The sequence below is a fragment of the Sinohyriopsis cumingii genome, chromosome 17, assembly GCF_028554795.1.
Source record: "Sinohyriopsis cumingii isolate HCF-2022 chromosome 17, ASM2855479v2, whole genome shotgun sequence".
NCBI lineage: Eukaryota > Metazoa > Mollusca > Bivalvia > Unionida > Unionidae > Sinohyriopsis > Sinohyriopsis cumingii.
This window is the reverse complement of record NC_142977.1, coordinates 30,510,655-30,654,833: the sequence shown is the minus strand read 5'-3', so window position 1 is coordinate 30,654,833 and position 144,179 is coordinate 30,510,655. Positions and strand designations below refer to the sequence as shown.

The 144,179-nt window shown below is 36.7% G+C and overlaps 1 protein-coding gene across 3 annotated transcripts; it reads right to left on the bottom strand.

The window, feature by feature from the left end:
* Positions 1 to 68,909: 68,909 nt before the first annotated feature.
* Positions 68,910 to 131,410, bottom strand: LOC149778350 (heat shock 70 kDa protein 12A-like). 3 transcript variants are annotated; one of them, XM_089939173.1, is made up of 7 exons: positions 131,256 to 131,375; positions 125,862 to 125,972; positions 106,733 to 106,879; positions 90,601 to 90,753; positions 75,463 to 75,684; positions 73,868 to 74,027; positions 68,910 to 71,095 (listed from the first exon to the last, which is right to left on the bottom strand). In XM_089939173.1, exons 4-7 carry the CDS (start codon positions 90,712 to 90,714, stop codon positions 69,654 to 69,656), a joined length of 1,938 nt encoding a protein of 645 aa, XP_089795299.1. In that variant the 5' UTR covers positions 90,715 to 90,753; positions 106,733 to 106,879; positions 125,862 to 125,972; positions 131,256 to 131,375; the 3' UTR covers positions 68,910 to 69,653. The 3 variants fall into 3 exon arrangements, with proteins under 3 accessions (XP_089795299.1, XP_089795297.1, XP_089795298.1); XM_089939171.1 differs by lacking the exon at positions 125,862 to 125,972 and having other exon boundaries at positions 131,256 to 131,410; XM_089939172.1 differs by lacking the exons at positions 125,862 to 125,972; positions 131,256 to 131,375 and adding an exon at positions 124,445 to 124,966.
* Positions 131,411 to 144,179: the final 12,769 nt, after the last annotated feature.

Here is a 144,179-nt window from a genome sequence, read left to right as displayed (position 1 = left end):
GAGGTGTAGGCAAGGAACGAATTATGTACAATAACATGTGCTCGGACATTGAGTTTGAAAATTGCATCAGCTATGTCAATATTCCTTTATTACTTAAAGTAGTTGAATGCAATTGGTACAGGTCATTCGGAAAGTGTCAACTAACAATTTCGGATTTCAGCTATACTACCAATTGAATATATCAATTGTCTTGCGATTTTCAGCTTGTTTGACTATATTTGCTTTGTCCATTCGAGTCATTATCAAAAACAGTGTGTTTGAAATTATAGACGTTATCTGAATTTATTACTACATAAACACATCTCGTCTTTCTCACTCTTCACACTATCAGTGCTTTTGTCAGTTTCATTTTTTGCGATACTTACGTTTTTCTAGTATATCTTGATATTTTTGGTTTGTGTTTTCTCCGTCACTAAAGTCTAAATATGGCAGTCTTGTGACAGTCATGGTTGCCAGCACTCTGTCATGTCATTATCTCATTATCCTTTTGACCCTTTTCCACCTATGAAGATTAAGGTGTGTTTCCAAAGGAAAACAATAGTTCCGTGAAAGTATATGCATGATGTTTCCAAAGGAAAACAATAGTTCCGTGAAAGTATCTGCATGATATTTCTACATAATATCTTAAATTATAAAGATTTTCGCTTCATAGTATTGATTTGGCCAAAACCTATTATTTATTACCCATCATTACTTTGATGGCCTTGTGCTGACAAACACGTACAAGGATGTCAAACATTTTCGTTTATATTATAATGTAAATAGCATCACATACGGTTCATGCATTAGAAAGAACAGCAGAATTAATATATGAATGAAATATGGAGGGCATTTGAGAGTATTTAAATTGTCAATCGAACAAACAATGATAGAAATCTCTGTTTACCTTTTAAAAACATATATCATTTTACACTATGTAACCAATATGTCTGTTTAGTAGGATTTAATAAATAAACCCTACTCATCATTCGTCCAATGTTGTCCTATTAATCTAAGTAGCTAAGCAGAGGTGGTTATATCCTGGCATACTGTGAGTCTTGTAAGTGCACCTTATGAGTACTTATAATTGACTGGCGATACAAATCAGTCGTTGTACCGTGAATTACAACCGTGTTGTAAAAGAGTCTTTAATACGTTTAAACCGAGAATGTGTAGTGAATTTAGAATGGATTTCAGCTTCACTTTTCCATGATCATATTCAAGGTTCAAATGATTATACTGGAGTAGATATTTTTGTCGCTAAATCCTACCCCAGTTACATTAATAGTCTCAATACATTCCGTCAATATGAGATACGTAAATATCTGTTATTCCGCAACATGCTTTGGACACTGTGCTGTTTACTAATCTTGATAAAGGCATCAACAAATAAAATGAAATCTTAGAATCAAGCATGCTTCTGATTACTGTTCAGAGAGAAAATTGATTATTAACTTAAAGTAAAAGATTTCGTCCACCTGAAAATTAAGAATAAAAGGGCTCCACTTATTGTCCTTATTTTAGTCCCTTGCTTTTTTTCTTTCTCTCTTAAAAGTCCCAATAGTGGCTTAAATAGCACAAGCAGGATGAGGCAAAATCCCATTAAGTGGAAACACGTAGAGAAATTTAGTGAAAATGATAAGAGACATTTCCTATTCGAATTATTAACATTGCATTGTGTTTACTCTCAGTCACTGAAAACACGAAACATCACAGGCACGGTTGTGTAGAGTGTCAAAGTAATATGTTTTAGTCAAACTAAACAATTCCAAATGTTTACAATAACTTAACGACTGTTTACAGAACATTAGTGGATGGGCAATACGGTTTGGAATGCTGACAAAGTCAAAGGATGATCATTGAGTAATTCATTTGTTATTTTAAAGATCAAAAACACACACCCATTTTACTTATCTCTCCGAAAACAAATCATAGGACATGAGAACCAAGGTAGTGCAGTGGGTCACATTTATATTCGTTTAGGTTAACTGCAAACAAATCAAAATGTTTTTAAACAATGCGTGGTTGTTTACACAACATCTCTGAGTGCTCAGAACGGTCAGGAACGCAAACTAAGTCAATGGAAGGTCACAAATTAGGCGATTTCATTATATAAGATGTTGATCACAGATTTCACATTCTCTCTCTCTCTCTCTCTCTCTCTCTCTCTCTCTCTCTCCGGATGCGGGAGGTCGCGGATTCGAATCTAGGCGGAGTTATAGCAAAGACTTATAATAAGCGTACTAACAGCTGCCTCACTTGGCGCTCAGCATTAAGAGGTTAGTGTTAGTGTCAGCTTTGTGTCCGGATAATATGACTAGGTGGGACATCATGCTACATTATCATGTAATCCAACTGTTAAATCGCTACACAAAAGCAAACCCACAGTTGCTTATAATGGGACTAAACATCTTAAAGATTTCCTAATTAATTCTAAACTAGAACAAGTCATATAAAAAGGCATCATTACAAAAGGAAACATTTTTTTATAATGCGTTGTGATACTAATTGTGCAACATCAAATGTTATTTATTTGATCACATGAACAAAGTGTGGCATCCAGTATATTGGACAAACAGGTCAAAATATATCTAAACGATTCAAGTGACATAGATCAGACATAAACAATTGTATCGATCAGTGTTTTTCATCTCATGTTGCCGCACATTTTAACAACAGTTCACAAACTTTGCAAGATTTTCATCTCAACCTTTTGATATAGCTAAATAAAGACTATAGTCATTATTAGTAGGAAATCACTGGACATCATTTTCAAACGAGTATTGACGAAATAGTGCCAGGATTCGTGACAGGGAACTCTGCCTGCAAGTATGTGCAATTCTAAATACTCCTTTGGTTCAACATTTTCCTAGTAGTCTGTAAGTGTCAGGAACAATTCTCTTGGGTTTATAATTGTTGATAAAGCAGAATACAAATTCTTTTTTGTAATAAAAGGCAGAGGTCAATACACATCGTTGTTTCACGGAAAAATGTATCAATAGCAGTGAGCTAAACGTCTAAAAAAAACTCAGCGTAACATAATTTGTTGACTATCTAGATCTTCCTTGTATATGCTCAATGCAAACATGTCTGAATGTATGTATGTATGTATATATGTATGTACGCTGCATGCATGCATGCATGTATGTACGCACTCACGTATGTATGTATGTATGTATGTATGTATGTATGTATGTATGTATGTAAAATAGAATCATCTTAAAACATATTTTTAGGGGAAATAGAGTAGAGGCTATGAAAGTTTTTTTAATTGTAATATGATTTATTTCTTAACATATAAGTTGTACTTATAATCACTTTCACTGTTGATTGCGAAACATGGTGCATTTCATACGCATTGTACATAGGATACAATTTCTTATTTTAGGGCACAATATGGATATGTATGTATTTCAGATATTTACAGGTGTAAAAAATAACGTTTGCACTCTATTAAACAAAAAGTTTCAATATGATATATAAAATGTAACAAACATTTCGATGGTATTTGGAATTCAGTTGATAATAAAACTGAAGAAAAGACTTTTCCTTAACTAATATATATGGTCAATCAATTAATGTCCGGAATTTGACAAATAATATCAATGATATTGTATATGAATCTGAGAATACATCTACAATTATATGTTGGGATTTTAAATTGGTTCAATATCCAGAATTATTTAAATATAGTTATAGAAATATAAATAACCCAATGATAGGAACGCATAATTAAAAATCAGAGAAACTTTTGGTCTCATTATTCCATTTCAGCGTTATATCCAGGTTTAATGAGATACACTTGGAGAATAAAAGTCTCTTATATCAAGCTTGTGTCCGAATCTAGTATGCCAAATGTAGAAAAAGTGATAAATGATGACGTTAAACGTCTGACAATGACAATATTGCTCTCGAATTGAAATAATTTTGTAAGAAGTAAAGATTTGTAGAAATTTAATATCTGTTTTTTAGTTGATATAACATCTACTAATGAAATCAAAAATTGCATGAAAAGCATAAACAAATTGCAATACCCTTCAACTGAACATGGGGAAGGATTGCCAATGTAGGATTCAGATATAAGATTTACTATATCGTATTCATTATTTATAGACACACTGTTGACAGTAATTCGTGGGGGAAAAAATATTTAAGTTGTTTCATAAAAAGGAATGTAAATTAGAACAACACAACGAACTTGTACAACAAGTACAGTCGTTAGAGAATCATTACATGGTACTTGTAATTTAGAAATATTGTAGTCTAAGAAAAAAGAGCTTGACAGTACGCGAAATGACAAGCATCGGGAAATATTATTAGATCCAGATTAAAATGGGTAGAAGAGGACGCGAAACCAACAAAGTAATTTCGCAATCTAGAAAGTACAAACCATGTGAAAAAAATAAGTACAACATTAATTAAAGATAAAAAAGAAACTATTACTGAGCAATTTAATGTTCTAGGGAAAGTAAAAAAATTATTATCATAATCTATCTAAAGAGGAAAACGAGGTAGAAAATGTAGACTTAGCGATCCGTCTCAAAAACTATACATTTCCTCGGCTTTCAAGAACAGTCTTTTAAGTGTAGAAGGAAAAGCTACCCGAACAGAACATTATTGTTTGAACAGTATGAAAAATAGCAAATGCCCAGAATCATATGCTTTCACAACTGAATTTTTAAAGTCTCTTGGAATGACGTTGGAGAATTTGAATTTAGAACAATTAATGAAGAATATGTAACTGGGTTATTCTCAAGTGTTTTGAGACAAGGCACTATAACTTCCATACGCAGGATTATAAACCTAACCCGTACTTTAAGAACTGTTGCCCATTTTATCTCTTAAAGTTGGCATCAGGGTGTATTGCCTGAAGAATTTGGGCCATATTGAATACAATATCTGACGACTGAACTGGTTCTGTAAAAGGAAGGAATATTTATTGGCGAAATTACAAGGATCGCATATGATATTATGCAAATTACGGACGAGATACAAATTCCCTGTTTACTATTTTTAATCAAATTCTGCACATCTTACGATTTCATTTAATGAAAATCTATTCATAATGTTCTAACTTTATTTAATTTTAGACCAGATATAAGGCAATGGGCTAGAACCTTACATTGTAAACATATCATCGGCACTTTTACCAAATGGCTATCTTTCAGAGTGTTCCGAAATTTTAAAGGATTGTAGACATGGTGATCCATTGTCCCCATAGCTCTTATTATTTGCCGAAATTTTGTTTATATTGTTAAATAAATAACAAAAATAGAAACGGTATCAAACTAAAAGAAACAGCATATATACTGTCGCAGTTTGCAGATGACGTTACTTTAATTCATCATGGCTTTTTTAAATCTCTGAAATCTTCTATTGAAACTTAACTTTGCCAAAACATTGGCTCGGATAGGAAGCAGGGGGTACAGTGCCGAACAATTTCATTACATGTTAAACCTACAGTGTGTGGCAGAATTCGATTCAAATCATTGGTCGTTAAATTCTCGGTGGAGTTGGATAAATGAAAAAGTTGAATTGTGAACATCAAAGAGAAATTATAAAAAATTGTTGAAAATATTGGGAAAACCGATCTAATACCAATTTGTAAAACAACAGATCTGAAAACTTGAATTATATCCAATCGTTTAATTACTTGTTTATCACGTTACCAAGCCATGTGGCAAATTGTATCCAGGAATTAAATTTGTTTTGTCTAACTTTATGTGGATATTAAAAGTGGATAAGCTAAATCTGAGGTTATGCATTAAATTCTTTCCAAAGGTGACTTGAGAATGACAGACATTGATAAATTTATCGTAGCTTTTGAAACTAAAATGATTTCGTATAATGCTTCTATCTAATTGAAAAGGTTTCAAATTGTTTGAGTAGGATATATGCGAGGTTAAATACCTGTTCTTATTAGGAGATGAAAATGTAACTATATTTTCCAAAATGACACCATAAAGTGCATTTGGGCATGAAGCTTTATTGCACTGGAAATCACTAATAGCTAAAATAAATATCATCGGACAGGACGATATATTGAAAGCCAATTTATGGAGGAACCACCTTGTAAGGGAGAACAAGGTAACCAGTTTTCTGAAACAAAAATGGTGGAAACATTAGGTAATTTATTACGTTTATAATATGCGTACTAAGCAGAAACTCATTGACTTTCATAGTTTTAAAGATAAATACGTTGTCAACACGAGTTTTCTTATTACTGTATAATTTAATGTCAAGTTCTTGTGTAAAAAGTTGCAGTTGGATATACTTAGACTGGTTGGATCATTTAGCCCTTTCCATTTGGAAATTGTCTTTTATAATAATAAATGGGAAAAAGACCTTTAAAAACCAATTTTGAAAATGGATGTTAAACCAAACAATGACAGGTAATGGACTGAAACGTTCAACCTGAATATGAATGTGTGTTCTAACAAAAGCTTTTAAAATAACAAGATATTCAAAACTACAATGCTTTCACTTTGTGTTACTCGCAGAATTTTACCAATGAATTATTTTTTGCATAAAATACAATTGACTGATGCTGATACATTTCCATTTCATAAAAAGTTACAGGCAACAATGCGCCACGTGTTGTTGTAATGTGACGTGATAAACAGGCTCTGAAATGATGTATCACACTGGATTCGAATAAAGTTAACTAATATATGGTGGCACGTTCAAATAATAGTATACTATTGGGAAATACAAATGCAGATGAATTATATGAGCGACCTTTGTATTTTTGTTTTCTTCTAGCCAAATAATACATTTATATATTTAAAATGGTAATGGTTGTGCCTGGATTAGAATGATTGAAATGTTTTATTAAACAATCCTATAATTTGGCAAAATATATTGCAATCAAATCTGAAAGGAAGAAAACATCTTTGTTGATGTAGGTACAGTAAGAGCGATTATTATTCTACTGGTGGGGCCCCGAGTGGCAGAGTGGTCTAAGTCGCTCTCCGTTACGGATCACTGCCATCTCACCTCTGTCTGCGTGGGTTCGAGTCTTGGATTCGGCCAGTAGCTTCTCGTGGGTCTGTGGTTCTTTTTGGGGTTTTCCCGGGTTCTTCCTCCACCATTAATACTGGCCGCCATGTATAGCCTATCGTGTGCTGAAAAATGGCGTTAAACTACACAACACAACATTATTCTACTGGTAACTTAGAACAATTTGTGTATGAAGTCAAATGCACGTTTTATAGCAAGATGTACTTCATAGTGTACATTGTGTTAGTACTACATGATGTCTCATCATGTCATATCAACTGATATGACTGATAAATTTACTCAACTTACTTTAATACGAAACGTTATTTATATAATTTAATAATTATATATACTTTTTTAGTTTTAAAAAAAAAAACCATGATAATGCAACTGTCACCTGCCGACAGTTACGCCAAACTGAACCCTGTTATTTACTGTACAGTTACAGTCGTTATCGATCGACTCATTTATATATAAAACGATTTACGCCTGCGTAAGGACATTTATCGGAGGTGTTATTGGGTCTACAATTTCCCGCCAGATTCGTCGTGCAATTTGCTGTCAAGGTCCAATATATTTAAAGTCTTTAATCACGTGTTCTGCTCAGCCAGTCGGAATGCCTTCGCGCCGGCTGCGGGTGGAGGGATTCACTCTGCTAAGGACTTTGGCGTCAGTTGAGCCAATTCCCTTTTAGGGTGCGGACGTGTTTTCTTTTTCTGTGAAACTTTTTCCCACCTCCACTCAATCATACCTCCCTGTATATAACTGCTATATGCTATTTTGTTGCTAATGATATGTTTGTTGATTTTTTACCCCAATTGTTCGGATTTTAGGCGGTTGCATCCGCAGTAATCTCTTACATGGTTATACGGCTTATACAATCACGTTGTTTTATAATACCGCTCGTCTCAGTGTTTCATCTGTTAACACCTTTACTTGGTATATGTTGTTCGAAGTTTTATTGCTGTATTGTTCAATGTCTTAGCACGTTTACTCTGTATACTTTGTCCAAATAGTTGTGTTATGCTGTAAATACATAGCAAATATTTGTTTCACTAATATCATTCAATACAAAGTCACGAAAGTGGCCAGCATCAAACACGATGTTTGTCTTTGTTTTAATTATGTACCCATATACTTTGACTTTGTAATTTTTGCACAGCTAACCTAGGGAAATCTGTTTTTTCACTCTCTATCTTCTCGACTCTGTCGATGGAGGAAAGAGTAGGCTGGTGTATGCACATTTGATTTTACAATCTCATCAAACAAGTTAATAATACAGACCCCTGTGTTTTCATTTACTTTCTTTCTGACAATAACTTGCACCCCTCTTCTACACGTGTAAGAACATATCACATAAATAGTCATATCCTGGACACCATGTATAGCGTGTCATGCGCCGTGAAACACAAGACAATAGCAACAACCACATAACACTAGAATGGAGCAAGCGAGTAGAGTCAATTGCTACTCTGATATATATGTATCTGTGCATGTGCAAAATATAATTAAAGAGCATTATATTGTTTAATAATTCACAAGAAAAAGAAAACAAGAAAAACTAACTCTATAAATCAAATGTTTACAGTACGTTCAGACTATTTACAAAATCAATGAATGCGCAGAATGATCTGGAATGTGGACAAGGTCAGAGGAAGGTCCCAGGTTAATACATTTTTATTTTCTAACCTCTTGAACACTTCTATATCCGCAAACAAATATGGGACATCAGAATTTATCAATGTGAAATTTTGTGTGAGGTCAGCAAGAGTACAAATTCAAATAATGGCAAATAACTGCTTAACTGCGTGACCGTTTACTCAACATCTGTATGTTGGAGGAATTACCTGGAATGCTTTATCATTATCATTCAGTGAAGGATACGAAAATGCCACCCTAGGGATCAAGGTCTATTATAAGTCAGATACTCCGCAAAGCATCGTATCGGATCAACAGTTCTGACCTTCGGGCGGAATATTCCCGGCCTACACCGAGACAACTATGACTAATGTATATAGTAACCAACGATGTCATAATGCCAATAAACACCGAAGTTAAACACGTGGATTTGATATGAAGTGTTTGTGAAAATATTACCATTCCTTTAAACTATCGGTTGTTTTATGTTATTTAGTTGTTGTATGAGTTTTATTAGTCAGTTTTTGAAACTCGAAGTTTCATAGTATTAAACGTTCACGCTTTCGCTGCACTACTCAGATTAATTCGAGTCATGGAAGATTCAGCTTCGGTCTCAGTTTGGGTATGGAACGTTTCCTAGAGATTTGTTTATGCCTTTGCTTATTGCGTGTTACGAAGCATACAAGCAGACCACACTAAAACAACTATCACCTCACAATTAACAATCATTTGAGAACAGAAAATAATTAAATTCGCACACAACATATTAACAAATTTGAATGAAAGCTACACATTCGGAATGGAAATAAACGACAAAAATGAACCCTGTTAGGTATATAAGAAAATATTGATAGTCTCTTCACAATAGTACGTCTGAAGAGATGAAAATAGCTAAAGGATAAAAGAATAATAAAAACCGATAGAAGTATTGAGCAAAATTTTAGGTATATACATGGAATATCAAACTAGGTTATGGTGCACTGGCAAGCATTTTATTATTATATCCTCATTTGATTTGTTTCTCCGTTAACATTACATTGTTAGAATCATGCAATATTACCCGATACTGAACTCGCGTTCAAATACACATATTCCATTCACGTACATAAAGGAACTACGTTATATTGTACACAAGCAATGGACTCAGACTCCAGCACTTTTGATTGTAAACAAATCATGTACACTCGCGTAGTAGGCGCTTTACGTTGTGGCTGTTAAAATTTGTTTCTGAATGAGCTAAAGAAGATATTTCGTGGACTGTCACATACCAACTGCTTTGGCACATTCCACGTTAACTTTGTTGATACAATGTTTCGGATTTAGGCTAGCTATACAACAGGCGCAGGAAAGGGTCCTTACAAATAACACACAAATTACAAGTAATATACTGTCTTCTTTAGCTGGTGATAAGAATGGCAAAAATATACTTACAGTTTTACATGCTCAGTTTCCTCAGAATGTAGTTTCTTAGTTCTACAAATCCGAATTACATGAACCATGTCATAGGTTCTCAATCTTGATTACACAGTTCTAAATTGTACTGTAATTTCGAATATTACATCCTCCTTACTGCATTCAAAATGAAATGTACATGAAATTCCATTAGAGTTTTTTTTTGTGTTTTTTTTTTTTTTTGTTTATTTTGATAATTGCAATTGAAAGACTTCATATTTTCCCCACTTTATGATTTCAAACATTCAATGACAGAAACAAAAACACATTTGCAGATGTCAACACGCTTCCCCCTCGCTTCTTCAATCCCATGTATTTCATGTGGAATTGTCACATATAAATACAGCCCATAATCACGAAATTTCGTAGAATCGAAAAATATTTAAAATACTGTTCATTCCTGATCAAATGGAAAAGTTGTTGCAATGTGCATTCATTCACAATATAACTCCAAATTTCAGTTTTAACTAGACAGCCATTTTCTTTCGAAAGTTATGACGAGCGCGCGACTAAGTTCAAATTCATCTGGGCGAAGTTGTGTGCGCAATAATAATGTTGTTGTTGTGCAATGATTAATCTGGGCTTGTGTATTTAGTTTGGAGTAAGGCATACATTCAGTTACTTTGTTTCTTGCAGTGTATTTTGTTAATATAATTAAGCATATGGTAGAATACAAAATGAGCATATAATAAAAAGGTTACTGCATTTGTATGGGAAAAATTGAACTCGTTTTGTCGGATTGATATACTGCACTCCCAAGGTCGTACAGTATTTCCATTCGAAAAACTCGTTCATAATTTCCCATACAAATGCAGTAATCTATAAATATACCATTCAATTTGGAATTACAAGTTACGATACACACAAGATGGAAATGTCGAATTTGATCATTGCATGTAAGAAATAGAACATTACGGGAGCTCATTTTCAGACAGGTAATGATAGAATCCGTTAAGGTTTCTTGACGGGGAATCTGCCTGAAAGCATCAACGAATCGATAAACTCATTTGGTTTTACATTTCGCTATTGGTGTGAAAGAATCAGGAATATATCTTTTCAGTGTTTATCCGATAACACGGGGAACAGTTTCTGTTTTTTAAGATATGCTGAAATCAATAAACAAAGCTGCTTCAGGTGAAACATTGCATTAATATAAATGGTAAAAAGCGCGAACTAAAATCTCAGCGTAACATAATTTGCTAACTATGTAGATATCCCTTACATGTGCTTAATGCAAACAATGTCAGGTCGCTCTAATGCATGTTCTGAGGGTTTGTTCAAACCAGGTTTCTAAACCGTGCATTGCGCATGGTAATGCAACAGGTTCATACCAAATCTACGCTGTGACTGGATCAAAACCGTTCTCAGTATCACCAGTATCAATACAATTGATCCCTGCTTAATCGTAAAGACCTATAAGAATCGCATCGTCTCCTAGATAGGAAAAGGTCACTGATTCTCGAGATATTCACAGTAAAATTGCATGTTATTAAACGATCAAACAGTTCGTTTATTGAAGTATATGTAGAACAATGGATACGATATTCCACCCTGTGTTCAACATGGGAAATCTGTTGGAAATTGTCTATGAAACGATAAGTCTGAGTTACATATTTGTACATAGAACGACAGTCACATTCCACTTTTTGTTGTTGATACCAAATCTGAAATAAATGATAAAACATTGCCTACTGCCAAACAATATCAAAAGCTTTCCCACTGTGAAAAAAGCTGCGTGATATTTACTTTGATTTACATTTGTATAGCTATTTAGTTCTTTGACCAATTATCTTGACTAGGCAATTTCAAAATACAAATATCATAAGTTAAATCTGACTTTTGCAAGAGGTGTAGGCAAGGCATCAAAGATGTAAAATATTATGTACTCAGACGTTAAATTTGAAAATTGCATTAGCTATGTCAATATTCCTTTATTACTTAAAGTAGTTGAATGCAATTGGTACACGCCACTCGGAAAGTGTCAACTAACAAATTTTTGATTTCCACTATACTACCAATTGAATATATATCAATTGTCTTGCAATTTTCAGCTTGTTTGACTATATTTGCTTTGTCCATTCGAGTCATTATCAGGAACCATGTGTTTGCAATTACAGAAATTCTCTGAATACTTAAGTACATAAACATCTCTCTCTCTCTCTCTCTCCAATGATAAATTGATAATTTGTAGTGAGAATGAGTATTGTTCGTTCTTGAGGGAAGATCAAAGTGAAATTAAGACAACAGAAACATTAAGCATCTCAACAATATTTGTTAAGTTAAGGGTCTGAAATAAATTTTTCCAGAACTTACTTTGAACACTGTGTGTGTTTCACTGATCACGCATTGAGCATGGAAATAAACACGAAAATGTATAATGTTAGGTAAATAGGAATGTTATATTCACTCCATTATTTCTCACCCTAAAGACGTGCTATTAGCAAGAAGACGAAAGAACTCAAGCCGATAGAAGTACGCTCAGAGTAAAATTCTAGGTAAATATAAAGAGTATCAGAACATATTAGATGTCAATATGGTTGACTGCCAAACCATTAAATATACGTTTCCATGTGTAATCTACAGTGGACTGCCAAACCATTAAATATAGGTTTCCATGTGTAATCTACAGTGGACTGCCAAACCTTTAAATATAGGTTTCCATGTGTAATCTACAGTGGACTGCCAAACCATTAAATATAGGTTTCCATGTGTAATCTACAGTGGACTGCCAAACCATTAAATATAGGTTTCCATGTGTAATCTACAGTTGCGCTACAAGAAGATGGAAATAAAGAACTTCATCTTCATATCTAGGAGACAGGATATGTATGGATGTATGCATGCATGCATGAATGTACGCACGTACGTACGTACGCATGCATGCATGCATGCATGTATGTATGTATGTATGTATGTATGTATGTAGTTAGGTAGTTAGGCAGGTATGTGCGTGTGTTTGAATGTGTGCACATGTGTATCTGTACGTGTATGTATGCGGTTATATATATATATATATATATATATATAGAGAGAGAGAGAGAGATACATATACATATACATACATACATACATACATACATTTATAGGTGTGTATGTTTGTATAGATATCTAAATTGTCTTTAAGACCGGATGATTGAATGCAGTTAATTTTGTGGGGTGAACTATAGTAAGTGGCTCTTTTAATCTCCAAATGTTGGTTGCAAATATGTCTACTTTCGGAGGTCCGTTATACATTTGAATTCTAAACTTTATTAATGTATATTACATGACCAGCATTTACTTTTTCCTATGATTTTGCAGCTCCCTTTGACTATCTATATCGCAGATAAATTTAAGTTTTGTCCCACTAGTTTTGTCCCACTAGTTTTGTCCCACTAGTTTACGAACATATTTTGTCTCATTAGTTTACTTTTAACTTTCATTTTCCTCTCTTGTATATTTTTCATTCATAACTTATTTTGATGTACCTCTCTTTTTGGAGCATAACAATTCGATATATATATGTCCACTTTTAATGATGATATCAAATGTTTTATGTATGAATACTTAAATGTAGTTGCAAACAGCAGATGATCCGATAACAATATATACATTTACAACTTAAACTATTATTGCCAACATTCTATTCTGGTCATAATGTCCCAAAATATATTTATTCATTGTTGTTTATTTTTATTTATAAACGTATTTATAGCCCACTGTGTACCTTTCACTTTAGCTGCTTTTTTGTTGTTGTCTCTATCCTTTTAGTTTTGTTTTCATCATTAGTATCAGTTGCATGGTTAATTTACAAACGTAGTTACATGTCAGTGTATTTGTGTTTGAATTCGTGTATCCAGTTTTAGTTTAGGAGGCGTTCAGAAAAATGTATGTTGTGTTAATAATCACTTTCAAAAATTGATCAAAAACAAAGTACATTTCGTATGTGAGGAATTTTTATCTTTACACTGAAAATGGATAGAATAAATTTTAAAAACTTATATGTCAACTGTTTGGAGATTTCGGGAAATGTAAGGATGTTTTTGATTATCTTAGAAGAAAACAATGTCACATATTTTGCATACATGATGCGTATTTTACAGGGGATCAAAGTTCATATATAGTTATGACTATATCTCAAACTTTTACAGGTGTAAAAATTGTATTTTTATATTCTATTTTACAGGCACTTTGAATATGATCTAAAAGCATATAACAAAGATCCTGATAGTAACTTCATTGCAGTAGATGGTAATATTTGAGAAACGGCCTTTCTTTAATTAATATATATGGGCCACACAAAGACTGTCTGGAAGTTTACAGTAATATCGATGTTGTTGAACCTGCGACTAAATCTTCAGTTATATGCTGGGACTTTAACTTGGTTCCAGATCCAGAATTAGATCCATATATTTATAAATATGTAAATAACCTTTATGATAGGAATGCAATATCAAGTATTAAAGAAACGTTCGGACTCCTTACTCCATTTGAGCATTATATCCAGGATTAAATAGATATACAGGGAGAAGAAAAGTCTCTTAAAACAACCTTGATTTAGTTTCCTTCTTGTGTCTCAATTTCTGGTGCCAAAATGTATGAAAAGTGACAACTGAACCCAATTATAGGTCTGACCACTCGATAATAATACTGCATGTAAATTAAAATAATTTCATAAGAGGTAAATGTTTTCGGAAAATGAATAGCAGTTTATGGGTTGATATAAAATATATTGATGAAATCAAAATTATCATGAATAGAATAAAATTACAATATGCTCCATCTGTGTATGGGGAAATATTGCCAATGTAGCAAATTCAGATCTCAGATTTACTATATTAGATTCATTATTTCTAGATACCTTCTTGAACCAACTCAGTGATAAAAACTAATTTGCTTTATATAAAAAGAAATGTAAATTAAACACAAAAACGATCTTGTACAATAATTACAGTCCTCAGAGAATGATTCGCTGGGTAGTTGAAATTTAGAAATATTGGAGTCGAAGAATAAAAGATATTTAAAATATTAGAAAAGACGAGCTTCGGGGAAGTATTATTAGATCCAGAGTAAAGTAAGTAGAAGAGACGAGAAAACAACACAATAATTAAGCCATCTAAAAAATAGAAACTATGTGAAGAAAACAGATACAAAATTAATTAAAGATGAAAAGGAACTTATTACTGGTCAGTTTGATATTCTAGGGAATGTTAACTAGTATTATCATAATATATCAGAAAAGGAAACATAGGTAACAGATGAAGATTTGGCGATCCTTCTCAAAACCTATACAATTCCTGGGCTTATCCAATGGCAGTTTTTAAGGTAAGAAGGCACTGATACCCAAACAGAAATCCTTGATTGTTTGAAGAGTACGAAAATTAGCACAAGCCCAAAAGAAACCCCTTCATAAGGGTCTTGCATTGTCAACTCCCCCGGAAAATACAAAAAACAAATTATATATATATATATATATATATATATATATATATATATATATATATATATATATATATATATATCAGAAGGAAGACTATGAAACGCCCCAATTTAGTGTAAGGAAACACTTTAAGAAATGTGAAATGTACTGAAAATCACAAGAGAAAAATCACCAGTGGAATTTATAACATATCAATGGGGATTCCCTCTCTCTCTCTCTCTCTCTCTCTCTCTCAGCATATAAGATGTCACATGCATAAATCTGCATTGTGTCAATGTAGTATCTGGTTCAGGTCCAAGCTAAGCAAATCTGAATGTTTACAACAACTTGACCGCGTACAAACAATCAGTGGATACGCAGTATGATCTGGAATGCAAACAATGTCAAATGGAGGTCACAATCTAAATCAATTTTTTATTTTCTTAAACCGTGAAGACAGATCTCACTTCACTCTCTGAACACAAAATATAGCTTATTACGACCGTTTCAGGTGAACATTTTCGTCAGGTCAAATTAAATGTTTACAAATAACAGCGTGGCCAGTTCCAAATATGTGTGAATGCCCGGAATTACCTGGAATGCTGATAGTCAACGGCAGGTGACAAACTCACACAAAGTTATTTTCTAAACTCTCTCTCTCTCTCTCTCTCTCTCTCTCTCTCTCGTAATCGCTATAAACAGGTAAAGGTCAGAGAACGATTGTTCGCTCCTAAACGAGTACCAACGTGAAATTCCTATCTTAGTAAACAGTCTTTTTTCTCCTTCCTGCTTGTTTATGATTGTAATTTCCTATTTGGAACAAAGGTTCAAAGAACCTCTATCGTTCCTCACACGTGACCTTTATACTCACTCGTTTACCATTTATATGGAATTTAAAGGTCGACATGTGAATTGTTATAGACACTCCGCGATATTTTTTTCCAGTGGCACGATATTTATATTCGTATGAATATCATTGAGGAATCAATTACATGCTATTGCCATAGCTTATTTCTCTGCCCCTATTTTGCATGCGTTTCCTTGCTATGTCCTTTCTATCGTTGGATATGCGGTTTGTTTGTCAAATATGCTTTTTCGCGTCGTTGAAGTTTTAGTTTCTTCCTGTGATCTATTCTCCGGAATGAAATTTGCATGGCATATTGAGAGTATTCAGATTAGCAATCGAATAAATAATAGAAAATAAATTAGTTTACTTGTGTATAGAAATTTATGTTTTACAGTATGAAGCCGATTTCTCCAGTATAATAGGATTTAATTAATAAACCTTACTCATTAGGCGTCGATTGTTGAACTCAAATTCTACTTAGCATAACAGAATTGTTCCAGTACTGGAGCAAAACAAACTTATAATTGCAGTTCATGAACAATTGTAATCGACTGTGAATACAAATCAGTCATTGTATCGTTACTCATCTTTCTCAAATGTGAATTACAAGTATGTGGAACACATCTGTAGGGAAGTTAAATCGAGAATATGTCTGCAAATTTATAAAAGATTGTGGCTTCTATTTTCCAAACTTGGTTCTAAAGATGACATTGGAGTTCAAAGATTTTATTGTGTGGCTAAACCAGGCCACCGTTACGTTAACATCTCAACAATTTAATCAAGTTGAGAGCCTATGATGTTTGTGTTCGGAACATCCTTTGAATATTGTATGTTTATCGCTGATGACAATGTTAACAAATCTGAATCAACGCTACACATGCAGCATGGAAGTAATCACGAAAATGAATATTGTTAGGTAAATATTAGTACATTATTCATTTCATTGTTTCTCATCCTGAAGACGTGATAATATCTAGAAGATGAATGAAGATGTGTTATAGGTAGAAGATGAAAGAGCAAAGATGAAAGAGCACAAGTCGACAGACTTGGTAAACAGCAAAACACATTAGATGTCAGTATGGTGCACTGCCACAACTTTCCAGATATCTTTCCTTTTGGAATCAACTGTTACGAAACACAGAATATGCAAAATGGATCTGGTCATTACTCTTAAGAAATAGGAAATTGCTGGACGTCATTTTCAAACGAGTATTGACGAAATCCTTTGTTCTGACAGGAAATATACATGTAAGTAAGAACAATTTTTTTAATTCCTTTGGTTTTAAAATTTCCTAGTAGTCTTAAAGTGTCATGAATACATCTCTTTAATGTTGATTGTTGATAAGGCGGAGTACAAATTCTTGTTTTCGAAAAAAGACTGAAGTCAATCCACAAAGTTGTTTCATGACAATTTATTAATGAGAAGAATACTTAATAAATTAAGCGTGACATAATTTGTTGACGATATATATATATATATATATATATATATATATATATATATATATATATATATATATATATATATATATATATATATGTTTGTGTGTAGGTACATGTGTCCGTGCTTGCATTTATATGTTTAAATGTGTGTATAGATGTATCTATCCTCTCTAAGACTGGTAGATTGAATGGATGTAAACTTCTGTACTGAAATGAAGTTCCTAGCACTTTTAAACTACAAATATATTGTGCAAATGTGTCATTTGTATGTATGCTTTACACTTAAAATCTACGTTTTATTTATGTATGTGTGACATAATAGCATTTTCTTCTATAATTTTGCTGCTCGCGTTGACGATCTATATTGTACATAAACGTCATATTCTGTCTCACTAGTTTAACTTTGGTTTTCATTTTTCTCTGTTGTCTAGATTTTGGTTCATAATTTATTTTGCAGTACCTTTCGTTTTGGAGCTGAACAAATTCACGTATGTCCGTACACTATAAATCATGATATAAAATGCTCTGTGTATGAATACTACATTATACGCAAATAGCAGATGAACAGAAGACAATATATATTTACAATTTAGCACTTTCCTGCCAAGATTCTATTTTCTGACACTAATGCCGGAAAAAATAGATTTATTTATTTATCAATTTAGTTTTATTTTTATAAATTGACTTGACTCCCACCAATGTTTGTTATCTGTCTTCCAGGGAGGCATTCAATGTACCTTTGACTTTATGTACTGTGTGTTTGTTTATGTCCTTTCATGTTTGTTTTTGTCAGGATGGTAGTAACAGATTCGTAGTAAACTTACAAATGCAGTTACGTACCAGTGTACTTATGTTTGAATCATATAGCCAGTTACGTACCAGTGTACTTATGTTTGAATCATATAGCCAGTTACGTACCAGTGTACTTATGTTTGAATCATATAGCCAGTTTTAGGTTAGAGAGAGTTCGGGATGCGTGTGTCCCTGTCATACATCAAATCACAGGTGTCTTCTTAATTCAGATTTGTTTTGTTCTTAATCAACAAGTTGTGTTTATAACCACTTTCTCTGTTGATTACACAACATGCTGCATTTCATACGTGAGAAATGTATAATTGTACAATGAAAACGGATAGATCCAATAGTAAAATACTCTCTGCTAACTGTTGGGTATTTGGAGATTTTGTAAAATATAAGGATGTGTTTGATTATTTTCGAAGAAAATATTGTCGTTTATTTTATGATATTATGTAGGAATTTGAGAATGAATCTGCTATTGTATATGAGGACTTTAACTTGGTTCAAGATCCAAAATTAGATTTATATAATTATAGAAATATAAACAACCCAAATGGTAGGAATCGATTAAAGAATTCTTACAGATAATGTGGGTCTTGTTGATCTATTTTTAGCATTCAATCCGAGAATATAGAGATATACGTAGCGAGGAAAAAGTCGTTTAAAGCAAGCCAGATAAGGTATTCTACTTGTATCTGAATCTCTTATGCCAGAATGTAGGAAAGGTTACAATTGAATCAAAGTTCTAGGTCTGACCACTTCATGATAATATTGCATTTGAATTTAAATTTCATAAGAGGTAATGGTTTGTGGAATTTTAATAGCAGTTTATTGATTGATATAACATCACAATATGATTCAACTGAGTACAGGGGAAAATGTTGCCAATGTAGGAATTCAGATCAAAGAGTTTCTATATCAGATTCATTATTTCTAGATACATTGTTGACAGCAATTCGTTAAAACCCCATTTAATATGCTTCATATAAAACGAAACGTAACATTAAAACACGAAAATGAACTTATATAACAAATAGGGTCATTATAGAATGGTTTCATTGATATTTATAATTTAGACATATCAGAGTATAAGACAAAAGAGCTTGAAAGTATGAGAAAATACAAGTTTCGGGGAAGTATATTAGCTCCCGAGTAAAGTGGATAGAACAAAGTGGCATACTTTTGCCATCTAGAAGATAGAAAATATGTGAATAAAACAAATACAAAATTAATTAAAGATGAAACTGACATTATTGCTGGTCAATTGGATGTTCTAGAAAAAATATGTAGCATATGTAGACTTGGATATCCTTCTCAAAAACTGTTCCATTCCTTTTCTTATCCAAAGGCAATCCATAACGTTAGAAGGCGATAGCATCTAAAACAGAAGTACTTGATTGTTTGAAAAGCATGTAAAAAGAAGCAAAAGCCTAAGATCAGATAGTTTTACAACGTAATTTGTTAGAGTCTTTTTGATTGGCATTGGAGATCTTGTAGTTAGAGCAATTAATGAAGCCAATAAAACTGTTCTTTCAACTGTTTTGAGACAAGGCATTAGAACTTGCATACCCAAGGATGATAATCCAAAACAGTAGTTGGATAAATGGCGCCCAATTTTTCTTCTTAATGCTGCATTCAAATTGGCATCATGACGTATTGCCATAAGAATTAAGACAGTATTAAATGAAATAATATATGACGATCCAATTGGGTTGTAAAAGGACGATATACTGGCAAAATTACAACGATCGTTTATGAGATTATGCATATTACAGAAAGTACAAATTCCCAATATGCTATTATTGTACGATTTTGGAAAAGCTTTAGATTCCATTTCATGGTAATTAATTCTAACTTCTGGGCTAGAACCTTGCATTGTAATATCTCCTCGGCAGTTTTGCAGAAACATTCATCACAGATTGAAATTTCAGTGTATGGTAGAATTTTAAATATTTATCATCGTTCTTTTGGAGGCATTGAATACAATGAAAAAGTTAAATTTTTAAAATAGTATAGAGTGATTCAAAATTGTTTACCACAGTGGGAAATCCGATCCCTAACACCACTGGGTAAAATAAGTTTTCATCTCGTTACCAAGCGCTCCCCAAAATTTATTCCGGGAGTAAAATGAATTATTTTTCAACTTTATATGGACGTCTAAAGTAGACAAACTTCAAAGAGAAGTTATGCATCAAACTCTTTCTAAAGTTAGCTTGACAACGATAGATATTGATAAATTTCTATAAGCTTGACAAAGATAAATATTGATAAATTTCTATGAGTTTGACAAAGATAGATATGGATAAATTTCTATGAGCTTGACAAAGATAGATATTGATAAATTTCTATGAGCTTGACAAAGATAGATATTGATAAATTTATATGAGCTTGACAAAGATAGATATTGATAAATTTCTATGAGCTTGACAAAGATAAATATTAATAAATTTATATGAGCTTGACAAAGATAAATATTGATAAATTTATATGAGCTTGACAAAGATAGATATGGATAAATTTCTATGAGCTTGACAAAGATAGATATTGATAAATTTCTATGAGCTTGACAAAGATAAATATTGATAAATTTATATGAGCTTGACAAAGATAGATATTGATAAATTTCTATGAGCTTGACAAAGATAGATATTGATAAATTTCTATTAGCTTGACAACTTAACTTTTTGAAAATGACATGGTGTCGTACTTCAAAGCTTGTAAAATGTAGCTTTATTGTCCTAAAAGACACATACAATGCATTTTAGCCTGATGCTGTATTGGCTTGGAAACTTTTAATAGAGAACAATGCACCATGGAGAGGGGAAGATATTACGAAAGGAAATGTATGGAGGAACTCAATTATAAGGATGAACAAGGTATCAGTTTTCTATACAAAATGGTTGAAATATTTGTTTGTGATATGTATAGAGAGCAGAGTACTGTTATTAATTTTGATAGTTTCAAAGCTATATATGGTCTCAACACTAAGTTCTTATGTTTCAAGGTATAATTCCATATATCAAGTCCTTATATAAAACGTTGCAGTTAGATATGACGACACCGGTTAATCCACTTATCACTTTCCATTTGGAGATTGTCTTTCGTGATAACATAAGGTGTCAACACCTTTACAAACCCATTTTGAAGTCGATTGTTAAAACAATCAATTAAATAAAATGCACTGAAACTTTCAATTTGGACATGGATGTATTTCCTACATATATGCTTAAGTTTCTAAAATAACAAGAAATTAAAACTTATAATTTTAAATTTCATGTGGCTCACAGTATTTTACCAATTAGTTCATTATAGCATAAAATAAAATTGTCAATCACCGATAAATGTACATTTGGAAACAATTTATTGGAAACAATACTGCATGTGGTATGGAAGTATGATTGGATAAACAGGCTGTGAGATTATGTGTCCCACTGGATTCGAAATATAATGAACTTTTATATTGTGCCAAGTACAAAGAGTGTAATATTGAGAGACACAATGCAGATGGAATATATGAGCCCCCTTTGTATTTTTGTTCTCTAATGGCCAGATACTACATCTACATATCTAAAAGAAAAATGGCTGTGCCTGGATTAGAGAGATTGAAAGCTTGTGTTTTATTAACACCACTATAATTTCGCAAAATATATTGCAGTCAAATTTGAAAGAAGGAAGCATGTATGTTGACATAGATTTCAACTGGTAACGTATGAATATTGGTGTTATTATTCAAATGCACGTTTTATTGCAAGATGTTCTTTAAAGTGTATAATGTGCTTGCAATATATAATGACCCTTCATTCTTGGTTAACTGATATGACTTGGAAATTCAATCAACTCATTTTAGCATGAAACATAGTATAAATAATTTAACAATTAAATATATTTATTTTAAACTAAAGCAAGTTGATAACAAGTTTCTGTTTTCTAATATAGGCTGAGGACTATCGACAAAGCTTCTTCAGAAGAAACATTGTATTGATATAAATTGGTACTGCACCTAGTAAACTCAGCTTCGCATACTGTTTTTATTATCTAGATATTCCTTTTCATGGACTTAATCCAAGCACAGTCAGGCCTCTCTAATGTATGTTTTGAGCTTGGGCAACACCGTTTCACAAACGTGCAAAGTGATGGCAGAGATTCATATAAAATATTCGCAGTGACTACATCGAAATCGTTTGCAGGGTCTCCATTATCAATACAAATCATCCGTGGCTAATTGTAAAGACAAAGAGGAATAATATCACCTGCTAGATAGGAAAAGGTAGCGGATTATCGAGATATTTAAAGTAACATTGTGTGTTATTAAGAGATCAGGCAGTTCGATTATTAAAGAATATGTAGAACCATCGAGATAATATTCTACCTTGACCCATGCCTTCAACATGAAAACCTGTGTGAAATTCTTAATGAAAGAATCTGTGTGAAATTCTTAATGAAAGAATTGCTCTGCTTTACGTATTTGTGCATAGAACGACAGTCACATTCCATATATTGTTATTGATACCATACCTGAAATAGTTGATACAATATGGCGTCCTACCATATAGTGTTTAATTCTTTCTCAGCGAGAAAAGACGCCGCATAATATTCACTTTGATGTTCATTATCGTAGTTATTTAGTTCTTCGACTAGTTACCATGACTAGGAAATTCATAAACAAAAATGTCATAACTTATGATTTTTGTGGAAGCTGATGGCAGGAAAAGAATGATGTAAGTACTAAGTCGTTCAGTTTTAAAATTTTATTAGCTATATTGCTTCGTCAGTTACAGTAGATCTTCACACTGAGGGATCTTTGAAGATTTGTGTCAATTATCTGACCATTTTAATTTTGTTTGACTAGATTTGCATTGTCCGTTCCGAAAGCAAACCAGAACAAAGTGCTTAAACTATAAACATTTTCTGAATACATAACTACTTAAAGATCTCTATCGAAATTGTTAGTGTTTTTGTCTTTATTTTGGACTTTTACGATAATTAAGTGTACAAAGGTATTTCATTATATTTTTGATTTGTGTTTCCTCCATCTATTTAAGCCTATACTTATTTGTTTTCTGTCAGTCATGGTGTCCATCTATCTGTTTGTATCCATTTGGTTCATTCTTGACCTATGAATGTTGAAGTGAATTTCCAAAAGGAAACACTCCGATCCATAAAATATGAAACACCCAGGTATTTCTTCATAATATCTTAACATATAATGATTCTATTCTCACTTTGTTTCTTTGAACAACAATTATGATTTTCTTAAACTAAAATTATGTTAATGGGCACGAATTTTGATGAGTGTAGAAACACAATAGCAAGAAATGTCAAATGTTTCTTTCATATTGTATTACGAATAATATTAATTACAGTTGATGCATTGGAAACTGTAGCAGAATTCATATATGAATGAAATATGGAGGGCATCTAAAGAGTATTCAAATTGGCAATCGAACAAACCTACTGAAAGAACTGTGTTTACTTATATAAAGAAATGCTTCATTTTTACATTATGAAGCCAATTGATCCCGTTAAGTAAGAATACACAAATAAAGCATACTCATCAGGCGTCGATTTTTGAGCTCCTATTCTAAGTAACCTATCAGAATAATTGAAGCTCTAATGCATTATCAAACATATAGGTACAGTTTCTGCACATTAATAATTGATTGCGGATACAAAATCAGTTATTGGTTCTTAGCTTACTTTTTCCTATGAATTTAGTGAAATACATGAGTGCTGAAAAGGTCTTAAAGCCATTTAAATCGAGAATGTGTCACCCATGGAAGAGTTAACTTCGGTCACAATATGGGCGTGAAACGCATTCTAGAGGTATGTGTATGTCTTTATTTCCTACGTGATGCAAAGCGTCCAAGCAGATAAGCAAACGGAGTGATCAATTTAGGACTTAGAGGTCATTGGGAATGAAAATATCAAATATCACACACAAAACTGTTAAAAATTTGGGTGAACGCTGCACATTCGATTGGTGATAAGGCTGAGTATTAGATAAACACAAGGAGTATACAAACATATTCGACGTCTGTAAGGTGCAAATATAAACTGCTCCATCAACGGTTACGATAAATAAAGATGGAAATACATACTTTGCTCATACTTATAAGAAATAGAAAATTACGGGACATCATTCTCAGTTACCAAACCCTGTTCCGTTTCTTGACCGGTAATCTACCTGTAAGTATGAATAATTATATAATCTCCTTTGGTTTTAAATTTCCCTAATCGTCTATAAGTGGCAGGAATAAATCTCTTGAGTTTAGATTGGTGATAAGGCTGGGTTCAAGTTCTTGTTTTTTTACAAACGATTGAAGTCAATGCACAAAGTTGCTTCAGAAAAAACAACAATATATTAATACCAATGAGTCATTGGATCATAACTTATCTTTGCCATGAATCAGCTGAATTACTAGTGTGTGGACTGAGATTGAAAAAGGGCGTTTAAGGACACACGGTACTAATAATATGGAAAAATGGGAACCAGCCTGGAAATAGTTGAACCTTGTAATAGAGTATATATGGGTTTGGCTGACTAGGATTTGTTAATAATGCAAGTTATATTGTAGGAAAAAGATTATTTTGAGAGCTTATCCTAGTTGTGAGTGCAAAAAAAATAGAGGCATTGTTTTATTGATGGAATTTCAGTCCTTTAACAGTCTTGAGTTTGGAACACTCGTTACTAAAATTAACACCTGACTTTTTGGTGCGGAATTGAAAGAACATGTTTCAAACACATGCTGGTCCAGAAAATGCCGCGGCTCACATTCTTTCCTCTACACAGAAGCTGGGATCCAGGTTTCATCTATACTGATAAATATGGGTTTGATCATGAGCACTCCAAACTTTTAAGTTATTGAATTTTTAATATCATGGTGGTTGCATAGGTTTACTATGGGAACTGAATTAATACCGGAGTCCTTAAGCCGAGAATGCGTCAGTGAATTTAGGATGGGAGTGTTACTGTGGATTATATTTTTGGTTATCAGCTTCAATGATGCTGAAGAAATTGAGATATTTTTCTCTTTTTTTTCATTTGTGGCTTAATCCGATAATGGTTTTGCATAAACATCTCAACAATTTTCAGCAAGTTGATGGTCTCAGATATTTAATATTGCTATGGACTATGTTTTTCACCGAGGTTTAGAAAGGGCTGACCAAACGAAATGAAGACCTAAAATCGACAATGCTCCTGAGAATTTTCTTGATTATTGTTCTGAAAATAATTTTTTTTAAAAGGACAATTTACAAAAAGACTACTTGTAAAAGAAGAATAAATGGGACCTATTGTAACCAATTTTAAAATTAGCTATTTTAAACTCTTGCATTTTCGACTCTCCCTAAAAAATACCCCAAAAATAATTTTAAATATAAGAAGGCAGACTGTAAAACGCCTCTACTTCGGGAAAGGTTTTGAGAAATGAAGAGAAAATGATACGAAGAAATAACTGTTAGGATTATTAACATTTCATTAGGGAATCTCTCTCTCTCTCTCTCTCTCTCTCTCTCTGTGAAAATATAAGATATCACATGCATACCTGACATTGTGTCAATTTAATATCTTGTTCAGGTCCCAATTAAGCAAATCCGAATGTTTACAACAACCTGATGACGTTTACACAAAAAGAGTGGGTGCGCAGTATGATCTGGAATGCGGACAAGGTCAGAGGAAGGTCATAAATTAATACATTTTTCTTTTCTTACACCATGAACAAAGATTCCAGTTCTCTCTCTAAAAGCAACATATAGGATGTTAAATCCGTGTCAAAGTAAAAAATTTGATAAGTTCAACAGTATAAAAATCCAAATATTTGCAAATAGCTACGTGGCCGATTATACAATATCTGAGTGCGCGGAATGACCTGGAATGCGAATAAAGTCAATGGCAGGTGACAAACTCGCACAATGTTATTTTCTAAAATGTTATATATCTGATAATCACCATAAATAGGTAACTTGTTCGGTGAACGATCCTTCACTCTTAAGCGAGTATCAACGTCAAAATCATATATGTATCAAACAGTTGTTTTCCCTTTCTTGCTTGTTTATGATTGTATTTTCTAGTGTGAAACACAGGTTTAAAGTACCTCTATCATTCCTCCCACGTAACCTTTTTCCTCACTCTTGGGCAATTTCTACTCAAATTAAAGGTCGAAATGTGAATCTTTATAGACTTATCGCGCTATTTTTTCCAGTGGCTCGATTTTTATCCTTTTCTGAATAAGGTAGAGAAGTTGATCACATGCCCTTACCTAGCTTCCGTTTCCGCACTTTTTTGTGTTTCATTGGTAAATCCTTACTATCGTTAGACGTTGCGTTTTCTTGCCTGGTGTAATTTTTGGCGTAGAAGACTTTTCTGTCCCTTTCTGCGATCTATTCTCCGGAACCAAATATGAATCGCATCTTGAGAGTATACAAATTGGTAATCAAATAAAATGAAATAAATCGGTTTACTTTAGACATTTATTTTTAAACTTTGAAACCAATTTTTCCTTTATAATAGAATTTAGTTAATAAACCTTATTCATTAGGCGTCTATTGTTGAGCTCGTAGTTTAAGAATATAAACAATTTTCATTCAGTTGAGGATCTATAATATTTTCTGTTCAGAGCATCCTTTAGACACTGTGTTTTTATCGCTGATGATAATGTAAACAATTTGAATCAATGCTATAAATCCAGCATGGAAATAATCACGACAATTTATACTGTTGGGTAAATATGAATATATTCATTTCATTATTTCACATCCTGAAGATGCAATAATACCTAGAAGATAAAAGAGCACAAGTCGACAGACGTACGCTTAGAGCAAAATATTTTCGTAAACAGCAAAACATATTACATGTCAGTATGGTACGCTGCCAAAACTGTCCTAATACCTTTCCATTTGGAATCAACAGTTACGATACACTGAATATGCAAAATGGATTTGGTCATTACTCCTAAGAAATAGGAAATCAATGGACGTCATTTTCAAACGAGTATTGACGAAGTCCTCCCTGATTTCTTGACCGGGAATCTACCTGTAAGAACAGTTCCTTAATATCCTTTGGTTTTAAATTGTCCTAGTAGTGCTAAAGTATCAGGAATAAACCTCTTGAGTTGTGATTGTTGATAAGCCGGAGTACAAATTGTTGTTTTAAAAAAGGTTAAAGTTAATCCACAAGGTTGTTTCAGGACAAACAATGTATTAATGAGAAGCATAACTAATACATTAATCGTGACGGTATTTGTTGACTTACTAATATTCCTTCCACGTGTTTAATGCAAACACGATGAACTCTTTCTAATACAAGACTGTTCGGAGGGTTGAGAATACACTAGGTTTCACAACAGTACAATGCACAAGGTAATTCAACCGTTCCCTACAAACCTGTGCAGTGACTGAATTAAGACAGTTCTTAGTATATCCAATATCTAATAAAGATATCCATACTAATTTAAAAGACCTACAAAAAGCTTATCATCTGCTAGACAGGAGAAGTCGCGGTTTATAGAAATATACAAATTAAACACTAAATGCTATTAAATGATGAATCAGGTCGTTCTAAGAGAATATGTAGAGACAAGGAGAGATTATAAATAAATCGTACTCATCATCACCAATTCTAGCGCTTCATTTCTAATTAGCCAATTAGAATTGTTCAAGGGCACTTTCAGATGTATGAGTACAGTTTATGACAATTGTAACTGATTGTACATCCAAATCATTGTATCGTCACTTAACTTTGGCGTGCATCAAGTGAATTACTTATGTGTTGAAAGAGAGTCTGAATTACCCTAAACCAGGAATGCGTCAGTGAATTTAGAATGGGAGTGATATTGTGCCTTAACCTTTAATGATCAGAGCCAAGGTAGCACGGATGATGATGGAGTTGAGAGATTTTTTACTTCTTTTTGCTCAATCAAATATGAGAGTTGCTAATACTGCGTTGAGTATGGTCTCTCTGTCTCTCTCTCTCTCTCTCTGTCTCTCTCTCTCTCTCAATTTAACATTTCATAGACATGTTTTTTGTAGTGACATAGGTAATATAAATTTATTTCATGCTAAACAAATCCAGCATTTATCTTAAAGCTATAGTTTATGTATGTATGTATGTATGTATGTATGTATGTATGTATGTATGTATGTATGTATGTGTGTATGTATGTATGTATGTTGTAGGGTTTAACGCCATTTGTCAGCACACGATAGGTTATACATTGTATGCATGTGGAGGAAAAACCCGGGAAAACCCTGGAAAGAACCACCGACCCACGAGAAGCTACTGGCAAGCTTTCTCACATACCCAAATTAGCCGAATCCGAGACTCGAACCCACGCAGACAGAGGTGAGATGGCAATGATCCGTAACGGAGAGCACTATAGACCACTCGGCCATTCGGGGCCCCCATGTATGTATGTATGTATGTATGTATGACTGACTGACTGACTGACTGTATGTATGTATGTATGTATGTATGTATGTATGTATGTATGTATGTATGTATGTATGTATGTATACATGCATATGTGTGTGTGTGTGTGTGTGTAGGTAGGTAGGTAGGTATGTATGTATGTACGTGTACATGTATGTATGTGTGTAGATGCATGTATGTGTGTACATGTATCTATGTGTATGTGGTTATATATATATGGGAGTAGATATATGCGTGCATGCATGTATATGTTTAAAGATGTATACGCGTGTATAGATGTATAAATCATCTCTAAGACTGCAAGACCGAATGCATGTAATCTTATGTGGTGAAATATAGTTACTCGAACTTTTAAACTACAATACATATTGCAAATATGTCTTTTGGAGGTCTGTTATACATTTAAAATCTAAGTTTTATTAATGTATGTGTTACATACTAGCATTTTCTTTCTTCTATAACTTTGCTGTTCCGCTGACGATCTATATTGTAGATAAACGTCATATTTTGTCTCACTAGCTTATAGGCATATCTTCTCTCACTAGTTTACCTTTAGCTTTCATTTTCTTTCTTGTTAAGCTTTTGATTCATAATATATTTCACAGTACCTGTCTTTCTGGATCTGAACAGCTTCATGTATGTCCGTACGCTATGAATCATGATAGCAAATGTTCTATGTTTGAATGCTAAATTTATATGCAAATAGCAGATGAACAGATAACATATATGCGTTTTCAATCTGGCAGTTTCTTGCCAACAGTCTATTTTCTGATACCAATGCCCGATAAAAAAATACATTTATTTATCAATCTATTTTTAGTTTTATTAACTAACTTAAACCCCAGTGCGCCAATGATTGTTATAAGTCTTGCAAGGAGGTATTCAGCCTTCAATGTGCCTTTGACTGTAGCTACTGTTTTTTTATATATATAATTTCATTTTTGTTTTTTTGTCACTATGATAGTAGCAGGTGCATAGTAAACTTACAAACGTAGATAGTACGTACCAGTGTACTTATGTTTTAGTTGCGAGTTCAGGGCGCACTTGTTCCTGACTCATGATATCTCAAATGAAATTTGTTTTATTCTCAATATATATGTTGTATTAATATCCACTTTCTCTGTTGATCATACAACATGGTGCATTTCTTATGTATGGAATGTATATTTTCATCTCAAAATGGATAGATCAAACATGAAAATGTTGGGAACTTGGAGATTTTGTAAAATTTAAGGATGTAACTTTAGCATGCGCAGCGGCCACACCACGGGCAATGGCTTAGACTGGTCGGCTAAACCGAGTTGAAGGTAACCGACGGGTCTCAAACCCTCGGTGAGTTTAGGGATTGTCACTCATTGCATATGAAGACTGGACCCAGCGGACTGCGTGAAGGAACCACCAGCTGGTCAACGGGCAGGAAGGCGGACCCAGCAAAGCGTTGTATAGCGCCATGAGCACGGCAGGATACGTAGAACGCCTTCGTCTTCCACTGCATCCAGGCTCCATTCCAGCCGTCTTGTCTACCTCTTGCCACTGGACAAAGTGGAGCCTGGATGAAAAAGTAAGGCAGCGCAACTCTCCCTCACTTTAATCCAACTCCAAGTCATTCATCTCATCACCCGTGCCCAATTGCTGCGGCGACGGGCGAGCTGCGACACGCCAGGTGTGGATGCACTGGCAGCCGTAGTGGCTGACCTGCACGCAGGCGGCTCAAGCCTTAAGGTTGTCTTCCATTGACCTGAAGCAGAAATGGATGTCGGCAGCCGTCTGAGCGACTAAGCGGACCTCTTCAGGATAGCGCTTCTTACCTCCGTAGCCTGAGGAAGAGGCTAGAAAAGATGCCCTAAAAAAAAAGCCTGCTTCAACTACCCCGATCAGCTTACCGCGGATAGAGGGAATTCCATTCTTGCGGTTGAAACTCGAAGAAAATCCGAAACGTTCCACTCACTCTTGATGCATGGAATGTACGCACTCTATTGGATCGTGCAGAGATAGACAGACCGGAGAGACGAACTGCCCCTATTGCAAGAGAACGCGCTCGCTACAAGATAGAGATAGCAGTCCTAAGTGTGTTTTATCCATTTGACTTATTCTTGACATTTGAATGTTGAAGTGAATTTCCAAAAGAAAATGCTCAGATCCATAAAATGTGATTCCCAAGTACTTGTTCCCAGTATTTTAATCTACTAAGATTATTATCCCCAAAAAGTTTCCATTCAATGAAAAATATGACTTTTAGCTCAACATTACATTAATGGGCACGAATTTGGACGAGTGTGAAACACGATAGCAAGGATCACAAACGTTTCTTTCATATGATATTGTAAATAACATTAACTACAGTTGATACATTAGAATGAACAGCAGAATTGATATATGTAAGCAAAATAGAGGGCATCTACGGAATATTCGAATTGACAATCGAACAAACCTAATGAAAGAAATGTGTTTACTCATGTAAAGAAATGTGTTTACTCATGTAAAGAAATGTGTTTACTCATGTAAAGAAATGTATCATTTTTACAATATAAGACAATGTGTCGCGTTAATCAGGATTTAAGATATAAACCATACTCATCAGAATCGATTGTTGATCTTCTATTCTAAGTTGCCAATCAGAATAAGTTCTAGTGCGCTATCAAAGATGATGGTATAGTTTATGCAACAATAATAATTTATTGTGGATACAAAATTAGTCATTGGTTCGCAACTTACTTTTGGTCATGAATCAAGTGAATTACAAGTGTGTTAAAAAAAGTGATAAGAGGCGTTTACACAGAATGTGTCAGTGAATTTAGAATGGATTGTGGCTTAAATGTTATATTGGTAGCTTCAGTGTTCTAATGAAAGAGATTTTCTGAAGGACTAAATCAGACCCAGGTTACTTTAAGCATCTCAAACATTTTCGATGGTCTTTTATGTCTTTTATCGGAACACGCTTTTGACAGTGTGATTCTCCCTTATCTTTAAAATGGTATCAACAAATGAAACACAACCTCACAATCCAGTATTTAAATCCTTGAATTTTTCCATCTCTCCTAGAATCCTAATGTGGTCATCAATATTCGAAGCAAGATGGAGTAACTCTCAACCTGAGGAAACGTGTTGAGACAATGAGTGCAAATTATTGTAAATAATACGAGAAATTTACTGTTGGAATTATTAATATTGCAATCTCTCTGTCTCTCTCTCTCTCTCTTTCTCTCTCTCTCTGAAAAGATAACACATCATGATCACTCCGGTGGCCTAGTGGTTAAAGCGTCCGCCTATGATGCGGGAGGTCGCGGGATCGAACCCGGCCGAGTCATACCAAAGACTTACAAAAATGGTACTAACTGCTACCTCGCTTGGCTTTCAGCATTAAAGAGGTTAGTGTTAGAACTGGTCGGCCTGGTGTCAGGATAATGTGACTGGGTGGGACATCATGCTACATGTCTGCGGCATGATGTCTCAATGTTAGACATCACTATAAACTGTCACACTGCAGACATCGTAGCGATATGACTGAAAAATTGTTAAAGCTCCGTTAAAAATCTAAAGCACACACACACACACACACACACACACACACACACACACACACACACACATATAACACATCACAACATCAGAAGCACGGTTGTGCATTATGTCAAAGTATTTTAGACCATAAACTATAAAAATCCTAATGTTCAAAATAATTAATGACCGTTTAGCAACATCAGTGGGTCAACTGTACGGTTTTATTGTGGACAAGGTCAAGAGAAAGTCACAAATTACACTGGTCAACAGTGAAATCATTACTGACTTGAAAAGGCCCTAATCTGTAGTATTTTGGTGTGCCGAACACGAATATAACCGTGAAAAATTTGTATTGGCTCTCGTTTTGAAGATATTCATATACCTCATTTTCTATGTTTCACTGTGTAAATTTCTCCAGTAGGACTGCAGCAACATCCGGAATAATGATGTAACATTGCATAATACCATCATGCTCACATCATCCACAGTTGATTGCATCATTTTCTGATGCAATGCAATACTAATGCCATGCGGCTGCTGAAGTAAGTTGACGTCAGCAGTGTACTATACATGTGTAGGCCTATTATACTAATGCCAGGCGGCTGCTGAAGCTGACGTAAGCAGTGTACTATATAAAGCCCAATCAGATAGGTTCAGCATTTAAAATATTTTAGACGTTGTGCGAGACAGTTCAAGCTACTGTTACATAAAACTTATTATTTTATCCATTTACGTACAATAAAGAACAGTAATGCCTCGAAAGTGTGTTAATACCGCGGACAATTTTTGCTATATTTGTGGGGAAGTGACATTTGCCAACCAGAAGAAAAGTATCAATTCTCAAGTGAAGAAGGCATATCATCTTTACTTCGGATGCAAGGTTGGTGACCAAGACAAGCCTTGGGCTCCGCATATATGCTGTGCTACATGTACAACACAGCTTTCACAGTGGTTGAATTGCAAAAGGTCATCAATGCCGTTTGCAGTCCCAATGGTGTGGAGAGAGCCAAGCAACCACCTAAATGACTGTTACTTCTGCTTGGTTCCTCCTCTTTCCGGCGGAATAACGAAGCGAAAGAAGTCGAGAATAGTCTACCCAAACATTCCGTCTGCATTGAGACCAGTTCCACATGGTGAGGGACTTCCTATTCCAGAACCTCCAGCAGAATATTCTCTTGATTCATCTGACGAAGACAAAGGTGAGTCGACCTGTTCTTCTCCTGGTCCATCAGCATGCAGTGATCCAGATTTTCACTGTGGTGCATCATCAACCCCACACAGAATAACACAGGAAGAACTAAATGACCTGATTCGTGATTTGGACTTATCAAAGAACAAGGCAGAATTGCTAGGATCAAGACTCCAACAATGGAATCTTCTAGAAGAAGATGTCACAATTACTGCATATCGAAAGCGCCACCAGCAATTGGAGCCTTTCTTCAGAAAGGAAAGTAATCTGATATTCTGTTCCGATATTGAGGGCCTCATGAATGCTTTAAAAATCACTCATGACCCACAAGAATGGAGACTATTTGTGGACTCTTCGAAACTGAGTCTCAAGGCTGTGCTTTTGCACAATGGAAACATTCTTCCATCTATTCCAGTAGCGTATGCTGTCCACATGAAAGAGACATACGATAACTTAAGGCAGCTACTGAATTCCATTGAGTATAACAAGTACAGCTGGCACCTCTGTGGTGATTTGAAGGTAGTTGCCCTTTTAATGGGACTGCAGCAAGGATATACAAAATACATGTGTTTCTTATGCGAGTGGGATAGCCGAGCAAGGGAAATGCACTACATGAGGAAGGAATGGACTCACAGGCAGAATGTAGCCATTGGAGAGAAGAATATCCAACACCCAGCTCTGGTTGAGGCTCAGAAAATCTTGCTACCACCCCTTCACATCAAACTAGGTTTGATGAAGAACTTCGTGAAAGCCATTGACCGGACTTTGCCAGCATTCCGATACCTGCATGAAAAATTCCCTCGACTCAGCGAAGCAAAGATTAAAGAGGGAGTTTTTGTGGGTCCTCAGATTCGAGAGCTTTTCAAAGATGACCGGTTCAACAACTTGCTGGAAGGTGACGCGAAACAAGCATGGAATGCTTTTCGCCTAGTTTCTACAAACTTCCTCGGAAATGTTAGGGCAGAAAACTATAAGGAACTAGTAGAAGACATGTTGATGAAGTATAAGAAACTTGGCTGCAATATGTCTCTAAAGATTCACTTCCTTCATTCCCATTTGGATTTCTTTCCTAGCAACTGTGGTATTGTTAGTGATGAACACGGCGAACGTTGTCATCAAGATATCGCAACAATGGAACAAAGATACCAGGGAAAATGGTCCACTACAATGCTGGCTGACTACTGCTGGACACTCCTCAGAGATGCTCCCGAACAGCTGTACAAGAGACAGGCGAAGAAATCTAAGATGTAGTCAATGACTTGATTTTTTATAGGTAGGCTATTACAGTTGACCTTTTACTATTGGAATGCATTTCGTTATGTAAACATTAATTTCTTGCAGATTACAAAAAAACTAGAGCCAATTTTGCAATTTGACTGTCATATTCGTGTTCAGCACATAAAAATTGATAAGAATTGACTAATTTTATTTCAGTAACATGACTTTTGTAAAAATTTGTTGTCCAGTGTTATTATTTCCTTATTTTAAGATCATGAACACACGTTTCAATTCTCTCTCTAAAAACAAATTATCAGAACCACGGTTGTGTATATAGTTTATATATTCAAATTGATAGTTTTTGTTAAACTTTACACAAATCAAAATGTTTGCAAAGAACTGAGCGACTATTTATATAACATGCATGAGAGCGCAGAATCATGATTGCAGATGAGATCAATGGATGGTCATAAATTAGGACATTTTCATTTTAAGATGTTGAACATAGATTTTGCATTCATTCTCTCTCTCTCTCTCTCTCTCTCTCTCTCTAAAAATATAAACTATCTGAGGCATTCATGTGCATTGTGTCAATGTAGTATTTTTTCTGGTCCAAACTAAGCAAATCCGAATGTTTACAACAACCTGATGACCGTTTACACAAAAGCAATGGGTGCTCAGAATGATCTGGAATGCTTACAAGGTCAGCGGAAGATCATAAGTTAATATATATTTTTTCTTACGCCATAAACGCAGATTTCACTTCTCTCAAACAAGCAACAACAAATAATAGGATTTTAGAACCGTGTCAACGTTAAACTTCCTTATGAAGCTCTTGTGAATATATCATCATACCTTTCAGATATCAATTATTTTATGTTGTTTAATTGTTGTCACAGATGTTTTTGTTTGTCTGTTTTTGAAAATCGACGTTTCATAGTTTCTAACGTTTACTATTTCCCTATACTACTCAGATAAATTCTAGTCCTATAAGAGTCAACTTCGGTCTTCATCTCGGCGAGGAACGTATTCTGGAGATTTATGTCTTGGCTTCATGCGCGTTACGAAATGCATAGGCTCACCATGTAAATCTATATACAATCGAAAATTAGCAGTCATTTAAAAAAATATTTACCATTGCACACAAGATGTATAAAATCTGAATGAACGCTAAACCTTCAGCATGGAAATTAACGAGAATATTTATACTGTTAGATACAAACGAAAGTATTGAATAGTCACTTCATTATTATACTTAAGGAAGACGTGCAAATATCTATACGTTAAAAGAATAGAAATTGAAAGAAGTAGTAAGCTAAGTTTTAGACAAATGGAAGGAGTATCAAAAGACATTAGATGGTATACTGCCAAGCCTTTTAATATGCCGTTGAATGTGAAATAGCCAGTTACTATACACAATATGGAAATGCAGATTTCATTTTGATGATTACTTATAAGAAAGAGAACATTATGGGACCACATTCTCAAACGAGATAATGATGAAATCTTGCCAGGTTTCTTTACCTGGAATCTACTTGCCAGAATGAATCGACAAACTTCTTTTGGTTTAAAATATCACTAGTAGTCTGTATGTGCCAAGAACAAATATCTTGACCTTTGGTTGTTGATAACGCGAAGAACTAGTTCCTGTTTTCTAAGATGGGCTGAAGTCAGCAAAACAAAGCTGCTTCCGGAGAAACATTCCTGTCATGTGAATGGGTTACAATCCTACAGAAATCTCAGCCTAACATAATATATTGACTATCTAGATATTCCATACATGTGCTTAATGCAGTCATGGTCGGTCTCTTTAATGTATCTTCTGAGGCTTTGGTCATACCAGGTTTCACAACCGTGTTATGCGCATGGTAATGTAACAGGTTCATACAAAATATACGAAGTGACTGGATCAAAACCGTTCTCAGCATCACCGGTATCAATACAATTGATTCATGCCTAATTGTAATGACTTAAGGGAAGTTCATCTTCTCCTAGACAGGAAAAGGTCAAGGACTATCGAGATATTCAAAGTCAAAACGCATGTTATTAAACGTTTATTAAGGCATATGCAGAACAAAGAAGATAATATTCCACCTTGACTCGTTTGTCTGTTACGACACCGAAAATCTATTGGAAATTCATTATGAATATTTGTACATAGAACGACAGGCACATTCCACATTTTGATACTGATGAAATATTGAATAATGCCATACAATGCCCAAAGCTTTCTCACTACGACGAAAAGCTGCGTGATATTTACTATGATTTTCATTAGTATATCTATTTAGTTTCTGGACCAATTATCTTGGCTAGGAAGTTCGTAAATAAAAAATATATAAGTTACATCCCATTTTTGCAGGAGTGTAGACAAGGAATGAACTGTCTACTGTCTTGTGTATTAAGACGCTACGTTTTATATTTGCATTATCTACGTCAATGTTCTGTATGACTTACAGTTTTTAAATGCAATTGTACAGGCCACTCTGAAAGTGGCAACAAACATTTCTTTGTGGATTTCAGATAGACTACCATCAAAAGTATCAATTGTCTGGCTATTTTTAGCTTGTTTTACTTGTTTTGTCATTCCGAGTAAAAAATAAGATCAATGTGTTTAAAATTATAGAAGTCTTTGAAAACATAACTACATAAAAAAAATTCTCTCTCTCTCTCTCTCTCTCTCTCTCTCTCTCTCTCTCTCTCTGTTATTTTTAACCCATCATTACCTTAATGAACACGACCTGTGGCGGGTGCTGAAAAACACCAGCAAGAATGTCAAACATTTTGTACATATTATATTGTAAATTTTATTCCATACGGTTCGTGAATTAGAAAGAACAGCATAACTGATATATGAATGAAATATAGAGGGCATCTAGAGAGTATTTAATTTCGAATGAACAAAATGAAAGACGTGTGTTTCCCTTGGAATAAAATGCACCCTTATTTACACTCTGAAACCAGTTGGTCCTGTTTAGTAGGATTTAACAAATATTTCTTATTCATCAGACGTCGACTATTGAGCTACTAGTATATGTAGCTGGGAGGAATTGTCCAAGTTCTCGCGCATTGATAGTGTCCTTTGGGAACAATTATGATTGATTGGCGATACAAATCGGTTACTGTTTTGTAAATACCAGGTGAGTTCAAAATGAGTCGGAGCTGCATTTGAACCGAGAATTTGTCAGTGGATTTAGACTGGATTTTGGCCTTAATTTTCCATGATCAGCTTCAAGGTTCTAAGGATGAGACTGAATAGAGAGATTTCCCGTGTGGCAAACTCTTATGTTACATTAAGCGTCCCAATACATTTCGTCAAGTTGAGGGTCTTAAACATCCTTATATCCGGAACATGCTTTTAATACATTGTATTTTTGAGTGATCTTTAAAAAGACATCAACAAATGATATGCAATCTTAGAATCCAGCATGCTTCTGATTATTTGCCTGAAAATATTGATAATTACCTAAAAGTAAAAATGAAGAATTAAAGGGATCCAATTTGTGAAATTTTGAAGGTACGTATTTTAGATTTTTGCATTTTTTTTTTTTTTGTCTTAAGGTTCCCAGTATTGTCATACATATCAGAAGCATGATGAAGTAAAATCTCATTCAGATGAAACGCGAGAAATTTAGTGGAAATGATACGAGAAATTTACTGTTGGAATTATTAACATTGCAATGTGTATAATCTATCTCTCTCTCTCTCTCACTGAAAACACAAAACATCACAGGCACGGTTGTGCAGCGCGTCAAGGTAACAGTCAAAACTATAAAATCCAAATGTTTAACATAACGTAATGACTATTTACATAGCATCAGTCGATAGGCAAGACGGTTTAGACAAGGTCAAAGGGTGGTAATTAAGCAATTTATTTATTTTTTTTTAATCATGAACTGACACATTTCATTTCTCTCTCAGAAAACAAATTATAGGATATAACAATCACGGTTGTGCGGTGTGTCAAATTTATATTAATTACACAAATCAATATATTTGCACAACAAAAAAAACTGAGTGACTGTTTACACAACACCTTTGAGTGCGCGCAACTGTCAGGATCGCAAACGAAGTCAATGGACAATTTCATTTAATAAGATTTTGAATTGAAAACGGATTTCATATTCTCTCTCTTTCTCTCTCTCTCTCTCTCTCTCTCTCTCTCTCTCTCTCTCTCTCACACACACACACACACACACACAATGGATAACGATTGTTCGCTTCTGAGGAAAGACCAGAGTGAAATGTATATGCTAGCAGAGTCTTTTTCACTTTCTTTGTTTATGATTATATTTTTCAGTGTGGAACACGGGTTCAAAGTACCTCTATTCTACGTCGCACGTTACCTTTGTCCTCACTTATGGCTCATTTATATGAAAATCAAAGAGCGAAATGTGAATTTTTTTAGATATTCCGTGCTATGATTTTCCAGAGGAACGAGTTGTACCTTTGTATGAATAAAATATATAAAATCGATTATATGCCCTTACTATGTCTTCAGTTTCCGCTATATTTTTGTCGGCATCTCTCTCTCTCTCTCTCTCTCTCTCTCGCTAGTGTGACCGCTCCGGTGGCCTAGTGGTTAGAGCGTCCGCCTCGGATGCGGGAGGTCATAGGTTCGATCCCAGGCCGAGTTATACCAAAGACTTACAAAAATGGTACTGGCAGCTGCATCGCTAGGCGCTCAGCAATAAGAGGTTAGTGTTAGGACTGGTTGGTCTGGTGTCAGGATAATGTGACTGGGTGTGACATCATTCTACATGTCTGCGGCATGATGCCCCAGTGCTAGACATCACTATAAACTGCCACACTGCAGTCATCGTAGCGATATGACTCAAACAATTGTTAAAACTATGTTAAAAATCTCTCTCTCTTTCTCTCTCTCTCTCTCTCTCTCTCTCTCTCAACATAAGACATCAGAGGCTTATTTGTGGAGTTCGTCAAAGTAATATCAGTTGTATGTCCAACCTAAGCAAATCAAGTCTTGATCTTGAATTATGGGTAATAAATATTTTTTTGAAAATGTATGTACGTATGTATGTGTGTGTGTGAGTATGTATGTATGTATGTATGTATGTATGTATGTATGTATGTATGTAATCGTGTTAAAATATTTATTGGGAAATAGAGTTGCGGCTATGAAAGTGGAATAATGTGATCACTGAATGAAGTGATGACTCGAAGTTAATAACTCTTTTCTCTCTCACTCTTTTCTTGTATGTGTATTCCGGTAGGTAAGCACATATATGCATATGTATGTGTGTATAGCTAAATATATGTATATGCGTATATGAATGTTTTTGTACAAGGGTTTGAGTGTACAGGCATGCTCTCATAATTAGTTTTTGAGAAATACTAATATTTTCATATAAATATATTGATATAGTATCTTGAAATTAATAATTCAAAATATTTATTTTTCTATATATGTGTGTGTGTGTGTGTGTGTGTGTGTGTGTGTGTATTGACTCAACTTAATGATTTTTACTCTGAGAAAGAATTAAAAAAATATTCTGAAAAGTTGTTTACCAAAACTGTCATTGATTTTGGAACAAGGTCAGCAACTACGTACCATTTTTTTTATTAGTTGTTTACATCAATGAAATAAAAAAAGTAAAAAATATATAACAAAACTGAACTCATTTCTGAATAATTTCAAATCCAGTAAACAATATTACATTACAATAGCATGTACTATAATAAAACGTTTAAAACTAACAGACAAACAATTAAATTAAATATACATAACTATGTTTATAGGTGAATGTGTGTATTGGTCCATAAATCATCTCTAAGACTGTTTTTTAATTGTCAGTGGCACTTTTAATAAACAAATATTTGTTACAAATATGTGAACTTTTGGAGTTCCGTTATACATTTAATGTCTACTTTATATTACGTCACCAGCATTTATGTTCTTCAACAACTTTGATGATTATCTATAGAACAGAGAGACGTCATTTTTGTTTCCCATAGCTTATGAACATCATATTTTGTCTCATTAGTTTACACTTAGCTTATGAACATCATATTTTGTCTCATTAGTTTACACTTAGCTTATGAACATCATATTTTGTCTCATTAGTTTACACTTAGCTTATGAACATCATATTTTGTCTCATTAGTTTACACTTAGCTTCATTTTCTCTCTCGTATACCTCTTTGTGGATGATTTGTTTTAAATGCATCTCTTTTTGAGCTGAACAATTTGTTGTATGTCTGTATGTTTGTACGTTATAAAAGATCTGATCAAATGTTATATATATATTAATACCAAATTTAGATGCAGATAGCAAATAAATAGATAACAATATATACATTTACAAATTAACATTTTCCTGTCAACATTCTATTTTCCGATAAGGATTCCCAAAAATATATTGCTCTATTTATTAATCGATTTATATTTATAAATTTAACTCAGTTCATCAATGATTGCCATCTGTCTCGAAAGGAAGCATTTAGCCAACAGTATATCGTTCACTTTAGTTGCTTTTTTCTTTTGTTTGATTGTTTATCTTTCTTTTTGGTTTTCGTCACTAGTATTAGATGCATCGTTAGCTTACAAATGTAGTTACATATCAATGTATTTATCTTTGAATACTTAGCGAATTTTAGTTTGAAAGAATTCAGAGTGAACGTTTCTCTGGCATATATAAAATTATTATGATTTCTTAATTGTTATAACTTTATTTTTAAACTATATGTTGCATTTATAACCATTGTCTCTGTTGATCACACAACATAGTGCATTTCATATGTGAGTAATTTTTATTTCTCCACTGAAATGGAAAGACCAAATATTAAAATACTATCTACCAATTGTTAGGGAGATTTTGTCAAACAAGATTATCTCAGAAGAAAATTGAAATATATATTGCTTACAAGATACTCATTTTACATAAAACTGTAATAAATATGCCACAGATAATGTGGGATGCATTGCTTAATAGAACATTTATGTGCGTTTGCTTTGCAGTATTTTCTAGGTTGCAAACCACTGTAACAATCTATTCTTGTTTCAATGTACTATTTGGCTTCCGGTGTAATTTATTCTTCCTGTTCATCAAATATTATGTGGTTCTATCACTGTCTGGTTACTTTCTGGTATCGGGGCCCCGAGCGGCCGACTGGTCTAAAGCGCTCTCCGTTACGGACCACTGCCATCTCACCTCTGTCTGCGTGGGTTCGAGTCTCCGACTCGGCCAATGTGGGTATGCGAGAATGCTTGCCAGTAGCTTCTCGTGGGTCGGTGGTTCTTTCCTGGGTTTTCCCGGGTTCTTCCTCGACCATTAATACTTGCCGCCATATATAGTCTATCGTTTGCTGAAAAATGGCGTTAAACCCTACAACAACAACTTTCTGGTATCTGAGTCACCTTTTGTGTGCTTCTTGCTTTTCTTGAACTTCTGGTCAGTGGGTTGTTTGATATGAATCGGGTCGATTCAAGCGGTGACTTGTATAACTAAGGCGTGTTAGTTTTATCTGATCAACTAGAAAAATATTATCTTTGGTTTTCCAAATCACTGTTGAAAAAGAGCGAGTTTCAGGTCTTTTCATTAGGACTCATACGGTAATTGAACCGACAATGCACGCTCTTCAGTAATGACAGTATTGTTGTATATTTCATCATGAGAAACTCGGTATACGATTTATTGTAATAGAATGATAGCCACAAAGAATGAATGTTATACTTTGTCATGGTCAACATGGAAAGAGAACACATATTTCAAACTTATTCCCGAATACTAAACTTCTTCCTAAATCCGGCTAATTTAACAGCATGAGTGTCAACTGGTGATCAGGTTTGTATCAGAACCCAGCGGCATACATTTTTTAAGGGTTACTATTGACGATGTTTTGGGTTTAACGCCATTTCTCAGCACATATTATGCTTTATATGGCAGCCAGTATATAATTGGTGGACGAAGATCTGAAAAGCCAGGTTAGAATAACCAACAGAAAACTACTGACAGCTTTCTCGTGTACCCCACTGGACCGCGCCTGAGACTCGAACTACTCAGACAGCGGCGAAATGACAGTGATCGGTAAAAGCGTTCACTTTAGACCACTGTGACACCTGCGGCCCGTTTCTTACAAGTCACAATATAAATCATTTTAGAAATTCCACTCCATAGTTTCCTATTGGTCCATTTATATTTTTATATGAACAAAATAGAAATATCGATCACATGCCCTTGATAAAGTATTCATTTCCGCTACAGTTTGTCCGCGGTTCGTTGGAAAAACGTTGGTATCATTGTATGTGTGCGGTTTAATTATCAGGTGTGATTTGGCGTCGAACAGTTTCCACAGTTCGCTCCGCCAATCCATTTCCCTGATGGAAATCTGCATGGCATCTTGAGAGCATCAAATTGGCAATTGATTAAACAAAACTAAAGAAATGTGTGTTTACAGAAATTTATCATTTTTACACTATCAAGCCAGTTTGTCCTATGTACAGAAATGTATCATTTTTACACTATCAAGCAAATTTGTCCTATGTACAGAAATGTATCATTTTTACAATATCAAGCCAGTTTGTCCTATGTACAGAAATGTATCATTTTTACACTATCAAGCCAGTTTGTCCTATGTACAGAAATGTATCATTTTTACACTATCAAGCCAGTTTGTCCTGTTCAGTAGTAAATAAACCGTACGCATTAGCTGTGTATTGTAGAGCTACTAATCGAAGTGGACAAGCAGAAATTCTTCAAGTTTGGTGCACTGTCAAACTTGTAAGTGCAGTTTATGAACAATTATAGTTGGTTGTATGGTAACTTACCTTTCACCTGGAAGTGAATTACAAGTATGTGGGAAAATAATGTGAAGGGCGTTTAGACCTAGAATGATACAGTGACTTTAGAATTAGAGGTACGTTGTGTCCTTAATGATCAACTTCAATTTTGCAATGATGGTGAGGAGCTGAGAGATCTTATTTATGACTAAATCAGACCCCGGTTTATTTTAACATTTCAAAAATTTTTATTAGGTTGATGGTCTTAAATATGAGATTTTATTATACCTGATTTTGACACTGGTTTGTCACAGAACGTACGGAAGGAACTAATAAAAATGCAATCCTATAAAGAGGCTCTAATGTGTGGAATAATACAATTACTTCTTTTTACACTCTTGTATTATTCAATCTATCTTTAAAAATAAAAACTTTTGTCATAAATATCAGATGCAACGTGAAGTAAAATCTCAGACTGATGAAGCAAGTCGAGAAATTTGAAAATTATACGAGAAATTAGCATTAGAATCGTTAACATTGCGTTGTTTATGCGCTCTCTCTCTCTCTCTCTCTCTCTCTCGTGATTCTGATCGTCATCGTTATTTAGATTATTTATACTGAGATGCATCGTTTGATCGCGAACGAAGATCAGCTTAAGATTCATATCGTAACACGGTCTGTATCACTTGTTTTTGCATTATGGTGTTAACCAGTGTAGAACAGATTTACACAATGACTTCTTCTCGTGGGTCGGTGGTTCTTTCCGGTGTTTTACCGGGTTCTTCCTCCACCATTAATACTGGCCGCCATATATAGCCTATCGTGTGCTGAAAAATGGCGTTAAACCCTACAACATCAACAACAATCTAAGTATATATATATATATATATATATATATATATATATATATATATATATATATATATTCATGTATCTATTAATCTATATATATATATATATATTCATGTATCTATCAATATATATATATATATATATATATATATATATATATATATATATATATATATATATATATATATATATATATATGTGTGTGTGTGTGTGTGTGTGTGTGTGTGTGTGTCATTGTGGGCATTGTGGCAGCAATGCCTGTTTTTCAAGATCGATTTAGCCTCCCCTCCTAAGATGGCGATAATGTTAGCGGAAACAAAACACGAATTTACTAAGAGTTCACGATTTATATCAGAAGCAAAATCTGGAACATTACTGATAACAAATACTTCCTTTCTCCAAGTCGATCGGACCGATGGCCTAGTGGTTAGAGTGTTCTAACCCCGGCCGAGTCGTACCAAAGACTCATGAAAATGGTACTATCAGCTGACGCTCATCATTCAAAGGTTAGTGTTATTACTGGTCGGCCTGGTGTCAGGATAATGTGACTGGGTGGGAATCATGCTACATGATGTCCAGTGCTAGACATTACTATAAACTAACACACTGCAGACATCGTAACGATATGACTGAAATTTTTTAAAGAAACGCTAAAAATCTCAAAAACACACACACACACACACACACACACACACACACACACGCACGCACCTCCAAATCAACATCAATCAAGACATGTTGATTGGAAGAACAGAAGTAGCTATTATCAACAATTGTCACGTTTTAATGATGTAATTGATTACCTGTGACCTGCAAAGAGACTTGAGGCGTTCATGGTCTGAACTGAGGGCGTATTTTCAGCCCGTTTCAATAATATGGTTGGTGATTAGGAAAGGTACAAAGAAAGAATGTCAGTTGTAACTGCATTAAACTGAGTTGTTACCATGTTCCCATCTGTACAAAAATAAACAATAATAAATTTCAGCAATTACCAGAGAAGAGGGCAACACAGAGTTAACAATAGTGTTGCTTCATTCTTAGCAAAGTCCTTCAGTCTGTACAAGGTATAACGGTACCAATTGCGCAAGTCCAGGTGGGCGGAGCTTAAGGTGTATGGAACATTGTATTCAGAATTAAAGAACAACACTAGCTGTGATTGGTGCATTATGTAAGAGTTGTACTTTCTGTTTGGCTTAAAAAAAAGTTGAGCCTCTTGGCAACATGTGAGTTTGTGTTAATTTCTATCTAGATCATATTTTGTATTTTTTATGATTTTTTTTAAAATATGGTACACATGGCTGAAAATATGCTTGTTGTGACTAGATAACTCTTACCCCTGTCTAGTTCCAGTAGAGTTATCTCTCTTAAATGCAATGGAGTACCTGGTTATGTCATTGTCAAATTGACAATCTAGCATTGTTCTATATGACAGTGTGTGACATGCATGCCCAAGTAGGACAGAAAGTATATTTATTTCACAAAACATTAGCATTGAGGTATATGGAAAAACAATTGGTACCGTGATACCATAAACTGTAAATGTTGTAGAAGACAAATCTTTATTTTGGATTAATAAAGATTTTTTCTTCTGTAACATTTACAGTTTATACAGACTGAAGGGCTTTGCTAAGAGTGAAGCAACAGGATTCGAACTGTGTTGCATTCTTCGCTGGTAATTGTTGAAATTTATTTTCTGTGGGTGCTAACGAAAGTGTCAAAGGTGAATACTTACTTCATGATCCATTATCATGCAGTATCTAGGAAACTGTGTTAATGTAAATAAATAAGCAAACAAAAACATTCAAAAAGCACGAAAGGTACTAGTCCTAGTTCTCTCTAACCTCTCCCTCTCCGTTTTAGATAATATGGGGTATTATGTAGGGGAGCAAGGTCAGAGCTCATTCCGTATCATACTGTGTTGGCGTTTCAAACCCCAACTAAATGACATTGTACTGAATTACACCTGCTTGATATTGACAAACAGAATATTTATCCTCACATTGATAATCATTAAAATGTATTTAGTCACTTTAGAAAGGAGACGTAATACATCAGTCTCAATATATTACTGATCTTCTTATCAGTTAAACGGGGTGTGAGCGGTGTTAGGAAACTTGGACTAGGAAAGTAAATATATAGCAACTCTACCTTTGTGTTCCTCTTTCTTGTGATTTCAAATGTAAACACGTCCATCAATGTTCAGAACTGTATACAAAAAGGTGTAATTGATCACTTTTGTTGATAAGAGTACCATCCTAGGAAATATATAATTATTATCGATATCTCAGTGTGTGTGTGTGTGTGTGTGTGTGTGTGTGTGATTTGAACTTTTTACATAGCTTTAACAATGTTTCGGTCATATCACTATGATGTCTGCAGTGTGACAGTTTATAGTGATGCCGCAAACATGTACACATTGCCCTGACACCAGGCCAACCAGCCCTAACAATAACTTCATAATTCTGAGCGCCAAGCGAGGCAGCTGTTACTACCGTTTTTATAAGTCTTTGGTATGACTCAGCGGATGTTGGAACCCGCGACATCCCGTATCGGAGGCGTAGGCTCTAACCACTTATGCCACCTGAGCGGTGTGATATTTCAATAATAGTCAGCTGTCACAGGAAATTAGTACAATGAGTAGAAGTGTGCAGTGTGGTCTGATGTTACCTTGCTGTGAAGTGGCAAATTTTATGTCGATCTAACAAGAATACATTAGCTGAGACCAGACAACCATTAATTAGATTTATGGAGACAAGCGCGTATCATATCACCATACTACCGTGTACGGTAATGTCCTTTAGAGGGAGAATTCTGTTCCTAATTAAACATTTGTTTATACAGCAGCCAGGGGGACAATTTAGGACAAGGAAAACTTCATTTTCATGGTAAAGTTGTCACAATTGAGAGAACACAGAAACTCTGTTGCTCAAACTACCAGGGTCAAGTTGACCCTAACTTTGACGCCTCTGGAAAAAGGGCGGCAGAGATATTTGATTCTGATTGGTACGTTAAATGAGAGGGCGTGTTCCAACACAAAATTTCATAGGTTTTAATATCGCCCGCATCGAATTTTAATCAGTCTAAGCTTTTCCTACAAGAGGAGACCCAAAGGTTACGACTCCGGGGATTTGCAAGAAATTTCCGTAAAACTGTTGTCCAAAAAGGGGACGATTGTCGAAAGGAACCGACGAACTAATCTACCGATTAGAAGGAGAAAACGTTGACAGCAAAGGTAGTGTGACAATTCCATGTAATTTGTTGATGCCATATATAATGCTTTGCTGAAGTTATTTATTTGTATCTGCATGAATCTTTTTTCTACATTCGTGTAATAATTTGCTTTATGAAGTATAACTGTGTTGAGTTTATGCATAGGAAGTTGTACATTAATCTTCTTTAGATAAGTTTGACGAATTGTTTGAATTTGTCGTCTTGTTTGCATAAGAATTATGTTCTAAGAATTTAATGCATTACATTAGTTAATATGATTACAAGAATCCATGTGAATTCGCCGAATTTAGAAGATTTCACGTATGATTAAGAATAAGTGTGTATTGACGGAAATGATCTAGTAATTGATTGACGTGATGGATCCTATTTATTCGCTGTGTATGTGGTAATGTGTAAGGTCAAGGCGTAACGAATTAGCCATTTGACTAACTAGGGTCATTATAGGACATGTGGAGTCGATTGATAGCCTTAGCGTCTGTTTAGCACTGATAGTGAAATCTGATAACGAGGGAGAATAATGAAGAATTAACCGTTTCATAAATAACGGGAAATTTAGGTTGTCTCTATTTATATTTATTTAAAAGGGAGAAAATAGCTCCAGAGACGTATGGAACGAATGAGGTGATGTTATTCTGAGACCTATACGGAGAAGCATAGAGAAGAGTGCAGTGAGACATATAATCCTGTGACGCAACCCTGCGACGTATTAATTTCTGAAGAAGTATTTTGAGAGTGTCCTGAGACGGGTGGTAGAAAGTATCATCCTGAGATCCAAGGGTCTGAACAGCGACAGAGGAAGCAAAAACAGACTGAGGACGAGCAGGTTATGAAATCGTACAAGACGTTGACTTCGATTGTTCACTCGATCCTATGATGAACTAAATCTATCAGTAACAGATCGACTATCTTATTTTAATCTATTTGCGTTTTTCTTTGTATTTCGGTGAAAGTTAAATTTCTAAAAGCAGAGTACATTCCTGATGTAATGAATTTTCACAGTGTTTGTATGTAATTGATTAAATTGTTTGTTTACATGTACGGGGGCTCGTGTTGGTTTGTTCTATATACCTGCTCAGATCTCTATCTATTCCACCTATAAGTTTCACCCCTTATATTTATATTTACTCGAACCGGGCAATAACATCGAGGGCGGTCAACCCCTAGATAACAAAAACCAAATACGGAGGGACATTCACTCCCCCCGTGTAACACTTGCATCCAATAGTTTCCGGAATACCTTTTCTCGAGGACACATGATGGATTCATGTGTGTGTGTGTGTGTGTGTGTGTGTGTGTGTGTGTGATTTCGATTTTTAACGTAGCTTTAATAATTTTTAAGTCATATTGCTACGATATCTGCAGTGTGGCCGTTTATAGTGATGTCTAGCACTGGAGCATCATGTCGCAGACATGTAGCATGATGTCCCACCCAGCCACATTATCCTGACACCACTCCGACCAGTCCCAACACTTATATCTCAATGCTGAGCGCCAAGCGAGGTAGCTGTTAGTACCATTTTTCTAAATCTTTTGTTTGATTCGGCCGGGGATCGAACCTATGACCTCCAGCATCCGAGGCGGACGATCTAACCACTAGGCCACCGGAGCGGTGCTTCATTGATGCTGCTGCGTTATGTTTCAAAACTGTTTTGCACATGGATCACGCTTAAATTCAGTAGCAAGTCATTAAAAGAATTGTTTCCAAATCACTGTTTTAGTGGATCCGCTGACTCCGTCCCCAGGATTATCAAGTCGAATCTGTGCTGCCTCGGATGAATCATGCAGTACAATTCAGTGGAAAGCAAAGGAACATATATGATTATTTACCCGAGAGAAGAACAAAAATTGTTTTTAGATCGTTTATTTTGGCTAGCTAAGCATGCAGAGAAAATAGAAATGGGACAGGCGATGATTGATACAAAAATATATCCTTGTTGGGTACATAGTCCAAATGACATCGTACGTGTGAATAAAGCATTGTTATTTATAGTGAACCCTTTCCCTTAAAACGTCAGATCAATATAGTCACTTCAAACGCCAGTCCAATACTGTCGCGCACAATGTTTCATTTGCATTGTGTGTACATGTAATTATTTAATTCTCGTAGATAAAGGTGGTGAGGTGAAGCTGGGATATTCTAGGTGCTTGTTACAGTCGACGTTCCTTGTTTGCACCTGAGAAGACGATCCAAAAAATACCCGTATTTGATATCTCAAGCCTCTCTCTCTCTCTCTCTCTCTCTCTCTCTCAAAATAACTTCATACTTAAAATATTCTACGGTACAGTTTGCAGATTGCGGGCATTTTCAGAGACAGGGAGAGGAGGAGAGAGAACAAATAAGGGCGGAACCGGTTTATCGTTTAAAATACAATTTAATGGCGACCGTAACCGACACAATCAAGGTAACTTTGCGTGTCCCCTGGAGTGACAAATACTTACCTCGTGACGTATCCCAATTTCTCTCTCTCTCTCGCGCGCGCGCGCGCTCCATGTTTCTCATGGATCCATATCTCGCTTGTTTGAAGGGAGTATCAACATGCTGAAAGCTCATATATGCAGGAATTACATCCAGAGAGAAAGTTAGTTTGGTAATAATGATGACCTTAGTTCATTAAGTAACTTGACAACACCCGTTTATTTCTACGTCAGAGTTTATTACTTAAGAGGCCTGCCTTTAACTCTCAGGGGCGGGACAATTGTGATTTGATTTAGAATCTTTTACTGCAAATTGTATTTCTTAAACGAATATAATGTATAAAATAAGGTCTGGTGTTTAAGCTCAGAGACCATGTTTTTTCAAGCTATCTTCGGGTCGGATATTATTTTTTTAAATACTTAGCCGCACCCACCACGTTTATCTATAAAAATTAAATGATTGCTTCTAATGACAATTTTAACTATTTGCAAAAATAAGTTGCTCGTGGAAACTAAGTTTGCATAAGGAAAGACCATTCACACTTTTGATGACGTTAAGTATGGGTAGCACTGGAGTAGTAATATATGCCACCTAGGATACGAATGGAAATTAATTAGCCCATAGGTTTTCATTAGGCGCAACTTGAAGGACAAACTGGAAATCCTATATCATATTAGTATTATGACTACCATTAAGTCTGTGGGGACAAATGTTTTTGTTTTTTTATTTGTACAAAGGTTTAAGCTCACAATGGGTCGAAAAGTTTGTGGGGACAAACGGAAAAGGTAATGTTAAAATTGTTCAGGAAAAAAGTCATTAAGTATGGGGACATACGGGTATCTGATTAATATTTCTAGAGATCATTATAGCCCTGAAAAGTGCCGCAGTGGTTTGTTAACCAACGTCGGTTATCACAAGTGGCATTGCTTTCCTGGTCTTCTTCTCCTTAAACTTCATCTAATGGCAGATCCATGATCAGTCTGTGTACGGATAATGTCACGTTCGATATATAGGAACACAAGCGTTCCTAAGGTTTGCTATTACGCACCAAATCAAGTACAATACATACGGCTAAAAAAAAAAAAGACTGTATTCGTGTGCGCCTGCTGAGGATACCTCTTATACTCGGAGGTATAGTACGATGACTACGACCACTAGTGCGCTTGTAATAAGTATTATTCTTCCAGAAGGGGATGACTTCACTTTAGCTATGGTTAATTTCCTGTCCTCTGCGAAAGAAATTTTCGCTGCGATTTTAGTATTACCTTCACCTAATTCTCCATCATCTCCATTGGTGGATCATTTCAGAAACAAATAGAACGAAGATTTTAAGACGTTTCGGCAATGATATAAAGATGCAGAAGATGTATTTGTTCAACAACGACAAGAGATTAAACGAAGCGATAAGAAGAGAAGAGGAAAACTTTGAAATATGAATTACAGAAGGAAAGAAGTATATAGCAATTAAGTTAGTTCAGGTACAATACATTTGAAAGAGCTGATGTATCGGAATCAAATGTACCAGGCTTTTTTAGCTCAACTTAAGAGAAAAACACCAACACATGCCAAGATTTCTAACTCTTCAATTGCTGCACTCTTTCCGCCACTGATCTGCCAACAGCAGCAGTAGTTACTAGGAACAGCAACAGTATCAGCAGGACGGGTAGTATGTGGCTGTGGGAAAGGGTTATGACAGTTAAATGTGAAAATGCCAAATCCATTAGTTTTGTTCCCATTCAATAAAACGCCAACCTACCTTTTCAGGGCCAACAAAATCTCTTAGAAAAGAGATACAACTCAGTGACTGCTAAATGAAGGAGAACTTCCTTCCCATGCTTCAGCTGTGTGCGTTCTTCTGTAAGTGTGTTTAAGTATTTTTATCCTTACTGAAAGGTAACGAAGCTCAATACAAGAGACACTTACCTTTGTTTTCTTTGGTATATTCACCTTAGATGAAAACTCACAAAGAAAATTCATGCCACAAACCCAAAAGTCTCTTTCTTTATTCTTTCTTTCTTTCACTGTCTGTCTCTTTTATTAAATTTCTTCACTGGTATAGGGTCTTCCTATTTCGTGTACACTAGTTGTCTTGTCATCTTGCTTTTCTTGACTGGTATAGATAATTTGTCTCATTCTGATGAATGCTTCTCTTCCTTCTCGTTCTCTTTTTGTGTTTTATATTGGACATTGAAGATTAATTCCATTTTCCTGACAGTCAAAAAAGTATCTTTACCTTTGTCTCTTGTTTCTACTGTCTTTACTTTGCTTTGACATTGTGGACGTTCTGGAGCCCAATGTCCTTCCTTTCCCGATATACATAGCAAGTATCTTGGCTTTTATCTCGATTGGAGTAGTCCGTAACTTTATTGGAAGTTATAAACTTTCGAATGATACTTTAAATCTCTGTGGTGAATGGTAATCTGCGTTGAATCGTCTATCTTTTGCTTCACAGTCGGAACTCTTAGGGTGGAAACTCTCTATATATAGATAGCGAGTATGTAAAATTATGGTCAATCATAGATTTGAATCAAGGTGAAACAATCACACTTTGCTGAGAAGCCAGGAGAAGAAACCAAGATAAAACGGCAACTTTCGGTGTCGCCTCAAACGCAAGTGAAGTGTTAGCAAACGTTTGTGCCAGTGATCGCGAAGGTGACATTAGTGAGCCTTAAACACTCTCTACCTCAGCCACATAACCAAGAGTCAAGATCCAAGAAAACAGAAAGTCGTTCAGTAGCACTTTGAAGATTATTTTTATATTCTAGAGACGAAAAGGTTACTTCCAGAAATTTTAGAACCGCTGCCTACACGTACACGCTGAAATTTAGAGAGTTCAATATTCAAGTGCCACCAGACAAAAAAAACAGGTTTCATTCCGGATTTGTGGAACTCATTCTTAGAGGTATTGAAGTAACAATGCCAAACTAAAGATGAAAGTCGTTTGAGACTCTCCGTCAATCACGCCAGCTTGAAGTCTCCTATATGGATCGAGTTTAGTACACTGGCAGAATTATTGCCTTCTAAAGTCATTGACAAACTTCAACAGGTCCAAGAATCTAATGACCAATGTGACATCATCTAGGAAAAAACCAATCTTCACATGACTCACCATTCACCTTCCAAAGGTAGAGGAAGCAGAAAAGTATTATTATTGATGGCATTTCGCAATATGTAACACAGTATCGTCCAAACTGACACACGTCATAAGACTAGATGTTCTTATGAATGAAATTGATGTATGATTACAGCCTGTATCATTGCCTAATTTGTCAAGTGTTATGATGGCCTTAAAAAGTATTTTTGTGTATCATAGTGGTAAAATCATGCTGTCAAGATGTACATCCGAATATTTCAACCTGTTTGATGAGGTCGTATGGATGCGTCTACTACAGAATACGAGTACGTGGAATACTTCGACAAGGACTCTCATCAAAAGAATAATTCTGGTACACAATTCTTGATTCAAGAGAAGATGACGTGTAATTATTTCCTCATAAACTTGTCTAAAGGCAGAGGTCATTTAGAAATGACTGCAACGCCACCTATTGATTTTCCAGGAAATACAAACGTAGCTTGAGCAAGCACTATTATGAATTTAGCTAGGTTAATTGCCCGTCCTTGGACGGGGAAAAAAAAGTAAAAAAGGAAACAATTTGGGATCGAGAGAGTTTAAAGAAAATTTAAACGTAAAATTTCAAAACGTATTTTAAAAAATTGGATGCCGTCTCGACCTCTTGTGTGGCTGTGGGATTGCCCGTCCTAGAAAGAGAGTGATATCAGAAAGTTTGAACATAAAAATGAAAGAAATAAAATAATTGGAATGAACGAGCTTAATAGAAAGTTTGAACATGAAAATACATTTTTGTTAAATTAGGGATGTCGCCACGAGTTTTGAACTCGCAACCACTTGTTTGGCAAGGGGATACAGAGAAAGACAAACAGAAAGATAATGTGAGTGTTTATAATAACGTTTCCTACCTTAAATATTCTCAGCATGTTTTTTAATGTTTTCTAATTTCATGGTGTTTGTTTTTTGTAATCATATCATTATATGTTTTTTATCTTATAGGTGCTGTCTAATGTTGTAAAGCGCTTAGAGCTTCTAAAGATTAGGTGCTATACGAAGTCCTCATTATTATTATTATTATTATTATTATTATTATTATCATTATTATTATTACTGAATATGATTCGTATGAGCGATTATCATAGAAAAAGTTCTGCCTTAGATATGTTTTGCTACAATGATAAGAGCAATGATTATGCCAGCAAAAGATTCGAGCAAGGCGCTTATTTAATTGCCGATAACAGCAGCCGCCAGAGGGTTGATCTTGCTAGAGTTTTGCTTCAAATTGTACTGCTTATTGATCCAGAAAAGCCTAACTATAACATCAGCTTCCCCATATGATGCGCACTCAACGGACAATCACATTGTAATTTGCATCATGTTCCCTTCTTGATCTATGTTTTGATTTTGTCGTGACATTGATACTATATTCCGCGGCGTCAAGCACTTACTCTTTCTGGAGCGATCTGATCCTACAACCTACACACACAGACTAGCCGCTGCACACGACGACAAAATTCTCATTCTCACTAAATTATCCCTCTGGGTGTAAAATGTAATGCCCTCGATTATTTATCACGTACTAGAATTAGACAATCTTTTGTCTTTATTCAGTAGGAAAATTTATTTTGAGCAAATGCCAGCTTACCAAAGCATTGTGTTTGCCCGCACAGTTGTCCGTGACATGGAGAATAGCGAGCTGTCATGACACGTTTTCGTTACATTTCAGCTTGCCACACAAGACGAAGGCCAGGAAGCAAGTAGCTATGTACTTCAAAACATGGGCTTGTCTCGGATTGCAGTCAGAATTAATAACAGACTTATATCCCGAGCCGAAAGACAAATTTAATTCTAATGCAGCAAAACAAAAGTTGTTCCAGAGCTTCCAAAGGCTACATAAAAATATCAGGACGGCGACACTGGCACGCAGACATCACTGGCATAACTTACCAGCTTGCATCCTGTATTTCATTTTGATGTTTCTAAGCATATGGAACGCATAAACGATTATGTGGCAAATATTGAAGTGAGAGGACTATAAGTGCCGCTGTGCCAAAACATGATCATGCCTATGATGTTGTTACCGCAGATAGATATTTGACACTTGACACTGTCAGTGGAAAAAAGACTGTGATCCTATAGCCCAATCTAATTTCATGAATTCTGATGAGGAGATCATATATTGTGTTACATTTCAGAGAACTTTATCTTGATTCCAATGCAGCAGCAATCAGTTAATACTGCACAATAAAAAAAATCGTGCATATCGGTCAAAGTTCGAAGCAGCCATCTGTCACAAGAGCATCATTCTCTGATGCTAATAAAGAAAACAACACAAATATTTATCATAGCTAGGATCATGTGGAAAAGGTCTAACATGAAAATAGTCAGCAAATCAATTATCTCACATTAGCGGAGTTTTTCCAGCGATCTTACCTTTGCTAACGGCATGGGATCCAACAAGTTTTTGGCTACACTTGGTTCGCTTGGACTTGCAGGTGCCTCTGGTGCGAAATCACGTGCCACGTAAAAGGCTGTGAGTGACAGCGGACTTAGGTACAGAAGAAGCTAAAATACAACATCTCTCTCTCTCTCTCTCTCTCTCAAGCTCAGCGTAAGAAACACGTAAGACAGCAGCTTCCAAAGGTAGTCCATTATGGATTAAAAAATTCAGCACTGCAAGCTAATCTTGAGTAACCTTGGCAAGTAATAAGGTTATGTGATCATTGTAGGTCATGTGATCGTAATAGGCCACATGTTTTGTCTAAACTTCAGGTATAATAACGGCATCGTGGTGAGAATCGTGAAAGAATACAGAAAACAGTGGGAAAGTTATCCCGGGCTAAAACTAATCGTTCAGAGGTAAAATCAAAATGTGAGGAGTGCGGGAAGAAAAAATATCCCACTTCGAAAATCTATCTTTGGCATGGCAATCCTGAGTAACCTATCTTTGGCTTAGATACCTGACATGAGAAAACATTTTAACTCTTTGCTGATATATGCTGCATGTTTTGATGATATTTGTATCCAAGGAAACAAAATAGTTAACCACTGTTCTGTCGGCAAGCGACGCAACATTTATGGCAGCACCTTTGACATTCGTGTGCTTATTAGAAAACCTTACTAAAGTAAAGGTTGGTTGGACTAAGGGTGGCCACAAATATACTAGACAGTGGAATCCTTTCAAGAAACGATTTGGTGCAATTGATTATGCCATTTCCTGGCCAAGAACACTTTACCAGGGAGACGCAACAGCGATGTGGAAAGACATCTGTTATAGGGACGGTACAAAGAAAACCCCAACTGTGATATAATTATGTTTTATTGTTTGAATACATTTTTGCTTGCAACTGGCTTGCACAAAGCAGCCTTCTATTACATACTTAGAATCAGATGTATTTTTTAAAAGACGTACTCGAATTTGATAAAATTATGTAGTCCTAGCAGGTTTAGCTCTACTAGACGAAGTGTTTAAAGATTTCTTTAAATCTCGCAAACTCCTCATCCTACAAGTTCAATTCAGATAAAGTATTTCTGATGTAATATTTTCTTGTGTATCATTGCGGCCTGGTTTAATAATTTAAGTAATCGCTTCCAACGTAATTGATTTCGTCGTAGTCACGAACAATCGCATCTTCGTTCTTATATGAGTCACACATTTTTTCATCAAACGAGGTTATATATAATTTCACATATTATTGTATATGTTAGAGATGTCTGCTTGGAGCAACCCGAAATACTGCAAGAAGCATATCATAAAGCTAACACGTATTCTGATGATCTTACCGCGGTGTAACCCACAACAATTTTAAATACAGCTGTTGCGGACTCCGTGACTATAGCACATGAACATTTCCATGCAGGTCTTGACAACAGAAAGGCAACTAGGCCAGCAAAGGTCACGTGGTCAAGTCTACATTTGCTATGACAACAATTGTATCATGCTTCACAGTGTAAAGATACACATTTTGTAAGCGGCTTTTGGAATTATCAATTAGAGAAATAATTTGCCTTCAATACATAATGAGCTCTAGATTCGTTCTAAATGGGCAGGATTTTACAAACGATCTTTTTGAAATCAATTAAGCTAACCCCATATGAAATTTTAGCTACGACAGCTGACTCTGACAAAAGAAAGATTTTGTTAATGAGCTGCGTTCACATTCTGGCTTAAGGATTTCCTTGAAATCAGCATAGATTTTACAAACGCAGAAAACACCGAGACCTATGCTAATTTTATCTCGACGCCAGTGCCAATTAAACCCCTGATCTGAAAAATATTTAGTTCTCTCCAGACAAGGTTGGTGTATTTCAACGCTATGTGTCTGGTGGAGAATCGATATGCGTACTAAGCACGTCAAAATACAATCCATTGCGTGGGTGATCATACAATCAGCCTCATGCAAAACTCAAGGCCAGCCAAAGGTGCGTGAACGTAAACAATAATGATATAAAATGTTTCATGTGGACTGTACTGTCTGTGTTCTATCCTGAAACAAAACACAAACAGCGGAAGCAACAATATCGCCTATCAAAATGGCATAGCTTTTCCGTTGAAAATAAATGACATGCCAAAACTTGAAAGACTAACAAATATTTCATTAAATATTTTGGACATTATTGACAGCATAAGTATCTATCCTCTGCATATTTCTTCAGCAGCATCTGATCGCGAAGTTGGATTGCTTCACGTCACGTACTCGACGGCACCAAGGACAGCTTTTACTGCTGGACTAAAACTTCCTAAGTTTTGCTGCATGGCCAATATAACAAGTATAAGGCAAAACGATTAATTACAAAGAGTGTATCCACGGTTCTCCTGACCAAGCAATTCTTTTTTAACACGACAGAGACTTACCGACGTCGTTAAGAGCTATCATGCCTGATAAAAAATAATAATATATCGAAACCGAAAAACTTAAGTCGTATCACACGTGGACCATTTATTATATAAGCTGAATTTGAGTAGAGACTTGTTCACATATCATGTGCAGATTGCGATCCTACTGAGTCCTACAAGAAAACGTCAGGAGCATGACCATGAAGCTAGACTTTCAACGTTGTCTACTTCAAAAATTGGCTAAACATGCCTATATAATTGTATCACGGAGAAAGCCGTGGTGTACATTTCATGCAGAGCCTGCTAGGAGAGGTTATCTGCAATAATCGTATTCCTCCTTACAACTTAGATCGCGCCTGGCATTATTCTAGAACTGGACTCTCGTATGATGCAAAATTCAGCTTGACAAAAAAATGCAGTTAAAATTGCTCTCTGTTATCGACATACTGTGTCTAACAACACCGACTTGCTTTGATACGACAAAACGCAAGAAACAAAATGTATGATGTATTTTGATACCAACACAGAAGTTTCTGTGGGCAGTTTCTCTTGGATGCCACAAGAGAATTTTACAGAACAATAGTATGTAGCGATGACAAAACAACTACGAGCTCGCGGTGGATTTAGAATTTCCTGCTGAAATTCATGACGCGCATAACGATTACACTTTGGCACCAGAACGCATGACGGTAGATGAGGCAATGCCAAAGTCCGTATTCTGCAGCGGTTAATAAAATGTAGGTGTGGGTAATTTTAGAATGTTTAAATTGATTCCTCGTGTGCGAGATAAGATGCGCATAGTATACAAAATATAGAGAATACTGACTTGGGACTACACCGAGGAGGTCAATGATCTAAACTGATAATGCTATAATTACATGGCTACAAAAAAGCAAGGTAATGATATTAAGAAAATGTTGTAAAAATAATAGTTTCACACACGCACAATGATACTTTATAAATAAGGCTGCAGAGATAATACCGAACGATGCTTTTGAGGCGCTTAACTTGATATAAGGAAAAATAAAACACGAAAAATATACACAAGAAAGCAAACAAATACCTTATCCTGCTTCAGCAAAAGAAAATGAGAACGAACAGCCACACATTGGCGAATAAGACTTATTTCTTATCGACGGCAACAAAATACGATAGTCTCGTCTAATGCCTAATGAGTTTTCCGAGCGAAACATGGAAGTAAATATTTCTTGCTTGCCCAAAAACTTGCGCTCGCCAGCAAAGTTAAGTCAATAAAAAAATTAGCCGGTTCTATGTAGTTGTATAGGTATGAGGGCTATTAAAGACATCGTATAATTTTTTGTCGTTAACTAACCTTTTTCTTCACGTGATCATGGCTGGTTCTCGTTTTCTCTCGAGGAAAGAGAGCATGGTCCGCGATTTCTTGTTATACAGCATGAAAGTAAAACGGCCATGAAAACGCATACGGTGTTTTCATACGAATATTTCCCTATTCCACTGTGGTTCATTGCACCAAAAGATAATTGATGTCAATAATGCAGGAAAAAAAGAACGATTGGTAGAACCTGAAATAAAGGAAGATATACGACAAGTCGCGAATGTAGAAGTATAGATAAAAAAGAATGAGGAAGAAATTATTTTCCCGGAGAAATTAAAGACAATAAATTTCATAAAAACTAGAAAAACACAAAAGTTTGTACAGAGATTTCATGTGTCACAGATAGATTAATTGCCTATATGCAGCTTTGGTCATTTTAAACTGTGCCTTACTGATGTTCGGAGTCATTCATTCCTTATGCCTCTTCGTGTTTTAATTCTTCTGAATTGCAAATATTTTTGTGTTTACACTTTTTGATAAACAATTGTATATAATGCCTTCGTCGTTGATGATAATCTAAGAATTCCCATTACCGGGGTTGTGGCTGCAGCCTCCTCTAACGTTCGGATAGTTTTTGACGAAAACTTGGATTGTCAATGGCATGTTATCTTCTCCAACCCTTGTAACTAGTTGATAACTGGACCCAGCGGTTGATTAAAAACCGAATTTCTCAAACGTTTGATCGAATAAGAAACACAAGTGTATCAATGCCTACCACTACGCAACAAAGAGTAGCAACTGGCAAACACATTAATCCAATAATGTCGATAATAATCCATTTTATTTGAAGAAGACTTTCCTCGCGGAGACGGTTTGATCGTGTTTGACATGAGACGAAGGAGCTATTAAACTTTTGTTTACACTAAAGGATATCATCGCAGTGCTAGTATTATTCTCATTACTCTAAAAAAAATTTAATAAAGTAAAGTACTCGCATCATTAGTTTCAATGCACATTACCTCCGGTTGTTAAAAGGTCCAAGAGGTAAATCTCGTATGCAAGTGGTAGCCAAACAGTTAGGTTGAATTGTATGATACTCAAACATCTCACTCATCGACTTAAAACCGGCGACTCCAGATTCTTTATGATTTTGTAAATTTATATGTCGTCTTTTGTGTATCTCTGACAAACGTAATAAAGCATTTTCCAGTTCTTTTCTTTCAGATATTTAACACGACATACTTTGAATCGCATACTCCTACATGGCATCAGTCGCAAAGGAAATGCTGGAGAACGGTCAAACGTGTTAGAAGCGAATCTCAAAGTGCTACAATAGTTTATTTTGACACCCCGTCAATCACTTCAAGGCATCATTTTCATACCCCATCAAACGAAACGAATCTTTGTAAAACGTAAGTAGCGATGTCAAAACTGACTTTTCCTAGAATATATACACAAGCAAAAAAAAAACATTTTGAACCCTGATGGAAATGGTTCTTCAGGTGGTGCCTTTATTCGTTCCTTATTATATTGGAAAGCTAAAACTGAAAAAACCGAAATCCTCCAAGTAGGCAGACCAAAAAAGAAGAGTGGTAGTGCAGGAAATTCACACTCTCATAAATAAAATAAAAACATAGAAGTCCCTTGAAGAATAGCCACAAGAAATAATATTCTAATTGGAAAAACAAACGCAGTGAGTCACCATTTTTTCAGTCACAACAGCAACAGCAGCGACCTCTTTTGGAAAATTTGGAAAATCATTATGCTTTGACATCGAGTGACTCCTCGAAACCCAGAACCATATAATCATATATAACCAATTTTATTTAGTCTACCTAGCGGCAGTTCTATGGATATGTTTCATACCTTATGTTGTTTCGCTGTAATATAACCTCATGCCATAAAGTGGGTTTCATTTCTCATTGGGAAGTACCTTTGACAGAAATCATTCATCCTCTTCAAGCTCTCAATATTAACGCAGGTCAAAGCACATTCATCTTCGACATCCTGTACATATATGTTCAGTAACAGTCAAACAAAAATGATCCTCGTTATTACGAATCCAAAACACCATCAACTACCAATCCTTCATGATAAGTCCCGTGTGCTATAATTTTAATATTCAACATCTCGTCGAAAATATTGCAACTATGCTTAACGGTCAGTTTGGCAAAGCTCTGGAGAAAACTCGCAAAAGTGCACTGATGGAGTAAATTAAAATTGATTATCGTCTTAAAATGCATCTTTCTGACAGCCGAATAATGACCATTACGTTTTGTCCCGATGTTTTCTATTCTAGGTCGATACAAACCTCTCGCTACAATGAAAGACATTCACAACAACCATTGATTATAAAAGTCTTTTCTCTACCCTGTCGAACTGAATGAAGGACTCGTTTTATTATTTGTGTGCTTCGACATGTTCGAATAGAATGTGGTGGCAAACACAACAGCAATATTGTCAAGAATAACTTCTTTCAACGTGAATTCAGCCATCGCTGCATGTAAGGAAGGTGGAAATAATTATCACGTTCGCCGTGGTGTTGTACATCCTCATTATCTTCCTGTCGTCAGTAAATCGTGTTTTGACAGTGCCAACATTGGTATCAAAGGAGGTCTGGGTTAAAATATTCTATTCGCGAAAGGAAAACTCACAGTGAAACTATATTATCAAAAACTATTTCTTGGAGAATGGTAAAAACAAGATTTACCATGTGTGCCAAATTGTCTCTAGAATACGAGGACATGATTTAGGAGCTATGTTAAAATCAGCATTTTGTACGGTATCACCCATCGTTAAACTGACAACGCTATGATTACATGTTTTAAAAGATTCCGCTTTAAAGCAAAGAAACGAATTTTTACAACAATGTCCTCATCGACAACGTAAAACAAGCCTTCAGGGCAATATTTGTTGCTTCAGACTAGAAAAGACTCTTTGGTTGCTGTAACATCTCTATGAACTAGTTGCACACTCCTGACTAAGGCATAACTTCTTCCTAAGAAGAGAGAGAAAAAGACATCTTAAAGCTTTTCAGATCTCATAAGCTCATAAGCAAGTTCGGAAAAATAATGAAAAAAGAAGAATAGGAGCGGTCAGAGAATTGACGAATTGGACATGTTTGATCATTAACTGTACAACAAAAACGAATTCACCGATATTCTTGCGAAAGTTCCAAAGTTATAACTCCATATGTTTGCCATGCCACCAGCGATGATGATAATGCAAAACTCCAAATGGGTAGATTTTCATCTTTTGTCATCTATGACCACCTCAGCCTGTATTGAATTTGAAATCAAATGATAAACCGAAAATTACATCGATTTGAACAATAGCTGGACGTTCATGCTCTCACAGTGGACAAAGGCAAGTCATGCGCCGATGATAGAATAGCTCCTTTGAATAATAACAAACTAACCAGTCCGAAGCACCATGAATACCTACCAATACAGAGAATAATGGACAATCTCTTGTCGTACAGAACAATACCATGTCTCTTTGATATGGAACTTCGGACAAGTTCAACGACTCAGGATTCATTGTAGATGATGTTGCAGAACTAATGTTGCATTTAACGACCGTCGAACCAAAAATGCACGCATGTGACTGAATCAAAGTAGTACCGTGCTTTAGTTGATGGCAAATGCTAACATGTACAAAATCATCATCGAATAATCTAGACATTCGTTTTGTGGAAGTCTTATTTAAAGTGGGAAACGTCATTAGACAAACTTTGGCTATATTGACAGACATGTATCCTATACAATGAGTGGAAATGAGAACCTTCATCATTGCCTCTGGACTCAAATCCAAAATCCAAGATAATGTTTTATAAAATCCATCCGAGTTCCAACACTTCAACGTATCCAATATAGAAGACTCTCGTGATGTCCAGATGTTGTGCACCAAAACCCATGGAACTGAAAATTATTTTAGATTTTACTTGGCATTGTTTAAAGTCACTGGAAAGTCAGGTACCAACAGCATCCAGGGTATTTTATACAATGATTTTGCAGGAGGATATGCTTTGTGGGAATATGAGGCTTTGATTTCAGCGACAAAGGACATTTCCACCCAAAAGCATCAGGTCCAATTTGTTTAGAAGTTTAGTTTGCAATAGCTCTGGCCAACACAGTGAACGTTCTCTTGTGTACAGAAATTAACAATACTCGGAAAATCAACAGAGTGACGGAAATGATCATAGACTATTGGCGAAAAGATGGAACACGAAGTACCTATAGCGATAAGAATGTTTGTTTTGTCCAAAAACACGAAGACAAACCTACAATCATGATTGCAAGATAGCCAAACAAGAATAACATTTAATATCCGGTTTTACTCGTGACTTGGCTGAAAGAAGTACCAATCTGACCAGAGAACGTGTAGGTCAAATCGACCATCAGAAATACCACAACAAATGTTGGAGTCAAGAGAAAAGTTGGAAGAGTATCAGAAAAGAAAGCTTTGAGACAGATAAAACTCCCATAGTAACTCGACCAGAAACCAATTCCGGTAGCCGTCTAATTTGTTAAGGATCACAATACAGAACAGTTTGGTTCTTATGGATTATTTCCTGTAGAAGACGACATCATTTACTTTATGAGAATAAATGCTCTATCGACTCAATTCACTAATGTGAGATTACGATGTTGATGGACAAGGCCTTTCTTTTTCTTTATCAGTGAAGTTTGTTTTGGACTACAGTTAGAACATTTAGTTATTTATTTGATAGTGAAATCTCCTGAAAATTATGATAAAACAGGAATATGGTTTTGTGAACATTACGGCTATTTCTTTTCATTAGCTCCAAAAGGGAACGTAGATCGGTAGTAAAATGACAATGCCTTTGATCAATAGAAGTCAAGTCTAACTCCACACCGTTATCAATCATGTAAATACCTTCATGTTTTAAATTTTATCAGTTTGTATTCCTGTTTTGCTTTAGAAAAGCTTCTTCTTAGGATAAATATGTTGAACTAGAAACAAAACGGTGGTGTCCTGCTTTATTGTGACCTGTTCTTTCACATTTTGCTCTTTCTAACCTGGTCGTGTTTTCTTTCTGGTTGGCGAACCGAATCACAGTGGATTTCCTTCACGTCTGTGCTAGAGAATGTGAAGCCGTGAGTTCACCAGTCTGACCAAACAATAGAAATGAGATACAAATTCTCTTAAAGAAAGAACGTAGATACAGTGGATTTACAGCAGACTAACCGAACTGGTCCAAATTTCAAAGCTCTGGGTGCACCTCAACAGCTGTGGAGATCCCGAGGGAAAGCATCACGGGGTGAGGGGGGGGGGGCGAGACTGCCGATTAACTGCTCAATTTATACAGTAGAAATGTTGGTTATAAATCAAGCCGTAAATGGATATAAAATACCAAAACGACAAAAGCAGTTATAATCAGGGGCTATCTCTCTCAGCGTGCTGCGCTGTTAACTAGTCTTTCAGAGAAAAACTGTTTAATGAAGTCAATGTCAATGTTGACAATTCAAATTCTGCAATAAATAAATGTACGGTGTAATTCATGTGGGTACAATCGCCATATACATTCCAGGAAATGAAAGAGCAGAATGAGAAGTAAACTATAAAATTAATGAATCCAAAGCCCTCACTCTACATTACAACGGACTGAAATAATATAGCATAATCACAAATGAAATTAATAACAAATTGCAAAGCGATAAATATTGCAAATGTCTGGTTCCCCTATTGTTATTTTCAGTATTTCTGTACAGCCCATCCAGTACTGCACAGAATGGAACAGCCTGGTAATTGGAAATATCATCGCCCCAAACTCCACCCAGGAGCGGATTATACAGCGTTCATGCCTTCGTGCCGTCGACACACCTAAGTCCGTTCCTGTTCCTATCTCTTTAGAGGATTGACATCAGTACTTTTAAGGGCTACCGACCAGAGTCCTTATTTTTCCTAGGGTTTTCAATTTGGCTTGAAACCCTGAACATGACAAATTTGTAGACCATTCGAAACTAGTACTTCAGTTTTATCCGACCAAGTCCATACAATTTTAATAGGTCACGCAGAACTAATAGTTTTTTTTTCTTCTTTTCCGAAACTGATTGTACAATGTGAATAATAAATTCCAACATAATACAGGGTAGGAAAATTTATTTCTGGTTAGATTAATCCTAATTACAATATGTGGCCTACACACAGTTGGTTGTATGGAACAGTCCGAATTAGATAAATGGGCAGAATTTGATAATTAGTATATTTTGGGAGTTTCAGAAAGTTCCGTGACGCTCGGGTACTCCAGTCGCCTTCTCCTACTTCTTTGCGTCGAGGGTATACGTACTGGGCTGCAATGCAATACAGCGTGCGTGGAGGGTGTGGCTCTCTTTCCGATTCGACACAAAAATCAAACTCCCAATGCACGTTGCTGGTTTTTGGGAGGTCCATTGCTCCATTCCCAGCTGATGATCAATTAAGTGGCATGTCTTTAATTGTGTGCCTACCACCTAGGGAGAAATTAAAAAGCCTGACATAGAGGCATTGAAACGTCACACAAGGCCATTGGACATAAACGACAAGAATCTATGAACGATGATGATATGAATCTGACCTAGTCTTTGACTGAGATTGTAGAAGTAGGCGTAGCAGCAATGGTAGTCAAGAGCTGGAAGCATTGATTCCAGCCTGGGCCCTGGATGCGATAAAAGCAGTGGGCCGTTTAATATAGCTTCGTGGCTGAAGCGGGACTTACAACTTTAATGCCAACAACAACTGGAGAAGCAGTCCCAAAAGAAGACTGGGAATGGGAGGATGACAGCAGGGACAACCAGAGAGTGAACTAGGACCCGCAGCTAGGGTTACTCGATACGGGCGAGACCATCCGATAACTGCTCCATTTATACAGTCTAGTTCTGGGCAGTAAACCAAGCAGTTAAAGCAGCTATAAAAAGCGAATACATCGACGTAATGTGCTCCCTGGAAACGGGTAACTCATCTGGTAGAGAAAATCTGGTGAGACAAATAAACTTAAGATTGAAAATCCTGGACCAAAATAATTATACTATATAATTAATGTATGTGTCCTACTACATTGACATACCCGGAAAAGAAAGGGCCGATAAAGAAGCCATAAATAAACTCAGCGAACCCAATGATCAAGTACTGGGTTACAGTGTTCATGAAATCTACATTGTTATTCATAATGATTACAAAAGTGCAGGAGGATGAGCAATGGGACAAAGGTCTGAAAGTACGCAGGCTAAACAACCTACAAAAACAAGTATGCATAAATGTTATCGCCCCAATATAGGTGAACCACATGACACTAAATTCATAACAAAATTACAAACTGGAAATAAATAACTTTTAGCCAGTAGCTTTAGTAGGTTCTTACCAAGCTTTAACTCGGCGGGCATCGCCTGCACACATTTCCCCATTTCAGAAGCAATTTTCACGTTCTCAAGAAATGCCCCAAAAACAACGAACAGAGACGCAAATTCCAGGTCAAACAGATAACTCTCAAAGCCCCCATAACCTATTCAAAATTCTTTCAACCTGGAGCTAAACATACAGACGCGATAAATAACAATATCCTGGGAAATCGTTCTGCCATAAGAAAAACGACGAAAAAGATAACACACAGGTAGAACATAACCTAGCACCCTCGGTAAAGGAACATATAACCCTGTCCAAAAAAAAAACAATCAATCCAAAGACAATCAATATGGGCAAATCCCGATTGTATATCATGAGTGAAGGGAAGCTACTTTACGAGTTTTGTGTTTGCATGCAAGGTATTGTATCGTGTCCATAAACACGTATCTACTCTTGTGTGTGATAGTATGTTTGTATATATGATAGTATGTTTGTGTCTATGTACCCTTTTCGTTGGAAGGCATGAGTGTGTGTTTAGATCGCAATACAAATGTGGGTGCTGGATTGTATGATCGTTGCTTGGATTATGTAATCAAAACGTGGGTGATAGCTTGGTTTGTTTTGGGGGATTGTGGATTGTAGTTAAGAATGTTCACATTACCATTCCGGTTTGTTCGATAAACGTTCAACCCTTTTTCTCACATATTGCAGTCCTCATAAGAAAATACACTTTTGTCCCCATAATACCACCCCCATGTTAAACCCAATTTTAACCTAGGATTTTTCACCTGTCCATCAGTTTGTGCCTAATGCAAAACATTTGGTCTAATGTTAATTTTTGTCTCGCAACTGGCATATACAAAAACTATTGGGTGAATCGCCATATCATTTTATGTAACAGACTTGTGATGCAATTTGTATTGTTGTTATTATAGTATTTCTACATTATATTTGATAAATTATGTAGTTACATTATTTTACTTTATGCATGGAACTATATGCAAAAACAGATCTTGAAAAGAGAAATGACAAAAACAGGAAGTAGGTAATATCTATGCGCAGACATTATGGGAAAAAAACAATAAGCTTAGATTGAAGTTTAAACAGGAGTCAGATTATATAACCCTGGTTGTGCTGATGTGCTGTTAAATCCTACACCTTCTATAATATAGTTCTAACAACTGGTATGCATCGAAGCCAGCGTGGACAAGTTCAAATACGGTTTCTGATTACACCTGATGAGAACAGCCACTATCTAAGACTGTCGCATTTTTTATTGGCGGTAAAAATCGGATATACTCAATACAATTGTGCACGGGAACTTTCTGTGTTGGTTTCCATGCGTATGTGTGAGAGCTGTTTGTTATAAATCATTATCCGAATTTTCTTGAAAAATTCTTGTATCAAAAGGTCAATAATAAAATCTCAGACAATGGAATAAAATTAAACTTTAAATGTGATTTACAAATAATCAGTAATTAAAAAATATGGCCTTGTACCACTCAGAACATTAACAAAACGTTAACCATCCTACTGTAATGAAAACGTAACTATTACCCACTAAAACGGAGTGTGAACGGTTTTTGAAAATGTATTCAAAACCTGTGTAAATATCCACGTCAAACCTAGTGGTAAAGAAAGAAACAAAATGATCTATCTCTGTACTACAATGATATACTCATCATTCGTCATAATCCTTCAGCGAGACATCATTTCAAACATAATGAAAACGAATGCTGGATATGGGTATTAAAAGTAAAACTTTGAATTGCAAGATTAGTGCACATTTTCAAAAAAATTTAAGAACTTTCTTTCCGTTTGTTTTTACTTTCATCTTTGTTGTGTTAAACTTCGTTTGACATATGATTAAATTACTCTAGTACGGATTGGGTGGATGGTTGACGCAGAGACTGTGTTTGTGTTTCTATTCTTGGCTGAGGACAAATTCCATGTCCATTGAAAATCCCAGAACATAACAAACGCAGACTTATCGCTAGTAACCCAGGCGTGGCAACCATAAAACTCTTCAGCATGACTTTGACCCTGATATTTTATTTCGACCAATCACAAATGGCACTGCTTTTGAATGCTCGTTTCTAACTGACAGGGAGTGGAAACTTAATCGCAGACTCAAGGTCAGTGTATTATTTCCAGGTCTTAGAGAAAGAAGAGGAGTAACAAGAACTGCTTATACAAATGGAATCGAGAAACGATCAGGCAGGTGAACAATGTCATTAAAAGACCACAGCAAACATACTTTAATACAGATACACGAAACAGCAAATAATTGTTTATGTTGGTACCAGCAGCTTTCCAGATACATACTGATAGTCATTGGACTGGTACGTCCGTCATCAACACGTCTTTATATAATTTGAATTCTATATACACTGATAATATATGGTATTATCATATTTAGTATCATACTTAACGAGGATGGAGTCCAAAACAACAAACAGTGCTAATAGTTTTTTTATGACGTTAAACGTTAATTAGTAGTAGTAGTGGTATTCTGTCTTTATTCCATTTTCAAATACATCAGTTTTTACTTGAAGACATTCTTCCTCGACTGCATAAAAGTACATTTTCACATTTTGTATCTATCTTTAAGGGTCATATTCTCGATAATGCTCAAATATACATATGTGATGAACACAGGCGCACAATAATCAAATCACACACAAACCTCTCCATGATCGACATCAATAACAGTCACCCGGACTAACGCTGTGCAGGAAGATTTAGCTTTTTGTCTTATAATGTTCTCGCTTTCTTTTGCCCAACGTGCCTTCAGATGTAAAGCTGAATGTGCAAACTACACTGTCACTTAGAAACAACTGAGAACCTTTTTTCTTAGGATTATTATATCAATGAACATTTCTAAAAGTTCAATGTACATTATTTTTCCACGTGCGATGCGATGGGACATTGTTAATTATAGTAGTTTGTACATGACATGCATCACACGGCGTTATTCTTTAGTGGTGTCCAAGCAGATCAAGTTTTGCCTCATGAGTTTTTCCTGTTCTTGTCTCCTTCGCCTCCACTTTTAACTCGGTATTTCCAAAAACAAAGCTGACGGTGAAACACCTGTCTGCTAAGGGTATCGACTGATCTGTTATTGGAATTTCTACGGTACCGAGTTTAGTGCAAGACTCATCGTCGACATACATAGGATTCTTACTGGTTGATGTGTATACAATGAAGGTGATATAGGGGTCTTCCTCTTTTGCAGCTCGATAATTTCTAACTGCCACGCATTCATTCAGAGTAACGATTTGGCCAATTTCGACATATTTATCAAACACATCCCTACACAGTTCATCACCATCTATAATGACTTTCTTGCTGATGTCATGTCGACCGTTTATGAAACGTGCAATCATTTCCACGCCATACGTCCTCTTGCAGATTCTCTGGCTAATGAGAGAGGAATCATGACCGTAGATGACCGCCCCCTTTAAAACCGACAGTCCGGCATCCGCTGGAATGATCAGTCTCATTGAAGGAAAGTGGGATCTGATTGTATCTTGGAGTAAATGACAGTCCGAAAATCCTCCAACCATAACAATGGATTCCAGATTCCCAATGTCATTGTTTTCAAGCAGATTTGATATGTAACGAACTATATTTTGAATCGAATAATTGAAGAAGCTTCGCATCACTGAAGATTTTAATTTCATTTTGTCCTTTAATAGAGAAACAGGACCTTCCTTTTCTTTGAGACTAAGTTTTGAGTCAAAATCTTTGCCAGTTAACTTTGTATATAACCGTGACAGCGAATCAGGAATTGACAACTGCACCCCAAAAGCTCTTGAAATGCTCGTCAGTTCCAATTGCATCTTAAAGCTTTCCAGGAGTCTCCGATGGTCTTCTGGTTGCTCTGTACAGAATTTGTCATAAGTTAATACACCGACTAATTCCTCCAGGAACTGCCTGAAATATATACATGGGTCCTTATCTAGCTGAAACTCCAATTCTTCCCTGAACATCTTTTCATAAACTGATCTGTCTGCTAGGGTGGTCTTACGTTTTCTTGTGACGAGGTAGACATTCAGATCCTGATCTCTGAACCAGCCTTTGATTGTTCCCCCAAACTTAAGGCTAGAAAGAAATTCAAGAAGAACAATGTCTTTTATCTCTTCGAATATTTCTTTCAATGTCATTGGAATCTTCATTATTATGGGATCCTCCAGCTTTACTCTCTTTTTAACTTCAAATGTCCGGAAGAGGTCAAGGTAATCATCAGTACAGTCTTTCTTGAAACACTGAAAGACGTCTAGTCCAAGTAAGCCAATAAGGAAATGTTCGAAAGCTCTATCAACGGAAGTCCCACCCCAAGCTCCACCTGTGGCCTTGCATAGCTCTTTCAGGTGCCCAGTGGACGTTACCTCGTGAATTGTAATGTCGGCTGTACCACCTGAAATATTCCGAGACTAATATATCAAGGTAAATCAAACCAATGCAAAAAATAGGGAGCATAATTGCAGCTAGACAAACACTGAGTTCACCTGCATCTCGAACTGAAACCTCACTATTTATTCCGTGCTTTCTTTGTTCTGTTCCAATACTGCTATGATCTAAGACCAGTGATATACCATAATAAATACATATCCTTCCTTTTTAAGTGTATAATAATGTGGTCCGTTTTCACACAGAAGTAAGAAGGAATTTATTTTACACTACAACGTCTGCAGCATTAATGAAATAGACTTACTTTGTTCCCAAGCGTTATGACACGTCTCAAAAGACACAGACAGAATACCATTGGCTTACGTATTTACCTATGTCTGCTACAGAGGTAAATATCTAAAAGTCGAGATGGTTGAGGGGTGATGAAAAATATGCTAATTTGTTATAGTACTAGTGAACGTTGTTCATGCATAAGGCATATACTGATTCTTTTAGCTGCCTTGTCACAGGAAAATATTCAAAATAGCTCTTTGCTGTCAAAAATGAATGTAAAAAAGAGGGGCTGGTGGCAGTATTGGTTCAGTAGAAAAGTCACCTGTAGATTGCAAAAACGGGTTAGTAATACTACTGTACAAAGGTAACAGAAAATCAAAAAACTCCTCGAAAGTTGCCTGTTACTTTATAGCCTGTTATTTACAATACTTTTGAGAAAATTATTCATGAACGTTAGGTAAATTGGCTCAAAGATACTAATTCTAATATACCCAGTTCACAACAACATGGTTACCAAAAGGGTTTAAGCTGCACAACAGCGAGTTTTTTACTGTTGCAATCAGTACACTTTAATGTAAACATGGGTTCACGGGGTTTTGCTGCTTTTCTTGATACAAAAAAAGGCATTTGATACGTGTGGCACAAAAGGATTATTTTTTAAACTATTCATGTTGGGAATTACGTGTAAATCCCTTTTGATATTTTTTAACATGTATACAAATTTAGGGGGTGTTTTGTCAACATTGATGTACACAATAGTTATAATTGACTTGCTGCTACAGTTAGAAAATGGTGGATTTGGAGCAAAGATTGGATCCTTAGCTGTGGGAAATCCAACCCTAGCTCACGATTTTTCACTTTTGGCCATATATCCTAGCAATCTACAAAAGCTGTTAGATATAGCATACGCCTACGGTAATAAGTGGCGATTCGAGCTTAGTGTCACAAAATCATACATTATCATCTTCGGTCACCAATGCAAAAAGTATGTTAATATGAAATTGTATCTTGGGCCGTCAAGTTTGCAGGTTACTGACTCGGCAACACATCTGGGACACCGCATTAACCCAAAACTGACGTCGCATGACGCAATACTCGATGCATGCAAGAAAGGAAAAAAAAATCTTTTCACGGTCTGTTTGGTATTGGCATTAAACGGAATGGTTTAAATCCTTTCGTTGCTGCAAATGTAGTCAAAAAGGTACTTTTTTCTTCAATGTTTTATTATGTAAATTATGTAAATTATGGTGTAACATTTCAAAAAGTGACCTCTCTTCATTGGACAAAACTCCGAGGTATTTTGCCAAACATTTACAAGGCTTCCCAACACATACAAGATCAGACATAGCCCTGGGGATGCTAGGATGGACATCTATCGCAGTCCAAAATTGATAGAAGAAAATTGATGTTTTTACACAGACTGTGTTTGATGCCTAATAACGTACATACTAAACGTGTGTTTAACGTTGCGTTATTTCACTTCATAATTTAAGCGGATGCATGTCAAGCTACTGCTTAATTTCAAATTTATATTATACGTTAAAGAAGTTTGACCTGCTCGAGTATCCAACTGATTATTTGCAGCATTCCGAAATTCCAGATAAACAAAATTAGAAAGAAATTTTAAGGTCAACAATTGCTGGTCATGAAAACAGTCTCTAGAGAGTTCGCATGTCTAATCAAGCAGATTTTTATAGATTCTCTTTGATACACGAATACTTACGACCTGCCTCAGTGTGGCAGTCGGCTAAAACCAGAGAGCACACTAATGTATCTACATATGTAGCTAAACTGTGGGCTGCTGTTCCTCAAAGACAGCTCGATATGTGTATCAGATGTGGGAATGTTTATACAGACTTGATACTTCATTGTTGTGTTGCCTGTCCTTATATGTCGAATATCAGAAACTCTTCCTGGGATTTCCTTACTGATAAATTTCTACTGAGCTTGCACATTACGTTATTTAATGCAGAAGATGAGCTGCAACTGCAATATCTTCTAGGTAAAAGGTTACCATCAGGTGTAATTGGCAAATAAAACTCCAAGCCATTCGCCCTGTATGCAGCATACTTTGTCATGCAGTGAGCAGCTATCTCCTGCAAATAAGGTACTGAAAATTGCAACTCATGCAGTTGAGGGAGACTTTATTGCTTGATATACTGTAAGAATTTTATTCTAATATTCAATTTTTTGTACTTATTTATTGATTGTATTCAGATGATTTTATTGTTATATCGTGCAATCTTCTATGCAAGGAAATAAAGATGATGATGATGAAGTATATAGCACTACAGCTGTCACACTATCGCACATCACCTTTCCAGTGATGGTGTTTCACTCTCTTATACTCCAGTCTGCAATTTATCAGCAAGTGTTATCTATAAGTTATGAATGTTAGTATTAACTCAGAAGAATACTATTTTGTATTGTTTTTCTCTCGTTTTGTGCATGCACTAAGTTTCTACGTTATAGAAACATGGAGAAAAAGACAGTAAATTGTGTTTACCTCCAGCGTCGAGGATCATATATCGAGACCCTTGCTGGAATGTAGCCAATATGGCGGTGGAATCCGCGCCATACATCGTCTGCACCGGAAGCAAACTACACAGGATAGAGGCCGCTTCTGGTTCAAGTGCCAAGAGTAGATTTTCATCCCGAATGTCAGCCTATAACATATTTATATCTAACAGGAATATCTGTATTTTTATCACAACATGTCACCATTGAAATTCACATGATCGATAACTTCAACAAAAAGACGAAAATTGACTGAACTAACCTTTTAAATTTTATTTTTATATTAAAGCTGTTAATAACGTGTTTTTTTTAAATAGACTTATTTGATGAACGTAGTTTCAAGCAATATCATTATTCCAAGCAAAACTACAGTCTCTACTAGCTTTGTTGAAATAACACAAATACATAGAAGAATAATGTGCAGTATCCTTAAGTCTTCCCTAGTTTGAATTATTTGACCCGTTAATCAATTTCATTTGCAGATGTTTTTTTACTCGTTTTACGATAGTATCGTACATCTACGTTCTTTCATAAATGTATATAAGGAGATGCATTATATATATATATATATATATATATATATATATATATATATATATATATATATATATATATATATATATATATATATATATATATATATATAATACAGGTTAGTGAATTTTAATTCCTCGCCTACTGGGAATCGAACACAGGTTTGTAGATTACGGTACCCATCGTCTTCTCTGTAAGCACCAGTCCCCATGCCCATTTAACCTTGTTATAAATATGTACCTGCTTCAGTAGGGACTTTTAGATACGACAGTTTGTCAAACCACTGAGGTCTCACTGGATAGTTTCGTATTTTGACACACACACACCCTAACTTTTAAGGTAGAAGGCATGAACCTAATTATCACAAGCCTAGCATTTATAAATTCACACCGAAGCTAAATCTATAATGTGGTTTAGATTTCCTTTGAGTTAGGCTTCGAAATGGGTTGGTTTGTTGGTGACTGCGTGTCACAATTAGATGACCATTGAAGATCAAATGAGTAACTTGGGCTGCAAATGAGCAACCGACTTGGCTTACGTATTTATATGTTTCTGCTACAGAGGTAAATACCTAAAAATCAAGATGGTTGAGGGGTGATGAAAAGTATGCTAATGTATTATAGTACTAGTGAACTATATTCATGCAAAAGGCACTTACTGATTCTGTTAGCTGCCTTGTCACAGGAAAATATTCAAAATAGCTATTTCCTGTCAAAAATGAATGTAAAATTTAGGGGTTGGTGGAAGTCTTGGTTCAGTATAAAAACCACCAGTTGCATCAGGAATTAACCTGGTTGCTACAGTCAAAATCTCACATGTATGCTTTCTACAAAAATCATTAGTTTGTTTTTATTTGTATCTTCAGTGTAAAATTATTCTCATTTTTCTGCAATAGGTCATTGTTGGATGAAAATTCACCAGATAAACTGTCCAGTGAGACCTGAGGCCAATCATACGCTTTCTTTCGTCCATTACCATAGATACATCAATAAGTATCGATCTTAGAAATTGAAGGAACTCTGACAATAAAAAATAAAGATGATTCCATACCTGCAACGCTGATGAACGCATGAATTGTTTAGCCCGGTCATCCCAAATGGCTGGCACCGTCAGAACCCATAATATGTGATCGGCTGTTATCCTCCCTTTCATTGTTTTCTTCAGAGTGTCCAGAAGGTCATTCTTCAAGTAACGGATAGCGGCGGAGAAGACCGTCAGTGCAGGAAGAGACTTATTACATTCATCCTGTAACATCGTGTAGAAGCTCAAGTCCTGCAGATAAAACGTTGAATCATTTTAGAAATAGCTGGCTGTGTAACCTTCGTAATAAGGGGTTCATGGGTTTGGACTAGTACTTACTAGCAGATAGAAATTTTAATAAACTAAAATACAAAATACAAAATCATTCATTTAAGCTATAATACAGAAAATGATTTAACCCCGCGTTTTGCTGTGGATAGTTTCTTAAAGTTACACCGCTCATTGCTGTCTTGTCAGACACCCTTGTGTGGCATTTTTCCCAAAAAATTCAAAATTGAACCTCAGCGTCTGGTGTTTTCACATAGCTCTAAAAGTTTCTTTTTGAGAACGAAAAAAACGTCAATATGATGATTTATTTCATTGATATTTGAGATCAAATCTTGGGTCAGTGAAGCAACTGCTGAGAATCAACATGTTCACATGGCAAAACAATCAAAGCAGACCACAATTGCCAATATTTCGCTACAAAAAATTACTGTGATACAAAAATACTCTGTTTAGTGGACAAACTGTGTTTCACTTACACAGAAGAGTAGGAAAGTGGAAAATGGCTTTTGGGTTTGGGACTATGTGTGTGTGTGTGTGTGTGAGAGAGAGAGAGAGAGAGAGAGAGAGATTAATCATTTTGAAACATACTGCTATGTACTAGCCTATTATGTTTTGTCCCTTATCAGGTTGTTTGTAATACAAACATATATATTTTAACCGTTTTGAATTATTACACTTTTCCTCGCCGAGTGCCATTTTAAGCTGGTTCCTTTTCGGCACATGCTTAATGTCTTAAAGGTTTTGAGGAATTTAAATGCCTCTTGTATTTTATATTCCATGCCGTTGCTTTTTGCCACCTAAAGGACACTTACTCGCTATATAGTGATCAGAAAGAGAGATAGAGAGACGGGGTAGGGAGGAGGATGATTAAGTGTGTCTTGGTGACTCCAGAGGAAAGAGACTGCATTTCCCATGAACTAATGTATAACATATCAATTTGATGTGTTTGGTAAGTCGCATCCGGCGGAGCACACCACATATATTATAGTTGCAATGACTAACAATATTCTCACGCTGACTTTGTCACCTTCCACGGCGATATTATTGCATGTAAAAACAGTAACTCAAAACAGTGTTCTCAGTGGCTACGAATTACATCCTAGGTTTCTTTCTCGACATGACTGAAAAGGCAGAGGACGATTGGACTATCTATCTATCTATCTATCTATCGGGTGGCCGAGTGGTCTAAAGCGCTCTCCGTCACGGATCACTGCCATCTCACCTCTGTCTGCGTGGGTTCGAGTCTTGGATTCGGCCAATGTTGGTACGTGAGAAAGCTTGCCAGTAGCTTAGCTTCTCGTGGGTCGGTGGTTCTTTCCGGGGTTTTCCCGGGTTCTTGCTCCACCATTAATACTGGCCGCCATGTATAGCCTATCGTGTGCTGAAAAATGGCGTTAAACCCCACAACAACAACTATCTATCTATCTATCTATCTATCTTTCTATATATCTGTCTATCTAACTGTCTGTCTGTCTGCCTGCCCCATCCCCTTTGCCCCTGTGTGGTGACACCCCGGTCATGATGGAATGTTTATGAAATTTAATATCGTGTCATATGTTTCATTAAGCATCAGCATGAATCAATGTTGTCAAAATCACAAGGCTCGCTTTATCCCATTTTCGACAACAAAATCGAAATTAATGGTACAGCATAAATACCCAGTGTCATAAGTCTGCCACTGGCACCACTTACGTGTATTGTAATACACCAGTGCCGTAAAACAGCCAGTGGTACCAATCACGTGTATTGTAATACCCAGTGTCATAAGACTGACATTGGTACCACTTACGTGTATTGCAATACACCAATGCTATACGACAGCCAGTGGTACCACTCACGTGTATTGTAATACCCAGTGCCATAAGACAGCCATTAGTACCAATTACGTGTATTGTAATACCCTAGTGCCATAAGACAACCATTGTTACCAATCACCTGTACTGTAATTCCCCAGTGTCATAAGACAACCAGTGGTACCACTCACGTGCATGGTAGTAAGTCAGTGCCATAAGATAATCATTGACACCACTCACATGTGTTGTAATACCCCAGTGCCATAAGACAGCCAATGGTACCACTCACGTGTATTGTAATACCCAGTGTCATAAGATTGCCATTGGTACCACTTACGTGTATTGTAATACCCCAGTGTCACAAGACAACCAATGGTACCACTCGTGTACTGTAGTACTTCAGTGGCATAAGACGGCCATTGGCACCACTCACGTGTATGGTAATACACCAGTGCCATAAAATGGCCAATGGTGCCACTCACGTGTATGGTAATACTAGAGTGACATAAGACAGCCAGTATTACCACTCACATGTAAGGTAACTCCCCAGTGCCATAAGACAGCTAATAATACCACTCACATGTAAGGTAGTTCCCCAGTGCCATAAGACAGCCAATGGTACCACTCATGTGTATAGTAATACCCCAGTGCCATAAGACAGCCAATGATAACACTGACTTGTATGGTAATACCCCAGTACCACAATATATAAGTGCCATAAGACAGCCCATGGTACCACTCCCATGTAAGGTAATTCCCCAGTGCCATAAGACAGCCAATGGTACCACTCCCGTGTATAGTAATACCCCAGTGCCATAAGATAGCCAACTGTACCATAAGATAACCAATGGTACCATTCACGTATATATTAATACCCCATTGACATATGACAGCCAATGGTGCCACTCACGTTTATGGTAATACCCCAATGCCATAAGACGGCCATTGGTACCACTCACGTGTATGGTAATACCCCAGTGCCATAAGACAGCCAATGGTTGTTGTTGTTGTTGTTGTTGGGTTTAACGCCATTTTTCAGCACACGATAGGCTATGCATGGCGGCCAGTATTAATGGTGGAGGAAGAACCCGAGAAAACCCCGGGAAGAACCACCGACCCAAGAGAAGCTACTGGCAAGTTTTCTCACATACCCACATTGGCCGAATCCTAGACTCGAACCCACGCAGACAGAGGTGAGATGGCAGTGATCCGTAGCGGAGAGCGCTTTAGACCACTCGGCCAAGAGCCAATGGTACCACTCACGTGTATAGTAATACCCCAGTGCCATAAGACAACCAATGGTACTACTCACGTTTACGGTAGTACTTCAGTTCCATAAGACAGCCAGTGGTACCAGTCACATGTATATTAATACATCAGTGTCAGATGACAGTCAATGGTACCACTCACATTTACGGTAGTATTTCAGTTCCATAAGACAGCCAATGGTACCATTCACATGTGTGGTAGTACTTCAGTGCCATAAGTGACAACACATACACTTGTACGACTCGTATAACCACCATAACACTGCAACTGGCAAGACTCGTATTTATGGTAGTTCTTCAATGCCATGACATAAACATTGGTTCGACTCGTATGTTGACCAAAGCACTGCTACAGGCACGACTCGCATGTTTGGTAGTACTTCAGTGCCATAACAGCTGATGGCACAACGTACATGTCACATGTATAGTAATACCTCAGTGTCATGTGTTAGACATTGAGACTCTTAACATGTACGGCAGTACCTTAATGACATAATACAGCCACATGTACGACTTATATGTATGATAGTACTTCAGTCTCAGTACACAGAAAATAGTGCAACTCACATGTATGGTAGTATATTAGTGTCATGACACAGACACAAGCATGACTCACAGGTATGTTAGTAATTCAGTGTCATGATACAACCACTGGCATGACGCATGTCTATCGTTATATTTTAGTAGAACGACACAACACTGGTACGACTCACATATATGTGATAGTACTTTAGTGCCACTGGTATTTCATGATTTCGTACTATTAGAGGACCATCTTAAATATTCGGGTTGTGGGGCTGAAATTTGACTGAAAATGAAATATCGTCTCTTAAATAACTGAAAGAAATGTTTTTGCTCATTTATAGAAACTAAAAAGTATATACATTATACTAATTTATTAAATTGTTATCTTGAGATGAAAGAAAAAAAAATCTCGGCTTGAAAGTAAACCCCCGCCACCCCAACCCCTACTCGCGATACGAAATGGTCGATCCCCAAACTATCCACTGTGTAGCGAAACGTTACAGTCAGTAGAACGTTACTACTGCTTTAAGTCGAGTCGTGAACAGACGCAGAGAGAGAGAGAGAGAGAGAGAGAGATCAGTTACAAGCGTTCTATCAAACCAACGCTTACCATGGATACGATCTGCAATTTCAAGACCACGAAACAGTGAAGTTTTTAATTAATTTAATTACTTATATCGCATTCTAACAGTACTTCCCTGGACCAATTCCCATAATGCATTATCATAGCATTTCCATGGACATTTATAATAATTCTCATAATGCTTTCTAACAGCACTTTCATGGACCTTTATAACAATTCCCAGAATGCATTCTAAAAGCACTTAATTAGACCTATATAACAATTTTCATAATGCGTTCTAATAGCATTTCCATGCAGGGGTGCCACATAATTATTTTGCCGGCCGGGAAGGGGGGGGGCGTGGCAAGCACGTAGGGGTCAGCTATTGCGTTTTACAGATGAAGGCCAAAACGTGTTCAAAGGTGAAATCCAAAAGAGGGGAGGAGGAAAGTGCCCCCATCCCCCACCCCCTACACACACACACACACCTCTTGCGCCCATGCTTACGTTGACCCTTTTAACGATTTCCATGATGCATTTTAATAGCACTTCCATGGGCTTTCATATCCATGTGGAGAAATTGACATCTTTTAATTTTCCAATAGTGAAACTGACGTGAATCAATTTATATATCATATATAGTACTTATGAACATGCTTCATAAGGCGGATAAATCCGGGTTCTAAGTAATTTATATTTTCAAACGTTTTAACTTGTAGATTTGCTGACTTCATTCATATCACTGCAAAACAAATGAATGACTTCGATATAATCTAGCTTGAATGACTGGGATATAATCTAGCCCGAATGACTGGGATATAATCTAGCATGAATGACTGGGATATAATCTAGCATGAATGACTAGGAAATGGAGGCAGAATGACTAGGATAGATTGTAGCACGAATAGCTTGGACAGAATGTTGCTTGAATAACTACCATAGCCTGAATAACTAGCATAAACTTTTGCCTGAACCACTGGGATATAATGTAGTCTAAATGACTAACAAAGAATGCAGCCTGAATGACTGGGATAGAATGTAACTTGAATGAATGGGATAGAATGTAACCTGAATGTCTGGGATAGAATCTAGCCTGAATGACTGGGGATCAACTGTAGCCTGAATGACTGGGATAGAATGTAGCATAAATCACTGCCACAGAACATACCCTGAATGACTGGGATATAATTACTGACGTATGATGGGGTTTAAAGCGTAAAGTTTCACAGATTTTATCTCATCCCTTGAGAAAGGCATGTGTAAATATTACAAAGGATGAAACAACCAAAGGATTTTTTCATCCAAATATTTTGAATGACATCGCTTACCCCTCCTCTTACAAACTCAACATGGTGTACAGTTAAGCGTCTGTTGTCTGGACGCCTATTACCTGGATTATTCGCTGGTATAGAAAACTTCAGTGTCCTCTGAAGTTTTTACTAATATTACAATGTACATGTATCTGCAAATGAAAACGGTTTGCCGATCACAACACCAGCAACCTGCATAAATATAGAGTAACAGAAAACAGAAGCAAATTATCCATTATTATCTCAAACAATAATAACTACAATGGTATTGTTACGACTGAAGTAAACAAATATTTCATACAAATATAACTACAATGGTATTGTTACGACTGAAGTAAACAAATATTTCATACAAATATAACTACAATGGTATTGTTACGACTGAAGCAAACAAATATTTCATACAAATATAACTACAATGGTATTGTTACCACTGAAGCAAACAAATATTTCATACAAATATAACTACAATGGTATTGTTACGACTGAAGCAAACAAATATTTCATACAAATATAACTACAATGGTATTGTTACGACTGAAGCAAACAAATATTTTATATAAATATAACTACAATGGTATTGTTACGACTGAAGCAAACAAATATTTCATACAAATATAACTACAATGGTATTGTTACGACTGAAGCAAACAAATATTTCATACAAATATAACTACAATGGTATTGTTACGACTGAAGCAAACAAATATTTCATACAAATATAACTGCAATGGTATTGTTACGACTGAAGGAAACAAATATTTCATACAAATATAACTGCAATCGCATTGGTAAAACTGAATTTGATAAGATTTTTTTTAAGAATCTTATTTCATATTGACAGTAAGATATAGTTAATTTCAGCGTTCCTACGTTCCCGTGATATTTTCAGTTAGGGACAGAAAACACCTGTCGACATAAAGAGAATCCCTCGCATCTCTTCCTATACAAGCATTAAACGGTGTACAGTTAAGCGTACGTTATCTGGACTCCTATCAAATGGATTATTAGGAACAGACACAGTAATGGTCGTGTCTGTTACTCTCTCTCTTTTATTTTGTCAGTCACATACAGATGCCACTTATTTATCACCCCTCCGACTTTCCTTCCTGTAACGTTATGTCAATCAGATACTGATACCATGCATAAGTAACATAATTAGAATCAGGAATTCTCTCTGGGGATAAAGTGCCTTCTGCATCCTGTCTGTACATCGGCAAAGTTCGAAACATTCCGGACAAGGAACCGTAATTAAGCAGTTCTTGGGAGGCAGACTATGCATACCTGTGTCTGCAGTCCTGAGAGTTCTCTTTTCTTCGTAACAGGTATGACATTATCCTGATCTTTGTAAATTATAGATTTTGTCACTTTGTTCTTTGTAGAGTTGAAGTTCTTTGATCATACGAAATGTGAATATAATAATGATAACTGCTTGAAAACATTATAGCAATCATTTCAATTTTATATTTGTCATAAATTTATATTTAGTAATTAGGACAATGCAGTAATATTTGGAATTGACTCGTGTAATTTTTTCATTATTTTTTGTTTGTATTGTTTATTGGTTTAAACGTGTGGACAACGTTTTGAGTATTATTAAGAAATACTGGTTTCCTTTTACATTTCACCTATATCTTGACAACAATTTGGTTAATTAATTATTTGATTATTTTCAAAATTCTCATATATATCTTGGCTTAGTTCTTTTTTGAATTAATATAGTGGACTACTTACAGAAATCCTGCTACATTTCAAGTATCTCTGGACTACGTTTTCGTTAACTGATTACACTGGTCTACAGCGAAAATGCTTCCGAAATAAATGTAGTCAAACTTGACTAATTCTTGGTCACTGAGGACGAAAATGATGCTTAAAATTGTTGATTGTTCTAATTTTAAAGATATGATACTGGATCAGTATGTACGACCTTTGACTTGGGAACGTCGGAGGATAAGTGGTTTATAAAGCGAAGGGATCTCAATGTAATATAGGTGCATTTGCAAAATGTTTCCTACAAATTTCAAACAATCGACAGGCTTCCTCATATCAAAGAGTTCAGTTTCCAAGATTACGATGAGTTCATACTCATATCCAAAATTATTTTAAAATTAACTACTAGAAAGGTTATATATATATACATTTGTGTATGCATGCGTCATCATCTTTCCAACATGTGGAAATGAAACCTATTTTGAAATTATTTATGTAAGTTCACACATAGCGGATCATCATCATTGATAATCCCGTATCGATACAGTGGTAGATCTCATCCTATTGTTAATTATATATATATATATATATATATATATATATATATATATATATATATATATATATATATATATATATATATATATATATATATATATATATATATATATCAAGAGGGGGTGGGTGTGCAACTGGGAATATCAGGGGTCCCGATTATTATCATGTAGAAACTTTGCTGATTGTGACAATTCCGTAAATCTGAAACATCACAGCAGATTATTTGATACATGAGCTTATGTACGCACTCCGTCGTGTACATCTGAGGAAATATAAGGAACCGCGAGGTTGTCACAATGATGACTGAAGTATCAATTAACAGGAAATATGTATTTAAAAATGTATTAAATACTCTGAGTGCACTAACTCTCTTAATATGAACCATTCATGGAAGTCTTAATAATGTTTTATGTCATTTTCTTTTCTCTGGATTAAGTTGGTCATCGTTGTCTGTGAAGTTACACTTTCTACAGTGTCAGTTTTTAATTAAAAAGAACTATACTTATGTTAGTTCTTCGATGTAACTGAAACTTTAAGCTGTGTAAGTATGAACCCTTGTCCATTTCGTCCAAGTTTCTCCCGTCCACATGGTTTGTATAAATTATTATGTTCGTCTTTTGTTTTAATTGATAATTAATGTTATTTGTATTAAAATGGCAGTATGGTTCATATTGAATCTTTGTCTGCAGTCATGTTTTGGTCTAACGATATGTCCTGGTTTTAACTGAATGTTGAGACTGTATAAATATGACATGACTGCACATAATGAACCATTGTTTTCAGTCCCCATGTTTCCGTAAATTATTATGCGTGCCTTTCAATTTTCGTGGTTCTACAGAACGTCAGAGTAAACGTGTGCATTCAATAATTATGTTGAATTTAACATAAACTTAATGCAATCCAAAATCGAATAAGGGAACTATATAACGAAATGGGGAACATCATGAATTATCATGAATTATATGATGTTTTCATATTTTTTTGAGGAATAGTCTGGTAGTATAATTGTTTTGTCACACCTAAAATATTATAAAAGACGTTTTGATACGGGAGCATATTTATGCACTCCGTTTATATAACAATATAGAACCACCAGGCTTCCAACCGAATTTATGAATTACCAATGTGATGTGTTAAATAGGGAAGGAATAATCATAATATTATTTATGGGAAGGGTCAAGGATCTGTCAATTATTAATCAATGAACCACAATCGCATCTGTTTGCACAAAACCATCTGAATCTGAACTGTTCATACACTGTCTCATAATATACCGCTCCGGTGGCCTAGTGGCTAGAGCGCCCGCCTCGGATGCGGGAGGTCGTGGGTTCGATTCCTGGCCGAGTCATACCAAAGACTTACAAAAATGGTACTAATAGCAACCTCACTTAATTGCTCAGCATTAAGAGGTTAGTGTTAGGATTGGTTGGCCTGGTGTCAGGATAATGTGACTGGTTGGGACATCATGCTACATGACTGCGGTATGATGTCCCAGGGCTAAACATCACTTTAAACTTCCACACTACAGACATCGTAGCGATATGACTGAAAAATTGTTAAAGCTGCGTTAAAAATCCAAATCACACACACACACACACACACACACACACACACACTGTCTCATAATATTTGTCTTCATTTTCATTTTGCAAGTTAACAAGAGTTCTAATTATCGTTGATGTAATATTGTTTAAAGTCTCCTTGGTTTCTTATGGTGTAAATCCTTAGTATGTATTAATAGTTCAAATTAGATGTGTAAACATGTCCTCGTTGTCCATGATGTGGCAATGTCCACGGTCTCCATGTTGTTGTTAACAGTATACGTCCTTTGTTTGTATTGATAGCTCCAATTAGATGCATAAACATGTACTCGTTGTCCATGATGTACCAATGTCCACAGTCTTAATGTTGTTGATAATAGCGAGTCCCTAGTTTGTATTAATAGCTCAGACCAGATATGTAACCATGTCCTCGTTGTCCATAATATAACAATATCCAATTTCTCCATGTTTTTGCTAATTGTGTGCGTCCTTAATTCGTACTAATAGTGCAGAGAACATTTGCAAACAAGTCCTCGTTCTCCATGATATAACAATGTTCATAATCGTTATGTTTTCTTTGATTGAATTGATCGTTGAATTGAATTGAACGTTCAAACTAGATGTGTAAACATGTCCTCGTTGTCCGTGATGAACCAATGTCTACCGTCTCGTGTTGTTGCTAATAATGTGCGTCTTTAGTTTGTATTGATCGTTCAAAATAGAATGATAAAGATGTCGACGGCGTCGATAATGTCCCAATGTCCATATTATTCGTGTTTTATTAATAATGTGCGTTATTAGATTGAATTTGTCGTTTAGACTATATGTGATAATATGTCCTCATTGTCCGTTTTGTACCAATGTCCACGGTCCCCATCTTGTTGTTAACGGTGTGCGTCCTTAATTTGTATTGATAGTTCAGACTAAATGTGTAAACATGTCCCCTTTGTCCTCGATGTACCCATGTCCACAGTCTCCTTGCTTATCTTAGTTATTACCTGCATACTTAGTTTGTATTGATAGTATATTCTTTGTGAGTAAGCACGACATCGTTGTCCCTATTTATTCTTTGTGAGTAAGCACGACATCGTTGTCCCTATTTATTCTTTATGAGTAAGCACGAAATCGTTGTCCCTATTTATTTTTGTCAACAGTTACGTGCATCCTTTGTCTTTGTTAATCTATTTGTATAAAGATTCCTCATTGAACATGACGTACATTTGTGCACAGTCCTTATGATTGCTGAAAGTTATTATTGCAATTTGTTGAAAACATATTGCGGATCGTCAGTGTAAAAGCATGCGGCAAATTCTTGGTCAAATTTAACCAAAATTCTCTCTTGGAAATTCGGTTCTGTGCTTCGTTCTAACAATATTTATGGACTGTTTGGAACCAGAAGGCTACCACATTGCTGTCTGAAGTAGCAATTAATGACTGATGTATTGCCTAGACAAGCTCTTATCATAATGTGATCGTCCTTTGGCTCTTGAAACGTGTAAAGACATTCAATGGGATTAATAAAAAGGAACCACAATTAGCCCTGCGTGCAAAACGCTTCATGTCAGAACAATTTGTGTATGGTTTAATAATGTTTATGTTCATTTTATTTCTGCAAGATAACGGGAATCCCAGTTGTCCATAAATTCACACTGTCTGCAGTTTCCATGCTGTGGTCAATATATGTGTGTCCTTAGTTTGAATGGATTGCATAGACTCTGTAAATGTGTGCGTCCTCGGTTGTGTTGCTAAGTTTCATATTCCTTAGAATTAATCATACAGTGCCATCCTCCATATGTCGACATTTGGTATCAATTTGCTGCCAGGAACTGTATTTCTTTTAGCTCCAAGATAGCCAGAACAAATGTCCTTGGTACGAGGAGGTTACATGCCCATGCCTTCGATATCCACCAAATACAAGAATGAGTTATGTCCCTTAACTTACATGTTACGGTAGCGTCATTTTATAGTTCTATCCCATGAAATCCTTATGTCGGGAATAAACTTTTATTACTTATCATAAGGTATGACCATAGAAATATAATTTTTCTGAGTATATATTTATGTATACATATACCATATATACCTTTAAAACAAAAGCGTTTAGTTAAAAATCATACGGGCTCTTGGAAACCTTTTTTTTATTTTTAATTTTGTGAAATCATTTTCTTTGAAACATTTCAAATGGAAGTACTACCCGACAGATGGTGACAGATATTTCATGGGAAGTAATATTCAATATGTCTGTAATGTTTGATCAAAAGAAAACGATGCCGTCTTTTTGTGGTAGATGTATCTTTAAAATAACGAGAAATTATATCCAAGATGCTCAGTTTGAATATTGGCTTAGTGATATAACGAAATGACAGGTATGTTTACTGCCGAACCAGGAAACATTGTGTAAATCCAGCAAACACAAAGGTGGTGGAATTTTCCGCTCAAAATGGAATGAAATTTAAAAATACATTTGTGGCCCTTTGTGTACTATCATACCCAATATGGGGTCTATAGGGTACAATCTTACTCCATGTGTGGCACTTAGGGTACTATCATACCCATAGTGGGACCTATAGTATACTATCATACTGCATGTGTGGCACCTCAGTGTACTATCATAACCCAATGTGGGACCTATGGCGATTGTACTTTTGACCTCTGTGAAACGTCACACGCAGTGATGTCAGTTTCTAAAAATAGCCATTCGGACAAGGAGAACCGGCGTAATAGCGTTCAATGTTCTTTTCCGTGTCATTGTTCTTATTATTGTTCTTACTGAAAACCATGTACCAGGCATTACATTTGTTCATCTGAATATAGATGTGCAATCCAATATTTAGTTACAGTGCTGCTTAAGCCTGCTGACTGTCTTATGTCACGTGTTTAGGCTCGAATAAACAGTAACACAAGAAAGAGTGAAAACAACAAGCTTGAAAAATATACAATAATTTATTTCCCTGGAAAAATTCTGTAAAAATAAAAAATATGAACTTAGGGTTTTAATAATCAAATCCAAAAATAATCAAAGAATAATCCACGAATGAAATTTTAGGAGTCCTAATGACAAAATGTTCAGCTGATTTCAAGTTCGAGTCCCGACGAAGAATCCAAGATGGAAGGCGATGACGTATGCTGTAACCTCTAGGGTTGAAGTCTACAATTCCTTGTAGAAACAAGAAACATCACCCCGGTTTTGGAAATCTGAATACATGTTTATAAAAGCTGCCCTTTTTCAACAATTTCACATGAGCACACGTATTTTTTAGGGACAAAAAGAATTAATCCCTTTGAATCCAAGTAATTTGAAATAACTCCAAACAGCACAACATACACCTTCCAGTGTAAAGAAAAAGTCCAACTGTGAATATCTCTCCAAAACGAAGGTTATATCGTATTCTAAAACGCAAAAGAGGGTCACGTGATCATGTTCCAGAACCTCGTCGACAAAAACAAATTTCACTCTAAGAAATAAAATTAAAAAAATTGTTTACATTTTAAATCAGTAGTCCCATCATGACTTCGACAACAACCAATCATTTTAAAATTAAAATAAAACTTATTTACAAGGCTCCTACTAATTTTGAATCAAGGTCAGGATCTGGGTCAACACCTGGTGTATACTAAAACGAACAGTCAAGGTCAAACTATTTTCTGGAAAAAGTATCATCTCCAGTGAACAAATTTACATTACAATAGCAGGTAATGAAAAATATAAAAAAATAAAACTGACAAACAATTCAATTTAAATAAATATGTATTAGATCAGATATAATTAAATCAAATATACATAATTGTATAAATCATGTAATCAAATCTGACGAATTTCTGTAGAAGAGTATAATATGCAAATTGCTTGCATTTCATCACCGACAGATATAGCCTGAATATTTTGAGATGAAAATTCCAAGTTAACTGCCCCCCCCCCAAAAAAAAATGTTGATGAAGTATTCTTATATGTGATTCATGTTTTAACATATAAATAAGGAGGGATGTATGTAGGAAAGTGACTATTTCTTATATCTTGTTTAGCGCATAAAATTACACTCTGCTTAGATGATGTGATATTATGCATGTATAATCATGAAATGTTGCATATATATTCCATAAACTTAAAAACATTGTACCAATGTTTGTTTGCTTGTTTGTTTTGTTTGTTGGGGGAAGGTTTTTTTGGGGGGAGGTATGCTTGTTTTGTTTTTTGTTTTTTCTTGTTGTTGTTGTTTTTGGGGGATGGGATGGTTGTATTATGCATTAGTGATTTTATTAACTTTTTCTGATTCTGATGTGTTAATTGGTAACAACGTTAAGAAAAGAGGAAAGAACATTTATATGTTTATTTCATTGTCTGTTTTAGAAACAGATAGTAATTTTGAATGACAGTTTAGAATATTTAAGATTGCATTATGTTTATTAGAGTTAAGGTGTTGAAAAGAGCAGTACTGGTTGATTATATCTATACTACGTGGATAATAAATTTCCTTAATTAAAAGATATATACAACTGCTTAAGGAGGTATAATTGTATGTATTGATGGAAACAGCAAAACAAAAACTGCTGACCCTAATGACGACAGCTACCCTTAAAATGATACACATTTTACACACACAAACTTGCTGAAAAGGAAACAGTAGATATAAATGATAATTCTTGGTTTCAATACATTCATTTGGGACACACACACACACACGCACACACACACACACACACACATATATATATATATATATATATATATATATATATATATATATATATATATATATATATATATATATATATATATATATATATATATATATATATATATATATATATATATATATATATATATATATATATATTCCTTTAATGCGTACAACCAAGAGTTTTACTCAACGTCGATTTTGAAAAGAATATTAATGGATGGCAAAGAAATAAAATCTACAAAATTATTAATGTATACACATATATTATAGTTGAATATATCAAAACATTACATAATGATGGAAGTGCAGATAAAAGCAACTTTATTTTTGTATATATGTCACGAATTACTACGTGTTAAAAAGCATCTCTCTGTGATTTGTCCGAAAACGATATGGCGACAGCCAGGCACAGTGATGTCATGGTCTAGTTTTAGCACACTGTAGATTTCAGTACAAGCGCCATAGAGGACCCTCATACTTCATGTGGAGTCTTTAGTATAATATACTCCATGTGTGGCCCTTAATGTACTGTGATACCCAATGGTGGACCTAAAGTATACTTTCATACTTCATGTGGGGCCTTTAATGTGTTATCGTACTCCATGTGTGACCCTTGGTGTACTTTCATACTCTTTGTGTTGCTCTTAGTGTACTATCGTACTCCATGTATGGTCTTTAATGTACTATCCTTCCCAATGTGGGATATCTAGTGTATTTTCATACTTCACTTGGGGTCTTCAATGTATTGTCGTACTCCATGTGGGGCCCTTGGTGAAATAAAATGTCTCTATATTTGGCTAGGCTCCTCTAAATTAGCCCGAAAAGTTCCTAAATAATTAGATTGGTTGTTCATATCAAACACTTATTAGGGACTGTTTTTGGGACAATTACTTTCTAGTGATCATTTAAATGAGATTTGAAATCATATAAATACCTTATTCTCGTACATCTTCATCTTAAATCTTCTAAAGAAGAACCAATTTCTGTGTTGTCCATCACTGGACAGCTCGGCATATTTTGATTCAGCATCATAGCCAAATGAATCCATAGTGAACCCATCAGGCTTAAACAAGATGGTCGTCGGCGCCTAAAGTAAAAGTACCATTAAATTAATGTTCAGAGACTGCGCAAATCCATCTACTGTGGATTGGTGAATTGCCAACCTCATACTCCTCCACATAGCAAAACCCTGAATCAAACCCGTGGACAAATAAGTATAAAACGAGAGAGAGAGAGAGAGAGAGAGACTTAAAGCTGTATTATTATTATTACTTGTATCAGTATAGGAAAAAGTAGAATAAAAAAAAATGTTGGGATCACTGCAACTGTATATATAACGCTATTTGTATATCTTGAAAAGGGTCAGTAGTAATGAAAGCCTGTGTGCAAGACCATTTTGAAAAGGGTCAGTAGTAATGAAAGCCTGTGTGCAAGACCATTTTGAAAAGGGTCAGTAGTAATGAAAGCCTGTGTGCAAGACCATTTTGAAAAGGGTCAGTAGTAATGAAAGCCTGTGTGCAAGACCATTTTGAAAAGGGTCAGTAGTAATGAAAGCCTGTCTGCAAGACCATTTAACCAATTGCTGACCCATTTATTGCTTGTTTGAAACTATTGGTTTAACAACATATACAGCATGATTTGACAAAATTTATTTTGATATTCAAGATCTTAACTTTTTATTCTATTTTCCAAAGATTAATAATTAATAATTTTCAGTGTCAATAAAAGAAAACGTTGTAATGCATTTATAACCAATAACTTCCAGTGTTTAAATCTTAACTGTTTATCTAAATTTTGAATGTTGACGGCCCAGTGATTTTGTCAAATTAGTTGCTATAAACAACAAAACTTAAGGCCATTCACAATATAACTAATTACAATTTAACACAAAATCAAACGGAAGCCTCTGGTCTTTTTACTGGGCAAAAAGTCGTCGACATCGTTATTACAATAATATAATCCTGAGGCCACTGGTCGTCAAACTAGTTGTTATAATATTGAAACCCAAACTAGTTGTTATAATACTGAAACCCAAAATAGTTGTTATAATACTGAAATCCAAACTAGTTGTTATAATATCGAAACCCAAACTAGTTGTTATAATATTGAAACCCAAAATAGTTGTTATAATATTGAAACCCAAACTAGTTGTTATAATATTGAAACCCAAAATAGTTGTTATAATATTGAAACCCAAACTAGTTGTTATAATACTGAAACCCAAACTAGTTGTTATGATATCGAAACCCAAACTAGTTGTTATAATATTGAAACCCAAACTAGTTGTTATAATATTGAAACCCAAACTAGTTGTTATAATATCGAAACCCAAACTAGTTGTTATAATACTGAAACCCAAAATAGTTGTTATAATATTGAAACCCAAACTAGTTGTTATAATACTGAAACCCAAACTAGTTGTTATAATACTGAAACCCAAACTAGTTGTTATAATATCGAAACCCAAACTAGTTGTTATAATATTGAAACCCAAAATAGTTGTTATAATATTGAAACCCAAACTAGTTGTTATAATATTGAAACCCAAAATAGTTGTTATAATATTGAAACCCAAACTAGTTGTTATAATACTGAAACCCAAACTAGTTGTTATAATATCGAAACCCAAACTAGTTGTTATAATATTGAAACCCAAAATAGTTGTTATAATATCGAAACCCAAACTAGTTGTTATAATATTGAAACCCAAAATAGTTGTTATAATACTGAAACCCAAACTAGTTGTTATAATATTGAAACCCAAAATAGTTGTTATAATATTGAAACCCAAACTAGTTGTTATAATACTGAAACCCAAAATAGTTGTTATAATATTGAAACCCAAACTAGTTGTTATAATACTGAAACCCAAACTAGTTGTTATAATACTGAAACCCAAACTAGTTGTTATAATATCGAAACCCAAACTAGTTGTTATAATATCGAAACCCAAACTAGTTGTTATAATATTGAAACCCAAACTAGTTGTTATAATATTAAAACCCAAACTAGTTGTTATAATATTGAAACCCAAAATAGTTGTTATAATATTGAAACCCAAAATAGTTGTTATAATATTGAAACCCAAACTAGTTGTTATAATACTGAAACCCAAACTAGTTGTTATAATATCGAAACCCAAACTAGTTGTTATGATATCGAAACCCAAACTAGTTGTTATAATATTGAAACCCAAACTAGTTGTTATAATATTGAAACCCAAACTAGTTGTTATAATATTGAAACCCAAACTAGTTGTTATAATATTGAAACCCAAAATAGTTGTTATAATATTGAAACCCAAACTAGTTGTTATAATACTGAAACCCAAACTAGTTGTTATAATACTGAAACCCAAACTAGTTGTTATAATATCGAAACCCAAACTAGTTGTTACAAGAGCAACAAAAAAAAAACTCGGGCCACTGATCGCTAAAATTTAACGGCTCGTTACAAACTTAACCTCTGTTCTAAGTCTTGGGTCAGTTAACCTTGGGTCTTCGTGCGAGGGCATTAAACTTTAAAATTTTACGACACCTCCAGTCTTTAAAACACACTCATTTAGGCCATCGACCATTGTAATAACCACCTTGCCTTGCAGTCCATCAAAGCAGTTCTCACATCTTCGGTTCAGTCAGCAAATATCCAAAATTTGGATTAACTTCATTATAAAATCAGCATCTGTTTACAGCTGCCACTTCTTCAACGAAATAATTCATTCATTCATTTTGTTCATTACCCCCAAAATCATCTATAAATACTACTTTTATGTTATTTTTTCAAGTTATTTCTGTTGTTATTTCTATGGTCATTACTTGCATTATCGAAGCAATGAAATATCCGGTATATAATTTGTGGTTACATCACTTAACATAAACAAACAGATGGCATTATAGCTCCTCATTTCGATGGTCAATACCAATAGTTTACCATAGCATAGGTCAAGTTGAAATTAACTAGGCAAAACATGAAACATTTGTAAGCTTTAATTCCATTAGCAGTACTGTAATTTCAACTCTCTTGGAGCTTATTGTTTGTTTTGTCTTTGTTTTATGTTTGCCTCCGCAATACATTTTTTATGCTTAGGGTCCCGCGTTAATCGCTTGCTGCCTTGGGCCCCGCATGCTGCATTAGGCCCTGCACATCCATGGGACTGGCCTGTCAACGATAGTCCAAAGGGCTTAGGCAAGCTAAAAACTATTTTGCGCTGTTCGTTGTCAGTGTGTTTCATTTCTCTTAATCATTTCCTGACACACGGGACTTTAGTTATTGCACACAGTTCTAAATAGCGTTTCAATAGATTAAGTTTGAGGTATACTACTTTATAATGGGACACTGGCATTTTTTTAGTATTGTGGCCCCGTTGTAACAAGCTCATCAAGCTTTTCACGTAAGACATGTGTAGTTACATGTAAATCATTGACACTATATATGAAGAACTAATTATCTGTTATTAACCGGCTTGAAACAGCTGTTTTTGTGCCGTTTTCATGATATTTGTACTTGTTGCCTGTCTTCGTCTACGTTATTGTGTTCATTATGTATTGGCTGTTCAGTTCGTATGTGTTTCTTCATCTCCTTGTTTCGGAAACGAGAACAATTAGACTTTTTCTCAGCTGTCTTGCTCCACTGCTACAACTTCCTTTGTTTTTGAAGAAACCACCATCACGTGATGCTTGCCAATCAACCCGTTTATTCTATGATGGACCCTCATTAATTGTTTTAAATGACCACTCCTTGGCTCTCCACATTACATTATGCTCTAGACTAAACGAACTGGGACTACATTCATCATTACCTAAATGTAAACAGAAGCGAAAAAAGAAACGTTGTTTCAAAGCTGGCCGGCGTAGAACAGGAAGAAGAATTCCAGTTATGTCCATTATGCCCTTTCCGGCTCAACAATTTAAAAATTCGACCGTTAATTTAGATAACCTAATTCAAATCGCTATTAATTCGTCAACCTTTGTGTCATCTGTCCAAGAGATACATCTGCGTATTGCATTATTCAATGCCCAATCAGTAGGACCACCGGAAAAGCGCACAGAAATAGTTAATTTTATCAACGACCAGAATATCGATGTCTTTTTCCTGACAGAAACATGGCTAAAAACATCAGGCGATGAGCCCAAGTATGCGGATCTAACACCCACTGGTTACTCCATCAAGTCGTTCCCCCGTAACTCTCGCGTAGGTGGAATTGCTGTCATCACAAAGAACTCCATGATCAAACGTCTTAACCACACCACAACATTCAATTTCGACCACACATCGTTTGAACTAGTCCAAACCACACTCACGCTGGAGCAAAGGTCAGTCCATTTTTTCTGCCTATACCGCCCTCCTCCTAGTAAAAAAAAAGCAAGGTGACTGAATCTGTCTTTTTGGAACAGTTTCCGAATCTCCTTGAGTATTGAAATTAGATAGGTGGCAACCTGATTATTCTTGGAGATTTCAACTTTCACTTTGACTTTCCCGGAAACCCAAACACATCAAAACTCTTAGATTCCATTAATGTTTTCATCCTCAAACAGTCAGTTAACCAACCGACCCATAAATTTGATCACATTTTAGACTGGGTTCTCCATAGACCTGGTGATAACATTCTACGGTCCTCCCTGGTATCCCATGAACTTACATCAGATCACCTCTGCATTATATGCCATCTTGACGTATTAGTCCCTAACCCTCCACCTTTATCTGCTACTAAGAAAAACCTCCGTACGATAAATAAAACCAAACTAATGCATGACATCCAAGCAAACCTAACAACTTGCTTACCTCCTACAGCAGAACAACTCGATAACTGCCTGCGTTCATTGCTCGACAAACATGCCCCAGCTACCAAGTGCAGAGTATCAATTCAGAAGTGTTCTCCATGGTATAGCAATGTTAGGGACCAGCTTCGCACTGCTAAAAGAGACAACCGTAAAGCTGAGAGGCTTTGGCTTTCCACCAGACTCACTATTTATAAGCAAATCTATGAAGCCGCTAAGAAGCATGTCGCAGATATAGTCCATGCAGCAAAATCAGCCCACTGCACTATAAAGATCATGGAAAGTTCCAGCTGCAAAGAGCTCTTCGAGATTACTAAAAAGCTAATGTCAAGGAACAAATCTACACCACTTCCAACTATCTTCTCTCCAGTCGACCTTCCGGACATGTTTGCAAATTTCTTCCGTGACAAAGTACAAACCATTAGAGATAAGCTTGACACCACAATTTCAATTGACTCGTCAACACCATACAGTTGGGATACAGAATTTGAGCGGCAACCATTAGCAGTATTTGAACCTGTCTCTGTGGATTTCATACGTACAATCCTGATGAAGAGTGCACCAAAGTAATGTAAAATTGATCCAGTTCCAACATCACTGCTGTTTGAGTGCTTATATCCAGTATTGCCTTCACTAACTGATGTTATTAATACCTCTCTCTCATCAGGGGAATTCCCATCATTTTTCAAAACTGACATTGTAAAGCCTCTTGTCACGTCTACTCCGACCCAGAGTAGCCCCAGTTTGAAACATGTATAATCAAAGTAATTCTGCCAAGCCATTGTTTGATGTTAAACATTGCCGCAGGCTAGCACTAATCCCTTACGTAAGATTGCCGTGGCTAGAAGTGGAGAGCCAGACATAGGAGCTGCGAGGCCGCCAGATAGTCAATTATCACCTAGATGTGGAAACGTTTGTCCAGATCAAAAGAAGTTGCCCGAAGAAGTGGGAGTGTCTTAACTTCTTTTCCCTGCAGACAGACAGCTAGGTTGAACTGGCCGCTAAGACGATTGGACAGGGTCACAGCGCCACCCAATCAGAATCGAGATAGGGGAGAGACCCTGAGTTGGCTAGAATGATATCTCCGCGTCTTCGGGCAAGAATTAGTTCACTAGAGAGATTGCCCAGAGGAGGATAGCGTAACTCCAAACAGCCATTCGTTATTGGCGGGAATATCTTAGAACAGGAAATTCTAAGTACAGACAGCTTCAAATAAGGAAGCTTTGAGGGACAGACCAGTTACAGTTTGGTCCCGTAGTCTCAGATAGAGAGACGGAGGAAAGAAGAAGAAAGGAGAGAAGTCAGGAGAAGTTGAAGTCTAGGAGGAAAAGGGGAGAGAAGGAAGGAAGAGGAAATTGGGAGCGAAATTGGAGGAGGAGATAGTCGAGAGGGAAACGGAGTCGAAGGAGGTGTTGGAGGAACGGAAGGAAGGAAGGAACTAGCGGGAAAGAAAGAGATGAGTAGACACAAGGACAGGGGAAAATCGAACTAACACTGTAAATCACGGGATGAATTAGGCTGTCACTTGGTCGAGGGAAAGACGGGTGATTGAGAGTTTATCGTTTTAAATTATCGAATTTATTAAATTGTTATTAATTGAATTTCATCTTCGTGTTCTCTATAATTTAACCGTCGGCATTGCTGACTGCAGGCTCAGAGCTGTAAATCTACCTCGTCACTAATTTAACTTTCTAACCCCACGAGCCCGGGTGGAACTTTCATCATAATTTAATTAATATATATTGGAAGAACCCGACCCCAATGCGTGCAACCGTCACAGTGGGCGCTTCGTCCGGGATTTGAATTAGACATAAATATTATTTTACGACCTAAAGCTTATTTGTTAGGAGTATTAGTGAACAGTGTGAAATAGTTGTGAGATATTTTCCATCCTGTGTACTTTGAATTTTTATGATTTTCTCATCTTGTGTTTGTTATATTTGATATTTGCATACTTGGTAGATCTTTAATTACTTGCAGTAATTGTGAAGCAAATATCGAGCAAATATCTTACCTGAACGAAATTAGTTGCTGTCGACAGGTAAGTATTTGGCGGGGAACTTGTAATATCTGTCCATTGTAGTAAGGTCGAGACAAGGTATCACTTCCTATTAGTATAACAATATGGCTACATAAAGGTAAATGATCAAGGAGTACCGTGCCATGGGTTCGGAAGATCTCGGATACGAGGGAGATCGCCTGGCAGCATTTATTGAAGAAAGAATCAATGAATGGAAGGCAGAAAAAGCAGCGGGGAAAGCGCTGGCTAAGATAGTAGCGGACCAAGAGCTGGCCAAGATATCAGCGGACCGAGAGCTGGAGCTGGCCAAGATATCAGCGGACCAAGAGCTGGCCAAGATATTAGCGGACAGAGAACCCCAGAAAGAGCTTGAGCTGGCCAGACTCGCTCACGCTCTCGAAATGAAAAAGGTAAGGGTAGCAGTTAGGGACACCGATAGGGACGACGCCAGTACGAGTTCTGGAGGGACGATATTTCATCGACCACCGAATGGTCCAGATAAATATGCCACGGTTCAACGATAAGGAGGAGTCTATCGACGATTTTCTCGTGCAGTTTGAGAAACTCGCTCACGCTCATAAAATTCCTGAGCAACGTTGGGCGATTAATGTCTCAGCCTTTTTGCAAGGTGCAGATCGTGAAGTCTACCACGGCTTAGCTGCAGACGATGCTGACGACTATAATGCGCTCAAGAAGGCCCTTCTTTGCCATTATCGGCTGACCGCCGAAACGTACCGTAAACTTTTTCGGGAATCGACGAAAAAGGGAACGGAGACGCACTCTCAATTCTACAACCGTGTTCGTGGGTTATTTGAGAAGTGGATGAAGATGGCCGAGGTCGAACGATCGTACGACGGGCTACGCGAGGTTATACTCAAGGAACATGTCCTGAGTACTTACCGTCGCGAGTTAACAGTCTTTCTAGCAGAGAGAGAGCACCGGACGCTCGAAGTGATCGCTAGCATGGCGGAGCGATACGAGCAGGCACACTCGAAGAGTGGAGGTTCCGGGGGTGCGGACCGACCCCGACCCACTGAGTCACGCCGTGTGGTTGAGGTAGAGCCGGCTGTCCGTAACCGTCAGGGCGACGGGAGGGTCGGAGGGGGATCTACAGGTAAGGATGCCAACCATAGACCTGGACAGGCCTCACTAACGAAAGCGGGACTTGCAGGTCGGCGAGGGCCGCCGACGTGTTACAACTGCAAGCGCCCGGGCATATTGCCAGGGACTGTCCCAAGGACAGGCAGACCCAGGTGAATGCCGTCGCTAGGAAGGAGTGCGAGCCGGAGGCAAGCTGTAAACCAGCAAACCTTGCGTCTGCTACTGTCAACGGAGAAGGTGCCACCATCTTGTATGACACTAGGTGTAGCGTCCCAGCCCTTGTCGACAAGAAGTACGTTAAGCCCGAGGATTACACAGGGGAGGTAATCGAAGTTCAGTACGCAAACAGCCGCGTCACTCATTGCCAGTGGCTGTCATTGACCTCGATTCACCGTACGTGAAGGGGAAAATTGAAGCTGCGTGCTTGGATGGTCTATCACATGACGTCATACTGGGATGTCGTTATGTGTTTCCACAACCGAACCCCGAAACCTGCACACCAATGCCGGTGAGTGCTGTGGAAACCAGGTCCAAGAGTCAACAGACGAAAGCGAAGCCGCTGGAAGTTACATGGACACCGGTGAGTAACGTTCTTCCGGCCGAGTTGAGGAAGCTGCAACAGGAAGACGCAACTCTGGCGCAGTTGCACAAACACGCTGAAGCAGGAACGGAGAAAGAAACTCCGAATGGTGCGGTGAAGTTCGCGTACAAGAAGGGGATCTTGTATCGCCACGCCAGGAATGGTAACGAACACTTTAAGCAAGTCGTCGTGCCAAAGGAGAAGCGAGGTGAAGTGTTGAAACTCGCGCACGAGAGTATCATGGGTGGACGCATGGGAATTGTCAAGACCCGTGACCGTCTTGTCAAAGAATTCTACTGGCCAGGGGTCCAGGGAGACGTTAAGTGGTTCTGTCTCTCCTGTGACAAGTGTCAGAGAATGGCACCGAAAAAGGATCATCGACCCGTCCCCTTGGGGAGTAAACCCCTTATCGATGAACCATTTAGACGTGTCGCGATGGATTTGATCGGACCGATAAAACCCGCATCGTCGCACGGAAAACCGGTATATTTTAACGGTCGTAGATTACGCTACACGCTATCCGGAGGCCGTCGCGTTGCGTAATATTGATTTGGAAACCGTCTCGGAAGCGCTGTTTGGGATTTGGTCAAGAGTCGAAGTACCCGACAAGATCCTGACCGATCAAGGGAGGCAATTCATGAGTCGTGTAATGGCGGAAGTGAACCGACTGATGTCAATTAAGTACCTCACGACTACACCGTATCACCCCCAGTGTAACGGACTGGTCGAACGGTTTAACGGGACCCTATAGAACACGCTCAAGAAGCTGTGCGAAGGCCGCCCCAAGGATTGGGATCGGTATATTCCTGCCATACTTTTCTTTTCTTTTCCCATACCGGGAAGTACCACAAGCGAGTTTAGGGTTCTCTCCCTTTGAACTCTTGCACGGGAGGACCGTACGTGGCCCAATCACCGTACTGAGACAACTGTGGACGGACGACCAATCTGTGGAGGAGGGACGCACTACCTACCAGGACGTCGCGGACTTGCGCAACAAACTGGAGGAAGTTTGTTCCCCTCGCACAGAAGAACCTCAAGCGAGCGAAGGCGCATCAGGCGAAGAATTACAACAAGCGCGCAAAACCACGCCAGTATGAAGTAGGGGACAAGGTGTTGTTGCTGTTGCCCCATGAACAAGTTGCAAGTTTCCTGGAGAGGTCCATACGTTGTCACCGAGAAGGTCATAGATCAAACATATCGGATACGGCTACCAACGAAGGAGAAATTGTACCATGCCAATCTCCTTAAGAGATACCGGGAAAGAGAGACCGTCAGTGATTTTGTTATCGCCACGATAGTCACCGAGGACACCGAAGGCGATACGGAAGGTGCCAACACTGTCCCGAGCTGTCCGTTAACGAGGGCTGAGACACCCTCGGACGTGGAGTGCGACCCCATGTTGACTGCGGTACAGCGGGAAGAGATTGAGACGTTGAAGTCTAGGAGGAAAAGGGGAGAGAAGGGAGGAAGAGGAAATTGGGAGCGAAATTGGAGGAGGAGATAGTCGAGAGGGAAACGGAGTCGAACGGAAAGAAGGAAGGAATTAGCGGGAAAGAAAGAGATGAGTAGATACAAGGACAGGGGGAAAATCGAACTAACACTGTAAATCACGGGATGAATTAGGCTGTCACTTGGTCGAGGGAAAGACGGGTGATTGAGAGTTTATCGTTTCAAATTATCGAATTTATTAAATTGTTATTAATTGAATTTCATCTTCGTGTTCTCTATAATTTAACCGTCGGCATTGCTGACTGCAGGCTCAGAGCTGTAAATCTACCTCGTCACTAATTTAACTTTCTAACCCCACGAGCCCGGGTGGAACTTTCATCATAATTTAATTAATATATATTGGAAGAACCCCATCCCAATGCGTGCAACCGTCACACCTCTGCTGAAGAAACCAATACTAGACCATAACGATTTAAAGAACTACCGCCCAGTTTCGAATCTCCCATTCATATCAAAAATCTTAGAAAAGGTTGTTCTATCCCAGCTTGTATCTCATCTAAATTCAAACAGTCTTTTTAGCAATGTACAATCTGCTTATCTCCCTTGCCATAGTACTGAAACTACTCTTCTAAAAGGAGTTAATGACATTCTCTTTGCTTTGGATAGCGGAAAGATTACGGTCCTCACCCTCCTTGATTTGTCTGCAGCATTTGACACAATAGACCATGATATATTACTTCACCGTCTCCAGCATGTATTTGGCATTCATGATACAGCCTTACTGTGGTTCAAGTCCTACTTGGTCAACAGGACACAGATTGTGTCTGCAAATGGAATACACTCCAGCCCAGTTGATTTATGTTGTGGTGTTCCACGGGTGTCTGTTCTTGGACCTGTTCGCTTCATTTTATACACTCAGCAGCTCTCAGGTGTCATAGATCATCATCCAGTGTCTCACCAATTGTACGCTGATGACCCCCAAATATACAAATCTAGCCACCCAACTGAAGTTGATGCTACCATCCAAGGTGTAGAGAGGTGCATTTCTGATGTGAAATCATGGATGACATGTAACAAGCTGCAGATGAATGATGATAAAACTGAGGCCATTCTGATCACAACACAAAGACATTCTCATTCACATTCTTTACCTCAAACAATAAATATCAGCAACACCAACATTAAATTCACACAATCAGTACGAAACCTAGGTGTTACTCTAAACAGTACTTTCACATTGCAACAACATGTCATGAACATATGCAAGGCTGCATATCTTGAGCTGAGACGCATCAGCTCCATTCGCAAATATCTTTCAGTTGATGCCACTAAAACACTTGTGTGTTCATTAGTACTTTCAAGACTGGACTGTTGTAACTCAACTCTGTCTGGTTCATCTCAATATCTACTTCAGAAACTTCACAAAGTTCAAAACACAGCTGCTCGGATCATACTTAGAGTACCACAATCAGAGCACACCTCCCCGCTGCTCTGTACCCTGCACTGGCTATCCATTCGATTTAGAATCAAACACAAAATTTGTTCTCTGTGCTACGTTTCACTGACGGACTCTAGTCCAACATACCTATCCGACCTCAGCCATGTGTATAGACCAGCAAGATACTTACGCTCCTCTTTTGACAATCGTATACTCATTATTCCCACTATGAAAACAAAGCCATATGGACAGCGTTCTTTTGCATACCAGGACCCAGCAACGTGGAATGAATTGCCCACTGAACTTAGACACAAAAACACAGTAATCCCATTCAAAAGTGCTCTCAAAACTCACTTATTTCGACTGCAAGAACAAACTTAAAGACCTAATAATATTTCCTACCTTAAATATTCTCAGCATGTTTTTTATGTTTTCTAATTTCATAGTGTTTGTTTTTGTAATCATGTCATTATATATGTTTTTTATAATACAGGTATTGTCTAATGTTGTAAAGCGCTTAGAACTTCTAAAGATTAGGCGCTATACAAAGTCCTCATTATTATTATTATTATTATTATTATTATTATTATTATTCGTGTTAACAAATTAAATATATTGATGAAATGTAGCGTCGACATTCGTACTCCATATGATGTAAGCATTGTACGAATATAATGTTATCATGAGAACTAGAGCACTAATTGTATGATTGGGAACACTGTAAGCAAAGACATAACATTTTTTCAGATACATTTTAATATATATTTTCTCAGTGAAGCAGTCCTCACGTCCATGTTTGTTATTGTACATCAACCTAATCATTGCAGTAGTTATATGTAACTGATTTAAACTAATCGGATGCAACATGTACAACTTATGCATGTTATCAAATTAAAGCTCTTGCTGAAATGAAAGGACAAAACTCTTAAGTAACCACGATGTGTTAAAAATGTGGAATTATTGCAGAAGAAAATAATTTAATTAGATAATACAACCGCCAAAATATACTTGTGACTGCGGAGAAAGTGTAAGAAGAAGCTCAGTGTTCAATCATAAAAGGTACACTTCGTATTACGATTGGTACGACCTTAAAAAGACAGGCTATTCACAAAAGTTTTGTTATAATTCAAATAATGACACAAATAAATGCACACTTGCTTTATAGAAAAATATAAAATCTTAGAAAAAAGAAATTACTGCCTCATCTCGTTTAACTTTTATTCATCTTACCAACATGATCAATACTTTAAGAAAAGGACATGCGCTTTTTATCATTCTTTCAAGATTATGTAAAACTGAATTATTTGTACATTCTTTATGTCTGACCGATAGCAAAACATACCGAGTAAAATTAGAAAATTTGGGGCCATCCGAGATATTACAAATCGAAAGTATCCAGGTCGTATAATACTTTAGAGTTTAAATACTGAGTAACTGGTCCATGCTCTGTCAACCTACTTTTAAACAATCAAGCGTAACCAGTCCATTCTCTGTTAAGCTTACTTTTTACAATTAAGCGTGACCAGTCCATTCTCTGTTAAGCTTACTTTTATACAATCAAACGTAACCAGTCCATTCTCTGTTATGCTTACTTTTTAAAAATCAAGCGTAACTAGTCCATTCTCTGTTAAGCTTACTTTTTAAACAACCAAGCGTAACCAGTCCATTCTCTGTTCAGCTTGCTTTTAAACAATCAAGCGTAACCAGTCCATTCTCTGTTATGCTTACTTTTAAACAATTGAGTGTGATTGATCTGCTTTCAAGGAAATTATTAATTGCTCTCTACATATACCTTTATGTGTTTTCATTTCTTCATTAAGATCCACCAGGATCAATAAATGTCAACAGAATTTTACCTCCTATGAATTCTAACACATCAGCAGTAGCTCTGATGATTAATTAATAATTTCACTGCAGCCAATTAATGATATTAATTTTTTTTTATAATGTCACCGATAATAAATTCTACTTTATATAATTAGGTTAATCATCATTAACTACTCTAACTGAAAAAAAATGAAGTTTCAACTTTACTCTAGTTGAAAATTAATTAATGTTTTCTTCAAAATGATGCTTTGATTCTTGTATTTTATATTTTATGTGTTATACATGGCAATTTGTTATATGCAGCTTCTTCAATCGTATTTACTATATAATGTTTACTTAGTTTAATCTATTTTTAATATAATATACAATTTTAATTTGTATCTGAAGATGATTAAATTTACAGCAATTTGCGCACTTAATTTTAGAGTCGTTTTATTTATTGATGTCGTTTTCTTTGGTTCGGTTGATTGAAATCTTCGTCCTGAGAAGTAATCCAAGCTAATCGTTGTCCTGGCTTCCTTAGCAACCCTGACTCTTTGATCTCATCAAACATTTTTTATTGCTTTCTTCTTTGGCTTTTTACACTTCTTGTGAGCGTGTTGCGATTCGTTTACCAAGTTTAACTTTACAAGGATATTTTTCTCTTTTGTAAGTTATCTTTTTGATGATTTAGGAAGCTTTAAAGTTGAAGTCTACTATCAAGAACTTGTTTTCATAAATAGCTATTCAGGATATTTGTAATTGCTTCAAGTTATTTTCAAGTTACCTTCAAGTTATTTAAAGGTTATATTTACGCTATATTTTAAGTTACCTACAGTTCCAAATATTGTAATTAGTAACTGGCTTTCTGACATATCAAGGTCCTGTTTTTCTGACTCGTACCCGCCTTCCTTTCTAAATATTACTGTGCGTAAAGTTTCAAACCTGGCACCTCATGCTGCAATAGGTCATCCATACATAAAAGATAAAACTCAACGAGATATCTAATTCCGTTTGTTGTTGGCCAGATTTGTTTCAGCTTTCTAATACTAACAAACCGGATACAGTATTTTCAGTTGGGTATGTAAGAATTTGTGCAAAAGGTCGAAGTGAAGTTTTGACAACACTGGTATGGAAAATAGTACGCTCCCAATGGTCACAATCACACGGTATTTCGACAACTGCCAGGGGAAGATGCTACAGTTCCAGATGAAATAGCAATTTAAAAAAAAAACGGTCATTAGACAAGCAATTCAAACTTTTTGGATGAACAGTTCTCGAACATTGATAGCGAGGAACCTTCTAGATTATTTAATCAATAAGTAGAAATAAAATTGAGAAATCGTGTATTTGCGGTGGAAGTAATTAATTAAATTAGATCATAACATACCTTTGAAATGATTCACAACGATAGAGAAGATAAAAGAAATGAAATTACTAAAGAAAAGATCCAACTAAAACAGCTAAGTTTTAAGAATTCTGGGCGGGGGGATTGAACGATAAGAGCATAAGTCGCTGGGACATCTAACAGATATCGTAAGTAACTATAGTAAATTCGGTAGAAGAATCTCAAAGTCGTGAAAAAAGGCATCATGCCAAAGGTTAAGATGGATGTCTAAGGAATAGGTGCATCGATTGCTATCTTTTTGCAGCAATGTATATCATTACTGGTCCTAAAGTCTGACTGTCTCCTTATACCTTTGCAGTCCTTAGAAAGAACGAATGTCACTCGAGGTCGTCATACGCGTACTCGACGTCAAACATCAACTGAAAACTTTGCAGAAAGGATTTTGTTGTTTGCTTTTTAGAAGGAGAAAAAGAAAGAAGGAAATAAATGAAAGAAAAGGAATGACTGACAAAAGGAGTTAATTAAAAAAATGTTGTTTTTTTTTTTGTTTAATTTTTTTCTGTGCGTTGTGAGTTAATAAACTATTTGTTCACAAATATTCCTACGTTTTTATTTTTGCATCTGTTGTCTCAGTTTCAGTCTTTACTTACTTTTTTCGCCAGTGTATGTCAGTCAGTAGCTATTAGTGTATGTCAGTCAGTAGCTATTAGTGTATGTCAGTCAGTAGCTATTAGTGTATGTCAGTTAGTAACTATTAGAAAAAAATATAAAGGAAAATTGGGAAGGTGAACAATCGAAACGAGCACCCCCATTGACAGTCACAACCAACGGGAACTAAAAGCTGGCGGAAAACCAAACATCCGGCCTAAACCTGCCCGGACCCGGTAAAATTAAAAATCTGTCAGCAACTGGTGTGCGTGTGTGTGTGTGTGTGTGTGTGTAGAAGGGCAATGTGCGTATGCCAAGGCACCTTTTCATCAAACTCTCTGTTACCATATTTCCATTACTTTGTACTATATATGAAGGACTTGTCTATCGTGCTATGTAGATACACATTGTTTCCTGTACTGTATATGCCACTTTTTTAATTATGGGCCATTGCCCTTTATTATAAATAAAGAGTTTTATTATTATTATTATTATTATTATTATTGTTACAAACTAACGATTGCCTATACTGTGTACAAACACCGCACACACACACACACACACACACACACACATATGGTTGACATGTTGTAGGGATGCAATTGTGAGTGGGGTAATCCGTTATTTATGCCTTATTTGTACTCCACATTGACTGAGTGATTCGAATTTAATTTGATTGTGATCGATCCTATTATTTTTGTCGGTTGGATTTTATTACATTTCACGTAAGATCGTCGTATCTCAAGCTTTAATGTGGTTTATACTATTAGGCTAGATGCACTCTATCCATTATCTATCGTCACATTACGCACACACTAATGAACGCAAGCACCCAACGACATAGAAAGTCCCAATTTGCTATCATTTACAAAACGAAGGGATAATAAATCGACATCTACCTTAATGGAAATGTGGTCCCCGCCTTGCCAATTTCGTGTGTGGATCTTAAGGGGACTGTTTTTAAATTCATCCTTGGTAGAATAGGCCCAACCAGAGTAGGTTGTGCCAAAATCTATTGCTGCCACGACCGGACACGACAAGAGACTCTGAAGATATAAAGAAATAATAATAATAATAATAATACCATATCACCACCATTCGATTCATCTATCTTTACCTACCTACAATCATACCCACCTACAAGCATCCATACATATACTCTCTTTATTTTTAAAAGGTTAATACAATTGATGAAGTGCAAGAGTCAAAACAAACACACTTTGTTACTATCATAACATTTATTTTATTTAAAGAAACCGGGGAGGGGAGGGCCTGGTGGAAATTGGACCACTTTATAAGACAGTATTATTTTGTTTCGTCTTTAAAACTTCGTGAAAGCTGAATGAGAGTTTGTGAGGGTCTAACAATATATTTTATGTAATCTCATCAAACAAGAATGAACCACAATATCTTAGAATCAAGCCTAGCACTGCAGATGAGTTCGCTTGCATCTGGCCTAAATTAGAAAGCCATCGGTCTTTAAGTAGGACATATATGCCTACCAATTAGTTTGGGACAAACCATTCCATTTTCATGGGGAGCTGAAATTTTCTTTCGAACTGGACTATTTCTTTCTTCTGTAAATCAAGACAAAATTATTATTTTCAACCAATTTGAGGGCCGGAAATAATTATATTTAAAGAAATGTTAGGCCCACCTCCAAACATTTACCCCTCCCACTGAAGTAGTCATCTAGCGGAGTGCATTGAAGTAATTGTACAAAATAGGGAACTAGACTAATGGTACGCAGTGCATCATGGGAAGGAAAGTATGACGATTCTGTACTTCGCTAAGAGGTAAGATGATACTGTATACGGAGTCACGAGCTCCTGCAGTATTCTGCAGTTGTCCGCAATCTCGGGTGTAATTAGATAATAATATACCCTTTTCGATTAACATAATGGTTGGGAATTCCATCCAAGAATGTCTAGTGTACCGGGTAAACATAGAAGACATATGTTCCGTTATGACTTTTTGATCTAAGGGTTACTTATTTTGTACATGATTGAACATGTTTTTACACACGTTCTACCAACACGCAGATATAAATAAAACGTGCATCGAACATGGCACTTTAACCACTGTGGGATTTTCTTGCCTTTTTTCGGAGCTAAGTTTGAAAAATATACACAGTAATTACAATGATGAATCTAGCACAATTCCTCCGCGTCAAAATTGTAATATCGACTAACCATTATCCTATAATTCTTCAGTTGAAAGGTTTGTATATAGTCCTTACATCGCTTAGCATAACATAATATTGCCTAGAATTGTCCTTTATACAGGAAGTTTCATCTGCCTATATATATATATATATATATATATATATATATATATATATATATATATATATATATATATATATATATATATATATATATATATATATATAATAATAATAATAATAATAATAATGAGGACTTTGTATAGCGCCTAATCTTTAGAAGCTCTAAGCGCTTTACAAAATTAGACAACACCTATAAGATAAAAAACATATAATGATATGATTACAAAAACAAACACCATGAAATTAGAAAACATTAAAAAAACATGCTGAGAATATTTAAGATAGGAAACATTATTAGGTCTTTAAGTTTGTTTGTATATACACTGTTCTGCGCTTACACTTGTCAATTATTTTAATCCACCTCTTGGGGAGGGGGAAGCAAAACATTATGAATGATATTATGATATGAAAATGTGTAATGACTTTAATGATTTGTAAATGGATCATTGCATGACCCTAATTAAGTGACACGTTTCCATTTACAAATAGCATTGTATTAGCTAAGGACGTCGACAATAGAGGCCCCGAGTGGCCGAGTGGTCTAAAGCGCTCTCCGTTACGGATCATTGCCATCTCACCTCTGTCTGCGTGGGTTCGAGTCTCGGATTCGGCCAATGTGGGTATGTGAGAAAGCTTGCCAGTAGCTTTTCGTGGGTCGGTGGTTCTTTCTGGGGTTTTCCCGGTTCTTCCTCCACCATTAATACTGACCGCCATGTATAGCCTATCGTGTGCTGAAAAATGGCGTTAAACCACACACAACACAACACAACACAACAACAACGTCGACAATAAGCTTCGACTGGTTTAAGCATTGAGGAGTTCTGGGTAAAGTATTCAAGTTTTCTTGGGTAGTATAGTTAATACAGCATTTCTTTTTTCTAAACTAAACATGCACATTTCTCATTGTCGGCTAGGGGGCCCCGAGTGGCTGAGTGGTCTAAAGCGTTCTCCGTTACGGATCACTGTCATCTCACCTCTGTCTGCGTGGGTTCGAGTCTCGGATTCGGCCAATGTGGGTATGTGAGAAAGCTTGCCAGTAGCTTCTCGTTGGTCGGTGGTTCTTTCCGGGGTTTTCCCGGGTTCTTCCTCCACCATTAATACTGGCCGCCATGTATAGCCTATCGTGTGCTGAATAATGGCGTTAAACCCTACAACAACAACATTGTCGGCTAATAGTAAATGTAACATGGGAAATTAATCGGCCTATTTGGACCCACCCATAGTCTATTTTTAATTCAAAATGCATCTAATATTTAATACAGCTATACTCAAGGTATTCTTATGTTACGTGTTTAGGCTTGAATAAACAGTAACACAAGAAAGAGTGGAAACAACAAGCTTTAAACAATTTAAGAAATTATTTATTTCCCTGGAAAACTACTGCAAAAATGAAAAAATAAGAACAAACGGTTTTAAAAATCAAATCCAAAATTAATCCAAGAATAATCCAAGAATAAAATTTTAGAAGTCCTAATAATAAAATGTTCTAATGATTTTAAGTTCGAGTCCCAACGAAGAATCCAAGATGGAAGGCGATGACGTATGCTGTATCCTGTACTGAAGTCTGCAATTCTTTCTAGAAACACAAGAAATAATCCGGTGTTTGAATTGATGAAATGTTTTGTTCAAGAATTCTGCATGAGCATTCAAAATATTTCTAGAGAGAAAAGAATTATTCATTTAGAATCCAAATAATTCGAATAAACATTAAAATGTAATTCCCAAAAATGACAAAACAAAAGAAACATCTTTATGTTTCAGTGTTTAGAATCCCAGCTATGAGATCACTCTCTAAGCAATGGTTTTAAACTTGAATATCGCGCAAAACGGATACCCGGATAAGAGTCACGTGATCATGTTTACATCACGTACTCTCATCATGGCCCTGACAAGAACCAATCATTTTACTCAAAGAATATAATTTTTATTTTTTTTTAAAGTTGTTTACTTCAGTAAAGCTATTTACAAGTCTAGGGTCACGTATTCAATACACCCACTCTTATTATTCCCACAATAAAAATAAATATAACAAATTTGTTGTCGTGACTGTTACTAATTTTGAATTCAAGTCGGGAACTAGGTCAGCCTTATGTGTTTACAAAAATTAACAGTCATGGTCAAACTATTTTCTGTAAAAAGTATCGAGTTCTCAGTGAACGAAACTACATTATTTTGACATATAATGATATTAAAAAGTTAAAAAGATTTTAAAACTTACAAACAATTAAATCAGATATAAATCAAATCAAATATACATAAAAGCATTATATATGAATGTCGTTTGTACATGTATTAAGGGAGCTGCTACATATTTTTCTAACTCGTTTTCAAATTGACTGATCTATTTTAGATGTCTTCACGATTTTTTAAAAATAACATTTCAATATGTATTTTGCTACCAACATGTTTAAAAATGTGAAAAACATTCATATATTTTACTACAATTATTTTAGAGGAGAGAAAATTACAACTTTTGAAAATATTTAACTTTTGGCATTTTACTTTCCTGGCAATTATGGAACACAAACTAAATCACTCGCATTTACAAATCACTGACATCTCACCTCTGTCCGCCTGGGTTCTAGTTTAGGGCTTGATCATCTTGTGTATGTGAGAAGGCCAGTAGCTTCTCCAAGTGTCAGACTTTCTTTTCAGGGTGCTAGAAAATGACATTTGTTCTATATACTAGTGTTACAAGAATTAGCAAACGTTTTACCCTTTTACCGCTATGTACCTGATCTGTTACATCACTGTTCAAACTGTCAATGTAACAGATACAAATTATAACCCACTCCCCTATTCTCGCAGGCCCGGGTTAAACTCCCAGAAAGGCACCAGTTACGAATTATTACTCTTGAGCCTGTATATCAATACTCTCTCTCTCTCTCTCTCTCTCTCTCTCTCTCTCTCTCTCTCACACACACACACACACACACACACACACACACACACATATTCACATACATATACATACATACATACATACATACATACATACATACATACATACATACATACATACATACATGATGATGATGTTCGTCCATCGGTGTCGATGAGGACCATTTAATGTCATCGATTCACTGGGGGTGGTCCGGAGATGGCTGAGCAGTCCGATCCGGGCCCGGAAGAGTCTGTTGCAGTGGGGACATGGATGTGCAGGTTGCTGACCGGGAGTTGCGGAACTGCTGTTCCTGGATATGCGCAGATCACGTTTTTCAGCTGCGTCCACCAGGCCATGATCCAGGTGTTTTGTGCTCAAAGGCTTCCGCACCAGCGTTGACTTGACTGCGCCAAGCAGATCGGTTAGCAGCGACACTCTCCCAGCTGCCAGGATCAATGCCTAGGTTCTTCAGCGAAGCCTTGAGGGCGTCCTTGTACCTTTTTTTTTCTTTGACCACCATGAAATATTTTGTCTTGGTGTAGCTCTCCATAGAAGACCTTCTTAGGTAGGCGTTCTTCCGGCATGCGGACAACATGGCCAGCCCATCGGAGTTGTGCCTTGCACAGCATGGTGTGGATGCTTGTCATGCCGGCCTTAGTGAGCACCTCTGTGTTTGGTACCTTGTCTTGACATCTGATTTTCAGTAGTTTTCTCAGGGAGCTCATATGGAAGTGGTTCCGTTTTTTAATATGGCGGCTATACACAGTCCATGTCTCGCAAGGATACAGGTGGGTGGGGAGAACAACCGCTGCATAGACTTTGAGTTTGGTGGCAAGCTTGATGCCTCTCTTATCCCAGACATTTGAGCGGAGTCTGCCAAATGCTATGCTGGCTTTGGCAATCCTGGTGTTGACCTCATCGTCTACGTGGACTGCTTGTGAGAGGGTGCTGCCGAGGTAAGTGAACCTGACTACATTTTTGAGCTTATGGCCATTGACAGTGATGGATGGTTCCAGGTAATCTTCTCCAGGAGCTGGTTGATGCAGAACCTCGGTCTTGCTGGTAGAGATGGTGAGTCCGAAGTTGGAGCACGCTGTGGAAAAAGGTCCATGCTCTGTTGCATGTCTGCCTCCGTGCTGAAGTTGAGGGCACATTCATCTGCAAACAGCAGGTCACGAATGTTCTCAACTTGGACTTTGGTTTTGGCTTGAAGCCTCCTCAGGTTAAACAACTTCCCATCCAGACGGTATCGGAGACCTACTCCAACATCGCTGTCCTTGAAAGCATCCATCAACATTGCGGAGAACATGAGGCTGAAGGGGGGGGGGGGCTAAGACGCATCCTTGTTTCACACCATTCGTAACTGCAAAGGGTTTGGAATAGTTACCCTGGTCCTGGACTGTGGCAAGCATGCCATCATGAAGCTGTCTCACCATTTCAATGAAGACATCTGGACATCCAAATTTGGCCATGATCTTCCAAAGGCCTTCCCGGCTGACAGTGTTGAATGCCTTAGTCAGGTCCACGAAGGTGGTATATAGCTGGACATTTTGTTCAAGACATTTTTCTTGCAACTGCCTGGCAGCAAAGATCATGTCGATGGTGCCTCTCTTCTTTCTGAAGCCACACTGGCTTTCTGGCAGTAGGCCATGATCAAGGTGTTCTGTGAGTCTGTTCAGCAGTAGCCTGGCGAGGACCTTGCCAGCGATGCAGAGCAGAGAGATTCCTCTATGGTTGTCGCAGGATTGGCGATTGCCTTTGCGTTTGTAAAGGTGGATGATGGATGCATCTTTGAATTCCTGAGGTATGCGTTTCATCTTCCACATCCTACAAAACATCTCTGTTAATCTTCCCACTAACTTAGGCCCATCAGACTTGTAGATCTCAGCTGGGATGGAATCTGCTCCTGAAGCTTTCCCACTAGACAGAAGCTCAATGGCCTTATGAGTTTCCAGCACTGTTGGAAGGTCAGCCAACCTATTGTTGATCTCCACCTGGGGTAGACGGTTGATCGCTTCATTGTTGATGGAAGAGTGTCTGTTGAGGATATCGTCAAAGTGTTCCACTCAGCGATCCATTATCTTCTCCTTCTCGGTTATGAGAGTGCTGCCATCGGAGCTCAAGAGTGGGGCTGTGCCTGATGTTACTGGGCCATAAACATCACGAAGAGCACTATATAAATTCTTCATGTCCTGTCTGTCGGCAAAGGACTGGATATCATCAGCCTTTCGGCTCAGCCATGTGTTTTGCATCTCGCTTAGTTTCTTCTGCACAGCTTAGCGGACTCACTCTGCTGAAGGCATCTTTCTTTGCAGCCGACTTGGGGCCGATGTTGTACGCACGATGGAGACGATACTTCTCCTCTACCAGGTACTGTATTTCTTCACAGTTCTCGTCAAACCAGTCTTGGTGCTTTCGCACAGTGACGACAAGGGTTTCAGATGCAGTAGAATACACCAGATGTTTGAAGGCCATCCATCATTTCTCTACGTCGTTGGTATTATAGTCTGTGGTTTCTGGCTGGCTTCTCAGAGCTTCAGACAGAGCTTGCTCATTGTTGCAGACTTTCAGCCTGTTTTGGGATTTTAATTCCATGTGGGCGTCTGGGAGGTTGAATTCTAAGATTCATCTTGGAAATCAGTAGCCTTTGGTCTGTCCAGCAGTCAGCACCACACATGGCCTTGGTCACACGGGCATCCAGCCTGTCATTTCTACGAACTAAGATGTAGTCGATCTGATGCCAATGCTTAGACCGTGGGTGCATCCAAGTTGTTTTATTACGGTTAGGCAGACGGAAGATGGTGTTTGTGATCAGAAGATCATATGTTGCGCACATTCTCAACAGCAGATGTCCATTACTGTTGCAGTTGCCAATTCCATGTCTACCAATAACTCTCTTCCACGAGATGTGGTATGCGCCAACTCTGGTGTCAAAATCACCAAGAACAATCAGCTTGTCTGACTTTGGTACCGAAGCAATCAGAGTTTCAGATCCTGGTATAACTTGTCTTTGGCTTCCTCTGAGTAGGTCATGGTTGGTGCATAAGCGCTAATGAGTGTAGCTTGCTTTTTTCCATGTAAGGGTAGCTTCAGCATTATAAGCCGGTCATTAACTCCCTTTTGGTAAGATGGAGAGCTTATTCACCAAACTCGACTTGACAACGAATCCTACTCCAGACTCACGACGTTCATCAGTGCCACGTCCACTCCAGAAAAAGATGTAACCAGCTGAAACTTCAGTCAGTTGGCCCTCGTCGGCCAAGAGAGTTTCGCTTAGGGCTGCTATCTCTATCTTCTAGCGAGCAAGTTCTCTTGCAAACAGGGCAGTTCTTCTTTCTGGTCTGTCAGCCTCTGCACGATCCAGTAGAGTGCGTATCTTCCACGCACCAAGAGTAAGTGGAACCTTTTGGGTTTTCTTTGGGTTTCGAACGCAAGAATGGGATTCCCTCCAGCCGCGGTAAGCTGGTCGGGGTAGATGAAGCAGGCTTTTTTAGGGCACTTTTTCTAGCCCCTTCCTCAGGCTATGGAGGTAAGCAGCGCTATTGTGAAGAGGTCTGCTTAGTCGCTCAGACGGCTGCCGACATCCATTTCTGCTTCAGATCAGTGGAAGACGACCATATGGCCTGAGCCGCCTGTGTGCAGGTCCGTCACTACGGCTGCTAGTGCATCCACACCTGCCGCGTCGGAGCTCGCCCATCGCCGCAGGACTTGGGCACGGGTTATGACATAAATTACTTGCGTGTGAGTTGGATTAAAGTGAGGAATAGTTGCGCTGCGTTATCTTCACTCTCTCGTCTAGGCTCCACTTTATCCAGCAGCAAGAGGTAGTCAAGACGGCTGGAATGGAGACTGGATGCAGCGGATGACCAAGGCGTCCTACCTGTCTTGCGTGCTGTAAGCGTCCGCCTTCCTGTCCGTTGACCAGCTGGTGGTTCCTCCGCGCAGTCCGCCGGGTCCAGTCTTCACATGTGGTGTAAGGGTGCTCATGGAGGGGTAGTACCTCTGGTGGGGGTAGCAGTAGTACTCCCTTGTCGGTAGTAGTCCACCTTTGGTCTCCACATGGCGCACAGCTCTCACCTGTGGCTCCAAAAAGTTGTAGCATGCGCAGCGGCCACACCACGAGCAACGACTTCGACTGGCTGGCCAAACCAGGTTGAGGGTAACCGACGGGATTCAAACCACCGGTGAGTCAGGGATTGTCACACATACATACGTACGTACATACATAATTACATACATACATACATACATACATACATACACACATACATACATACACGCATACATACACGCATACACACACACAAACACACACATCCACACACATCCACACACACAAACACACACACTATATGCATATCCTCATTGATTTCTCAAATGACTCGTTCAGTCATCAGTACGCGTGTTTATGAACTTCTACAACCAGATCATTTTATAACTAAAGTCAGGGTGGAAGAGTGGTCTCAAGAGCTCGCCTTTACCAACCACTGCCATTTCACCCCTTTCCGCATGGCTCTGCCAATGCGGGCATGTTGAAAAGCTTGCCAGTAGCTTCCAATCAGTCGGCGTTTCTTACGGGATTTTCCCGGCTAATTCTACCATCAATTATGATAGTCGCCATGTACAGTCAACGGCGATAAACCCAAAACAACCACAACCACTGAAGTTATATAAGCTTCAATTTTATTTTTATCTTATATTATGGTTCGTATCTAGAAATGATCTTCACGTATATAATACTAGCAAGCCTCCATTTTCAATCACTTTACCTTAAAGCTATAACTGTCTTACATGGACTCGGCTCACAGTTATTAATTTTGGGTCGGTACCCGCGAATGTAGTTCAAGTCTACTTTTCAAGCATTTTTCCTCATTATTTTCTCATTATTTTTACGGGGTGATGATGCATACGCTATATTTAGGTGTTCTTGGTATTGATTTAAAAGAAATTGTTTATTCTTTTGAATATAAATGTTTTGTTGTGGTTGTCTATGTGTATTTCGGCGACAGTGCACATTAAGTAGACATGTGCTGGTCCCGGAAGTGAATGTATGACCTACTGCACGTGGTTCTGTTTAGGACCAAGCCTTTCCAAAAATTGCCAGATAACCTATGACAATTAAATCACCCTGAGTTCATCTTTGAAGATTGTTTAGATTAACATATAATTTATTCTGATTTTGGACACAGTAGGAAGTTCTACACTGACAAACAAACAAATGTAGAGACTATACAGGAACTATAATTGTGGTGTACGCCCAATCACTGACTTGGTAAACAAATTTAAATGGAAATCCCACGTTTACGTTAAAGGTAGATCTATATTTTGATAATGTGTGTCTATTTACCCAAAAAAGTATTACTAGAAAATTAAAAATTTCAAAAATTTCAAACCTTACGACATTTTTTATTTTTTTACATTTGGCAAACATATTCATATTGATAGCCTGTATTTGGTTATTACTCATTGTTATCATCACGTATGTACTGCTACACCATTACAAAAGTTCAAACTGTGGATAATTTTCAAATGTGGAAAGAGAAAATATCTAGCTGATATTGTCTTTATAATTTTATAATGAGTCCAATCAGTTTATGCATTTATGATGGGGTGATTATATGACTAACACATATCTGCTTTTATGAGTTTCAGTATTAGTTTATAAACACAGGTATATGGTACTTATTGAGAGAATGGAGATGAAAAACTCTATAGAAGAGCTCACACATGTTGTCTACTAAGTCTACTAAGTAACTTTAAACTGTTAGAGACTGAAAAATGTCAAACGAACTTTTCCGAGGTCTGTTTATCTTCGACGTAGGACAACAACAAAAACAAGTGTTATGTATATTTAACTTAATTATTCGTCTGTTAGTTTTAATTTTTTTATTCCATTACATGCTATTGTAATGTAACAGTTTACTGGACTTGAATTTTTTCTCTTCAGATTGATTTTTTATTTATTTCATCGATGTAAATGCCTAATAATAGAATCATTTTATCTAGCTGCTGACCTTGAAATCAGTATCAGTTTTGGTTAACCATTTTCTTTTTTAAAATTGTATATCTTTCTGTCACGTTTGCCTGCCCGCGATTACGTAAGTCAGGAACAAAGGAATGGGTTAGCAGCCATGTGTATATGTAGACCCTGAGGCTATCGTAGCAATTCGTGTTTGTACAAGAGTCCCCGCTTCGTTGGGTGTCAAAACTCACATGTAGACGTTGGAAGCTTTGTTCTAGAACAAAGGACCCTTGTTGCTGTTGTAAATCTCCCCGCGTTGACAGATGGCCTGAGGCTCGTCTGTTAATTTGAACCGACTGGGGTAGAATTGATATCCAATCGGAACTGAGGAAGGGTGAGGCCATCAATTCGAAGCAGAATTTAACAGTCATTTGGGCTGGGAACGAATTAGTGATTGTAAGCCATCGTACTAGTCAAGCAGCAATCTACTCCGAAGAAGCCATTCGTGAACTGGCGGGAAAACCCTTAGTACATTCTAAGGACAGAAAACTTCGTAAAGGAAGCTTTTGGGGACAGAACTACAGGGTAGTTAAGTCCCGAGTCTCAGAGAGAGGAGACAGGATAGAACAAGGCAGTAGGCAGAGAACAAACCTAGTCGCTAGAGAGAGAGAGCGAGAGAGAAGGAGGAGGAGAAAAGGGGAAGAGTATAGGAAGAATCGTAGTACGGAGAACGCCGGAAGAAGGAAAGGAATTGGCAGAGTAGAACACAGATGAGTAGAAACCAAGTACAGGGGAAAGCCATCTCACACTATAATCACGTGATGAAATACGTTGTTACATGGTCGAGAGGAAGATGATTGGTTGAGAAATGAATATCGTTTAAATTGTATTAAATTGTTATTCTTTTGAATTTCACCTTTGTGTTTTCAATAATTTACTTGTCGACATTGCTGACTGGGGGCTCGGAGCTTTACCCCTCTCTATCACTAATTTCACTTCCTACAAAAACGAGCCAGGGTGGGAGTTCCATAGTAATTTAAATAAAATATTGGGAGCACCCCACCCCAACTTATAGCAGAACGTCATAGAACGCCACACTTTCTCAGAGTAAGAATCAGTAAGTTGAGTCAAGTTCATACCTGGACTACGTGATATAAAGTACGTGTCAATTGATAAACAAAGAATTATATCAGTCGTGCCTTAACACTTGAGAAGTCAAGTTGCTTTATGTTGTGTCCAGTTGTGGGCTGAATTTTTATTTTCTTCAAATTATTGAATTTCAAGTGATTGTTTTCCCTGGAAATACAAAAGTGCTCTAAATTAATTATAGGACAAAGATATTTACCGGAATTTATACGGAATTCAAAAACTGGAATATTTTCTGTGATTCGAAAATAGGCTGTTGACACATAAGTACAACGTTTACTATTGCATACGTCATCGCCTTCCATTTTGGATTTTCGTCGGGTTTTGATCTGTGATTCACTTAGAACTTTTCATTGATAGGACTTGTGTCTTTTAATTCTTGGATTATAATTTGGATTTAATTCTCAAGTTCTTTTTTCTTATTTTGTTTACTTTGTAGTCTAATTAAATGAATTATTTGTTAAATTTTATAAAGCTTGTCGTCTTCACTCTTTTCTGTTATTTATTTTAAGAGCATAGACTCGTAACATAAGCCTAATACAAAAATGTATTCCTTTCTATTGGTAATTATGGTTAAGATAAATATTCCATTCTAAGGGATCATTTAACTTTATTAATTAATAATTCCTAATAATAATTTTAACTGACACTCTAAACATTAGACCAGAATTGTTCAAACAGATCATTTTTAATTAACTTGTAAAACTGATGTTAACATGGCAACATGTCCCACATAAGCACATGTCCATAATTTTTAGAATATCTGGGATCAAGATTTCACATTCACGTAGGATCTAACTGTATCTATAGTTGATCTTTTAGTTCCGTATTTGACTGTATGCCCTTAAAATATGCCAAAATGTTATTTCCATCAGGAGTTTGCTTATGTATTGTAATATATATTAATTTTGTACTTTGACTGAATGTAACACTCAGCTTAAACATTCTTAAAACACACTAGAACTGTTTAAAAAGATCATTTGACTTAAGTTTGCACAACTGGTCTTGGTAAGTACATGATTCATGTTCCAAATATGAAAATGTTCATCCAAACCATATTTGGGGATCAGAATTTCACATTTAATTCATGATACCGGATCAATAAATACTTATAGTTTATATGTGCGGCAAATAAGTGAATGTATTCGTTTGAATTATGCAAAACTGTTATTTCCATCATGAATTAGCGTACGTATGGTAATATCTTTGAACTTTAGTACATTGTCAATTAACTTCCTTGTATACTGGTGTGTACTAATTGTTGAACCAATGATAAAACCTCACCATCACCATACTGCCTTAAACTTTATCATAGTTTGTGTACCTTATTAGCAATTTAGCCTGCAAATATCTATTAATAACCAGATAACAACCTCGTATATTTTGGTATGAATAGTCACTTAAATAAGCTTATTTATTCAACTTTACGAGTGTCACCATGTCAAGCTCAATATTTTCCTTGTGCTAGCACCCTTAACGTCATTTTGAAATCTCCATATCTCACCTTTTTTTGTTTATTGACATTGCAACGCAATGCATTTTTTTAATACAAAACATGGTACTGGGCCCATCAAAATGGGAAACTTGAATGTACTATTGTTTCTACTACCAGCTGGCAGAGTACCTAACATCATAAATCTGAAGAAGAGCACTTGTCTGTTTCTTTAGTGTGTACTCCTATGTACGTTCGAACAGGCATTTCCAGTTTACTGCAAAAATCACTGTTGGCTATCTTTCTTCACTACCCATGGACAAAATGCTGTAAGTTGCACAGATCCAAGCTAACACTTGTTCTAAATATCATTCATTAGGTAGCTTTGCTGCCTAAACTCTCTCAGTTTCATTTTCGAAAGGTACATGAAATGATAGTGTATAATTAATGTTAACCCTTCAGCATATATTTAGATAGAAATTATCTTGTATTACAAGTATGATTTTAATTCATTGAAAAATTCTATAATTAAGGAAGACTTTGCAAATTTAATTTTGGCGTATCAAAAGCAATTGGCCCAAAACTTGCACTCAGTAGAAGACGAACACAGTACACTTTATGACAGTTGTTGCGCACTTTGTTTACTATGAAAATCAGAACAACTTCATGCGTAAAGTTGAAATTCGTGCGGCAAGCACATACAAGAATTGTACTAAAATAAGTTGAGCGGAAAGGGCTCGGGTCACAAAAATAACTTCGCAGTGAGTTCCTCGTTGACAATACTTTTGGTCACCATTTACTTTATTAGGATTCGAACACACAAGAAACTTCAGTACTGACAAACAAATGTAGAAACTCTATAGGAACACATATTCCGATCTGGATCAACATTAGTACAGTGACATAGAGACAACCAGGTCATTTTCCTTTGCAGGATATTATCTAGTTATTTTTGGTAAACATTTTCATGGTAAAATGTCTTTTTCCAAGAACAAGCTTCGCTACACTAAAGAAATGAAAGTATAATAAAATCAGGAGACACCGATGGGGACTAACATTGGTATAAAAATCACATGTAGTAGCAATAAAACAGTTGCCTTTGTGCAAAGACACTCATGTCAGATTACCTCCGGCTGTTTAGTAGAAATAAGCAGAATATGATACTTTCAAATGTGTTTATAGTTTGAATACGTTTTGGTGGATTATATGGTGTATTGGCATCGTTGGTAAGAAAGGTATGCATGCTATGATTACCTATTTTGTATGATATAGTAAGTCAGTTTTAGAGAGAAAGTAATTTTATGGCGGTTAATTAGTAATAATAACCATTCTTAATGACCAATATGCGTCATTTGTAAGTTCACCCCCTGGTCTACTTTAAAATTCACATAGTTATTAGAGGCCCAACGCTGGCTTGAGAAGAAGTCGAAAACATATTTTCGATACAGTCAGTCTCAAACCAGTGTAGCTGGGAAACAAACTCAGAACACATATTGGTATTGCATGAATGAAGAATTGTTCCAACTAAGTTTAATCACAACTGTCCCGGCCGGTCTTGAGAAGAAAATAAAAATAGGTTACCACGTGCATGCAAAGGAAGCTATGCCACTGAAAAGGGAATTACTCTAGGCACAAATCTGGTAGAACATGTTCTATGAATTGTTCCTACAAAGATGTTTTTTATTAAAAAACGATTGGCACCGCTGTTACAGAGAAGAGGTTATGAAATCAACATCATTACAAATGGAGCCACTCTGGACAAAACTCTTGTGTAGACTGTCCTAAGAATCGTCACTACCAAGAGTAACTAAATGTGGCTCAGCTGTGCTGAGAAGCCACCCTTGAAGTACGTTTGACAGAATCGGCAAATATTTCTACCAAAATTATGACAGGCGGGGGGGGGGAGTAGTGCAAACATCAAGGAAGTAGAAATCTGAAACAGGACTGATACTAAAATTCGAGGATGCAGAAATTTCCACATCTTCCCCATCAATGGCATTTTCAAAATTCACTTTACTATTTACGATCCTGCGCTCCTCTGCTCTTTCTTGTATACTTTTTAAACACTGTAAACTTTACTGCTATTCCGAATTTCGTCTCTATTCTACTCGAGAGTATCGCCTTTAGGAAACACGGTCTTCTTCTTGTGTTTCCATTTTCATGTAAAAATGATAGACCAGTGGATTAAATATGTGTAATACTGATTTACCCGAGCTCTCTCTCTCTCTCTCTCTCAATATACACATGCGCGCGCACTCTTTGCATATCGCCATTTTTTTTCTGGAATGACTCGCTTCAGTTTTACGCGTGTGATTATTTAGCTGTACAAGGGGCTCGTTTTATCACCGAGGTCAATAATCTTTACATTTAGTCATGTAGGTTTAGTCAGGAATTGTGGCCTTCCATGATGTTCCGCATACGTGACTACGCACACACCGATGAATGGCCGATCCAAGTGGAGAAATTCAAGATGGCGGAAGTGATAAAAAATAATCTTTAGCAATAAAAAATAGCATTAAATTAGCTTTTTCCATCTGTATAATCACTGGGTTCTTTGTATTAATAATATCAATTAAAGCAGTACAGGCTGTTTGTTTAAAGTGTCACTCTGCAGTTTTGTCATTTTCAGCCATTATGTATTAATCTGAGTGGTGTGGGGTACGGTGCGAGGTTACATTGCTGTTTACTTGTACTTGAATTGTGTCAGAAATGCTTTGTCTAACTGAAATTTTTTATCGATTGTGTTTTGCCTTTCGCTTAAATATAGTTTCGCCATTTTCTAATATACAGACTTTTGTGTCATGCAGATTACTTTTTATTTAAAATGCATTTATAAAACAGATACTGAGTTCGGGGTGGGATGTGTTAGGTTGGTAATGCAATGGATACCTTATTTATGTGATGCAATGTTTGGAGTTTGATATGTGTGTCATTTCTTTCTATCTGACTTAGAAAAATAATAATTTGATAGCCTCGATCTGATAGCCACGAGTGGAAATCTGGATAGGTTAAGTATTAATATTATTCTGCATTAAATGCAAGTACAGGAAATAATCTGTATCTCAAATCACTGAATCGTTTTGACACATTGATTAGATTTATGTAGCTATCAACGGAACCATGCATACAGAGAACGAAAATGCGCTCTGCTTTAAGGTAGATGGTAGGTTTACCGATTGCTGTTAAACACTGACGACCTAAGAGATCTGTTTTATATAATTCGGTTTGGACGTTAATATTTTCCTTTTTAATATAGTCAGACATTAGTGATATTTTGACTTAGGGGTAGATATTACTCGGTGTAAAGTAATATAAACAGTTTTATGCATTTTTGTAAACGGAGAAAAGTATTGTTTGTTGCAAAGAGACCAAAAATATGAAAAATGTGCAAATACAGTTTCAACTTTCTGAAACAATATATTCTCCTCGTAGTACAAATGTATAAACTGCTAACAAATAAATTACGACAGTAATGCATCAACTGAATAATGTATCAACTAAATTAGCATGCACGGACTTAAGGTGCAACTTTTAAGGAAGTGTTCAGGTTTAAACGTTCTTTTATTTATAACATAAAATGTATAACTGGTCAAATATGCAGGAATTTTATCGCTGTCTAGAAGTGTGACATTACAAGATCATATCACAAAGCTACTCATGCAGCTCTGAGAATTTTCATAGACGTGGACTAGCATCAACTGCTTGGATATTGGTTGTTCTTAAAATATGTAGCTTGTCTTTATGGAACTACTGCTGAATGTATGTACAAAGAAAAGAGTTGTTGGCTATCAATGTATCATTCTTGTTAAATGGAATAGTTTATCATCATGGTGACATTGAAGTTCGATGTTATCAAAATTAATTTACTTGAATCAATTACACGGCTTTGGAGGTACGACAATTTACGTATATAAACACAGGTATCATACAAAAGGTATAAACGAATACATCGATACCGTGCCAAGATGTAACGCAAATAAATATTGCCACTGTTAAGTGTTTCCATCAGGCTTCTGACAGTAAGGTTTCTGAATAATTTTAATGCTCTTTATTCTTCAAGATAGATCATGAAGCTAAGCAGATGTTAGGTTAGTTCCAGACCAGGGAACCTGTTTTTAACCTGCTTTTAGCTGCACTTGGACTTTCTACCATATGTACATAACCCCAACTCATTACTGAAAGAAGAAGATGTTGGATGTCTTATATCTATGTCAGTTCTTTTTGCTAGCGAAGATTCAGACCAAACATTCTTCTCCAAATATTGCGATACATAAATCGATATCTACTGTATTAGCAACCTATTTCTAAGCCCCAACCCCATTAATGTTTCATTATTGCATTCAATGCACTCTAAAACACACCATTGATCAATGACATAAAAATCGATTTATTATAAAATGAAACTAAATATTCGTGCACACTTTCATTCAAATAAATTGTGTCTGACACGCAAAAAGCACAACCATGCGACTTCGCAATCTCTCACAGTACCCGTTCTCCAACTCGCATATAATGGCTAAAAGTGACAGTACTACATAATGACACTTTAAGCAAACAATCCTTGCCACTTTAATTGACACTGATATGACCAATATAACGAGAAGCCGGTGACAGAACAGCTGGAAATAACTTATTTAATGCTGTTTCTTTATTGCCAACGCATTTTGGTTTTGCCTCAAAGATGTTGACGTCCTCCACTGGTATCGGTCATTCGACGGTGTGACCTAACCCGTATGATGAGCATCATGAGTGGCCAGGTTTCCGGTTGCCTTCGGCGATTAGTATACAATTATGATTAAGACGGAACATGCAAGCATTATTAAAGTTAAAAATTTGTTTTCTAGTTTGCTTTTTTAAGAGTACACAATTGTTTTCATTTTCCAAGGAGGTTTATACTTACCATGTTGTATCTTGCTAACTCTATCCCTCCATTCGAGAATCAACAGATCACATAGCGATCTCCGCCTCTTAGGTTGAAGTCTAACTGTATCTCTCCATTCGAGAATCAACAGATCACATAACGATCTCCGCCTCTTAGGTTGAAGTCTAACTGTATCTCTCCGTTCCACAATCAACAGGTCACATAAAGTTAAATCTTGAACTGTCGTAAATGAGTACGAACAGTGACGCTCTGTTTCGTCACACTTGGTGACCAGTCTTTTGCAAACGCATTTTAGTGTTTAATGTCTTATTTCTTATTTCCTAGAAGGAAGCACTAGTTTCACTAACGAACTGAATGAAAAATGAAATCAAAAGGCACAATTTGCGCCTAATATCGAACATCTAGTATACTGTGGTCTCAAAGCCAAATGTAGTAACAATAAGACAGATGTCTTGATTTCAAAGAATCTCATATCGTGTTTCCTGCTAGTTAAGTGATGTTTCTAGAACTCGACAGGTTGTTTAACTGTGTTTTGCTTGGAGTAACTGCAGATATATCCGATTGTGCAACGCTGTCATTTGTTTGTATATGAGAGGTGACCCTGATAAGACTACCTGTTCTATTGGTCTGATATGATAAGACATTATTTGGAAAGAAAGTCGTTCTATTATAATGGATATATATATATATATATATATATATATATATATATATATATATATATATATATATATATATATATATATTAGTCATATTTCATGATAAAAAGAGTTATATATGTGTTTTTATATATGTGTTTTCCACATGGATACTATGGAATCCATGCCATTACAGTGGAAGCCACTTCAAATAAATTTATGAGATGTCATAAATTTCTGTGGAATACACATCGTTGCGAGAGCAACCACTCAGAACAAAGATGTTGGATACCGTATCATCATATACTTTCCAATCAAGAGAAGACAGTTGGCATGAGAAAAAGTCGAAAACATATTTCCTACACAGTTAATATGAAAACTGTGTTGCCGGGAAGCAAACTCAAAATACATATTTGTATCGCATGTCCTAAAAAGTGTTCCGACTAAATTTTATATAAACAAAAACTGGTTCAGCCGGTCTTGAAAATAAAATAAAATTAGGTTACTATACACATGCAAAGGAAGCTACTTCACTGAACAGGGAGCTACTCTAGACGCAAATTGGTAGAACACGTTTTAAGAATTGTTCCCACAATTTTTTTTATAAAAATTGGCACTGTCATTATAAAGAAGACGTTACTATGAAATCAACACCATTACAATTGGTGCCACTCTCGACAAAACTCTCATGTAGAAAATCATCACTACCAAAACTAATTAAACGTGGCTCAACTGTACTCAGACAAATTTGAATATTGTACTCAGACAAATTTGAATATTGGTTTTCTTATGCTTACAATTACAGATACGGCATTTCTTAAGGAACCATCCTGAAAGTACTTTTGACAGAGTCAGCAAACAGTCCTACCAAATTATAGATGGGGACCTGTATTGCATACACCATGGACCTAGAAATCGAAAGAACTTGTACAAAAATTCGAAAGCAGAAATTTCCTCATCAATAATATTCTAAAATTTCACTTTATTATCTAAGATGTTAAACGTCTCTCTAGTGTTGCTTCGTCTTTTAAACAACTTTAAAATTTACTTCCTTTGCAAATTTAGTCTCTGTACAACTCAACATTATCTCCTTTAGTGAACTACTGATTAACTCGATGCAACTCTCTCACTCGCTATATACACATGCCCGCGCACTCTGTGTATATCGCCTTTCCTTTCTGGAATGACTGGCTCAGTTCTCGGTATGCGTGTATTTATTTAGCTGTACAACCAACGCATTTTATCACCGAGGTCAAATAATCTTCAAGTTACATGGAGTAAGCCTGGTATCCTGGCTTCCCATGGTGCGCGCACTGTGATATCTGCTTGTGTTTCCAACCTAATTCTACCGACGTTATCTGTTTCATTAGTGCATACTAAAACACAATTCTATATAATAATAGATTTATTATAAAATGTAGAAATCTTGTCTAAAATATCGATCAAACACATTCGATCAAACTTTCATTCAAATTAAGTCTTTCCGACACGCGCAATAAGCACAGCCCCACATAATGGCTAAAAATGACAGTACTACAGAGTGATACTTTAAGCAAACAATCCGTACCTCTTTAATTGACATAGTTATGATTGATAGAATGAAACAGCCGTTGACGACACATCTCTAAATAACTGATTTAATGGTGTTTCTTTATTGCCAAGACATTTTGGTCTTGCGGCCAAAATCCTGAAGTCATCCACTAGTATCGGCCATTCAACGGTGTGAGCCTAGCCTCGGATGCGGAACCTCATCGGTGGCCAAGGTACCACAAATAATGTAGGCCTTCGGCGAATAGTATACGGTTATGATTAAAACGAAAAATACAATCGCTATTTACTTTTTAAAATATTTTTTAAACTTACATTTTAATAGTACATTATTCTTTGCATTTATCAATCAACGAAGGTTCGTTCTCAATATATTGCAACCTGAGTCGTATTTCGTAATCGCTCTCCGCCTCTAAAATTGGAGGTCTAAACAGAGTTCTCTATTTAAAAATAAATCGATCACATGACTTTACAATTATAATTGTCTTATAAGAGTACCAACAGTAACGATCTATTTCTTTACACTTCATGACCAATCTTTCGCGAATGTTCGTCTGTGTTTAATGTCTTATTTCCAAGAAGGAAACACTTGTTAAACTGTCAAACTAAAGAAACGAAAGTAAAATTCAGGAGGCACTAAGTGGATATAATGCCATACATCTAATATATATATATATATATATATATATATATATATATATATATATATATATATATATATATATATATATATATATATATATATATACTCGGCATCCGTCCGTCTGCGGGAGACGATGGTGTAGCTTACGGTTGGGTGTCCTATCTGCACCTTCACGAGTGGCTGAAGATTCCGACCCTAGAGTGACAATCTCTGCTGCACTTGCTGAAGGTGAACGTCGATGCTTGTTGAGGCTGTTGTTGTTTCGCCGTCCTCCTGGCTCTCTTTGCAGCGAGGTTTGTGTTTCTCACTTCCTTGGCTTTCTGAACGCCCTGTCTAACAGCTAGGCGCCAGGTGGAGCAGTCGTCAGCACAGCTCTCCCAGTCGTTGACGTTGATGTTGGCCGTCTTCATGTCCTTCTTGCAGGCATCTTTGTAACGAAGACGTGGCCGTCCAGTCAGTCGTGTGCCTTCTGCTAGCTCGCCGTATAGCAGGTCCTTGAAAATGCGGCCTGGGTCCATTCTCTTGACGTGGCAAAGCCAGCGAAGGTGCCTCTTGCTGTGAATGGAGAACAAGCTCTTCATGTTGGCGCGTTCTATAACCTCTTTGTTGAGTACTTTTCCTGCCACTGGATGTGCAGAATGCACCACAGGTATCTCAGGTGGAAGCTGCTGAGTTCCTCTCATAGCTCGCATAGATGGTCCATGCCTCGCTGCTGTAGATGGTCAGTCCAAACTCCGATTGCAATCCTCCGCTAACTTGCGGTTATACCCACTCACTAGAAAGGCAAAGGGAGTAAACCCCGATAGAAAATCCGGAGAAGGGGTCCCTAAGGCGGTCTGACATCGACTTCAACGTCATTCGGGCAACTCCTGTAATGCCATTGGTGCCAATCTGTGTCGTCATTCGTCGTTTCCATGGATCCACCAGCTGCGTGGAGAAGGGGGATCTGCTTCATGGGCAACAGCTGATACTCCATACCACCCTGTCCAATCTTCGTAGCTCCACTGGAGAGGACACTCCAGCGTCGTCGTAAGGCGTCAGCACAACACGGGAAGCTGCAGTCAAAGCTCGATTGGCGTAGAGCTTGGTGCCAGGGGTTGCTTGCGACGGTGGGAGAGATCACCATGTCTCACTAGACAGCTACAGTCCGCCTTAAGCTGGGCAGCCATCAGCCAGTAAGGTGCTGCCCCGCCATGTCCTGCCTACTTCACTGGGTGCGTGGAGCGTAGAGAACCAACTCGACAAGTGGGCTACAAACTGCGCATTAGGCAAGACTCAAAGAAGAAATAAGAACACTCCAGCTCTTAGTTTCGCAAGCTGGAACATCACGATCATGTGTCCTGGATTCACCGCTAACCTTCATCAGACCGATACCGCATGGAAGACTGTCGTCATTGACAGAGAACTCTCCCGACTGAACGTCGGCATTGCCTGCCGTTAGGAGACCCGACTGGTCTACAGCGGCACCATCAGGGAAGTCAACTACACCTTCTTTTGGCAAGGGAAGCCCTCGGATGAACCTAGGCAGCACGGTGTTGGCTTCACTGTAAAGAACACGCTAGTCGCCTTCACTGAGCCTCCGCATCAGGCAATGAGAGGATCCTTGCTCTCCGACTCCCAACATCCTCAGGCCCAGCCAATATCTTCAGCGTGTACGCCCCAAACTTTTGCTCCACCCATGAGGAGAAAGACAAGTTCTACGAGGCTTGGATCAAGCAATATCCAGTATCCCCAACACTGAAGGCCTCTCCTACTAGGAAACTTCAATGCTAGAGTAGGAGCTGACCACGAGACCTGTTCCACCTATCTCGGTTCTCACCTAAGAGGTAAGATAAACGATAATGGCCAGCGGCTGCTCAAGATGTGCTGCTCCCACAGCCTATGGTTGACCAACACCTTCGAGTGCAAGGAGATCCACCAGGTGTCATGGAGACACCCACCTTCCCGCCACTGGCATCACCTAGACCTCGTCATCAGCAGGCGTGCAGAACTGGCCAATGTCCTCCTCCCCGTAGCTATCACAGTGCCGACTGCGACACAGACCACTCCAACGTTGCCAGCAAGGTGGGAATACTACCCAAGAAGCTGAACCACGCCAAGAAGAAGGGTCGCCCACGCATCAACACCTGCTGTGCACGCAACACAGAGAAGACACAGCAGTTCATCAGAAAACTTCAGGAGGATCTCAACAAAGACATACCTGATGACACCATGGGAGAACTCGGAAAATCAATCGATTGCTTCGCTTGTCGGAATGCTCCTTGGAGCCCAGGCATCCCGCCTGAAGTCCTCAAGAGCGGGAAATCAACACTGCTCCAGCCCCTGCACGTACTCCTCTTCCTCTACTGAGAACAGAGCACATCCCCTAGGACATGCGGAACGCCAACATCGTCACTTTGTACAAGAACAAAGGAGACAGTAGCGACTGCAACAACAATTGGGGCATCTCTCTCCTCAGCCTTGTCGGAAAGGCTTTCGCCCGTGTCACCCTGGAACGTTTGCAACCCTAGCCCCCCGCGTCTACCCCGAGCCCCAGTGTGGCTTCTGAGCCGGGCGGTCAACTGTAGACACGATCTTCTCACTACGCCAGCTGCAGGAAAAGTGCCGTGAGCAGCAGATTCCCCTCTACATCGCCTTCATTGACCTGACGAAGGCGTTTGACTTGGTCAGTCTGAGCGGACTCTTCAGGCTCCTGCAGAAGCTCGGCTGCTCCCCGAGACTGCTTGCTAGTAGTAATTATGCAGGTACCTTGATTTGCAAGATAGTTATGTAAGGATAAATTCCACATTGTTAGTTGGTCTCTTGTATTTGACCCGTAATTTCTAAGAATGCTACGTCCCATCCGATGGAACTACTGTAGTCATAAATCTGGTAGAAACCGTTCTAACAATTGTTCCCACCGCCGTTACAGAGAAGTAGCTATGAAATTAACACAGTTGCAAGTGGAGCCACTCCAGACAAACCTCTTGCGTAGCGTGCCCTATGAATCATTCTACATAGAATAATTAAACATATCTCAACTGTACTGAGACAAATTTCAATATAGTTTTTCCGTATGCTTACAAAGACAACTGCATTATTGCTTGAGGAGCCACACTGGAAGAACTTTTGAAAAAAATCAGCAAATATTCCTACTAATTACGGTCGGCGGGGGTGGGGTTTTCTTGCAAACGTCATGCACGTAGGAATATGGGATCAGACTGATACTAAAATTTGAGGATGCAGACATTTTCCCATCAATGGCATTTTAAACTTTCACATTTTTACTATATATGATACTTAAAATCTCTATTGACTTTTCTACTTTTTCAAATACTAAATTTTACTGCTATTTCAAATTTTTCTCTCTCTACTATTCGAGTTTATCTCCTTTTTCTCATTTAGGAAACACGATGTCGTTTTTGTTTTTCCATTTTTATATCATAAAAAGGCAAGTAGATTTAATATGTATTTGCTATTGATTCACCTTATGTATCAGTCTGTCTCTCTCTCTCTCCACACACACACACACACACACACAGAGTGTCTCTCAATGTACACATGCGCGCGCATTGTATCGATATCTTCATTCCTTTCTAGACGGCCAATGTGGGTATGTGAGAAAGCCTGCCAGTAGCTTCTCGTGGGTCGCTGGTTCTTTCCGGAGGTTTTCCCGGGTTCTTCCTCCACCATTAATACTGGCCGCCATGTATAGCCTATCGTGTGCTGAAAAATGGCGTTAAACCCCACAACAACAACATTCCTTTCTAGAATGACTCGTTTAGTAATCAGCTGAAGTCCTCTACTGGTATCGGTCATTCAACTGTGCGTGTCTAATCTTGTTTTCGGAACCTCATGGTTGGCAAGGGTACAGGTTAAGTTTGCCTTCGGCGATTTATATACAGTCATGATTAAGACAGACTGTGTAAGTATCACTAAATTTAAAGATTTGTTTTCTAGTTTACTTTTTTAACAGTACATTATTCTTCGCATTAATCTATTAAAATAGGTTCATACTCACCATATTGCAACCCAAGTCGTGTCTTGCAATCGCTCTCCGTCTCTTATGTTGGAAGTCTAAACATAGTTACCCGTTCGAGTGTCAAGCGATCACATGACTTTAAAATTATAACTGTCTTACAAGTGTACGAGTCGTAACGTTCTTATTCTTCATACTTGCTGACAGGTCTTATCCAAATGCATTTCATTGTTTAATGTATTATTTCCAAGAAGGAAGCACTAGTTAAACAAAAGAAATGAAAGTAAAATGAAATCAAGAGGCACTAAGTGGGTCTAATATATATTGGTCTTAAAGGAAAATGTACCGGTAGTAGTAATTAGGCAGGTACCTTGATTTTGAAAGATACTTATGTCAGATACTTTCCAGCTAGTACTTGATTTTGAAAGGTACTTATGTCAGATACTTTCCAGCTAGTACCTTCATTTGAAAGATACATGTCAGATACTTTCCAGCTAGTACCTTGATTTTGAAAGGTACTTATGTCAGATACATTCCAGCTAGTACTTGATTTGAAAGATACTTATGTCAGATACTCTCCAGCTAGTACCTTGATTTGAAAGATACTTATGTCAGATACTTTATTTCTAGTACCTTGATTTTGAAAGGTACTTATGTCAGATACTTTATTTCTAGTACCTTGATTATGAAAGATACTTATGTCAGATACTTTCCAGCTAGTACCTTCATTTGAAAGATACTTATGTCAGATACTTTATTTCTAGTACCTTGATTTTGAAAGATACTTATGTCAGATACTTTCCAGCTAGTACCTTCATTTGAAAGATACTTATGTCAGATACTTTCCAGCTAGTACCTTCATTTGAAAGATACATGTCAGATACTTTATTTCTAGTACCTTGATTTCGAAAGGTACTTATGTCAGATACTTTATTTCTAGTACCTTGATTTTGAAAGATACTTATGTCAGATACTTTATTTCTAGTACCTTGATTTTGAAAGATACTTACGTCAGATACTTTCCAGCTAGTACCTTCATTTGAAAGATACATGTCAGATACTTTCCAGCTAGTACCTTGATTTTGAAAGGTACTTATGTCAGATACTTTCCAGCTAGTACCTTGATTTCAAAGATACTTATGTCAGATACTTTATTTCTGGTACCTTGATTTTGAAAGATACTTACGTCAGATACTTTCCAGCTAGTACCTTCATTTGAAAGATACATGTCAGATACTTTCCAGCTAGTACCTTGATTTTGAAAGATACTTATGTCAGATACTTTCCAGCTAGTACCTTGATTTGAAAGATACTTATGTCAGATACTTTCCAGCTAGTACCTTCATTTGAAAGATACATGTCAGATACTTTATTTCTAGTACCTTGATTTTGAAAGGTACTTATGTCAGATACTTTATTTCTAGTACCTTGATTTTGAAAGATACTTATGTCAGATACTTTATTTCTAGTACCTTGATTTTGAAAGATACTTATGTCAGATACTTTCCAGCTAGTACCTTGATTTGAAAGATACTTATGTCAGATACTTTATTTCTGGTACCTTGATTTTGAAAGATACTTACGTCAGATACTTTCCAGCTAGTACCTTCATTTGAAAGATACATGTCAGATACTTTCCAGCTAGTACCTTGATTTTGAAAGGTACTTATGTCAGATACATTCCAGCTAGTACTTGATTTGAAAGATACATATGTCAGATACTCTCCAGCTAGTACCTTCATTTGAAAGATACCTATGTCAGATACTTTATTTCTAGTACCTTGATTTTGAAAGATACTTATGTCAGATACTTTCCAGCTAGTACCTTCATTTGAAAGATACTTATGTCAGATACTTTATTTCTAGTACCTTGATTTTGAAAGATACTTATGTCAGATACTTTATTTGTAGTACCTTGATTTTGAAAGATACTTATGTCAGATACTTTATTTGTAGTACCTTCATTTGAAAGATACTTATGTCAGATACTTTATTTCTAGTACCTTGATTTTGAAAGGTACTTATGTCAGATACTTTATTTCTAGTACCTTGATTTTGAAAGATACTTATGTCAGATACTTTATTTCTAGTACCTTGATTTTGAAAGATACTTATGTCAGATACTTTATTTCTAGTACCTTGATTTCGAAAGGTACTTATGTCAGATACTTTATTTCTGGTACCTTGATTTTGAAAGATACTTACGTCAGATACTTTCCAGCTAGTACCTTCATTTGAAAGATACATGTCAGATACTTTCCAGCTAGTACCTTGATTTTGAAAGGTACTTATGTCAGATACATTCCAGCTAGTACTTGATTTGAAAGATACATATGTCAGATACTCTCCAGCTAGTACCTTCATTTGAAAGATACTTATGTCAGATACTTTATTTCTAGTACCTTGATTTTGAAAGATACTTATGTCAGATACTTTCCAGCTAGTACCTTCATTTGAAAGATACTTATGTCAGATACTTTATTTCTAGTACCTTGATTTTGAAAGATACTTATGTCAGATACTTTATTTGTAGTACCTTGATTTTGAAAGATACTTATGTCAGATACTTTATTTGTAGTACCTTCATTTGAAAGATACTTATGTCAGATACTTTATTTCTAGTACCTTGATTTTGAAAGATACTTATGTCAGATACTTTCCAGCTAGTACCTTCATTTGAAAGATACTTATGTCAGATACTTTCCAGCTAGTACCTTCATTTGAAAGATACATGTCAGATACTTTATTTCTAGTACCTTGATTTCGAAAGGTACTTATGTCAGATACTTTATTTCTAGTACCTTGATTTTGAAAGATACTTATGTCAGATACTTTATTTGTAGTACCTTGATTTTGAAAGATACTTATGTCAGATACTTTATTTGTAGTACCTTCATTTGAAAGATACTTATGTCAGATACTTTATTTCTAGTACCTTGATTTTGAAAGATACTTATGTCAGATACTTTCCAGCTAGTACCTTCATTTGAAAGATACTTATGTCAGATACTTTCCAGCTAGTACCTTCATTTGAAAGATACATGTCAGATACTTTATTTCTAGTACCTTGATTTCGAAAGGTACTTATGTCAGATACTTTATTTCTAGTACCTTGATTTTGAAAGATACTTATGTCAGATACTTTATTTCTAGTACCTTGATTTTGAAAGATACTTACGTCAGATACTTTCCAGCTAGTACCTTCATTTGAAAGATACATGTCAAATACTTTCCAGCTAGTACCTTGATTTTGAAAGGTACTTATGTCAGATACTTTCCAGCTAGTACCTTGATTTGAAAGATACTTATGTCAGATACTTTCCAGCTAGTACCTTCATTTGAAAGATACATGTCAGATACTTTATTTCTAGTACCTTGATTTTGAAAGATACTTATGTCAGATACTTTATTTCTAGTACCTTGATTTTGAAAGATACTTATGTCAGATACTTTATTTCTAGTACCTTGATTTTGAAAGATACTTATGTCAGATACTTTCCAGCTAGTACCTTCATTTGAAAGATACATGTCAGATACTTTCCAGCTAGTACCTTGATTTTGAAAGGTACTTATGTCAGATACATTCCAGCTAGTACTTGATTTGAAAGATACATATGTCAGATACTCTCCAGCTAGTACCTTCATTTGAAAGATACTTATGTCAGATACTTTATTTCTAGTACCTTGATTTTGAAAGATACTTATGTCAGATACTTTCTTTCTAGTACCTTGATTATGAAAGATACTTATGTCAGATACTTTCCAGCTAGTACCTTCATTTGAAAGATACTTATGTCAGATACTTTATTTCTAGTACCTTGATTATGAAAGATACTTATGTCTGATACTTTCCAGCTAGTACCTTGATTTTGAAAGATACTTATGTCAGATACTTTATTTCTAGTACCTTGATTATGAAAGATACTTATGTCAGATACTTTCCAGCTAGTACCTTGATTTGAAAGATACTTATGTCAGATACTTTCTTTCTAGTACCTTGATTTTGAAAGATACTTATGTCAGATACTTTATTTCTAGTACCTTGATTTTGAAAGATACTTATGTCAGATACTTTATTTCTAGTACCTTGATTTTGAAAGATACTTATGTCAGATACCTTATTTCTAGTACCTTAATTTTGAAAGATACTTATGTCAGATACTTTCCAGCTAGTACCTTCATTTGAAAGATACATGTCAGATACTTTCCAGCTAGTACCTTGATTTTGAAAGATACTTATGTCAGATACTTTCCAGCTAGTACCTTGATTTGAAAGATACTTATGTTAGATACATTCCAGCTAGTACCTTGATTTGAAAGATAATTATGTCAGATACATTCCAGCTAGTACCTTGATTTGAAAGATACATATGTCAGGATACTTTCCAGCTAGTTAGTTGAAATATTTTTTCATTTGACACGTTATTTAACTGTGTTTCTGCTTTGAGTAACGTTAGATGGACTACATGGTACAATGGGATTTTTTGTATAAATCATAAAGGCGATCAGACTAAGACGACCTGTCATATTTGACCTGATATCGGGCGTGTTCGGAGAGAAATTCATGAAACTTTTGTTTATATATTAGTAATAATAGCCATACCTGATGATAAGACTCATTCGTACTTCCACCTAGCTGAACGGAATCCTTATCGTGACAAAGGAAAGCATATCGAACAAATTTTTGTGGTACTAAATCATAAGAAAGATGCCTATCAAGTTCTAACAGTTGGCTAAAGAGCAAGTTGAAAACAGATCTACACAGTCAATATGAAACCAGTGTTGCGGCGAACAGGGCCGTATTGTAGGGAGGGATGTTCCAGTGCCCACCCCACCCCCGCTAAAAAATACAAACAGAAACCGTACACACACACACACACACACAAACACACACACACACAAACACACACACACACACACACGTACACAAACCTAGTCATTTGTCACTTGGAATTTGGCCATCGTTTTATTTTTGCGCACTTTTATTGGGGAGTATGCACACTTTGAGTACTCCGCTGGCCTAGTGGTTAGAGCGTCCGCTTCGGATGCGGGAGGTCGCGGGTTCGAACCCCAACCGAGTCATACCAAATACTTATAAAAATGATACTAACAGCTGCCTTGCTAGGCGCTCAGCATTAAGAGGTTAGTGTTAGGGCTGGTCAGCCTGATGTCAGGACAACGTGACTGGGTGGGTCAGGATGCTACATGTCTGCGGCATGATGCCCCAGTGCTAGACATCACTATAAACTGTCACACTGCAAACATCGTGGCGATATAATTGGAAATTTTTTAAAGCTAGGTTTGAAAAATCCTAATCACACACACACACACACACACACACACTTTGAGTGAATTGACACATAGACTTTTACTTTGCAGCCCTTTCGAGGAATATCAAGGTCCTTTCGAAATTTTGGGAAGAAAGACAACGCTTGACCTAATCCGGCCCTGGGGAAGCAAAGACAGGAAACGTGTTTGTAGGACATGTCCTAATAATTGATGAGACCAAGATTAATAAAATCCGGCTCAGCCGGTCTTGAGAAGAGAGTAAATATAGTTTTTTTTCCCACTACATACAATGGATACTGCACCTCTTACAAGGTAGCTAGACACAAATCTGGTAGAATACCTTCTACGAATTGTTCCCACCGACGTTATATAGAGCACTCAACACCATTGCACATGGAACCACTTCAGGCACAACTCTTGTGTAGAATATCACAAGAATCATCACAGCCATGAACAAGTAAACGTGGCTCAACTTTGATGAAAAACATTTGAATATTAGTTTCCATAATGTTACAGTGACAGTTACATCAGTGCTTGAATAGCCATCATGGAGGCACTTTTGATTGAATCAGTAAATATTCCTACAATTATGGGGCGAAGGGATTGCAAACGCCGTGGACGTAGAAATGTGAAATCAGAATGATACTACATTTAGAGGACGCAGAACTTCGCTGATTTTAAAATTTCACTTTAATATCGATTATACAAAGCACCTCAACTGACGTTTTCTACCTTTTAACACAGTCAAATTTACTGCTACTGCAAATTTTGTCTTGAGATTATCTCATTTAGCAAACACGGCCTTCGTGATTGTTTTGCAATATAGTTATATCACAAAAATATATAAATATGTGTGTACTACTGATTTATCCGATGTATCATTCTCTCTCTCTCTCTCTCTCTCTCTCTCTCTGATGGGGCCCCGAGTGGCCGAGTGGTCTAAAGCGTTCTCCGTTACGGATCACTGCCATCTCACCTCTGTCTGCGCCGGTTCGAGTCTCAGATTCAGCCAATGTAGGTATGTGAGAAAGCATGCCAGTAGCTTCTCGTGGGTCGGTGGTTCTTTCTGGGGTTTTCCCGGGTTCTTCCTCCACCATTAATACTGGCCGCCATATATGGAGAAATTCGAGATGGCAAAAGTAATACAAAAATGCATTATAAAGAAAGAAACAACACTGAGCCAGTAATTTCCAGCTTAGTCCTCTCCGGCCTTCTCGTTTTAGTAGTCATAAGTATGTCAATTAAAACAAAGGACTGAACGTTTGTTTAAAGTGTCAGTATTCTGTGACGTCATTTTCAGCCATTACGTATGGACTCTGGTGAAAAGTATTACTTCCAGTCCAGTCTATTTTAGAGCATCTTTCCCCTCTCATTTTGGTAGTGATTGGGTATTCTGCATTTAGGTCATTCAAACTATTTATTATGGGTCCAAGCAGTTAATTTATGTGTTTATGATGGGGTGACTTCCTGAGTAACACATATCTGCTTGCATTGCTTTCAGTAATTGTTTGCATAGTTATGTGGTATTTAATGAGAGGACATATATGTCAAATTGTCGCCTAAATCATTTTAAACTGTCACATAATGAAAGAAATGTCAAAGGGATGACATATACTTTCCCCAGGTATATCTACCCTTGGATGTAAGACAACAGCAAAATGATGTAAGTTGAATACAAAATGCATTTTATCTTATTGTTAAGTTTGGTTAAGACATTGATTGATGTAGTGCTGCATTGTGACCTAGCTAATATTATATAAATTCTAATGAACCATTTTGCTTTATGCATAATTATTTACTAATAATAATTGCTATCTGACACGATAAAGATTACACAAGAAATATTCAAACAGATTATTTGAATTTAACTTTGTACAACTGATCTTAAAATGGTTATATATCCAAAATGAGCAAATATCTTTTAGAATATTTGGGATCATAAGTTCACATTCAGTACATCATATAGGCTGACATTGTACCTATAGTGAATCTGTAAGGCACATTTATGGCTGTGTGCACAGAAAATATCCCAAAATGTTATTTTAATCATGAATATGCCATTGTGTGGTAACATATTTGAAATTAGTACTTTGACAGAGTGCGGTATTGTAGTATCGGCTGATATCTGATTCCATTGAATCATTGAACTTAATAATTGGTAACCAACACTCTTAAAAATACCCTAAAAATGTTCAAATAGATCATTCGAATTACGTTTGCACATTTGAGCTTAACAAGTACATTGTATATGTCCCACATATGCAAATTTCCATCCTTGTTTATAAGTTTTGGGGATCAGAATTTCACAGTTAGTTGATGATGTAGGATCTATTGGTGCCTATAGTTGTGTGGCCACATTTGGATGTATTCACTTGCAATATCCAAAAGTGTTATTTCAACGTGAATAAGAGTGCATATAGTTATCTGGAACAAAGTGTTAAGAGTTGGACCAGTTTGGAAGCTCTCCAGTAGTCCGGTGGTGATAGCAAGGTTTCAAAAAGGACAATTGGCAGTGTACTGCAATAAGTGACCAAGATTAGTTCATATCACCACACTGATATATATATATATATATATATATATATATATATATATATATATATATATATATATATATAGTGTGTGTGTGTGTGTGATTTGAATTTTTAACGTAGCTTTAACATTTTTTTCTGTCATATCGCTACGATGTCCGCAGTGTGACAGTTTATAGTGATATCTAGCACTGGGGCATCATGCCGCAGACATGTAGCATGATGTGCCACCCAGTCACATTATCCTGGCACCAGGCCGACCAGTCCTAACACTAACCTCTTAATGCTGAGCGCCAAGCGAGGCAGCTGTTAGCTGATATATAGTACTTCAAAGACATGGCTTAGGTCTTCATGAGAGAGACCAGCACCATTGTTCAGTAAGGCAGAGCCTCCCTGGAACGGTATTTTCCTATTACAATGTCGCCTTTTGTGGATATTGACATTACAGTGGAATGCATTTTTGCTATAAAACATGGCAGTGGTCCCATCAATACTTTAAATTTGCGTGCGCTATACGAACAGCCGCTTAAGTACATTACACAGTAAATTTGGAACATAGCACCTGTCATTGTTTCTTTAGTATGTACACCTATGTGTATCTGGACAGACATATTACAATTTTCTGCAAAAATAACTATGAGTTATCTTGCTTTACTAACCCTGGAAAAATGTTATCAGTTGTACTTACCCAAACTACCATTTGTTTTAAAAACCATTCATTAGTCAACTCTGCTGTCTAAAATTTGTCAAACTGAATTTTAAAACGTATGAAAATTTAATTTTTCGTTAACATTACTTTCTAAATTTAGATGTTTATTTAAATTTTCATTAAAATTTACGTTATCAATATTTTTAAATGTCAAACATATTTTCAGACAGGCCTCATCTGGTATTAAAATTAGGTTTTTACTGCTTTGAATAAATCATATAATTAAGGAAGATATAGAAAATTTAGGTTTGGTACCTCAGGAGCACTTTATCTGACTACTGGCACATGTCTTGTTTCCAAGGGAATTCAAACATACTTCATGTATAAAGTTGAAATAGTTGTGGCATGCAAATATAAAAGTTTGACAAAATTGGCCATACAAAAAAATTGGCCTGTTAGGAATCGGATCAGAATTAATAGTTCCGGTTCAGTACCCACGAATTTAGTCCCAGTCTATTTTTAGAGCATGCTTTCCTGTCTCCTTTTGGTGGTAATACAACAGATAGATGTAGGCATTCTTGGTATGAATGTAAAGTTAATGTTTATTTTTTCAGAATACGAGCTTACGGTCTGTTTTTGTATCGGCAACAGTGCACTGTAAGTAATACGGCCTTGGTGATGATCTGGAAGTGAAATCTGTGTTCCATTGCACATTGCTTTATTTAGAGTCCAGCATCTCAAAGAAATGCCGGTGAAACTATGACAAGAACTTCACTGTGAGTTTATCTTTGAAGGTACTTTAAAATGAGATATGATTTATTATCATTAGGACACAGCAGAAAGTTCAGTACTGAGAAACAAATGTAGAGAATATACAGTAAAATTAATTGTGTTCTGATTCCCAATGCTCGCACGGAAGTGAAATCTATGACCCATTGCACGGTGTTTTATTTACAGTCAATCATCTCGAACAAAATGCCGGATAACCTATAACATGAGCTTCACCGCAAATTCAACTGTGAACGTTTTTTTTTAAAAAAGGTATAATCTGGAGACACTTGAACGATCAGTACTGAGAAACAAATGTACAGCCTATAAAGAAAACTAAAATGTCACCGGAGTCCATAAACTAGGGGTGGGGTGGAGGTATGTGAGAGATTACATTAATGTACAGTTGTGCTCTAATTGAAAGAGATGACTTATTTAACTAATAAAAGGTATCGATTGTGTTTTACCGTTGTTTTACATTAAGTTTAAACATTTTGGAATATTCCGACTTTCCCGTCATGCAGTATAAGTATTTTAAAACGCTTTAATGAAATATATTGGGATTGGGGTGGGTGGTATTATATTGGTAATGCTACCTATTTATGCAATGCACGTTCAAGCGCTTTACATGTTGGCCATTTATATCTATCTGACTTAGAAAAATAATAATTTGATAGCCTTGATGTGATAGCCACGAATGGAAATCTGGATAGGTTAAGTATTAATATTATCTACGTTATATGCACGCACAGAGAATAATCTCTAAGTAGTGAAAGGGGACGATATAGGGTCTATGGGAATTAGCCTTACAGACCCCCCCCCCCCCCGGGACGATATGGGGTCTATGTAAATTTAACATGGAGAAAACCCCTGGGACTGTATACGGTCTAGGGGAATTAGCATTACAGACCTTTCCTGGAACTGTATAGGGTCTATGTAAATTTAACATTAACACCCCTGGGTCTGTATAGGGTCTATGTAAATTTAACATGGACAAAACCCCTGGGACTGTATAGGGTCTATGTAAAATTGAAACAGGGAGGGGTCTCTATTTTTTAAAAAATAAAAAAAAGGGTAGGAAATTTAAAGTCTATCTCTTTTCGAGACCTATGAGTGGCCCTGAAAAGGGCCTTTGGTTTTCTTCTTCTAATTTCTTCTATTTCTCCACCAGCTTCTTATTTTCTGTCCTACACTTTTTCTCTTCTTTTCTTTCTTTTCTTCCTCCTTTTTCTTCTTTTTCTCTTCTTTCTGCTTCTCTTCCTCTTCTTTCTTCCTCTTCTCATTTTCTTCTTCCTTTTCAATTTTTTCGTTCCATTCTCTCATTCTTATCCTTTCCTCTTCATCCTCCTTCTCGTCCTTTATTTCTTTCATCAGAGCACTGATCATGTCCTTTACTTTTCTTAAATTATTGATCTCCATCTTCACTCGATGGGGACTATAAGAATAGTGATCCTCGTTTAGCCTCACTAACATTTGCTCCATCATACCCAAATTGTCCATGACGTCTTGCAATGTTTTCATTTTATCAAGTTGGTTTGAAGCCATCTTCTTTTTTATTCTCTGTAGAATAGTTTGAACGACGAATACTGTGGATTCTTATAGTGAAAGCGCGGACGTGATGGAAAACATCCCCCTAAAACAAAATTGATCTTACCTAGATCATAAATTAACAACGCGCGGACGTGAAGGAAAACATCCCTACTTTTTTCTCATTTCATATGATCTACTATCCACATACGTGAACCAGCAATAAACAAACCCCAAATCTACTATTTACACACGCAAATCATTAAAACAAACCCATAATCTACTATTCACACAAACGTACGTGAGCACTTACAAACACACAATCATATACACAAATACATACCCTCACACTATAAAAAAGAGTTAGTGTTTATATTCACACTACTCTACATACACACATTGGCAAATAGATTACTATATCTTTTCTAGAGATTGGGATAGCCCTGAAAAGAGCTGTTTTTTTTTTTTGAACTCCATGACACGTGGTTAATGATGGCACCTTCCAGGCCTGGCACCACACACACATCTTCTTCCCCAGTCTCTTTTCACTCGTTTTGGGGGAAGAGCAGAGGCGGGATAAGTGGCTTCAGAATCCCAATTTTCTGTCTCTGGGATTCTGAAATTTCCTCTCTCCTCTTCTTTGTTTCTTCTCTCCTCCTCTTCTTTGTTTCTTCTCTCCCCCTCTTTCATCCTTCCCTCTTCTACTAGGGCCTCTGCAGCCAGCTCATTCACTATACGCCTGGCATATTCCAGGTGTACATGAAGTTCAAGCAGTTTTGCTAGTCTGGTTTTCATTCTCTTGATCAATCAACAAGGGTAGCTAGACTGCCGAACGAGTTTCAATTTATACTGAAAGCGCGGACGTGATGGAAAACATCCCCTAAAACAAAATTGATCTTACCTAGATCATGACCAAACAACGCGCCGACCTAAAAGAAACACTCATTCACTTTTTTATACTACCCATTACTAATTTCAAAAATTTCATTAATCACTTCAATATACTATCCACATACGCAAAGCAATCCAATCAAACCCCAAATCTACTCTCCCCACACATCAAACAGCAAAAACAGCATCATCTTAATCTACTATCCACACAAACGTACGTGAGCACTTACAAACACACAATCATATACACAAACACATACCCTCACACTATAAAAAAGAGTTAGTGTTTATATTCACACTACTCTACATACACACATTGGCAAATGGATTGTTATTTCTTTTCTAGAGTATTGGGTAGCCCTGAAAAGGGCTGTTTTTTTGTTTGCTATGGCAATCTTTTAGTTTCTAAGAATGCGACGTCCCCTGAGGATAGACTTTCTGACGATAGGTCTGCTTCTTCGGAAAGAGAAGAAGAACTCTTTGGTGTCGATACGACAATCGACAAAGCCTCTGTCAGGTTCAGGTTGCTGCTGCTGCTGCTGCTGCTGCTGCTGCTGCTGTTGTTGCTGTTGCTGCTGTCTCTGAAGTCTGTACTTCTCTGTCCATTCTTCTTTCTCCCTGTTCACTTCTTCTCTGAAGAGCTCTTCTATCAGGTCTTCAGTGACTTTTAACATTCTCACATTCTCTATCTCTTCTGGCTTCGGTATCAGACTGTGTCTGACCCTATGTAAATTCACGTAGGCTTCGTTTAGCTTAGCTAGTTTGGAGCACATCTTCATAGGAGGATGAGTCGACAATGGATGGTTAGACTGGAAACTTCCCCGGTTCCTAAAGTCAAAGCGCGGACGTGAAGGAAAACATCCCTCTACGGTTTTCGAGCCGGAACGTTCAATGAGTGTCATGAGAGGGATAGTAAGAAGTCAAAGAGCATGAATCAACATTCTTATAGCCAAACAAAAGACAAAGGCATTTATTTTCAAAACACAACATTTTTTATTCAAAATCACTTAACACTAACAAACAACTATAACATTTTTAACAATAATCCAACAATATAACATCAAACATTTTTTTTTTCAAATCACAAACATTTTTTTCAATTTATACTCTACTTTAAACAGGGCTGACAACGTTGTGAATGAAATTGTGATTTCCACTGTTGGAAGTCATTAGGCCATTGATGGACGTTTCCTAGCTTGAGACAAAAGATAAGCACAATGGTCACAAAACCATCGATCTACTTTCACATCGTTTCTTGAAGAAGAACGAGGATCAAAATGAGCCACTAATTGTTCTAAGGAATAGCCCAGG

Coding starts and splice junctions, on each gene's coding strand:
- LOC149778350 (XM_089939171.1), bottom strand. Junction 74,028..75,462: donor TGCGTTCATCAGCGTTGCAG/GTATGGAATCAT, acceptor AATATGTTATAG/GCTGACATTCGGGATGAAAA. Junction 71,096..73,867: donor TATGATCCTCGACGCTGGAG/GTAAACACAATT, acceptor GGAATATTTCAG/GTGGTACAGCCGACATTACA.